General features: G+C 37.4%; 1 protein-coding gene across 1 annotated transcript; it reads left to right on the forward strand.

The window, feature by feature from the left end:
- The first annotated feature begins 10,827 nt into the window (after positions 1-10,827).
- Positions 10,828-104,950, forward strand: LOC129671089 (triosephosphate isomerase-like). The gene is given in 5 exon segments (XM_055599719.1): positions 10,828-10,840; positions 29,705-29,790; positions 30,138-30,272; positions 104,214-104,553; positions 104,556-104,950. Coding segments are annotated over 5 exon segments (969 nt in total).
- Positions 104,951-144,179: the final 39,229 nt, after the last annotated feature.

A 144,179-nucleotide genomic window follows, 5' to 3' on the forward strand; every position in this document is an offset into this window, starting at 1 on the left:
TCTTGTTGATTTTCTCAAAGAACCAGCTCTTGTTTTCATTGATCCTTTGAATTGTTTTATTTGTTTCTAATTTATTCATTCCAGCCCTCAGTTTGATTATTTCCAGGCGTCTACTCCTCTTTGGTGTGTCTGCTTCTTTTTTTTCTAGGGCTTTTAAATGAGCCATTAAGTTGCTTGCATGAGATGTTTCGAATTTCTTTTTGAAGGCACATAGTACTTTGAACTTTCCTCTTAGCACTGCTTTCATTGTGTCCCATAAGTTTGGGTATGTTGTGCCTTCATTTTCATTGAATTCTAGGAAGTCTTTAATTTATTTCTTTATTTCTTCTCTGACCCAGCTGTCATTTAGAAGCAAGTTGTTCAGTTTCCATGTATGTGTAGGCCTTTTGCTATTTTTATCATTGAGGTCCAGTTTTAGTCCATGGTGATCAGATAGGATACAAGGGATTATTTCAATCTTCTTGTATCTGTTTAGGTTTGCTTTGTTACCAACTATATGGTCTATTTTGGAGAAGGTTCCATGAGGTGCTGAGAAGAAGGTAAATTCTTTTGAGTTTGGGTGTAAAGTTCGGTAGATGTCTGTGAGGTCCATTTGATTCATGACCTCTGTCAGAGTTATTGTTCCTTTGTTTAATTTCTGTTTTGTTGACCTGTCCTTTGTTGAGAGTCGGGTGTTGAAGTCTCCCACTATTAATGTGCGGGGGTCTATGTGTGGTCTAAGTTTTATTAAAGTTTCTTTTACAAATGTGGGTGCCGTTGCATTTGGGGCATAGATGTTCAGGATTGTGATGTCTTCCTGGTGGAATTTTCCCTTGATGAGTATGAAGTGTCATCTATCTCTTTTGATTGATTTTGGTTGAAAATCTACTTTATTAGATATTAGGATGGCTACTCCTGCTTGCTTCTTGGGTCCATTTGCTTGGAAAACCGTCTTCCAGCCCTTTACTATCAGGTAATGTCTATCTTTGTGATTTAAGTGTGTTTCTTGTATGCAACAGATTGTTGGGTCTTGTTTACACATCCATTCTGTTAGTCTGTGTCTTTTTATTGGAGAATTGAGTCCATTGATGTTGAGAGAGATTAATGACCAGTGGCTCTTAGATCCTTTGATATTGATGTTGGCCATGGTAGTGTGTTTGTGTGTTTGGCTACTTTTGTTTTGCTCTAGTGAGGTTATTTATTTCCTATGATTTCTTGAAAGTAGTTAGTTTTCTTGGGTTGTATTTTTCCTTCTAGTATCTTCTGTAATGCTGGATTTGTGTGGAGGTATTGTTGAAATTTGTTTTTGCCATTGAATATCTTGTTTTCTCTGTCTATGAGGACTGAGAGTTTTGCTGGGTACAGTAGCCTAGGCAGACATCTGTGTTCTCTTAGGGTCTGCATGATATCCGTACAGGCTCTTTTAGCTTTCATAGTTTCTGTTGAGAAATCAGGTATGATTCTGATGGGTTTGCCATTATACGTTACTTGGCCTTTTTCCCTTGCAGCTTTTAGTATTTTTTCTTTGTTCTATATACTTACTGTTTTGATTATTATGTGACGGGAGGATTTTCTTTTCTGGTCTAATTCATTAGGTGTTCTGTAGGCCTCTTGTATTCTTATAGGCTTCCCCTTTAAGTTGGGGAAATTTTCTTCAATGATTTTGTTTAAAATATTTTCTGGGCCTTGTAGGAAGGAATCTTCTTTTTCCTCTATTCCTATTATTCTTGGGTTTTGTCTTTTTATGTTGTCTTATATTTCTTGGATGGTTTTTGTCGGGAATTTTTTTAATTTATTATTTTCTTTGACGGATACATCGATTTCTTCCATTGTATCTTCCACACCTGAGATTCTTTCTTCCATCTCTTGTAGTCTGTTGGTTATGCTTACCTGTGTAGTTCCTGTTTTCTTTCCTAGGTTCTCCCTCTCCGTGATTTCCTCCGTTTGTGTTTTCTTTAATTATTCCAATTTTATATTCATATCTTGAACCATTTTGTTGATTTCTTTCACCTGTCTGACTGTATTTTTCTGTTTTTCCTTCAATTCCTTCAGCTATTTGTTTGAACGTTCCTCTGTTTCTTTTAATTCTTTCAGTGACACAGACTGGCTGCATCTTCCTGTATTTCTTTATGGATGACCATAATCTGTTTTATTATATCTTCCCCTAATTCTTTAAGCATTTTATTTACTTCTTCCATTAACCTCTTTATTAGCATAGATGTAAGGTCATCTTCTTGAATTTCACTTATGTTAGGGTGTCCAGGGCTACTTGCCCCTGGGTAACTGGGTTCTGGGGATGCCATGTTGTTTTGCCTTTTTTTTTTGTTTGTTTTGTTTTGGTTGTGCTTTTTCGCTGGCCTCTATCTATCTCTCTGTCTCAGGTGTTGTCTGTTAATTTCTGGTGCCTGCTGAATCCTGGGGCGGGGAGAATCCACTTGGCGGGGTTCTGAAGTTCTCCTCTGCTTTTTGGGTATGGTCAATTGAATAGTGATACTTCTCAGGCATTGTCACAGTTCACTTCAGGTTTATGGACCTATATGGTAACTGTGGTATTCAGGAAGGATCTCCTCTTATTAGGAGAGGTCCTGGTGATGGCTGTCTTGCTGCTGGGTTTCTTGCTCTGAATTTAGTGAGCAGCAGCTGTTGCTCTTAAGGTGTAATTTTTGGGTGCAGCCCTCTTGAAAGACCAGGGATTCCCCCAGTTTTGTCAGTCTAGCTAGGGATAACTGGTTGATCCTTGGCACAGTAACTGAGGGCTGTTGTAATGGCTCTCTGGCTTTTGTAGGTCTGAGGATGCGGCTGTGTGCCCCAGTGCCCTAGGGGTACTCAATAATGGCGGGTAAGCACAGCACTCCTGCCTGCAGTAGAAAACTAGAGCCTAGAGTCTGCATGAATCCAGAAAGTCTTTTGGTGCTGGGTGTCCTGAGCATTAGACTTGATGATCCCCCCGCTGTGGGGTTTCCTCCTGACAGGGACACCCAGTCTTTGCTTTGGAGATCGCCGTTCTGTCTGGGATGGCAAGTAGAACCCGCAGGCACAGACACGCGTGGCTCTGCCTTTCTGGCCTTTGGGAGCCTGGGCATCTGCCTAAACTGGGTAATTTTTCCAGAGACCTTTTTAGGGTGGTGGTATCAGCTGAGTGCTCTGAGATCAGACCAGCCGTTTCCCTCCCTGTGGATTTGCACCCCACATTGAAACTCAGTCTCTGGTGCCCTGGGGCCCGCAGTTCTATCTGAGGCAGTGAATCAGGTGCACAGGCAGCGCTCTGTGCCAGAGCCTGGGTCCCAGCCTGGCTCCTGGGGCTCCCGTGGAACCTGAGTCTTTTCCAGGGGATGTCTGTGTGACCTAAGGTCGATCCCAATCGTTTCCTGCTCCGTGGGGTTATCTCTCGACTGGAAAATCCAGTCTGTGATGTTGTGAGCCCACAGCTCAGTCTGGGACAGTGACCAGATCACGCTAGTGTGTGGCTCTGGGCTGGCGACCAAGCACCTTGTAGAACCGGTATCTCTTCCTCAGTTTAGTTGGGTGAGTTAAAGCTGATTGAATCCCGCACGGTGCGGTATCCTCTTACCTGGGAAACACAATCACTTGTGTTTTATGGCCACGAGTTCTGATTTCTGGTCACTGTGCTGATCCTGCTGTGCTGCTGGTCAGAATAAGAGTTGTCCCGGTGCGGCCATCTTGCCCTGCCCCTGTTTTTCTTAAATGAGTATGTTCCCCATTGTTACACATGCTGGTCTGGATCAAACATGGAGTGTAATGTTATGGAGGCCAAATCTATCTCAGTAGCTGGAAACTGTCATTTTTGGAGGGGGGGAAGAAACAGCCAAAAATTGAAGGTAAAGGAATCACTGGAATCAGGTCAAATAGAAAGCATACAGAGGTGTAAGTGGTTGAAAACTTGGAGTTGAAAAGCTCATTATTTGATTATAAGTGACATATCTTTCTAATAACACGAAGATCTCACCCTGTCAAGAAAGATGTGATGGAGTCTATTATTAGCCTTACTTATCTAGTGTTTGCAAACATCATCCCAAAATCACTACACATGCAAATAAACAAAGAAGTGGGATTCATATGCAGGGAATTGGTTGTACAGTTTAAGAGAGTCAATGTAGTACTACTCAGAGTAGTTCATAACGTGGAGATTAAGAGAAAACAGAGAAGCAACTCTGAACACATTAAGAAATTGAAACAACTCTATTCAGATTGATGGAGGCAAATATGGCATCAGTGACAGGTGAGGAAAATTAACAGAAAATGAAAACTATTAAAGTGGCACTTTCAGAACCAAAAGGCACAATCAATAAAAGAGAGCATCATTTCATAGTGGAAATAGAATAAAAGGAGATAAACATGAATTTAAAGCAATATAAACGTTACAACCTAAAACACACAAGGAAAATGACTTGAGAGAAGTGAGCAGAAACCTGCAGTGATAGATAAAGAGTCTAATGGACATTCAGTTGAAATTTAGGACACAAGGAACAGGAAGAAGCAGGGAGAGACAGGATGAAGTGACATAAAAGGGAATCCATAATTTAGTAGAAAAATAATAGAAAATCAAATGCTTTCTGGTCCTCCAGAGTCTGAACAACAAGAAATCTAGTTCTGGGAACGAGAAACAGGAAACAGAAAAGTTAAGTTACAAATTGCCAAAAGAAAAATTTGAAAGCAATTATGAAGAAAAACTACAATAATTTTAATGGCCAGATTGCTAAAAATTATGAAAACCAAAAGACATTGTCTTGATATTTATAAAATTAAAAAGACACAAAATTTGTTTAAGGAAATACTTAAACTTTAACATAGTAATATAACAACATAAGGGATTGCATACCTATGTTACTTCAAATCTGCAGAAACTGTTTAGAATCCTAAGACATTTTCAGTAAACTAAATCTCAAGGGACTTGTTGCCAGGATCCTGAACTGTAAGAAATGCTACATCTTTATTTTAAAGAGAAGGTTACTATTTAGAAAGAATGGGAGGCACGTGTTTCTTTACACACAGGGCTGACGCCAGGGTTGTCAGGGGGAAGCCAGGGTTATTCAGAAAACTCTAATTTCAAAAATGTTAGAAGGACTAGGAAGAAAGAGAAGATGAAGGAAGAGGAGAAAGATAAAGAGAAGAAGAGGAGGAAGAAAATATCGAGAAAGTAATACTTTTGTTTCTAATATGATGAAGTAAAACTTATAAAATGTATCCTTTGAGACGCATGCACACATACACACATACATACATACATACATACATACATACATACATACACTCCTATACATGCAAAGTCCGTGGCACTAAAATTGAGAGGATGGATGGAAATAAAATCTTTTAATATTTTACCTGAAGCAATTTACTAATAATTCTAGGTAGATAAATGGACTTAGGAATCATCTGTCATATTTGGCTAAAATAAAGAAAGCTAGACAAGGAGTGATAAAACACAAATGCACGACAAGATTGTAGGCATAAATGCAACCACGTCAGTAATGCAATAACTGCAAAATTATTAAATATTCCAGTGCAAAGGCAACTTATCAGGCTATGGAAAAGCAGGGTCCTATTGTCTTTAGTCTGTAGTCCAGTGTCTCTATGAAATACACTGTAAATGAAAAGATATACGCAGAACAGTGAGAGACTAGAAACATGTATGCAGCTCATAAGCATACGTGAGATAGAATAACAAAGATCCCAGACAAAACAGATTTCTAAAGAAAAATCAAGAAATACCTCCAATCAATTACCTGCTTTCTTTTTAGAAACTGGAAGAGGAAAGTAAACTACTCCTCAAATAACAAACTTTACAGCAGAAATCAATAAAACAGAAAGCAAAGAAGCAATAGAGAAAAATCAATGGAATGAAACCTGGTTTTATTGAAAAACTAGTAAAATCCATATAGCTGGGGAAATATTAGCAAAAAAAAAAAAAAGGACGTGAATTATCAGTGTAAATGGAGAATGAATAACACTGTAGATCTCACAAATCCAAAAGGAAAATAAGGGCCTGTTAGGAATGACTTTATTCCTATACATAGCTGACAGGTGAGTTGAGCATTTTTTTTTCCCCAAAAAAACCAAACTATTAAAGTTCATTTAAGAAAAGTATGGACATCAGAAGAGGGAGAAAACAGGGAACAGGACAGGAGCCTACCACAGAGGGCCTCTGAAAGGCTCTATCCTGCAGGGTAGATGCTGAGACTCATAGCCAAACTTTGGGCAGAGTGCAGGGAATCTTATGAAAGAAGTAGGAAATAGTAAGACCAGGAGAGGACCAGAGCTCCACAAGGATAGAAACTGATCCAAAAAGTCTGGGCACAGGGGTCTTTTCTGAAAATGATACTCCAGCCAAGGACTACTCATGGAGATGGCCTGGAACCCCTGCACAGATGTAGTCCATGGCAGTTCAGTGTCCAAGTGGATTCCGTAGTAATGGGGACAGGGACTGTCTCTGACAGGAACTGATTGGCCTGCTCTTTGATCACCTCTCCCTGAGCAGGGAGGAGCCTTACCAGGCCACAGAGGAAGATGATGCAGCCAGTCCTGATGAGAACTGATACACTAGGATCAGAGGGAAGGGGAGGAGGACCTCCTTTATCAGTGGACTGGGAGAGGGACAGGGGTAGGGTAGATGGAGGATGGGATGGGGAGGAGAGGAGGGAGGGAGGTACAGGGGGGAATATAAAGTGAATAAACTGTAACTAATAAAAATATTTTAAAAAAAGAAACAGATGAAGTGAATCACTTAGGAAAGTGAAATCATACTTATTGAAAGCTGGGTAGATGCTGCAACATCTTTTCTACAAAAGCTTTTGTAAGAAAAATAGCTAACAAGACTCATAGGTTAACTATTAAATGATCAGTTAAAATAACTAGTAATGAAATAAGTTGTAAGTTATATTTAAAATTCAATTTGTGATACTGGGCCTGGTGGCATTCACCTTTGATGCCAGCACTCAGGAGGCAGAGATCTGCAGTTATCCGTGATTTCAAGGCCAGCCTGGTCTACAATGTGAGTTCCAAGACAGTGGCTTTTCACAGAGAAACACTGTCCTGAAAAATCTGAGCACCATAGGAGAGCTGGCCCTGGGTCCTGAGAACAGGAGAGCTGACCCCACTCCTAGCCAGCTGCTGTACTCAGGGAGTGCCCCACACTTTGTGGGAGAGCTGGCCTTGAGGATACAAGCAGGAGACTAATCCTTCTGATCATCTTCTGTGTGGTGGCATTGGTGAGGGAGAAATCGCCTCCTCCCATTTGCCCTCACCACTGGCATCAGGTGGGAGAATTGGCCACTATGAGGTAATGAAAGCGGGAGAGCTATCCCTGCCCCTCACCTGCTGCAGAACTCAGAAGGTCTGGCACCTCACCTGGGCAGCACAGAAGAGCTAGCGCAGGATGTGGAGCTTGCTGGTAAGCCATCCCTTATGGGTTGGAGGCAGAAGAGCCGGCCTTGTCTCTTGTTTGCCGGACCGGTGGCCTGAACGAGGGAGAGACACCCTCTTCCCCACCATATTCCATTACCATCTATGGCAGGAAGGAGAGATGGCCCTGGGTCATGGGCTCAGATTAGATGGGCTGGACTCTGTCTCAGAGTATTTATTATACAGAGTTGAACAGAGAGGTGAGGTTATTGCTTACAGCTTAATGAGGGTGTGTGACTCTTCCATACAGGTGAGAAAGGAAACAAGGTTTACAGCATAGAGGAAAACAAGTTTAGCTCAGTCTCTTTGGAAGCAGTCTGTGTAGGTGAGGAGTCTTCAGGCAGTAAATATCTGGAGTAGAAGCTGTGGTACAGGATTGGGGGTGGAGAAGAAAGCTAAGGTGGACATTTTCTGCAGATAACAGTCAATGACCACACACAGATCGGAGGAAGGCTTTGCCATTTCATGCTGTGTCTTACTATGGAAGGAAGGCTTTCCCATTTCTCTGTGGGTCTGAGGCTCTTGACTTGGCATGCCCACGTTAACAGCATGCATTCACTCATGACTTCACTTACTCTGGGCTTTCTCTGCTCCGTATGCTATTTCATTTTGTTTTAATGTCTGAATAAAACCTCACGTCGTATTTGATGGACATATAGGCTGGTTCTGCTTCTTAAGCATTGTGAATAGTGCAGCAGTAAACATGGATGTACAGGTATCTGTGATTTTTGACTTAGCATCCTTCGGGGCTGAGTCCCACAACCGTTCTATTTTAAATTTTGTGGGGGCCTTCCACAGTGACTTTCACAGCAGCTGTTATGCATCCCCCCCAAGTATATGGCCTTTTTTTCTATTCATCCTCAACAACATTTGTTTTTATTTCATTTTTTCTTTATGAGCATCATTCTGACTGTGCTGAGATGGATCTCAAAGAAATTATATTATATTTTGTTTTTTAGCTCCATTCATTTTTTTCTCCATTAATTTATTCATTTATACTTTTGGTTGTGAGCCTAGTCTTTAATGGCTGAGCCATCCCTCCAGATGAGGGAGGGGCTAAAATCGGGATACAAAGTGAATAAATTGTAAAAAGCAATAAAATAAAAAAAATTTAATGTAAAAAAAATCAAAGAAACTTAAAAATATTTAATTGCCTTATAGCCAAATCGCAGCCCCTCCGTCTTCTCCTTCCAGACCCATGCTCATGCCTTCTTCCTGGATGCTTCTATTCTCTTCTCATGAGTGGAGATTCCTCCTCCCCTTGGGTACAAACATACTGTGTTACATCAAGTCACAGCAGGACTAAGTACATCCTCTCCCACTGAGGCCAGACAAAGCAGCCCACCTAGGGAAAAGAGATCCAAAAGCAGAAAACAGAGTGAGAGATAGTCCCTACTCCCATTGTTAAGGGCCCCACATGGAGACCAAACTATACATCTGCTACATATGTGTAGGAAAACTATGTCCAGCCCATGCATGCTCTTTGGGTGGTGGTTCAGTCTCCATGAGCCTCCATGGGCCCTACTCTGTAGGTCTTCTTGTAGTGTCCTTGACACCTCAGACTCCAGCAAAACATCCTCCCCCTCTTATGGATGTGGGTCTGCGCATGTTTCCACCAGCTGCTGGATGAAGCCTCTCAGAAGGCAGTAAAGCAAGACTCCTGTCTACGCATAGCAGAGTATCATCAATAGTGTCGGGGTCTGGTTCTCTCTCATAGGGTGGGTCTCAAGTTGGACCAGCCATTGGTTTGTCATTCCCTCAAAATGCTCTATCTTTATTCCTACACTTCTTGTAGGCAGCACAAAGGTTTTATGGGTAGGTTAGTGTCCCCCTTTCTCCATTCCAAGTCCCACCACCGGGAATGGTGACTTCAGCTCCATATCCCCCATCGGTAGGTGTCTCGGCTAGGATTGCCCCTATAGACTTCAGGGAACACCCCCTGTCCCAGAGATCCCCCTACCACTGATTTTCATTCCCTCTGCTGCCTCCCACCACATGTCCCCACACCTGCTCCCCACCAAGTTACCCGCTCTATTCCCTGTTCCACCCAGCTTCCTCTTTCCATCTACTGCAGATGTCTATTTTATTTCCCCTCCTGAGGCAAGCATCCTCCTTTTGGGCCTTCCTTGTTAGTTATCTTCTTTGGGTCAGAAGATTGTACAGTTGTTGGTTGTCCTGTACTTTATGGCTAATATCCACTTATTAATGAGTACATGCCATGTTTATCTTTGTGAGTTTGGGTTACCTTGCTTAGAATTATCTTTTCTACTTTCATTTCTCTCTCTCTTTTTCGCTGTGTGTGTGTTTGAATTTTCTTAGCTGTTTCTAAAAGCTTTCGATAAGTTTTGTTTTCAGTATATTTGACTCTAGATCTTTAAATTTTTCTTCCTCGACTCTTTTAACAACCCATTGGTCCTTCAATAGTATATTGTGCAGTCTCCATATATCTCTGTTATTTTTTACAGTTAACTTTACTCTTGAATTTTGAGTTATTATCCTGTGATCTTATGAGATTTAAGAAATTATTTGCCTATTGTTTAGTTCTTTTGTATTTTTAAAGATGTTTTGTGACCTAAAAGATGGTCCCTTTTGGAAAAATCTGTATCAATTGATGAGAATAATGTGAATTTTCTTCCTGGTGGATGGAATATTTTGCAGCATTCTGTTAGTCTTCTTTATCTATCATTTAGTTTAACACTGAAATCTTCATTTGGTAGAGTACCTAAAGATGAGAGTGCAGTATTAACGTTAAGACTACTGATATATCAATAATTATTAGATATTTTATGAACATTAGTGTTTGCTTTGTTATTGGGAGCTCAACATTTGTTGTCTTTATATTTATAGTTGTTATTCTTATTGGATGGATTTTTCTATTTATTATTTTTTTAACTTTTATTAATTACACTTTATTTGCTTTGTATCCCCCCATAAGCCCCTCCCTCCTCCCCTCCCAATCCCACCCTCCCTTCCCCTTCTTCACGCATGTCCCTCCCCAAGTCCACTGATAGGGAGGTCCTCCTCTCCTTCTTTCTGATCTTAGTCTATCAGATCTCATCAGGATTGGCTGCATTTCTATTTATTATTATATAATAATTTTCTTTGCCTTTTCTAATTTGGCTTGAAGTCTACTTTATTATATATTGTAATAGATATGGAAGTAATTTTTTCTTTAATCTACTTTCTATATACTTTTTTTTCTTTGAAGAAGGTATTGTATTTATGTTAGTTTGCTTTAGGGTGAGTTCCAGAATCTTTTATTCAGAAGTTTTCAATGGCAGTCATATTAAATATTGTCATAAACTTCCAAATGTCTTTACCTATATTTAGGGAAAAATTACCAATCCTTTGGGAATTTAAAATGTGAATGAGCTTATGATATTTATGTATATGTCAATTTGGTTAACTACTGAACAATAACCTACAACTATGGCAGAAATAGGTAAGATTGGATATTAGATATCACTTAATTAGATAGTAAAGCCATTTAATAGGTTTTAATTATTCTATTTATTTCCTTATTATGGTCTATTCATTATGGCAACCATTAACTACATATGGATATTGGACAATAAAATGTGGCTAATGTGAAAATGGAAACGACTTTATTTTTATCTTATTTATGCTGGTTTAAATTTAAAACTATTAATAGATTCAATGGCTGGAAACTTTTAAATATGAAATTTAAGTACAGATTACGTATCTCCAGTGACATTTATGTTCAAATCAGGAAGTGGTTAATTTTAAAATAGTCATTGTAGAGCTAAGAATTAGTACAATGTATTTTATTAATAGTGCATTATAGGAGTTACGTGATGATATGATACCTTGTTTGTTCTGTTCTATATAAAATGTTCAAGATGCATTCTGAGCATGAACAATTGGAAGGGTAAAATGGTATGTGTGACTGTCACTGAATTTGTAGAGAGTCATGCCACTCCAAGGTCTGGAGCAGTTACTTCTGCTTCAATTTTACTGAATACTTTACTGTGTGGAAAAATAAGAGAAATGTTCAAAAGTTGAAAAATAATAGTTTTTAGTAGATTTTACAAAATTTGGATTTACAGTTAAGTAATGAGAACTAGCAATTTTTTGGTTGGAGAAAGAAGTGTTCATTCTGACCACATAGAACAATTGAGAATGGAAATGAAGTGTCTCGTGATCTTCTACTCAATGAATATCTGAGGGCAACCAGCATCTATCAAAATTGGGGAACAGGACTAAGTATTGCTTGCTTTTGGCTCTTATTCTCAGAATTCCTCACTTACATCAATAGAAAGAGATAAATGGAACCTTTCCCTGAACCCTAATCTCCCTTATTCATTCCCCAGAGAATATCAGATGGCTTTTTGGAATATAATAATTAAAGAAGTTATATTTCAAAAAAATCTCCTTACCTCAATTTGGGGGAAAGATAAAGATGTGGGCTTCTGTTTGTACTAGACATTTCGAATATAATAAAAGTCTTCTTTAGCCAATGTGTGTCACAGATGGCCTTGTCATGTCCACTGGCCACCCCACCCTTTGTCCCTGTTGTTAAAAGTGATAGCAAAAGGGGAGGGACATATTGCCAGGCATACATACCCAGAGTGGGTTTCTTTATTTCTTTAAGATTTCTAATTCAAATGAAAAGCTGTATGTGAAAAAGATTTTTCTGTTACATCTTTAATCACTTTATTCTTTGATGTTAAAGTGAAGGAAAATATACGAGTATATTTACAAGTTGCTATGTGAGCAGTTATGTGAAATTTATGCTGTGTAATGGATTATGGAAAGTAGCTTTGAACAAACTAAATGCCCATTTCATTTGATCAAAGTATGTTTTCACAAATCCAATAATTATGCAATGTACTATTTTTTATAAAGTTTTTCAAAGTATGGTAAACAAGCACGAGGCACTCCTCATTTGCACAGGAAAATGGACTTATAGGCTAAGGGTGATTTATGTACTGAAGTAATTTAAATTCCATACTTCCAAAGTCACATTGCATATGTTACATGGCTATAATTATGCTCCTCCGGGTGTGCAAGCCAAGAAGGTGGCAGAGTCAGACACAAAGAAAGAAAGGAGATTGATGATATGGTATTTTGCTAATACAATGCAAAGGCACTAACAGATTATGAGCCTCATTCTTGCCATTCCTCCTAGTTCTTTCTAAATTACATTTTCAAGCTGATGTCTTCACTTATCTGTCATTTTCTGCAACTGCTGTCATTCTGCTGTATCAGAAAAAGATTGAGAAATGATAAACAAAATATTTCCAATATATAATTCAAAGTCTTTTAGATTAAGGATGAAAGTCTCTCTTCTTCCTTTCACTACCACCTCATACATGTGCTTCATTAGATGTCAGATACATATGATTAAGTGTCAAATAATTTTCTCTGTTCTAATTTGAAGACATTTAGAGTAGGAGAGCTGTTTTACCAGAACCACGAGAACGTGCTGGTGTCCTGTAGGAAGTTCAGCAAAAGGCAGACAGTTCGTTAGAGGAGACTATCACTTACTGTTATAGTTCTTAAATTACAGATTTTTATATGTTGTTGTCTTAAAATGGGTGCTGCAGATTTTTTTTTTTTTTTTTTTTTTTTTTTTTTTTTTTTTTTTTTTTTGCAAAAAAAAAATCTGGTGGGAGAATTTTCCTGTTTCTAGGCATTTCTCACTTTCTTGTTGGGGATACTTTAGACAGACATCATATTCTTATAAATATGAGTACAATGTTCGTTATTAAATTATACATCCTAATTCCTGTCTGATGGTAGATCAGCCATGATGTTCAATAGTTATCTCTTTCAGGTTGACTCCACTGTATGCTCTATGATTTCTATTCTCCGTTTTAAAGGCACTCTACTCAATTGTAAGTTTTAGGCACTTGCTTCTATGCTTTTGTTCCTACTCTGAAGAAAAATGTCATTTCATCAATACAAATATGCCATGTCACAGTATGCACATTCAAAAAGAGAAATGCTACATTTTGCATTTCTTTCAGTAGGGAAACTACCTTTTGATACTATTTTTAATGTCAGTTTGACTGTGGCTTATTTTTTTAAGCTCTATTCTGTGATTTCAGATAATGTTTCCTATCGTGTATTTTTATACATTTGACAGCACAACTAAACAATGAGACTATGCATGGGGAAAATATCGAAGGCCAATGTGAAAAATCGAAAGGATAGTGACAAATCATAAAACGGAAATTTTCCTCATGTTACTCAAAAAGGAAGATTCTTTAGAATATTCTAGTATTCTTTAGTGTGTTTTTACTACTCTAAATAAATGCATGGCTTAGAGCAACTGGTAAGGGAAGATACATATTTTGGTGATGGTTTTGGATCCAGGTCATCCAAGAGGTTCACACCAATATCATCTTGTCCTTTCGTTAGGCAGCTTGCTCGGAAACTCACACTAGCAAACAAGAATACACAGAAAACACAAAACCAACTCATACAAGAATAAACCTATTTCTGCAAAAGGCCAATTATCCCCTTTAAAAACATAATGACCTCTTAAAAGTCCTATCACTTCTCAGCAGTGTTCTAGTGGATTACAATTTCTTAATGAGTCTTGATGAGAAAAAAAAAAAACCCTCTAACTCATAATAGATGGACCTGTGAATAGTGTTTGCATTATTTGCCCGAAATGCTGTGGTTGGGTGTCATTTGACTATCAAAATTCAAATCTCTTCAAGTGACATTCCAGGAAATACAATAAGTTTATCCAGATTTTTTTATAAAACAACTTTCCTTTTTCATGTTTTCATGGCTATTCTTCTGATCAGAATTTTTAAAGAAAATGAAAATCAAACCCACTAATATATTCAAGGGTAAAGCATTAATCTTTTTTCCTGTTGCTCTGACAAGTTACTTGGTAAAAAACAACTTAAGAAAGGAAGGGTTACTTTTGCTTTATAGTTTGAGCATCCGGTTCAACGCGGTGGGGAAGGCCTGGTGATGAGAGCAATTATGCTCCACAAAAGGACCAAAAGAGCCAACTAATCAGAGCCCAGAGAGCTTATGGACACTGAACCACCCATCTAAGGATCAAGCATGGACTGGACCTAGGCCCCCTCCAGAGACGTAGCCAATGGGTAGTTCTGAGTTCCCTCTGGGTTCCCTAGTAAGGGGAAGTGGACGCTATCTCAACATGGACTCTAGTGCCTGCTTTTTTATTACTCCCCCCCAGCCCCCGTGGGGCTGCCTCACCAGACCACAGGGGAAGAGGATGCACTCAGTCCTGATGCAACTTGATGAGCTGGGGTGGGTTGGGAGGGAGAGACTCTCCTTTTCTGAGGAATAAGGGAGGGAGAGGGGAAAGAGAGAGAGAGGGTAGACCTGGGAGGAGAGTGGGGACTGGGCTACAGTCCGGATGTAAAGTGAATAAATAAATTAATCAATTAAAAAATAAAATGCTAGTTTTCCTTTTAAAAAGAAAGTGATTTGCAAAGAAAAATAATTGATATCAGTAAGAACCATGGGCATCAACAGAGTGATATACATTATTATATACATTATTGTGTTCCTTCAGATTCTATCCAAGGGCTATATTTTAGACTTATGATTAACTTTTGATTTATTTTGTATAGACATGTTGGTTCTACAAGTACTGGCTGTAGTTATAGAGATGGCCAATAATCCAAACACTACATTAAAATGATAGATGATAGATAGATAAGCATGCTATTACTCAACTCTACTATAAATACTCAAAGATAATTATTATTTTCAAATATCAGCAATGTTGAAGTTAAAATCATTTCCAAGTATTTGATTACTTTTTAACATGGTTATTCTAAATTCATTATATTCAAGACATGCCTATAGTCAAAGTGCTTGCAAACAGAGGCAGAAGGATCACGACATTGAGGCTAGATTGAGATACATAATGATGTCTGGTCTCAGATGCTTGCAGACATAAGGCAAACTAACTGTCCTCTGAGAAGCTCTACCCAGCAGCAGATCAAAGCAGATGCGGAGACACACAGCAAAATATTAGATGGAGACCTGGGAATCTTAGAGAACAGCTGGGGGAAGGATAGAGGCATCGAAGGAACAAGAACTCCACAAGAAGACCAATAGAGTCACCTAACCTAGGCCCATAAGGGCTCATAGAGACTAAGCTGCCAACCTAAGAGAATGCATGGAATGGACCTAGGCCCCCTACAATTAAGGAGCCGATGACCAGCTCAGTCTTCTTGTGGGTCCCTTAGCAACTGGAGCAGAGGCTGTCACTGACATGAATACAGTTGCCTATTGTTGGATCACTTTCCCCTCAATGTTACATGGCTTAACAATTATGTAGCAGTTTTTTTAGCTTGAACATTTTTTATGTTAAAAATATCTATGTAATTTTTATTTTTATGTAAGTAACAAATTAAATTATTTTAACAGCTAGTAATTGTTCAGTCTACAAATATTTATTATCTGTATAAATTATAGTATTAAAAATAAAAATATACTACTTTCTCCAGTGCTACTGAAGATAGAAATATAAATGCCCTTATTAATCAAAATGATTATTCCTTTAATGAGGCTAGTTCAAAAAGCAGTGGGAATATAGAAGAAAGATTGCTAGGTTAGAATGCAGAAATTTATCTGAATTCTGCATTTGTAGAAATATCGATGCAACTGGAAAAAAGGGATTACTTTGCTTTTATTATTGAAAACTGTATGGGCTCACTGGGACACTAACCCATTAATTTCACATCTTATATATAAAAGCTACAATTTGTATCTTGAGGAAATTTGTAATAATTCTAAATTATTTATTTTTTTAAAGACTCTAGAGTATATCAAGAATAAAATAGAACATGGTACTGGACTTTTTTTTTTCTTTTAGGTTTAACCCAACAGTTTAAAAACAAACTAACAATGGATATCAGTAATTTGAACCAAAACAAAATAAACACTATCTTTTCAAGAAGCTGAGTAAGAAGATTTGACCTTCATGAAGCCATGAAAGTGCCTGCAGCTCCTAGGAGTTTCTTGTGTTCCTGTTCTTCCTTCCTGCTATTCCATCATCAGTAAATGATATCCTGTGCTTGCAGGTACATCTATGCAATGGAAACTTGCAAAGACTGCACACCAGGACTTCTGTGTTTTCTAGACCATTAAACCTCTAACTGTCCATCAGTGACTGCTAACTTTGGAGAGTGATAGGTTTGGAAACAAAATACAGTCAGTATCTTCCCAGTGTAATATCCATGTCAAAGTGACAGGTTTGGACAGGACGGCATTCTCTACACAATACAGGCTGTTTTGGATAGTCCATATGTAATGCAGGTGGGATATCATTTCTCTAAAATTATATTATAGATCTGTCTTAAATTTCGGGACTTTGGAACGTTTACTTTTGGAGGAAGGACTTTTAATGCGATCATTAAAATTATGGATAAACCATAATGTAATTTAACCATGTCCTCAGAAGAGGAATTTGGATACATAGGAAGAGACCGAGACTTACCCATGTAGACAAAGGACAAGCGATGATGCAGAGAGAAAAGCAAGCGTCTGTAAGTGAAGGACAGATGTGTTAGGGGAACTCTCCTCTGTTGACAACTTAGTCTTGGATTTGTGAATTTTCCAGCTGTGAGACACATATTCCTATTGTTTATGTCAGTCTGTAGTAATTTGCTTAAGAAACCCCAGAGGAACTAATGTTAAGTTCCTTTGCTCAAAGAGGCAGAATGATCAAAGATCATTACTTGTCTTATCTGTGTGTTTGGTTAATGTGGCATCACTGACTCTAAGTTGTAGGCACATTTTCTATTTGTATATTCAGAGAGCAAAGGTTCTATGCTTAGTCTCTGCCTCTGCAGAAACCAGAGTTGGTTCTTAATTCTTCTACTAGGTCTTCAAAAGTAACATGTACTTTTTTCTCGCTTAACCTCCATGCATCATCCCACTGTGAAAATCTGCTACTCCCATTACACATCTGGACTCAAATGATGCCCTTACCTTAGTCTCTTGAGTGCTGAGCTTCATGTGAAACCTCCACACCCCGTTCCCACATCCATCCTTGCCTTCCTTCCTTCTTGAGGTGCTTTGGCAGTGACCTTAGGCAGAGTTTTTCAAAGCACGTGGAGCAGATTCTTGATTTAGTTGTCAGACAAATCATTTACCAGAAAAACATTCACCTTCCTGAGATATGCTCATATTTTACTTGTACAGACATCAGTCAGGGGCATCTTTGAAAATAGGAAGTGAACTGTGTAAATGTGCTTTCAGATCACAGGCCACATGATTGCTTGTGACATGTTTTGTCAGCCAGAGAAACAAATTGTATTGTTCTCACCTCTGCATTCTAGTTTCCTTCTACCACTCTTTTTTTTCTTGTTTTTCAGATTTTTGCAATGAGATTTTCTGATGATAGCCAATCTTATTCCAGACAGTAGAATATACTCTACTGTCTCAATGGAAGACAAGAACTTTAAAAACATTTCTGTGGCCAATCAAGGTGGCTTGGCTACCAAATACAACCACCTGAGTTACAAACCTGCATGGTTGAAAAAGAGAATCCACTGGCGGAAATTGTCCTCTGATTTCCAAACCCGTGCTGAGGCAAGGATGAATGCATGCCCACACAAGCACACACATGCACATGAGCACATCTGTGCACAAAATATAATTTAGAAAACTTTAAAACATTTTCTAGAATAGAACTAGAGCCCAGGGAAACTATTAGCAGAAAAATGCAACTCACTACTGCAATTTTCCTGAATATTAAATATACAATGGGCTAGAAATCAGAATATCACTAGAGATGCTCAGTAGTGAGCTGTATTGATTTGTATTTTGTCATACAGATGTCCAAATATACAGTGTTGGTAGGAGTCTGTGACAACAGGGCTATTTGACCTTCTTTGATACATAGATTCTTGAATCCTAAACATTTGATTAACAAAGTTCAATTTCTAATGCATATTTATCACTCTGAATGAGTTTCTTCCGGGATTAAAAAGAATCAGAGAAACAAGAGCATCTGGGAACATATATTTAGCTGCTACTGTCATTGCTGGTAGCATTCATGTTCTTGTGCTGGGTGCCGTCTGAAGTTTATCAGAGCAACATCTATGAAAGTTGTGATTCTACTAATAAGTTTAAAAGCAAGATGCTTGTCCTTTCTGTATAATTATCAAGCTGCTGAGCGTGGGATGCCGAGCAGTGTAAATAGGGCCACGGTAAAGGCACGGTTCTCTCATCTGTTCCAGACTTCCTCAGAATTGGGGAAAGGACAGAACTTCTGTGTATTTTTTCTTCACAGACCAAATAAAGCTGAACTTTCCATTCTAGAATTCTTAGACAAGACTTGAAATATTAGCAGTGTTGCTAATTTAAACTTGTCACATTTAAACTAATAAAATTCTGGGTTGTAAGTGCCCCTTTCCTGCACTACTGTACTTTCTAAAAGAAAAATGAACATATAATAATACTGTTTTTTACATACTAAATAGTTGTATCCATCACATTACAAAATAATATTTCTCTGCCCTCTTTTTATTTGGTGCCTTTATTGATAGGTATAACTTCAGAAATTCAAACTAAAAAAATGTAATGAGTAGTTTATAATACTGTGAAACTTGGTTTGCTGTAAGAGAATTTTTGAAGAACTAGTATGGCTTATATAAATATTTTCCAAAAATCCCACCAAAAACAGACCTTTAGATGAGAATGGAATTCACAACTGGATGTTCTGATACTCTGCCTTGCTGGCTACATAGGCAATTCTGGGGTTCATCAAACACAATATTTGTACAATGACTTCAGAAGAGCTCCAAATTTCTAACAAATATGATTTTACTCAATGCATATGATGTTACAACTTTTTATTCCAAGAATATGTACACTTTTTGAGAGTCAAAAGAGGTAAAGATCCTGCAGTGAATAGTCACTGACAGTTGCTACACAACTGAAGGATTTTGTTCTTTGACTTTTTCAGAGAAGAAATGCACAATGTTCACCATTGTGATAAGAGATAGTGCAAACCAAGAGCAAACACACACACTCCCACACACAAACACCTTAATCTTTTTCTTTATTCTTATAAGCAATACTTAGTTGTTTATAATAAAATAATATCCCAATATTTAGTAAATGGAAAACTTTAGTAGCTTATATATTGTTTTATACCTTTAGGTTATTATTATATTCCTAATAAATTCAATATTTGAGAAGTATGTGTGTTGCGATCTGAGCCTTGGGCATTGGTTGTTTTAAGTGAGCTCTTTCTTTGCATCTACATCACCAGACTGAGGCAAATATTTCTAAAAGTCACTAAACGGTTTGCTTACAAAAAATGTCTGCACCTCAGAAATGTGATAAGAATTTGGGAAAAAAATCCTTAAAGGTTAATCTTTATAAATATCAAATAGGGCTATAAAACCTTGGATTTTATTTTGTACAATTTATCTAGTTTTATATTGTAATTTTTATTACAAAAGCAAAAACATCATTCATGTTAATGTGCATCAAGAAATTCTATCTTTCCCATTGCTTCTGTTCAAATTTTCAAAAGCATCCACTATTAAACCTTTTGTATTATGTCAGACAATCTGTATACAACCAAATAGAGAATTACTTTTAAATGGGGTAATTCTATATATACTTTCTTGATGATTGCTTTTCAACATTTAGACATACATAAAAACATATATTTTCTTTCCAATGACTGAAGAGTCTCCTTATTTCTTGAAGTGACCTAACCAAATTTTGTGGTATAAATACACTGACATTTACAGAACCACTTTCCCTATTGGAGGAAATTTAGACTGTTTTGAGTGTTAATTCACTCTCAGGAGAATAATTTCAAAAGATATGCTTCAAGCATGAGACAACATTTTGGTGATTTAGATGGAAAAACCCTAATCTCCTAGAACACATTCATCGTCTAAAGCTAGAATGAAAGAAAATCAAGATTTAAATATAATGCAATTTTTATATCAGTCAGCGACTACAAAGAATATTGAAAAGGGGTATAAACTTGTAGCTTGAGAACCTAAAAACTATATATGAAAAATTATAAATTTCAGTTGTCAAAAATATACATCATTGCTGGAGAAGTAAGTCAAGAAGTACACAGAGAAATGGGTAATGAATCTTCATTGTAAGTTGTTGATTTTTGTTAGAGGAAAAGCTGGTGTCAGTAAGAACATTCAAGGCTGATATACCTTTTCAAGGCAAGTCCTCATTTGCTAATTATTGTCCCACGTCCTATACTAAAGTTATCCATCCCAGAACCTAAGCTTGGTATTGCTACAGGAGGTATGCTATATGTTGAACTACCAGTTTGATTGAGTTATGGGTTAGAAAGTACCTCATACAATGTTTGATTCAGTCAAAGAACCTGCTGAGTCTGGGTAGAATCCTCATTTCAGAAGTAAATAAGAAGAGGCTGCTTTGGATCTAGCTTAACAAGAAGCAGGTCCCAGCATTCTTTCCCTTAGAGAATGCAGTGAGCTGCAGTAAAGAATTTAAATGGTTCACTGTTCTTAGCTGGCAGAGACTTGTTTTTCACTCTTCATTGTCTTACCAAATTGGACATAACTGGGTTTTTGACTAGACAAAGAATTGATAAATAAGCCACTAAGCATAAGAGCAGTGTAGAAATATATGATACTAACCACTGTGTTATTTTTCTTTTTCAAAATGGAGTGTTTATTTTAGGAAGTTTTTTTTTTATTGGTAGACATAAGAAATGACATTTTATCTCTTTAATCAATGACAACTGTGTCAAGCATGAAGACTTTGTAGGAAAAGTATATAAGATTCTTCGACACATATGTTTCAAGATAGTGCAATGTCAACATACTAAGATTTCTATTCCCATTCATCCAAAAAGACTTTGAACTAGCTAATTGTGCATACTAAAAAGCATTGTTTTGTAGTGATGGACTGGTCATCTACTTTAATTGGAGTCACCCAATTTCCAGGACTATTCTTCATGTTTGAATGGTGTGTGGTTTTATTTGCTTTATGTTGCATTTTTCAATAGAATATTCTTCAAAACCGATTTTATTAATGGCGATGTCTACATGGTGTATTTAATAATGTCATTAATTGCTCTGTTACTAATTGTTTCATTACCTTTCTCCTATTAATGGTGGTAGATACCCAACACTATTTATCAGGAATAGGAGTGGCCTCTCTTCTGAGTGTTGAAGCTTACTAAGGAAAAGAGATATCGCCGTCTTCCATGAGCTCTCCCTGCTTTCCCAACCCCTTGAGATTTTTAATCTCCCAACCTGGAGAAAAAAAAAGCAGCCCTAATTTCTAAACAAATTGCCATAAACATAATTTATGCATATAAGGAACATGTGAAAATGGCTTCAGTGTTGATCTTCACATTAATTCTGGTTTTCTACTCACAAAAGAAAAACTAGCATTATCCTTTTATAAATAATTGATACAAAGCCTTTCAACTGGGGAATGAGGTAGTGACAGTGGCTTATTTAAAAACCTCAGATAGGCTAAATGATTTACTCCTGTAGAGGTTAGAATATTTTTAAATGTTTATCTTGACTTTGTTTTACTTATTTCCATAATAAATATGGAACAGACCTCTATCTTTTAAAATGTATGAATTTGATTGAAGAATCTTCTATTATCCATATTGATAACTGCCTAAAATCCTCACGGGATTAATTCTCTTGAATAAAATAAAATAACTGCACTAGGACACATAACTTTAAAAGCTTGACTCTTCACCTACTACAGTGATTGCTTAATGATATCTTCTTTCTCTTTGGTAAGTTTAATTTCCTAATAATCATCAAAGATAAATTACAAATATATAGGACAAATCTATCTCTTTAAGTTTGTCTGTTGGGTTGGCCAGGAATCAGTGCTTTAGCATTTTTAAAAACACGAACCATGCAACATTTTCACAAGGAACGTCATCAGATATCTGCATCCAATTGTCACTAAAAAGCTACCTCTGAAATCTTTGGAAAATGCAGGCACCACTACAAATTTTGGGTCAGACAGAAAGAATCCATCTTCTCAGCAAGATTGGAGCTTTCGTGCTCCCTGTTAAGCTCATGCTATGAGCTGGGCTGGGACTATTTATGACAGATGCAAATTTCACTCAACATCGTTTATATTTTACAGTTTATCATCAGGCACACATCCTCCAAATTTAATTTTTTTTCTTTAAATCCCAGAATTCCAGACACTTCATAAAGCAAAAAGCTTGCTGCCACCTTCAAGGAACTCAAACTATCTGATTTTTTTATTTGCTGCTGCCATTAGATTGAAATGATTTTTCTTCAGTTTGCTCAAAGCCAGATTTAAAGTCAGGTCCCAGAGGTAACGGGAAAGTCGATCCCCTAAGCTACTCAGTCATTGTTTGCTTTTTTTACATGTAATATCCCACTTCTAAGCCAGAGTATAATTTAAAATACAAAACACACTCTACATAAATATGTCCTTTAGAAATGCTGTAATCTGACATTTAATAGAAGTTAACTAAGTGTCTAATATTATATTTTTGGAGGAAAATGGAGAAATTAGAAATATCCTTGAAGACAATTATTTCTTAATAGTGTTCTGAATGTTTTTAAAGCTATGTATTTTCTTACTGCTTCAAGTCAATAGCACCCATGCTTTGTGCTCCTTTTTGACATAGCCCTGGCAGATTACTTGTTTATGACACTTCTAAATAAGCTTCAAATCACTCCAAACATTTCACAGAAGAGCCTCCTAGAACCACGCAAAGGGCTCAGGCTCGCAGTCACTTTCTGTTTGGTGGGGAACAGCAAAGGGTTACTTCAGTTCCTGTGCTGCAAGTACAAGCAACAGGAATCCATGGGCTTTAATTTGTCCATGTCTTTCATTTGATACCACCAGTATTAATAGCTTTGCAAGGAAATTCTGCAGTCATTAATCATAATAATTAATCAGATCCAATTATATTGCATATAAATGCGAACAAATTGCTGAAAAAATAATGATCTATCACCAACGTGTCACAAGGAAAAAGAGACTAAAATAGTAATTAGAAGCAGGGATTTAGTTGTGTGTGAGTGCCCTGCAACTGATTTTAACTGTATGATGATCTGATGATGTAATTAGTAGAAAGTCTAGCATGCCTTTTCTGCAGACCACTAATGACTGCGCAAGTGGGAAAATCAGCTTCCTTTTTCTTGAAACATTCTGCAATTGCTCTTAACTTTGCATTTCGGGGTGAAGTTGATATAATGCTTGTATTCAAACACAGGGTTCTACATTGTTCCTGCCTGGGTTTTCAGGATTTTTTTTTTTAAAGATCTCTTTTTAAAGTAAGACTATCTGTTAACTGAGGTTAGAAATTGTGATAGTCCATATAACATTTTTTTTAACTCTTGTAATCATAAAAATGTGTAACATATAATTCAAAAGAAATGTTTTGGTTATAGGATGTTAACACCATTCTGCGGGTTGCCTGCATGCTAGCTATTTTCACCTATCTTCTTTCCTTTGAAATGAACTGAAAACATTTCAGAAAATGGAATTATTCTTGTTTTCACTTCAGTTAGCACTCTACAAAGTACTGGCTAATCTTATCAGAAACCGTTTAAAAATATAAATGTGTGTGAATGTGTGTGAGTGTATGTGTGTACAAATTCTTTGGCAGATTCTTAATCTTGACCAAAATGCATTGTTCAGTGCAAGTTGTTTTTGTGGATTAATTTTACTATGTTGTTATTTTCTTCTTTTTTTTTACGCTTCCCTCACAAGCAAGAGCTCCCAGAACACATTTTCAATTTAAAACATGCATTATATGCAAACCTTCACGGCATTATGTTATCTTATGAGCAAATATGCAATTTTAAGCTCTTCCAAAGGTTTCCTTGCTGAATTCACCAATCAGACATGAAAGGGTTAACTGAAGATTGATGAGCAGTTTTTATGATAGGTTTGTGACTTGAAAATAAATGTTAGGTTCATCATAGTTCTCAATACTAAGCAATGCACTTTCTGGGCTTTGATCTCTGTGTTGTGAGTACTACAAAGAAATAAAACCTTATCTTACCTTTTCCAGCATCTACTGCAGAAGACCTCAATAATGCATAAGAACATCTGGAAGTCGGTAATTTCAGCTATCAGAGATAAGAATTGACACAGAACAGGTAAACCCTACAAAGTCATCATGTTGAAATGAACTGATTAAGGTTTAGTGACATAAAACATCATGTATAGTATTTCCATGCTTGCTACATCTTGCTATTTTTTATTAAAAAGGGAATGTCAATTATATATATTTAATAGGTTGATTAGCTCGCAGCTATATTATATTTTACATAAAGAGACAGAAATGTCTGCAGATCTATTGCCATGCACATCTATTTAGAGTTAACTGTGAGTTCATAGAAAATACATGGGCATAGTAAACAGGGTTTTGAAATGACAATTTTTTACTGGTTGCAAGTGCTAATTGCTAGTTTCTCAAGGGTATAGAATTAATCACCTGCTAGATTTACAGTCTCTAGGTTGAGACCTGAGGATGGAGGCAATAAGAAAAGCTCTTGAGGGACATATCATATGGTGAGTCTAAATATCAGTCTCTATGCATATGTAAATTGGTAACAAAGTTTTTTCAAAGCTCAAGTATGCTAATTTCAAACAGGCAAGACTAAAGCTAGCTTTTAGCAGCTGTTTAACGTCTGCCTGTGGGTGGTAGAGAGAGCTTAAAATACAAGCAAACAGCGGTGCATAAGTAATTAAGCAACATTTTGCTGGGCATAAATAATTCTGTTTATATTGCTCTTTTGAAGAGTATAGAATACAAAATAACAGATCAAGTGCACCTTGGGTCATCAGAGGTTAAATGTTCTTCCTCTTTACCTTGCCTCAGGTTTTCCATTTTAAGTGAAATAAATAACACAGTACGCTAGGTGATATTTTATAACTTCCCTGGAAAGGAAATTATTTACGGTTAGAATGAACTGTACATAGAAGCATCACACTTGGAGTTCAACTGTTTTGTTTTTCCTGTTTTCCTCCAGCACCGTATCAGAAGAAAGTTCAGTAATAAAGTGCCAATTTGTTTATTAACATTATTTACTTTAGGATTCTAGAAAGTTAAGTTGAGGTTGTTTGACAAAATGTAAAAAAGTAAATAACAAATACAACCTTTTCCCAATGTAGATGAAAGAATAATATTGTCAGCATTTTTAAGAACTAATTTTAATTAACCATTGAATTTATGTGAACACACATATATACAGACATATATGTGTATATATATGTTTATATATATTTTTTTACATGTATATATTCTTACTGATTTTTGTCTAACTGTAAGGATTGTCAACATAGTGTATTCAAGATAATCACCTGATTTAAAAAGATCTTACTAAGCTGGTAGGAGTGCCTAAAGCGAGAGAAAGACTGGTCTACAAAAAATTGCATTTGATTCAATAAAAACCTTGAAATTGACCAGAAGGAAGATGAAAGATTTAACACGATTTAGAAATACCTAGTCTGGAAAAAAGGATTATAGACACTAACTCTGAAAAGAGTCAGAGGTTTAAACTTTGTTTATGTTAAATATTCATGGTTTAAGGAGGTAATAGTGAAAGGAAGTACTCTGCTGGGCATCCAATTTTATAAAGACCTTTAACACGTTAGAGCTGGGAAGGCAGGAACAGCCATTTATGTGCAAGATTGTTGTTTTCCTTTGCAGTGAAGAAACAGGTAAATAAAATGGAATTTTCAAAATATCTCCTTTTGCATCCTTAATATTCTAAAAAAATACAGACAATTGGAGGGAAAGATAGACTTTTTTTCCCCTGGAATTTCTAATTTTGTTCTTGAATCTACTGTGAGGTCAGATTTTCAAACCACAGGACTAGGAGAAAAATAGATAGGGCAATGCATTGTAGGTGCAGATGTCAACTACATTCAGAGTTGATCTGTCAGGCTTTCCTATGAAAGAAAAGAAAGCTTTATGTCTTGTTCTTCTTCCTCTTATACTGTCGATTGATAACAACACCTGACTGGTGTTCTTAATCAAACAAAAAGATGGTTAAAGAGTTAAAGAGCACTTAAGGAATTAGCATTTCATCAGGACGGTACTCTAGAGCTGCCTTGCCTTGCAGACAGCTCAATTTGGTCTACTTGTAAATTACTTTGAGCACAGCAATGATGGTAGATAGACTTGCTACTTAAGTCACAGAGACAGAGGACACCAAGGACAAGCAACAACACCACACACTTTCCATATCCTTATGAAAACAGAAACATTTGTTTGAATTTTTTTTTTTTGGCAAAATTGCATGGTACTGTGGATGTAGTGATAGAGGTCCTAACTACTCAGGGAAGAAAGGGAAAGTCTTTATGGATTCTAGAGTAATTTAGTAATTTTGACACAGGGGGAGGCCCCTGTGTCAAAATACCAACAGATAAAAGCAAAAACAGGAAAAGATAGCAATGCATCCCCACTTTTTTTGTATAGTAAATAAGTTGAGGTTTTACCTCTTTAATTAGTACATCTCTGAAAATTGTCCCTATTGACAGTGCACATTCTGACTTCCATTTTGGGGAACCCTGTCTACTTATACTTAATACTTGGATAGCACTAGAGTAGAATACTTTTCTCTTTGTGGTTAAGTGAACTCTTTTCATCTCAGTGTAGGTGATCTGCAGTGTTTGGCTTTGCTGTCCACCCTTCTGCTTTGTACCTTTTCATTCATTTGCTTTATCAAGAGAAGACAGTTACTAAAAAATAAAACAACATTAGAAATGAAATGACTTCAACTTGGCATGCTGTTGAGACATCAGGAAACGTTAGCCATTTACTTTGTCACTCACTTGTCAGTGGAAGTGTAGATGTTTCACTGTAATTCATCAATTAGAACAATATTCACAATGTTCTGATTGGTCAACATTAATTTGTATCTGTACAACTGCTTGTGTTGTGTTTTTTGGCAGAAAAAGTGTAACACTTTTCAAATTGATCAGTCTAAATAAGTATAAATAAATCAGTCTAAACCAGTCTAAATCAGTATAGATAAAGCAGTGATCAGTGTCCTCAAGTCATTGTGTCTCATTCTCTGAATTAACATAAATTTGCAGAGTATGTGGGGACAGTGTGTATATAGCTAGAAAATATCAGAATATATATTATATATTATGTGCACATAATAATAATGTTATGGTGTATATCTTAACATTCAGTGTTAGAGTATTTAAAAATCTTGACTAGAGAAAACACTCATTATTAAATTGTATCTTAAGCTCTCACACCCACACTTCCTAACAGTCATTCAAAAAATACTCTGTTGGGGGTTAGTCTGATGCTTATATTTTGATGCTAATTACTGTCCCTCAAGATCTGGGTACTGCCTGGATAAACCTATTCTTGTTATATAAACTGCCTAAGACATTCCACCTGATTGATTGATTAAAGGCTTAAACCTGGGCAGCCTCATGGCTAAGGTTCCTGGGCTTTGAGTTCAAGAGAATCATGGGAAACAGACAGACAGATGGGAAGAGAGGAGGAAGGAGGACATCATGATGGGTTAGGGTGGAAAAGAAACCATGTGGGCCAAGAGGAAGGATTCCTATAATAGCATGGAAAGGCCCAGATGAAGAATACAAGCAAGTATTTATAAGATTATGGATGGAAGGTAGCCCAGAGGAGGATGGTTAAGGTGGATGGCATTGGATGGGGGTTGGGACGTATATGGTGAGGTTATTGAGAAAGCATAGGTTGATTATCTGCCCACCAAAATATAAGCATCAAACCAATCCCTAACAACTCTGTCAAAATTAAACTGTCTATTTCAGAAAAACAAATAAACAGATTCCAAAAAAACAAACACCTTGTATTGTCCCAACATGCTGGCTAATTAATTTTGTTCAAGTTAAATTAGCTGAAAACTCAAGCTTCCTACATTGTGAAACTGTTTATTTCAAATGAAAGCTACCTAACAGTCATTGGATAAATTTAATTTGAGAACCACATAGTATTACTCCCAGCCCCCTGTAAACTTAAAAAGCTTTACTTTGTCAGTTTTCTTTCAGATGAGCTAAAGAGAAAAAAGCACCTATGTACTGTGGAAGAGCTTGCCTAGGAACCTGATGAGACAATGATTGCTGATGCAAGACAATGTTAAAATCACCCCAAAACATGAGCAGCAGCTACAAAGGAAGGAATCTTGCACTTTAAACCAGCTATTATACAGACTTACTTTTGCCATGGAAGGACAGTATGTTTAATATACCTCAGATATGTTTAAGCTCCTCTTCCAACTTATGCTTATGGTTGTTTTTAACATATAAGTTTGTATAGACATTGGGCCAAACATGATGACATTATCAAATACACATAAGTGCTCCCAACAAGAAAAAAAATGTTCTTCAAATATTAAATTTTTATGAAGAAAGCTATCCCATGTGTATTCTTTGGGCTAAAAAGACTTTTGAGGAAACACTAAAATCTGTTGTATTATCCACTCCATCAAATCAAACCAGCAGTAATCTAAAAGGCATGACAATTCTCTTCAGGGCCCCTCAGGGCTCAGCTTTTATGGTTCTCCTTTTGGAGCTCCCATCCCCTCCAGGTCTTTTTATTTCCCCAAAGGACAATGCATGGAGAGGACCTAAAACCCCGGTTCAGATATAGCCCAAGTGGATTCCCTAGTAAGGGGAGCAGGGACTCTCTCTGGCATGAACTCAGTGGCAGGCTCTTTGATCACCTTCCCCTGGGGGATGCAGCTTTGCCAGTCCACAGAGAAAGACAATGCAACCAGTCCTGATAAGACCTGATATACTAGGGTCAGATAGAAGGTAAGGAGGACCTCCCCTATCAGTGGACTAGGGGAGGGGAGGGGTATTGGGGGAGAAGAGGGAAGGAGAGTGGTATTGGGAGGAGATGAGGGAGGGGGGCACAGCCAGGCTACAAATTGAATAAATTGTAATGAGTAATAATAATAGAAAAGGAAAAATAATTAAAAGTTAAAATTTTAAAAATGAAAAAAAAAAAAAAGGCATGACCAGAGTTAAAACAAACAAACAACAAAAGGTAAGGTAAAAAAAATAAGAAAAAGAAAAAGAAAAGGTAAGGTAGGGTGTCTTATTGAGGACTGGAGGTCTGCTGATTGCCCAGGAAGCCTTGAATCTGGAATCCTCTCGTGTCTATTCCCTCTGTTTGCCTATCAGCTATATACATGTACACACCGATGTAGTGTTCACCCTTGTTTTGATTTCTGAACCGAGATTCTCGTCAAAGGCATCAGTAGATCTGTCAACTCTACCTCCTGTTCAGGGAACTCTCAGATAGAACAATTTCAGTATTTGTGGTTTTTTCCTTTATTTGTTTTCCTTATAGCTTTTTATGGAAATCATTTTACAATGTTGAGATCAAGTGCAGCTGAAAAACTTACTATATTTACTAATTTATGTAGCAACCAAAAGGTAAAGGAAAATAAAACAAAAACATATTTAGTAAATTCATGAATTTAAAAACTAGCCCTGGGGGAAAATCAGCGCTTTATATTTTGTATCACTGCTGTGTTTTAAAAAAAAAAATCTAAAAATAAGAATTTCATATTCTCATATTTTGACAAGTACTTTACATTTGCTTGAATAAATATTTTACTATGAAAGGAATATGATTAAAAAGGAAAGAGCCCCACACTATTAACTTCTCAGGAACATTAAAGCTGTCAAAGTACACATTCCATAAGCCCTGGGATGCAGCAGCGCGAGGGTGACTCTAACCAATCCTCAGATGAGATTGCCTTTTTCTTCATTATTTTTAGGTTCTGAAGAAAGCCTGTGTCAAGGCGGGGAGTGGTGCACTTCCGCACTCAGGTCAACTAACCAAGTTCAGCTCCTCTCTGAAGAGCTTTCACATACAGGAGCATAAAGACAATAGCACAGCATATAGAGATCCAGTAAGTCAATCAACTCTAAAATTTAGACTTCAGGAAACATATTTATCCTCCTTTATGAAAACACAGCTTTTCCTTGTAGCCATGTTTCATACTGTTAAAGTCAATTTTCACATGGAAATTATATTTAGTGACTGAAAAAAAAATCACTCATAAATGTTGTAACAGAGAAAAAAGGGGCACTTCCTGCTGCAAGAGACTCAGTTTGTTTTGTTTGTAATTATCTATCTGTAGAGTAATTGAGATCTGAAACAGCAGCTAATAGCCTCACTGTTTCAAATTACTACCGCCTGTAACTTTACCTTGCCAAATATCAAAGAGCTTTTCAATTGCAACACTACCACTAAAACTGGGTCATTTTGTAGCAATTAATTGGAAGAGGTGATTAATAGCTTAATAATGGGTTGATCTGTGTTTAAAAGTGCCGGGGACGTGCGTAGGAAAGGAATATGTAATTTTGTATTCCTGAAATATAACCTAATTGAAAAATCAGCAGTTGGTCTTATTTACTTTAGGCTTGTACTTCCAAACCCTCTCTTGATTTACTCTGAAAAAAAAAAATGTGTAAATTTGGCTTTTTTTCTAATTAACTCCTTGAACATTGAACACACTGTATTTAAGGAACACAACTCTGCTGAAACTGACTGTGTCCAGGAAGCATCTCAGGAATCTGAGGGCAATACGTGTCAAGCATCTACCTAGATGTGTGTAGGATAGGGCCCAGAGATACCCCTGGGCACACAATACGTTGACCCATGCGATGGCCTCCCTCAAGAGCCTCAACAATCCCACTCTTGTGAGCTTGTGTTCGCTTCTGTGCATCCTTGTAACATTCAACAATGACTTAATGGCCATGAAATCTAGCTACATACCAAATTTTCAACCCTGAAAACATACAAGTAACATTCTACATGGATAAGCAGACTGTAGTTATTGTATTTAGGAATATAGACGTATAGTCATACAACTATGTGTATAACAGTAATTAATAAAAAAGAGGTCATCGGTTTGAAAGAGGGAAAGGAGTGCTAAGTGGGACAGTTCAGAGGGAAGAAGGGGAAGAGGGAAATGATGTAATTATATTACAATCTCAAAAAATACGAGTTAAAACTCTGTTACGGTTATTCATGACATTCTTCCACAAATATCCAGTGTAATTTTGTAAGTTCATAAAACTGAATGCTCAAAACTTCTACACAAAGTAGCAAAGCAACAGTCTTTAGCTTGTCAAAAGGGTTGTAGTTTTGGGGGAAAGGAATATTTTTATAAACTCAAGAGACGAAGTTAGCAAATGGCAATGGGACGGAGTCCCCTTTGTCCGAGTCCTGATAGTGTCATCGCAATTAATATCAAGAAGCCTGGAAGTGCCACTCGCTGATATTCTCTTCTTGTTTGCTGTATTCACATGTTGTGTCATCTTTCTCTTTTAGGCTGTGAGAAGAAAATTAATCTTCTTTTTTTTCCTCACAAATTCTTCCCCATTGTGCATTGCTGATTCTCCTTTTGTGACAATTTTATCTCAAATGAATCTGTAGAGATACTAGACCGTGTCTCCCAGGTTGTGTTTACAGTGGGGGAATGATGCAGCATGAGAGGGAACAGCGTTACTTGGTGTTTGTTTCTTGGGCTCAAGCATGAAATTCCAAACGAAGCGGTACATAAACTTCCCTGGAATAATATATCCCAGTTTCCTGCTTCTACGAATGTTGGGATCCAATCTTGAAACCACATGTTCATTAAAAGTCAAGGTATTGTGGGGCAGTTCAGACTGTCACTGATTTGCTGCTTCCAACTCTTTCCCATACATTGGGAAAGATATAGGAAATAGAGAAAGAAAATTAGCTGAGTTACGGACTCTATATCAAAACAAAACACACCAACAAATAAATCTAACAGGATGTGGTTAAAATATACACAGTTGGGTTTACAGCGCTGCAGTAAATACACAATGGCGGGCTGTTGATGTGGCTCTTCAACTCTCAACTGAAAACTACGACAACAATGGCTTTAAGGAACTATGCAGGCTATCAGGGTCTTTCCTGCTTTCAGCAGACAAAAGATAGAGAAACTCCCAGGAAAGAATTCAGAACTCCTGCTGGTCAGTGAGCAGAACACTCTGGCTGTCTTTCAGTTCAGGGTGAAGATCTCTGATGCCTATATGGCCATGGGATTTGGATGGGTGAAGACTATTCCAGTTGATATAGCTCTTTGTTTTGTACAGTTTGTGTCATTTTTTTCCCCTTGAGATAACTGCTTTTTTAAATTAAATTTTTATTTTATCATCATTATTATTATTATTAGTAGTAGTAGTAGTTACATTTTATTAACTCTGCATCCCAGCTGTATCCCCCTCCCTCATTCCCTCCCAATCCCACCCTCCCTCCCTCATCTCCTCCATGCTCCTTTCCAAGTCCACAGATTGGGGAGGACCTCCTCCCCTTCCATCTGACCCTGTTTTATCAGGTATCTTCAGGACTGGCTCTGTGGCCTAGCAGGACAGCTCCTCTCTTATATAGACCTACAAGATATGATGAATTTTTATTTTTTATATTAATTACAGTTTATTTTCTTTGTATCCCAGCTGTAGCTCCCTCCCTCAATTCCTCCTAATTCCACCTTCCTTCCCTCATCTCCTCCCTGCCCCTCTCTAAGTCCACTGTTAGGGGAGGTCCTCCTCCCCTTCTATATGACCCTAGCTTATCAGGTCTCTTCAGGACTGGCTGCAATGTTCTCCTCTGTGGCCTAGCAGGGCTGCTTCTCCCTTGAGGGGAGAGGGGAAAGTCAAAGAGCCAGCCATTGAGTTAGAAAGACACACATGGTATATACTCACTTATAAGTGGATACTAGACCTATGAGATAGGATAAACATACTAAAATCGGCACACCTAAAGAAGCTAAACAAGAAGGAGGACCCGGGGTAAGATGATCAATCCTCACTGAGAAAGACAAATGGGATGGACATTGGAAGTAAGAGAAAACAAGTAACAGGAAAGGAGCCTACCACAGAGGGCCTCTGAAAGACTGTACCTAGCAGTGTATCAAAGCAGATGCCGAGACTCATGACCAAACCTTGGGCAGAGTGCAGGGAATCATATGAAAGAAGGGGGAGTTAGTATGACCTGGAGAGGACAAGAGCTTCACAATGACCACAAAGCTGTGTCACAATGGCAGTTATGAACAGTTAGCAAAGGTGTAGGGAGGTTTTTCAAAAGCTCATGGAATTCTAGTAAGTCCCCATCAGTACACTTCATTGTTTGCTAGGCTAGATTCCTCTGGAGAATATTTCTTTTGAAACAGGGCTTCTGTATGTTACCTAGTCTGAACATCTGCTCCTTTTGCCTCAGTTTACTGCATGCCTGGGACTATAAGAATGCATCACTATATTTTGCCAGAGAATTTCTTTTGATTTTGTTTTTAAGAACACAGCACTATAATGCCTTCACAGCAAAAGATACTTTGTATATAGATTTAAAATTAATTATATCAAGGAAAGGTTTAATATACTATGGAGGTAACCAGACTATGAATACTAATGATTTCTAATCAGGGCAACCAATGCAGGGCACAATGTTCTCTCTCTTCCTCTCTCTCGTCTTAATATTCCTCCCTCCTTTTCTCCCTGAAAGCCATGTGTGTGAGGGTTGATGCCCATAGATGACAGGATACGGTGTTTCATCTCCTGGAATGGAGTGACAAATCATTGTGAGCTGCCTTATAGGAATGCTGAGAGATAAACTCCCATCATCTGGGTGATCAGGAGGCATTTTAATTGACTGGGCCATTTCCCTAGCTCCACAAATGGTAATATTTGCCCTAGGATTATTAAGCAATGGTGAAGGAAATGGCTCAACAGGTGAAATGCTTGCAATGTAAGCCTGAAGACCTAAGCTGGATCCCAGGTCCCACGTGAGAAAACAAATCCTGTGTCCCACATCTCTAATCCCAGAAACCCTCTGACATGAAAGTGGAAGAGGAAACTTTGCCTGGAAGCTCACTGGACAGCTAGCCTGGTATACAGAGCAGCAACAGAAACAAAAAGACCCTGTCTCAAACAAGGTATATGGAGGGGAAAACTGACTCCTAAAATTGCCCTTTGACCCCATCATATGCATTATGTCACATACAGATATACACAAAATAATGATGACGATAATAATAATAAAACATGTATACCATTGCATATACAAGTATAAAGGCACACACACAGTAACGATGAAAAAATAGTAAAATTACAAAAAAAATTGTTGAGTAAAACCTATGATTTTAGGCACTTAATATGATATAAATATCTACATCCTTATCTCTTGTCTCAGTGGTTGTTTTTGACATCAGTGTGAATAGACTTAAATGATTGGTCAACTCTGCAGTCATGACAGAAGAAAGAGTGTGACTCATTTTTCTCTCTAGAGCCCTTTCTCGGAGAGACAGAGATTGCGGGGGCAACAGACATCACACTCAGGTCAATATTAAAACTCTGCCTGGGATGAGGTTGAGGAAAAGCAGATAAGGAAGAGAGTATAATGAACTGTTTGGAAATTTGCAGAAGGAAAAGGTAAATTGGCTATTATAATAACAAATAAATGTGTCTCATGCATTTCACATTGTAAGTTTCCATAGATCACTTACAGTTCTCATAGTATTGAATAAGGAGTGTGTGTCTGTGAGGAGTCCATGTGCTAAGAAATAACAAATGGGAGCACATTTGGTTATTAATATTTTTGTTTTTGTTTTCTTGGAAAGCTGGTTAGTCATGTCTTTCTGATGGCCTTGGCAAACAGCCGTTGCTCTTTTGTCTCATGTGTCTGGAAGTGCGCTGGGTGACCAGCCAGTGGTACAGAACAGTGTGGAAGGTCTGTGATGAACAGCACGTTGCTTTGAGGAACCACCGTCCACTTGGGAAGCAAACCGCTTTAAGATGTCTTGTTGTTTCTGTGAGCAGATTTGGTGAAGTCTCAGATACCTGAGAAACAATGGCTACTACTTTCACACTCTTAAGGTTATAAAAATATTTTTATTTTTTAAATTTGAAGAAAGCTAGTGAAATTTCTTCTTATTTTTCTTTTTTTTTTTCTTTCTTTCTTCCTTCCTTCCTTTACACGTGATCTCCCTATGGAGGATATCTTCTGTCCTCAAATCTTAATCCTCTCAACTCAGCCTCCCAGTTGCTGGGGTAACATTATCCTCCACTGTATGACAGCTTAACAGTGAATTTGTGGTTGAAGATAAAGCTTATGTATTCGTTTTATGTCAGCTAATGCTATCAGAAAACATTACCTGGATATCTTCTAATGGAAAGGGGACTCTAAAAGCTAGAGAACTTAGTTTTTGAGTCATTGACTCAAATTCATTACGTCTGAATGAGATGAAAAATAAAAAAAACCATCTCTCAGGAAATGATTTCTGAAAGGTTATGGTAAAGTGTCATAATCTATTTGGTTTTTCTTTGCCGGTTCAGTTTGGGTATCTATGACCAGCCGGGATTTTCTTTGGGCTTTAGAGAGACTCTGAAGATAACCGCTCTCTTTCCTTAAGCTTTTATTTTCTAGTCTTTTTATCAACAGCAGTGAAGGCCATCCTGGCAACTCTTGATGATACTCTTTGGGGAAAATGTGAAATGGTCTAAGGGTAGAGGCACCTTGTGACCTCTTATCTAGAGGTATAAGAAGACAGAGACATTCAGTGGTACAGAAAATGTGAAAGAATGACCAACAAAGAACATTCATGACTCCATTAGATTCACTAGGCCAGAATTAATTTAAGCAATGATATTTTAAAACTTGAAAATGACTGATGTGTCAGGAGCACAGAGGGTGAGATCAGAGATCATGGAAAAGGCCATCAGAGAGGTGTGTGTGGCCAGATTGTGTAGACAGCAGGGTAAAGGTCAGGGATTCGATTGCACAGTACTGCAGGTGACTTTACATGAACTCACTTCTGTTCCTTTTTCACATGTGGTTGTAGAATGTGTTCAGAGTGCAGAATTCCAACCTAAGATGGTCCTCAGTACAACAGCCTAATCTCTGGTCCAGTTCCTGCTGGACAAAACATGCTGTCCAAAATTTTGATACTGAGTGAGTCTTATGATCCTAAAGCATATGGTCCAGAATTTGGGGTCCTTCAGCTGGTGTAAGTGCAGCATGGACAGTGGAAATTTCATTTATCCCAAATTTTCTGAACCCTAGAAAAGCCCTAGAGGGCTTGGCTTCTGTTGTCCCTGAACTTCTGCCTGCATGCTGCAAACCTGCTTCCTGTAGTCTGTGCACATGGGCGCTTAGTCTCACAGGCCTCAGACAAGGAACCAGAAACCAGTGGGCCTGCTTCAGTGACTTGGTGTGGTTAAGATTCATTGGAGAATTTCAGTTAATTTAGAATGGAAGAGGGATGACTTTACGGTTTTGGCTTGAAACGCTTAAAAGCTGGTAGTCATCTTGCCATACTAAGACAAGTTTAAGGAAAGAGGAATTTTGGCCATTAAAAATCACAATGTTAATTTTGGTCTACTGTTGAAACGGAATGAAATAGCAGTTGGATACGAGCTGTGAGGTGTAGAAACATATATTGAACTCTTAAGGTAGAGTGTAGTTACATCTCAGGTAGTGGATGACTTCACGTGGGTAGGAGGTATTAACAGGAAAAGTAAGATAATTTTATGTCATCAAAATTAAAAAGTTGAGCTTAGTAGGAACTCCAACAAATGACATCTCAGGACGATCCCCAGTGGAGGAGTGAGACATCTGCAAATACTGAGGATAAGACAAGGAAATGTTTCTGATGAAAGCAGAGATAGTAGCTGTGACAAGTGCTAGTAATGGGTAAAATTTGATGAGAACAAAGATAGGGATTAGAGTTCAGTGAACCTTAACAAGACCACGCTTTAAATATGATATAAGATCAGTAATACTGTTAGATTGGACCAAAGTTTGATTTGTAGGAGATATAGACAAAGTGAATATAGAGCATCACTTTCCAAAAAGAAGAGAGAAAGAAAGAAAGAGAAAGAGAAAGGAAGAAAGAAAGAAAGAAAGAAAGAAAAGAAAGAAAGAAAGAAAGAAAGGAAAGAAAGAAAGAAAAAAGAAAAAAAAATTACTCAGAGAACAGCATATAAGAGGAAGTGAGAAAAAACAAGAAACAGGACAGGAGCCTACCACAGAAGGCCTCTGACTCTACCCAGCAGGGTATCAAAGCAGATGCTGAGGCTCATGACCAATCTTTGGGCAGAGTGCACAGAACTCTCTTTCTAACTGCCCCTTTCTTTTAAGAAAGGGGCAGTTAGAGAGACCTGAAGGGGACAGGAGCTCCACAAGGAGAGCTACAGAACCAAAAAATCTGAGCACAGAGGTCTTTTCTGAGACTGATACTCCAAACAAGGAGTATCAGTCTTGCATGGAGATAACCTAGAACCCCTGCACAGGTGTAGCCCATGGCAGCTCAGTATCCAAGTGGGTTCCCTAGTAAGGGGAATAGGGACTGTCTCTGACATGAAGTCAGTGGCTGGTTCTTTGATCACCTCCCCCTGAGGGGGGTGCATCCCTGCTAGGCCACCAAGGAAGACAATGCACCCAGTCCTGATGAGACCTAATAAGCTAAGGTCAGATAGAGGGAGAGGAGGACCTCACCTATCAGTGGACTTGGGGAAAGGCATGGGAGGAGATGAGGGATGGTGGGGTTGGGAGGGAATGAGGGAAGAGGCTACAGCTGGGATACAAAGTGAATAAACTGTAATTAATATAAAAAATTTAAATTTAAATTTAAAAAAGAGGAACTGGGATAGTGAAATTAAAACCACTTTCCTCCCATTTACCACCTCCCTCCCTCATCCTTGGGTATTACTTTCCTCTCATCCTTCCATTCTCTGTCCTTTTTCTTTTAATTTTTTTTTTAAATTTTTAAATGATAGAATTTAGCTTGGATTTTTTATTGGTTAAAGACAAATGTATTGTAGGGAGGATGAAGCTGATGATGTAGGAACTCTACCTGAGGAGCAGCGCTACTAATTAGTAGAGGGAAGATCCGGAATTGACAAGATTGGGATTCTGTACTCTTAGGACTAGACTGGGTGAAAACAGGCTGTGATGCACCATCATGGTGGAAGCATGCTTTTGCTGACTTTTTCAAGCCTATTTGGAGGCTCTTAACCGGTAAACTTGCAAATCTGTTTGTTTGTTTACTTTTAATGAAATTTTTATTTTTTACTAATTACAGTTTATTCATTTTGCATCCCAGCTGTAGCCCCCTCCCTCATTCCCTCCCAATCCCATCCTCCCTCCCTCATCTCCTCCCCTGCCCCTCTCCAGGTCCACAGATAGGGAAGGTCCTCCTCCCCTTCCATCTGACCCTAGTCTAACAGATCTCATCAGGAGTGGCTGCATTGTCCTCCTCTGTGGCCTGGCAAGGCTGCTCCTCCCTCTGGAGGATGTGATCAAAGGGCCAGCCACTGAGTAGTTTGGCAACTATATTATTTTGTGTCTATTAATTTTCACCCGCTTTTTATATGGATGGTACATGTCAATGATTTCTGTATAAAAATCTCGAAAATCTTGATGTAGGCTCTGTTAATTTTTTTACAAATCATTTCGTCACTAATTTACCAGTCTCAGAAATGCATTTTTCTGTTTTAGGACTCCTTCTATTATGGGAATGGCTGTAGACCTAACAAATGCTAACCTTTCTGTAAACCCACCTAACCTGACTCTACTAAATTTACTTACTTTTCCTCACAAAATGCTGTGTAATAATTTTATGCATAATCTTGCAATGCCAGCTCTGTTTGTGGGTGGCCCTTTCTCAGGATCTATTCATCAGATCACAATTTCAGTGGATTTTATTCATTTTAAGATCAAGGAGCTGGCCATTGACAATTCCCTTCCCATTCCTAGCACTTCCTCTGCCCTGCAAGCACAGCAGTGTTCAGTCAACTACAGCAGAAAGCAGGGATAAAATATTTCTCATACCTAACTACTAATGTGTTGATTATATGTTCTGAGACTTAAAAAAGAAACATATACATATATTTTAAATATTAATAAAAAGAAAGTTGTGAAAAATACATTTCCCTGCCCCCACTATCCTGAGCCCCTCTCAGGGGCATGCAGACCCACCCGCTGTACTGTTCTTTCCACTTTCTGGTGCCCGAGGTTGGCACGATGCCCTCTTTCTCCACATATGGGGTGTGTATGTACAACAGCGAAACTTCCCTTTGACTTGAGAGAGTGGTTGATTTTCTTTAGCTGCTGTGAAATAATTAAAAATGAGTGGATACGGTTGAATTGTAGGAAGCACATTTATTATTTGGAGTAGTTATAAAAGAATTCCCTGAAATTAAAAATCATACTTTGAACAGGTCGATTAGTCAGATTTAATTTTTCTTTCACTCTCCTATATCGTTGTAAATATTTTCATCTGTTATGCACAACCAAAAAGTATATTAAGCTGTCAAAATATAAATTTATTTTCTTTGGCCACCATGGCTTGAGGGATTTATTTCAAGTCTGTGGTGTTACTATTTGCCCCTAGGATGTGTAATCTATATTTTAGGGGAATGTGGCTTACTGTAAGACACCTGTATTATTTATGTGTGATTAATATTTGCGTTATGGTAAATGTGGTTTTTGGCCTTACTTTTCTCTTGTAGTGACTTAATCATTTCTCACAGGAAGGCAGTCATTGTAATAAAACATTCCACATCCTAGTTTGTTTTTCAGCAGTGACAAATGCAATTGCAGTAAAATGCGAATTTTCAGTTATTAAATATGGCTGATCATGATCATGAAAGTAATTTACTGGGCTACATCTGCAAGATATGGCTGTGTGGTACTGCTAAAGCTGAACCAAAGCCAATCATTGTTTATATGAATTTAAATGTAAACACTGTGAACTATTTTTAAGTCAAAGTGCTAGGCCCCTTGACCTAATTTTATGTCTTTAGATACAAATCTTTAAACTTTTGATTATATGGATGCCTATTAAGATAGTCTCACTGTAATCTGCAAATTTGCCACCGATCATGGAAAACTCTTGATCAGCCCTGACAGATAATATCATGCTTCACATTAGGGCGAGGATGTGAAAATTCTTGCAACTTCCTTGCAGGAAAAGCAGTAGTTGTGGAAGACTAAGGAATTTTCGGACCTCCAAAATCTACAAGACTAAAATTCAGCTAGTCGCTATTGTAATCACTCCGAGCAGTCTTCTTCCACAATGCTGACCGGAGCAAAGCTGGTTTTAGAAGTTATTATATGGCTATGGTATAGCGTGGGCTATTGAACCTAAAGTAACTCATCTTACGGTGGCCACATAGAGTCTTTGAATCTTGTTCTCTAAGCCTTATCACAGGCAACGGAAGAGGATATAGTATAAGCATCAGGGCGACATCTGGTAAATATGTAGACAACTTTATTTTGCGAATACATGAAATACATGTTATTACATTACATACTAGGAGTGGTCTATATACACATATACAATTGTTGTTCAATGAAATATCATTTCAGAATTGAAGAGATGCACATACCTCTGAAATTTGCTCCCCCCTACCTCTGCTTTAAAAAAAAAAAGTAGTTTGTTCAACATTAAATAAATGGCTTTATTTTTGTGCTATCGTGTTCCAAGGGGCATATACGTTAAAACAATAGGTCAGTATTTCAAATAAAGGATTAGATTACATGTATCTGAAGGTGTGACTGAAGAATCTATGTAAATATTGGCATGCTGACATATAAAATGCCTTTTGAGTATTATTAAAGTTGTGCAAGTGGCTCAAACTTACCAGGCCTGCCAAGGAAGTCATCAGAAGTATTAAAAAATCATGTTGATAATTACACTACATTCAAATAGAGTATGGTGGACAAGGGCTTTGAAACTTCAGAAACATCAATTAAAGTCCAAGTTGTGTGCAATAAGCATCAAAAATTGATAAAAACTCAAATTTAGGGTTTTAGATTTAGTGTTTAAATCAATCAACTGCAAACAAGATTTAATTAAAGAATATTATTTCAAAGTGTAATTACCTACTGGGATTAGAATGAACCTCTATTGCCCATAATGTTCTCCTACTGTGATCCCACACTGAAAAATGTTGAGTTTTAGATTAATATGCATCTTGTAAGTACAAGTCCTAATCTCAATCTTAAAGGACATTTAAAACACACTTGGAGCCTTCTATGCAATCAAGCCCAGTGTGACCACCCTGTCCACCATGCTAAATTTGTGATTACATTTTTTATGTGCATGATTTAAATCGCTTTAGCGGGAGTCCAGGGAGCATTTTACCCTGCATATTAATTACACAAAGGCTTTGTCATGTGAGGGTCTCAGTGGTCATGGTCTGTAATCCAGCTCATTTGAACTGGGAGTACAGTTTTTGAGCATGCTGTGCACATCAAGCCCAGCTTTAAAGAGAGAATCGGCTGGGACGGTGAACAGGTACGGCTCCTGCCTAAGGAATGAATGCCATTTATTTAGTGACATCTGCAAACTAATTGCTTAAAAATCTTGAAGTGATTATGTGTGTTCGGAGGGCTGTTATTAATACATAGGAACACGGTTCCATGCCACAGCACTCGGTTTCTATTGTCTCAAGCTATATATATCAATATAATCACATGATCCCTTCATAAAATTCCTCTTATTAGAGGGAAGGGATTTATCCTTTGAATTTCAATGATTTTACCATCATCAGTTCATTTACATGTTTGGAGCTATTTTTTCTGTAGGCATCTACCTTTTTGTTTTACATAATTAAAGTTATACATTGTTAAAAGTGTTGGGATTTAAAGACGAAAGACACATATTTTCCTTTCATATACCTTCAAATTTCATGAAAGAAATTAAAAGGGAAAGACCTTTAAAACATGAAAGTATATCATTGGAAGAATTTACAAACATTAAAGACATTTAAATATGTTACTTTATTATAGCAGTTTGGTCCTGAATGATCAGAAATATCATGTAGTCTTTGCTTACACATTTTAGGGTTTCGTCATATAATGCTATTATAGTACACACTATTAAGCAGAAATAGAAGTTTCTGTATGATAATGGCTTGATGTCATGTTGTCATAGAAACGAGAAATGGTTGTTGATCATGAAGGAGGTCAGAATGATTTCAGTAACTGTCCAATAGAGACACCCACACCTCATACTTTAAATCCATACCACAAATCCAGAATTTAAAATTTTAAACTAATAATGTCAGGACAGGGACACAGGCTTCCACATGCTGAGCAATCATCAAAAGTTCTGAACTACAGCTATTTAGCTGGTTGGTTTAATACAAAGTGGCTGTGCCTTTATTCTGTCCAAAAGAAGTATGACAGAAATACAGAAAACACTCTGTAGTAAAGGATTGCAAATGCTTTATCACAGAATCCGTTTGCTGGAAAATTCGTTTTCATTTTTCCTAACTAATGATGTAATAAGCAATACAATTGACATCTATCCCTGTACTAGTACATTTGCTAGTACATTTTGAAATTTCATTTTTTTTTCTTTTAAGCATAAATTAACCTACAAGATCAGAGCTACTGAAATACATTATAGGGTCTGAGTGAGAATAAAGTCAAGATTGGGTCTTGTTAAAATGTATGGCTATCTCCCTTAACTAACAATACCCGAAGAAAACAAAACCTCTCAAAAATGACCATCTCTATTCTTAAAAATATTTTGAACATAATTTGTCATATTCAACGCAACTTTCCTTTTATATCACAGTCTCAAAATTAATTGTGCAGCTAAATTATTTAAAAGTCTCAAAGGGGACTATAGAATGTTTTATTTCTTCAACATTCAACATAACTTTCAATGGAAATAGTGACAGGGGTTGACCAGTAGTTAAAGTTTTGTATTAAATTGTAAATTGACAAAAATGAGACAAAAAACTTGTAATGTTATGAAAAACAACTATCAAAATAGAGCAGAATTTTCCACATTAAAAAAAAAAATGTGTACAGTGTTCTGCCCGCATGTATGCCTGCACTCCAGAAGAGGGCACCAGATCTCATAACAGATGGTTGTAAGCCACCATGTGGTTGCTAGGAATTGAACTCAGGACTTCTGAAAGAGCAACGAGTGCTCTTAAACCCTGAGCCTTTTCTCCATCCCCTTTGACATTCTTTTGTTTTGTTTGTAACAGGTCTCACTATGTGGCCTTGTCATTTCTAGAACTTGCTATGTAGATCAGGCTGTTTTTGAAATTTGCCTCTATCTTCTAAGTGCAGGGGTTAGGTCTCGAAGCACAGGCTGAGACTCATAGCCAAACTTTGGACAGAATACAGAGAATCTTATGAAAAAAAAAGGGGGGAGATAGACCTGGAGGGGACAGGAGCTCCAAAAGGAGACCAATAGCCAAAAAAAAAAAAAACACAAAAAAACAACAACAAAAAAAAACAACCAAAAAACAAACAAACAAACAAACAAACAAAAAACCCAAAAAACAAAAAACAAACCTGAGCACTGGGGCCCTGCAGAGACTGATACCCCAACCAAGAACAATACATAGAAAGAACCTAAAACCCTGGCTCAGGGGTAGCCCATAGACTCAGTCTCCAAGTAAGTTCCCTAATGAGGGGAACAGGGTTTGCTCTGGTATGAACTCAGTGACAGCTCTCTGATCACCTCCCAGGCCACAGTTGAAGACAATGCAACCAGTCCTGATGAGACCTGATAAGTTAGGGTCAAATATAAGGGGAGTGGACTAGGGGAGGGGAATAGGGGGAGAAGAAGGAGGAAGGGTGGGATTTGGAAGAGATGAAGCAGGGGGACACAGCCAGGATACAAATTGAATAAATTGTAATAAATGATAATAATAAAAAAATTTAAAAAGGTGTATGTAACCATCCCCAGATTCATAAAGAGATGTGTTTCTAATCATGCATTAAGTATTTTATAAATAACTAAATTCTCAGACTTAAAAATACACATTTTGGAATAAAATCAGAGGAAATACACTATCCACATTTACAAAAAAACAAAACAAAAACCTATGCAGTCTGTGGACTTATTTTCACTTAATCCTGGTTAAACTCAAGATGTAATTAGGTAAATTACATAGGTAGAGAATTCTAACTTGAGTTCTTGTTTCAGTAAGAATGGTCAGTGGACTGGGGGAGGGGCATGGAGGGAAAAGAGGGAGTAAGGGAATTAGAAGTGGATGAGGGAGGGGGCTATTGCTGGGATACAAAATGAATAAATTGTAACTAATAAAAAATTATTTTTTAAAAAAGAATGGTATGGAAGTTGAACACAGCAGGTTACAATACCCAAAGAAAATGCAAAGCTACAGATACTCTTACAGAACTGGCTCAGATTCATCCAATGGAGGGAGTTGCATATTTTGGGGACGTTTTAGTGTGGTATTTGAAGAGTCAAATGCTACGTTGACTTACACTTATGCATCATTGTATTATAAAAAGATTCCAGAGAAATTTGGCTATGCCATTTAGCAGGTCTGACGGCCTCAGTGGGAGTGTGAACACTAAGATGCCATGTGAAAATGCAGCGTCTCTGTCTGAACATTTGTGCTCTCCTACTGTTGCTTTAGGTTACAAAGATGAGGATGTCTTTTTTTTTTTTTAAGAAATGGCAACAATTCAGCCAGTTCTAAATATTTAATATTAACTTGAATTTTGCTAAAGCAGAGTACAGTTGTAGGATAAATATGATGCTGGTTCAACTGCTGTCTATAAGCAACCTTTGCAATTCTATGAATATATTATTCAAGAAGGTGTTGCTTTCCACTAGGGTAAGCCTTTTCATTTCTGTCTGGCCATACTGATGCCAGAAACTTAAGAATCTTTGGAAAACAACCTTGGTGATTGATATTTCCACTCTTCTTCAGAATCATATACTCACAGTACTCATGGAGTTGTTTTTTTTTTTCCCCTCACAGTGACTTCCTAACAGACGATCTAGCTCATACTAGGACTATTTTAAGAGCTGATTGCTTAAATCGGTTTGAGTACTACAGCCTGATGTCATTTGATTTAAATTATATCAAGGGAACTGGGAGTTTTCTTAAAATAATCTGTCTTCTAGTAACTGCTGCATAGTACTCACAACATAGCCTAGCTCTTCCCAGACAAATTCACTGAGAATCATGCTTTTTTTTTTTTTTTTTTGATCACTTATTTAAACTTTCTGGTTCTGAAGGAAACATCCTTGCTCTCTTAGAACTGGCCAGAAAGTCTGGTAATTGGAAGTTAAAGTGCTCTTTCAGAGTAGATGGCCTTTACCTTAATATACTTTCTGTTGCTCATTTAATAGGGTTGCACATTAATAAAAACTCCACAGATTAAAGCTATGGAGTTATTTTTCTAATAAAAAAGGCTCCATAAATATCTGGCATTTTACATCAAATTTTAATGTTTTCAATTTTGAAATTTCAGCAAAAAACTGTTGGTGTGGGTCTTTTGTGATAAATTATAAAAGTATACCTTAATGACCACTGAATAGAATCACCTTTGCTACTCAGGGTAATAGAATAAAACAAAACAGGCCAACACATTTTTCTTACTGCCACATGCCTCTCCTTAATAATAACTTTTGTCTCTTCTGCGGAAATGGATGCTGTGTAAGTCTCATTAAATTACCTGACTGATGGGATAAATACACAGCCCATAGAGCCCGGCAGTCCATGGTAAACTGAGCAAGGGTCTTGCTATCTCAGAGTTCTGCTTATTTACACATGCCTTGGACTCTTCTCACAGATATGTAAATTATTCCAGTTAAAACTAAATGCTAAAGTCTACACCATTAGTCTTCCACTTCATGATCTCCACATGGGGCTGTTAGAGGGATAATGTACCATACAATACACGGTTTACTTTTAATTAATAGAAAAAAATGTGAAATGAATATTAAATGGAGCTTAATGTGAAAGAAAGCTCAAAGCAGTTTGGATGTTATTTATTTATTTTAAAACTATTCAGTCCTGCTTTGTGATTAGAAAATACATATTACATTACTGGACTAGAAGTCCTGCTGAAACCTTTGGAAGGAACAAAGAGTTTGAAGAGGCCTTCACAAGCCAGACAGAAGTCCTAGGTTGGACACAGAGGCCATGCTTGGCAAGGCCTGAGCTCTGCTGGGTGCCTTTTGCTTTCTAACTGAGCTTGTCTCTCTGAGCCTCTGTGTTCCCTGCTGAGGCTGTTCCCAGCTCTATACCATACAAATTCTAGACCTGCTATTAAAGCTTAGAGGAAAAAGAAGCTCATCAAATAGAGCATTTAATTAAAACCTAAGATCTGTTTGTCTGTGTTATAATTCAATGTGTCAAAATTAATGCTTCTGTTTTTAATAAATAGAATTACCAATTCGCAAACAGTTTATCACAACTGTTCACAATCACAGAACGGAATTTTAATTATATACCATTATTTATGGCAATGAAATGATCGTGGTTCATGATATTTGCCAACAGCACGAGTCAGGGTTTAAAAAGCAAAGCTCTGTTGAATAATCCTGCCCTTCGTGGATTCCCCTTTGTCTCATTTAGCTCACCTAGGATAAGGTAAGGACCTTGGGAACAGACAATGATCAGGAGCAATTCTAGAGTGGCTTTAAGAGATAAGAAAGTCCTCAGCGAAGGCACTTATTTGCAAGATTAAAGGGTTTGAGGTAAAGCCTGAAATTAGTAACTTTTCATCTCCTTTTACCCAGACAGCCAGTGTTTTGTGATGAAATAAAGACCTTACACTTTCCAACCTTCGCACCAGACAGACTGTGAAACTGAACGCTACTCAATTTTAAATTATTCATACGTTCTTAATTGTGATGTTATCCTTATAAATGATAGTAATGGTACCGTTTAAATCCTAAAAACCAGCAGGCACCTGCCAGTGAAACGGGTTCATTTAAAGCACATCCATTGAATCCTTAATATGAGAGGCTATTCAAAAAGGCTCGGCTAGGAGACAGCCAGTAAGACGTTGGATTTTACAGTTAGGAATTAGGTAGCTCGCCGTGATTAGCAGAAGGAAAAGCGAAATGCCAGTGCTTAATTTGAAAATTTACAGACCATTTGGAAAAAAAAAAAATCACCGCGGGCTTGCAGAACACTCACAGAAAATTCTGTTAACTCTCTTTAAAACAGCCCCAGCTACAAACAATTGTTTTCACATTATCAAACAGTAATCCAGTTGCATTTGGGAGGCAAAAAGATGCATGAGACCATGAACAAAATGATTCAGTCACGCTGAGGACTGTGCACATTTACTTCCTTGAGTTGTTGTGGTTGTGTGTGAACATGAGTTTCAAAACACGATTGTGAAGAGGATCTGCCCAGTCCCAGTAGTTCTTTTTGATTATTAAGAACTGAGTTAAGATCACGTGCAGACTAAGATCTTTACATCACATGCCACGCTAGTCTTTTTTTTTTTAAATTTTCTCCAACATTTAAAAAAAATAATGTTGCTTGAATTCATTTTCAGTCTCCTTTTAGTGATACCAACACTTGTCATAGTGTTGGGAGAAGAAATGTCTCTCTGAAACGTGGCCATATCCTTCAGGAATATTCTTGTTAAAAAAAAAAAAAAAACAGCAACTTTTTGAGGTTGTGTCAGTTTTAGATGGGCATTTTTTTACATACATCACTTTCTGTAACCTTTTGAACATTTCTTTTTTACTTTGTAATTTCACATTGAAAGTCTTTAATGAAAAAGAGAATTCAGTTGCTAAGTGTTTTATTCAGCTATCAGCTTCTCCAAGACAGATGTTAATAACAGATGTCTATGTATCTAACTTTTGGTCTAAGAACAAAGTTCTTCCAGAACTCACAGGACAGTGTTTCAAATAGTGTTTTATAGTTCCAGCTTGCATATATTACTACCTTTGGAGAGCAGGTGCAAGTGAACTATGTTTCAAAATATGTTATTTGTTCCTGAATTCATTCTTCTATTCACCAAATAATATGCTTGAATGGCTTTTAAGTATAAAGCGGATTAATATGACATTCAAATTCTGGTTCCCACAAGGAGTCATTCGAAGGATGTCCATTGTTTATGTTTTTGGGTATGCTAACATTGTGGCTTCATTGAAACACACACTTTGTCTTTTCAGCATGCACCCATGCTGCTAAGAAACACTTATTTTCCATTAGGATAATATGTACAATGGTCTGATAAGAAGTATAATATTGTTAAAATATGTCTCAGCTTTGAGACATGTGATAGTCAGTTTTTCATTTCTCTGACAAAAGGTCTCAGAAAAGAAACTTAATAGAGGAGGAAATATTTATTTGGCTCATGGATTCAGTGGTCCCAGTCCACACTGATGTATCCAAATCACTTTCAGTGTGTGGGAGGCAAAAACATCATGACAGGAATAATGTAACAATTTAACAGAGCAAGGCTCCTGATTTTATGGTGAGAAGGGTTAAAGAGAGAGTGAGGAGGAATGAAAGGGAGAGGGAGAGGAAGCACCAGCTGCAGGTAACATATCTTCTTAAATGAACCTCCCCCAAACCTCTTCACCTCTCCCCAGGCAGATTTCTTAAAGGTTCCATCTACTCCCAGTAGCAGAGTTAGGTGAGTTAACACATTGTTGCCAGTGATAATGCACAAAGGACAACACCATATACCTAATAGTTCAAGTGTGAGCTTTCAGAGATTTTAGGGATGATGGTTTATGAGTTTCAAGCCTGGGTGCTTGATCCACAGGATGTGATTTCAATCCAGAATCTGCCTGGTACTAAGTACCAGAATGTTTTTCATATAATGAGAATAACGTGAGATGACACAACCAATTAATTCCTGTCTGACCAATATCTGTGGATTTCTTTTTTCTGGTGGACAAGAGGGCGTCGTTGTGTACATTGTAATACATAGCCTCACTAACAAATGACTAGGTCGTTGGTGTATTGAATTGACAAGCTGTAATGGAAGAAAATCTAAAAATTAATATTATTTAATTGCCTTACTACTTCATTTACTTTATGAATAGACAACTCCTACTTTGTGTCTTAAAGTTTTAATTTGTATTCACTTTATACTTTATTTTATTTTTTGCCTGTTTTGCTTAATTGCATGTCTGATGCCAGGGAAGGAGAGATGGGCCTGGGGGCCCCTTGGAACTGGAAAAGGATGGTTATAAGCCACCATGTGGATGTTAGGAATTGAACTAAGGGCCTCTGGAAGGAAAAAAAAATGTACTTTACCACTGATCCATCTCTCTGTCTTGTAAGATTTACTTTGCTTCTCGATGAAAGTTCCAGTAGGACACATGACATCCTGCTCAATTTGTAGAATCCAAGCATCATCAACCCAACAGCATCGGAAACAAAAACGTCTGCGCGCTGGGTCACGCTTTCTGTTCCCCAACTAAAACCCCCACTGCCCCTAAATTATTAAACCTTCAATATAATTTCATTTAATTTAAAGTTCATTATCAGGGCCAACTTACACTATATACAGAATAGCATTCTGTTGGATGTCTACTAAGCTATGGCTGTCACTTAAGGTCACTCATGTGGTTTGTGGTACTGGCAGAGTCTAAAAGAACTGTTTGGGTAGAAGAGTAGAGTCCTAAGACAACGCCCCACATTCTGCCTTCACCCACACTTTTTCCCCTCCAAAATACTGTTCTGTGAATTTGAAGAACTTTGTTTTTAGAGTCACAGTGCACTTGCTGTCGCTTGTAGCAGGTACAGATGTGATGAGCCTCAGCGGGGCTGTTAATCTCTTTTGTTCCCGTAGCTTCTGGATGAATCTTTTTTTAGAGCGTTTGCCATTTACCTCCACATAGGAAATATGTCTACAGCTTGTACATATACGGGCCTATTTCTTAACTGCAGCACAACTTCTCTGGAAGGTATTGGCTAAACTGAGTATTTAAAAATATCATGTAGACAGACTGGATTTCTAGTTTACTTTTGGCAAACATATAAACAAATAAACAAAACCACTATAAATTTGCATGCAGATTTTCCCTTCTGGATACGTAGCCAAGGGAAAACAAAACAGGTTCCGGCAGAGACACCCAAACTTGGGTTTTACCCCTTGTTATTCACACACGTGGTTTACTTAGGGATCAGCATGTGCCTATCACTGAATGAGCAGGTCTATATACGCTGTGGAATACTGTGCTGCCACAGAGAGCTCAACTATGCTGCCATTTGAGGCATCATGGATTAACTCACGCAACAGTAGGACAGATGAAATACATCCACCACAGAAAAGTTACTACATGTGGTCTCATCTCATGCAGATTCAGAATAAAAAGTGTTGAATGCCCAGAGCAGAGGGTATGATGGCGACCATCAACAGTTGGAAGAGAATTTCACCCAGGAAGAGGATACAAGGTATCTATCCTCTTGAATGAGTAGGTTTGCAGGTAGCAACATGGAGATTACAGTCGCTATCATTATGTAATGAAATATTTCCAAGATAACTGAAGGTTGCTAAAGGTCATACGTACTCAAAACCATGGATATGCTATTTTGTTTGATGTCACCATTTCATAATATATGCATACATTAAAACATTTTTATGGAAAATCAAAATTCATTGTCTTAATTTTGAGAGGAGAAATTCCCAATTCAGCAAATCATCCTGGAATAGACAATAAGTATTTATCTTGTAAGTTCTGAAATTCTCAACTATTAAGTATGCCATTACATTAGTTTAAAAACTAGAACAAAGAAATATTTTAGTATTAAATAATTCGTAATCCAATTTCTCACAAAGGAGTAAGAATCAATGAACTTTTAATTGTGACATCTTTATAAGTATTTGAATGCATCGAGGAAGATGTTTGGTCCATGTCTGGCTTTCGTACTTGTGACAGCCTCTCACTGTCTACTTCAACATGCATATGAATGTGCGAATACGGCATCCAAGTCCTGATTGTATGTAATCTGAAAAATACATTTTCTGTGTATGCTACCTATGACATTTTAGTCACGGTGCTAAAGTATGTGGACACATGGAAGACACTGAGCTGTCCTGTCATCGGAAGTATGCCTTATGTTGCTCTACCCACTCTGTCTGACTTCACAGTTTCGAGATTGTTTCCATTACAAGAATATTTTATCAATGAAATCATGCAGTATGTAACCTGTCAGGTTGTATGCTTTCCCCTCAGCATGATTCCCAGATTCATCAAATTGTTTGTCACAAGTTTGTCGTAAGTAGCAGCCCTTCGTATTGATGCATTGCATCTTCTCTCATCATTTACTTATCCAAAATATGTGGATTTTTAATTTTTAACTTTTATAAACAAGCTGCTGTGAATATCTATAAACAAATTTTCATGTAAATATAAGTACTGAATAATAGCTGTCAGTTAGGCCTTTTATACTAGATGTATTTATTTTTCCCACTTATATTTTATTGTTCGAGTTTGTTATAGTTAATTCAGTAGCTAAGCTTGTCCATATCTGTGGAAACCCTTGTTGTGATTCTAGAAAGACAAGCATGTCAGGGTAAGGCAGAGCTCGGACACAGCTCATGTGGTTGCTGTGTCTCACATTCCACTATGGCAATGCAGTATGTCTCTGTTGACATGAATTGCCTTTGATGTTACATAACCTGTAGTACAATAGATCTTATAGGTTTTTGTTACATTTGTTCTTTACGGTTCTTTAATGAACTTGAAAAGAGTACTATTTTTTAAATCTTTGGCTAATATTCCTTAAAATTCCCTATTTGAATAATAAGATTTTTTAAATTTAAATTTTATTTTTTTAATATTAATTACAGGTTATTCGTTTGTATCCCAGCTGTAGTCCCCTCCGTCATTCCCTCCCAACCTCACCCTCCCTCCCTCATCGCCTCCCATGCCCCTCTCCAAGTCTACTGATAGGGGAGGTCCTACTCCCTTTCCCTCTGACTCTAGACCATTGGGTCTCATCAGGACTGGCTGCATTGTCTTCCTCAGTGCCCTGGTAAGGCTTCTCCCCCATCAGTGGGAGATGCTCAAAGAGCCATCCACTGAGTTCATGTCAGAGATATTCCCTGTGCCCCTTACTAGGCAACCCACTTGGAGACTGAGCTGCCATGGTCTACATTTGAGCTTATCTACATGGTCTACATCTAGGTTATCTTCATGCACGGTCCTTGGTTGGAGTATCAGTTTCAGAAAAGACCCCTGGGCCCATATTTCTTGGTTCTGTTTCTCTTCTTGTGGAGCTCTTGCCCCCTCCAAATTTATTTTTTAATTTAAAAAAATGAACATGCGATCACTAGCATTTGAGCAATGCTAAGATTTCTAACATATTTCCTTATCCTAAATAATAATTCAATATATATCCTACCACAATACAATTCAAAATGGGGAGCAGGACTGAGGATTATTATCATTAATAGTAATATATAAAGCTATCTCTACCCAGTAGAGCCATACTTGGGGTAGGGGGCATAAGTAAGTATGGTGTTACAAACTTCAAAGAAAGAAGAGACAGACTCTAGAGGATTGTTTAAATTGATTAGCACATGGGTAGTTTCATGTAAATGTTACTTTACATTTACCTTATAACACATATTTCTACGTGTAAATGATCCACACATCATGATGGGTTATCATGAGTTTTCTATTTGGGGATTGTTTGAAAGTATACTCCAACAGCAAATCTCATATTAACTTTCAACAATATTCTCCATAAGCAATGTGAGGCATTCCGTGTTTTATTATGAAATGTGTTTGGGTCAAGGCAGTTTTGTCTAGTTGTGGACTAATGTTAGCTTACTGAACATATTTAAAGTAGGCCAGGTTAATCAACATGTCACAGGGGACTTATCTCAAATTCATTGCTACTTTATGAAATTTTCAACTCCACGAGTCTATCATGACAAAGACACTGATTCTGAGGAACACCTCTGTGTATACAGTACACTGCTGTGTTCTGTACATGACGAAACAGGCAGAGACAGAATTCACAGTGTTCACGTAGCAGATTGACTCATACAGTCTTATTTTCATCTCACGGGATAACTTTACTACTCAAGAAATACGTCCATTCCATTTTTGAGACCTCAGACTTAATAGCCATATTCAAAGGGTGCTGACAACCAAGGGGAGGCCTCCAATTGTGTTTTAAACTTAATCGTGCTCAATATTTGTATCAATGTCTTTTTACTTCTTCTGTCAACAGTTAATCTATAATGCATGAATAAAGAGAAGTGATTTACATGACATTTAAACCATATAGTTCTCATGACTTATGGTATCTTCCTAAAACCGTTAGGGGGAAAAAAAAAAGCCTTCATCTTTTATGACAGCATACACAATCTAGACAAGCCTCACTTTACAAATTTATTTCTTGCTAATTCCTAGACATCTTTTACAATTCAGTTCTGGTCTTCAGTCTTTTTCTCTAATACATTAAATTCGGTTTCCTTGGTCTGACTGCCATTTCCTTGTATCGTCTTTTGATTTTTCCCTTGTAACTTATCTCAAGATATCAGATTAAGTGTATATTCCTTTGAACTATTCAACTTATTTCAGGTTTGGTTTGTTTGTCCATCCATTTCTTATACCTGCTGTTTCCTACCTCAACACTCTCATTGATAAAATCAAAACCAATATTAATAATTGTGCTTGTTCTCTTGTTTTTCACATTGTTTTCACCAAATAATTTGTGAAGTATAAAATGCAAGGATATATATATATATATATATATATATATATATACCTTTGGGCAGATACACAAACTCAGTAAATCTGTGCTGGGTAAATGAATGAATGACAGTGAAGATAAATACAAATTAAAAGAGATAAAGTCTAAAGTATACCTTTATGCCATGTATTTGACTTAAACTCTACTGTGTATAGTTTCCCACAAACAGAAGATTCAAACTGTTTTCCCTGATTTTGTATTTGAGCACTGTGATCTGATTAGACACTGCTGCTATCAACATGTGCAATTATTATCATTGTGAGATTTAAAAAGTAACACAAGTTGGCTGAAGTATATGTGGGGGGAGATAAAAATTGAAGAGAGATTAGAACTTATGTGCAGTAGAGATCAAAAGAACTATACACATTTTGAGTCTGATAAAAGAAATGAAATATGACACTTAAAAATATTTGAAAAAATCATTACATGAAAAGTAATTGAGTTCAATATACCCTCAAGAAGCAAAATGGGATGACAAGGAAAGATCATAGGCAATTAGATATTTGCTTAACCATGGGGAACATGTTTTAGAAACTAGTACCCCACCAAGTAATGCAGTAATGCCTCCCATAAAAATGCAAGAATTTAATCAAGAGTTGAACACACCAGGTTTCCTTATTCTGCAACATATTTTCCTAATGTGGAAGGAGGATGCAGATTAGGATCATCAAGTTGATGCTTCCAAAAATATTCACTGACAAGTGAGGTCACCATGTTAGGAAGCGTCATTGGGGAAACATTTGCAGGAGAAGATTTGAATCAAAAAACAGATCGCTTTGAAAGCTTCAGTCAGGGAATATGCAGGAGAAAAAGTCGAAGAGAGGTTAAGGTGTGTATCAACATATATCCATTCAGGTTGCTTTGTTTTAAGCAGACATATTTTATGGATCACAGACCACTGAAATCAGAATGAAAGGGAGCTCAGCCACCTTGCTTTTTAAAACTCTTCGCTTTTGTCTTAAAGTAGATTTAAATATAAGAGAGAAGTTTTTTTTTTATTTACAGAACACGAAGTCCTGTTCAATAAAGCAAGACTAATGATCTTAAGTTTAGAAATAGCAAACAACCATAAACAAATATACATATATATATATTTCATTTTAAATACTATGTAGATTTGCTTTTCTTCCAAGCAGGTAATGGGCCTTTTCTCTCATAGTGCAGCTGACAAAGAGCTGGTGGATTTTCTCTATAATTTGCTATTATCCTGAAACTCAAAAGCAAACCCAAATGCCATCAGTGGTTATAAGCTGTGATGTGTTTGAAAATGGAAATTTGGCCACTTCAAATAGCAAAATCTTCATTTCCATTAGATTTTTATGAACTGATTGTAGATCAGGATAAAACATACACTATTCTGTAGCCTGCTACGATGCACCCAGCGAGATGATGAAAATAAAGACAATTATTTGTACTAGAAATAGCATATTTCATTAAGCATGTCATGCATGAAGAGCCATACTGGCACACACTGCCTTTATACCATTTAAGCATTTATACCCACCACACTATAGAAGGTCTTATATTTTAGTTAAGAAGATTTGCTACTGGAAAGCAGTAATGTGAATATTTCTTTAATTATGCATTTAAGATACAGTATTTTCAAACCATCAGCATTCGATAAACTAAGCAGTCAATTGTTTTGGGACTCTCCTTCCAAGTAAAGCTCAAAAGATTACTTATATAAAAATAATGAAGTATTTTAATTACTTTGGTAACAAAAAGTCAGGGAAAAGATTAAATGCATTATTTCTATATGACTAAATACATGGAAAAAGTAAAATTAAAAAGGTCTTTTTGGGATCATGTGAGTAATAAAAGATTTCATCTGAAGTAAAATAAATTAGGTCTAGCTTTAGAAAAAGGAGAAGACAAGACAAACAACCTTACTTTTAAAAACATGCTAATCAGTTAGATGCCAAGTAATGACTCAGGGTCTTCTACTTAGAAACCATTTAGACAAAATTTAAGCTAACTTATTTTTCCTATTGGGATAAAAACAATATGAAGCCTTCTCAGGGAAAATAACAATATGTATTATTGATCAGAACTGAGTGTGCAGTGTCAATGAAGTTTCCTGACATTTTGAAACATTTCTTTTTTCTATACCTCAGGCATGTAGGTATTAAAGGAATAGTTTCTCTCTCCAGGGTCAAAGTCTTTAAACACCTGTCTTATGGTTGTAGAGGCAGGTTACCTGTGTTGTCTAGGATTACCTAGATGCCAATCATTTAGATTGGTTAGTGGGTTTTGTTATCATTATTGTAGATATGCCCAACTAATCCTTGGTGCATTCCTAATTCAGAACAGCTATGACTATTTGGGTTATACTCAGAGGTTCAAGTTGCTGCTTTTAGTTTTCTGACTTAGGACAGGGTACTTGATATTTTAAGATTCAGTTTTTCTTCAGTTTTCAAGGCATAGAATGAGGGCTGCACAAACTAGAGACAGAGTATCTGTAGTGTCAGATCTGATGAAGTGAAATAAGTATAATCTATATTCATTGTTTGGTGTTGCATAAATAGAATGTTTTCATTTTGATTGGAAGAAAGCAATGTGAGTCATTTGTTGATTATTTTGGGTTAATCTGATAGGTGCAAAATTGGGTCTTATTGGGGACTTCTATACTCTTGGCTCCAGATTTTACCATTTGGTTTTAGTCATTCATTCAATGAGCATCTATTTAGTGACCCCAGACTTCAAGAACTCTCCTAAGCCCTCAGTAAATAATGATGAATAGCATAGGGCTTGTTTAACTATCATTGTGCTCTCATATCAGTAGGAGAGACAGAGTCCTACACAAACAAAACTACGTTAAGTGCATCTATGAAAGAACAGACAAAAGACTTTAAGAACCTAGGGGCAGAAGCTAAAATCCTCTTGTAAGAGTAAGAGAAATACTTAAGCGTGATATTCAGGTTAAATTTTGAAAGATGAGTGGTGTTTTTCCAGGAAGATAAGGTGGAGGAGAGCACTTATCAAAAAACAGTCGAGTATATATGAGATCAGGAAGTTGAGGACACACTTAAGTGTAAGAGAAGACAGGTATGTGATTAAGTTTGGTTTTTAATCATCTGGTGAGAATGGTAGACAACGAGGCTTAAGAAGTTGATAAAGATCCCAATATCATTTCATGGGAGTGATAGTCAAATATCAGATTTTGTTCTATAACTGTTCACTGGCTCTGAACATCAGTGTTCAGAGCCTTCCCAATCCACAGTGAGTGAGCATGAAGAGATGGACACTTTACTGGTAGAATCTAACTAGTAATGTAATGCTGTCATGATGTTAATTCAATCCAGCGCAGCACTTTGATACTCTTTATTGCTATCTATCAAGAAGAATAGTTAACATTGCCTTCAAATGCCTTTAAAAAATGTGAATTGTCCCTAAGAGTCTTTTGTGGCATAACACAAGGATAAAAATTTATGATTGTAGAAGGAGTCAAAATTTGATGTCCTCTTTTTTCTCTCAATAAATTTAATTCCTCTGATTTTAAAACTACACTAAAAAAACACACACAGTATGAATACATTTTCAAAGGCTAAAACAAACACTCATGTACTTTAAATCCTTCTTATGAGCAAAGTTTATAGGTCTTTGAAAGTCACTTGTGTGTTTCAATGCCATTTCCTCTGCTTCACTGTCAAGGGTTTGAATGCCTCTACTTTTATGTTCCACAAAAGTGTGGACATTCATGTGATTTCTTTGTTTAAGTCCTTTCTCTCACCCAAAAGCCAAAAAATAGGATTAAGATTTCTAGAGCCTACTCCATGTCTGATTGACACACATGAGAATATTCCCCAGTTGGCATCATAGCACAAAGTTGGTGAGGTGAAAGCACATTTTATGTTAGCACAGACTCAAAAATCCTTGGAGCACTGAAATGCACATATGTTATCTTTGAACTGCTGCCAAATCATAAGGAAATGTAGAGAAATATGAAAACGAACTTAAAGAATGAGATGTTACCATTAATATCATGTGTTGCTAGGTGTCAGTCATTTCTGTTATTGTGTCCAATTTGATTGTATTATTACTATTCAAAGATTTCAAACGCATTTCCCTAGATTAATAACAACCTTTTGCTGGCTCTTCTCAAGTGAGACATCTTACACAGCAGTTCCTTAAACCTCTTCACTGCTTAGTACAAACCAAGTACTCAATGACTGCTCACTGTGGCATCTCTGTGTTTTCCGTTAGTATTGTTATTCACTCTTATTCTTCAAGGATGCTGTACTGTTTTAGTTAAAGAAGCACAGAAATACAGGATGTTATTATATTATATGAAGGCATCAAATTAATTGAAAGTACTTGTTTCATTAATTTTTTTTTTTGCATGCAAGTAGGAATTTAGGTATCCCGTAATTCTTGTGCTACATTCCCTCTTACATTTTAATCTATATGCCCATCTTTTGTTACTCTGTCTTTTTCATGTTATTCACACCATGAAAAGAGTACATTCCAGATGTTCTTCCTCCTCCTCCGGATGTATTTTTCTTCCTGAGAAGTTTCCTTTGGTAGCACATGACTAATTGGCAAGGAGAGTGTGTCATTTCCAAAAGGAGACAATGAAAAGCTGGGTAGGAGTGGTTTCTAGTCTCTGTCTCTTCATGGTATCATGAAAATGGGGCAGAAATGGTGACATAGCCACCTTGGAAGTAACTGGATCCACACATTGTAAGAAGCAGAATTAAATTACAAGTTCTAATTCACTATGAGTTGAGGTTATGTTTTACCAAAAATCTCTTAATAATATGATATTGTTTTATTTTTAATGCATGTTAACAGTAGCATTCATCCCAGAAGAGAAATAGCACATCATTATTCATTTTCATAGACTATCACTGTTCCAGTACTAAAAAGATGACAATTTGGAAGATACTATTTATTGCTGTTGGAATTAAATTTCTTTTATTTAGTATTCTTATGGTTGTTTCCTGATATTTAAGTACATAACATAAACCAGCCTCAATATTTCATAAATTTAACATATAATACAAATCATCAAATTGTATTTTCACATAGAGATTAGTGTCAGCTATGAATATGGAGAACCATATCTATGAATATGGAGAACTAATCATTTTGACACCACCGATGAAAAGACTTAAGTTGATGATGACTGTGTTGTTGTTCATTGTAATGGAGTACACTTTGCTTGTTAACTTCATCAGGCTAACTTGTGCACGGTAGATTGTTTTAGTCAGGAAACTCTTTGTCTAGGACTGAAGTAACCAAAACAAGTGCCGTTTGGAGAGAATGTATTTTGAGTAGCTAATATTAGGTTATGATGTAGTAACAAACAATTTCAAATAAGACACTTAAAAACAGTGTTTACTTGGTTTGGGTGTTACTTTGTGCCAGTCCTATATTTGGGAGATGTATGCTGAAGGTAACATTTTTTGGCAGGGGTAAAGAGACTATTATAGTGAGGTGATCACTGCTCTGAATGTCACTCATAGCCTTCCTTACATTCCACTGGACAGAGCAATGTATGTGATCAGATGGGATGCCAATGGGGCAGGGTAGGTCATTCTCTCACATGAAAGGGCAACAAACATTTTGAATCATGATACAATCTCACTGAAGGTTAAGCAGGAGCTTGTGAGGCAAGGGGCAGGATCAGAAAGTTAAGCCCTCTGACATTTCCAAGAGGATATACTCATTGTCAGCAATGTTTGTAGCAAACTGAGCAGAGAGGGAGCAGTGATGAATATAAATAATCAGGGAGTCTGAGAACCCAATCTTTATTCCACACTGAAGTAAGATGCTGAAGAGAAGACTAAGAAAAATAAGGCACCAAGTAAATCTCGTTAGGATTAAGATGAAAGTTTTTAAAAGATGTCTAGTTAAATAGCAGGAGTGAAGAAAGAACAAAAACTCAGCCAACTTTATGGGGAGGCGTTTGGCTTGAGGATTTTTGTTGTTATTGTTTTGTTGTTATTTTTCAGTTAGGTTTTTTGTTTTTTTGTTTAGTGACTGGGTGTCCTATTAGCCCTGGCTTTTTTCAGACTCAGCATATAACCAAGATTAGATGTGACCCCTTGATCCTCCTGCTTCTAATTTCCCAAAGCTATAGCTGAGGATATATACCAATGCATCAGGTTTCCCAGCAACTTTTTGTTATAAAACATACTAAAAATAGAAAAAAAATCCTTCTATAGATTATGGAATCTTTACACAAGTATAATGGGAGATTGATTCCCTCTTATCCATAGCCTACTATTTCATCACTTGCTTTATTTTCACAAGTCCACTTATCATGTAATTTAAGTATTATCTATCTCTAAAAGCTAGGTCCTTTTAATTAAAATATAAAATGTCTATTTTATAAATAAAAATAAAAATGTGTTTCATATTGTCCAATATTGAGTCAGAATTCAATTTATTTTAAACTTACAGAACTTTCTTTTCTGAAAAGTTTATTTTATTTCTTGTAAAATTATGAAATTATGTTTTATTTTCCTCTAAAATAATCATTTTATCAAGTGTTTTAGAGAAAGATATTTTGTCTATATTTTCATTTTTTACACATTTTAATTGAAAATTAATTCTTCTTTTATACAATACATACTAACCATAATTTCCACTTTGCTCCTTTTAGCTACCCTGCAATTCTCCTCTCCCCAGTTAATTCTCTCTTTCTTTTCTCTTCAGAAAAGAGCAGGCCTCCAAGAGATGACAGCCAAACAGGACAAAAAAATACAAAAAGATACAAAAAGACAAGGTGAAAACCTTTCCATTGAGATTGAACAAAGCAACCCAATAAGAGAAAAAGAGTCTCAAGAGCAGCCAAAAGAGTCAGAGACACAGCCACTGCCACTATTAGGGTCACGTGAAAACGCAAGGCTACTATGGTCAGGGAAAAGGCTGTACATTTTTAACTAAGATAGAATTACATCATTTTCCTCATCCTTTTCCTTCCTCCAGCCCCTCCACTGTACTTTTTCTCTATCCACTCCCACTTCCTTCCCACTCTCAAATTGATTACATATTTTTCTTTTATTATTATTGTTATGTGCATACATAAGTGTGTGTGTGTATGCACAAATATATAAATACATCCTGCTGGATACATTTTTGTCGTCTGTGTGTATACAGTTTCATGGCTAACCACCTGATATTGAATAACCTGAAAGGGGGCTCATGCCTGCGAGAGGCTAATTCTTCACACCCACTTTGTAGAAGAACAGGAACCCTTCTACAGCAGCATGTCTTTTAATGTTGCCGTTGTTCTGGTTTGCTTTATGCAGTCACTTCTAAGACTTTGTGTTCTTTCGGCTCTTACCATCTTAAGTATATTTCTTTTTTTCTTTTAATTTGTTTATGAAATAAAACTCTTAGTTATGTTCATTAATTTAAATGGTACTTAAACATTTTTTCGAAAGTATTCAAAACTAGAGGCACTCTAATATTTTTTATTTTGCCAAATAAAGTATTTTTTTAATCTAACAGTCATAGATTTAGAAATAATAACCAAACATAAGGAGTAAAATTTAGTAAGACAAACTAGAAAATTATGAGTTTAAATATTTATTCATTATATTCTAAAATACAATTACAATTTATTTAAATATTATTATAGGGAACTTAATTTTTTAATAGTGTAGGGGCAGATTTGTTTTTTTTTTTTTTAATAGTGTAGGGGCAGATTTATTTTGAAAAACAAATTTCCTGTGGACAGAAGAATGGTCATGGTGGTCTTGAAAAGCATGAGGAGCAAATTACAAATGAAGAACAAAATAATATATATACATGTGATAATATTTGCATTAGTTGTAGGTATATAATGGTTATGACTCAACATGAAAGTGAAAATAGGGTCATCTTGTTAATTTGATTATTATTGACATGATTATTTATAGAAAAAGTTAACATTTATTGATCTATGAAATATCTGAAATAGCTAAGAAAGATTTTAGAAACATGTCCAGAAATCTTGTTTGATTAACAAATGCATCAAAACCCCCAACATGTTGAAAGATATTTCTGGACATCTATTGCTTCAACATAGCTTTAATATAAACAACAACAACAAAATCCATGTAGTTTGATTTTAAATATGTACTGGAGAAACTACAATCTTATTTTTTAGTCTCTTTCACAATGTTGGTTGTTACTGTTGAAAATACAATTCAGTTTAGGAAATGGTTTGTATCCATAGCCGTTGGTGGTGGTTATAATGCAAGGATTTAGGTAAAAGCCTCTAATGTAACCCACTCATCCCTCTGAACATGTTTCTCTATGTTGGCACTAGGGCATCATAATATGTACTGTTTTGTAGGACTTTACTTCCCAGTACTTGTGATTGGTTCCTTAAGTTTCACTCAAAGTTTGATCAGGCCTCAGGACCAATTCTCCCTTTCTTTCTTCTGTCTGTGTAAGTAGCATAAGTAAATTATTTCAGTCTCAGGACTCCAATAAACCTTGTTTATCTCTAATGCTAACTTGTGTGCATGGCTCTGAAACTCTATTGCACTCACTCTGGAGACACACAAAAGGTAAGCTTTAGGTATACAGAGATTGACAGATTGGTATAGGATTGCATATGTGAGAGAGGGTTGGTAGAATATTTGATTTGTGTGACTTTGGAGACTTAGAAGTCTTACAGTGAAACATATATGTTTCCCACATCATGGGATGCTGGAGGTCTGGTCCATGTCTGAAAAACCTAAAAACCTAATTGACCCACGAGAGTAAGACCTATATCCAAAGGCCAGACATTTGGTGTTCTTCACTCCAGGAACTGAAAAGCAAAACTGTATCCTGGCTCCAAGTTGAGAAGCTGATCAGATTGTCCTCTGGTTTTGTTCTATTCAGCCCAGTGCTGATAGGATAGTCCTTGCTCATGTTACACACATATTTCCTCCATTTAATCAAGTTATCTTTCCAAGACAGTATTCATCAAAAAATCATTTATAGTAATGTTTTTATTAGTTTTCAAGGTATCCCTTATGTCAGTAGTGTAACAAAAAATTTGCAATCCCAGACTCTTTATATCAAAACACGTCCAAAGCAAAACTTTCATTCCTAGTTCCCCACAACAACGCCTCTCTTCTGCCTTTCTTTTCATGTAAATAGATCCACAACTATGTTTCATCACCCAAACCTTTGAATTATCAGTTATTACTTTCTTCCTGTTAGCAATTTTGCTGTATCTTCTCTAAATTCTGTTAATTCTACTTCTAAAATAAATTACAGATTTATTCAACTCTCTGTGCCTCCTCTGGCTCAAGTCACTATCCTTTTCTTCTCAGATTACTGTAGCCATTAACTAACAATTCTTTTGTTTATACCTGATTCTTTTAGTTCCTCTGCTGCAGCCTGAGAGATATTTTAAAATTCTGCATAGCACACATATTTCCAAGCTTAAGACCTTCTAGGAACTTCTAACAGAACTAAGCTTATTTCTGCCTTTTGACCTTTTCAGTAACTCTTCCTTTTACTTGAAATGTTCTTCCCATAGATTTTATCACGGCTGGCTCCTTTGTGTCATTCAGATCTTTGCATAAATATCACATCCTCAGAGATATCTCCTTAAATCCTTTGTCTAAATTTGCATTCACCATCACATTGCACTCTTAATTTTCTGCCAAATACTTATAATTATCTGAGAATCTTCTTGCATATCTCCTTGCTGTTTTTCTTTCTTTTACATGGTCCTAACAATATCATTTTCTACTCTTCTCACATATTTTGGAAAACACACACACACTCACTGTCTCTCTCTCTCTCTCTCTCTCTCTCTGTATATATATATATATATATATATATATATATATATATATCACTATATATATGTAGAGGGGATAGTTATATAGTTACATTGTTGACACTGTATATATTTAATTAAAATATCAAGCCTTAGAACAAGTATATACATAAATTACAAAGTAATCTAGGAATCAATTTATCTAATTTTCATTAACAATGAATATTTGTAAAACTGAATTCATAACCTAAAAACTGATAATGCAGAATGAGAAGCATTAGGTCCTGCTGATGCCAGAAACCTAGAGAAAATTCCTAGCAACAAGAAGCCTATCTTTAAGACTGGCAGTTCAGTGTCCAAATGGGTTCCATAGTAATGGGGACAGGGACTGTCTCTGACATGAACTCAGTGGCCTGCTCTTTGATCACCTCCCCCTGAGGGGGGAACAGCCTTATCAGGACACAGAGGAAGACAATGCATCCACTCCTGATGAGACCTGATAGACTAGGATCAGAAAAGAGAGGAGGACCTCCCTTATCAGTGGACTGGGGGAGGGGCATGGGTGGAGAAGGGGAGGGAGGATAGGTTTGGGAAGGGAGGAGGGAGGGAGCTACAAGAGGTACCAAAGTGAATAAACTGTAATTAATAAAAATTGAAATTAAAAAAAAAAAGACCGGCAGTAAAAAATATCAGTATGGGTAAACTTTCTAAGTAAGAGTTCACTAAGTATCTGGTTCTGTTTTATGAAGCATGCAGACAAATTTTATTTGCAATCTTTCTGACTCACAAATATCAGTAAATAGAAAAGTGGGAAATTAACCACAAGGTCAAATGTTCTTGTGTTCTTCTGGAGTAGCAATGGGAAGTGACAGATTGGCATGGTAAGAAATACATAATGTTGAGCTCAAGTAGAAAGCAAGACTTCATGAAAATGTTATATAAATAGCAAACAAATCATAGCATCAGGAGACAATGCCAGTGTTGGTATTCAAGATGATCACATCATGCATATGGATGGTCCACTTTGTAGAATTAAATTTTTATCCAAATGGGGACAGCAAACAATTTTTAAAAAGTTTTTTTTAACAGTGCAGTATAGAAACAGAGAAGAGGCAACATGTACCAGGCTAATGTCATCTGATTGTTCAGTTTGTTAGTGTCAGGTACCAGAAATCCATCAAACTCTTAAAATTGGCATTTCATCCACAGAGGAAACTCAACTTAATGTTTAAGAATTGGTTAAAAGTTTATCTTGTTAAATATTATTTTGTGGGTTTATATATTCGACCTGCTATCTACCTGTGATAACGTTGTACCAAGAAAGAAAGGTTTTCCCTTTAAGTAACATGAAATCATCATTCCTTGCCAGAAAATTACTTCTCATGAGTCATTTGAGCTTCTCATGACTCATCCCTGACTCCCTTACTTAGCCAAGTACCCACTTAAAACAAAACAGGCCAACAGAAAGGCTTATCAAATATGATCAAATATAACAACTCACCAAAGCTCTTCTAACAAAAGATGGAATCCTTAATCTTTAATAGGAATACATGGATCACTTCTCACAACAAAGAGATGGTCCTTACCTTTTTGGATCTTGGTAGCAAAGCTGAGAATGGAGTAAACACAGGGTACGTGTGTGCAAGCTGGAAACTAAATCCTGAGAGTCTGAGGACAGGAAAAATGTCTACTTCAAAATGGATGTGCTTTGAACTCATTGGAGACATTTTGTTGCCTTTGACTGCAAGGTACTGTGGGAAATTATTGTCCTGCTTCTATGGTGTCTTTTCATGAGATACTTATCTAATTGGCTCCCTGTGTATTCTTTGCAAATTCTCTTTGTACAGGCTTGCATTTTGTACAATACTCAAAATCTACAATTTCAAAGTGGCAAATGACTATATGAAATAATCACACAAATAAGTCTGGACTGTATCATTCGAAAAAGTTTGAATAAATGAGGTTTCTGACATAGAGATTGATCATTTCTCAAGCTTGGAATGTATAAGCAAACAAGTACATTAAATTTAATATTGCCAGTTTTGTTAGTACAAATCTAGTCTAGAGAAAGTCATAGCTAAAGTTTTCTCTTTGCAAGGAATATAAACTAAACTTCATGACAATTATCTCAACATTATACTTTTTATTGAGCTTACAGTGTTTGGCTTCTGGTAATACAATGAATCATTGATATCTTGGTTAGATTAACAAAGGAAGGAGGAAGATTATTTTCTCTTTCCACTGTTCTGAACCCAACCTGTACTTATCAGAGTGAAGTCTTGTCAATAAATTCAGTGTAATGACTTTTTAGTAACTCTCCATAAAAATTGAACATACAAAATGCCAGCCCTGGTGAAACGTAGAAACCCTGCCTTTTTTTTTTTCTTTTTTCTTTTTTTTTTTTTTTTGTCTTGTACCCAATCAAAAATTTGAAGTGACCAAAACCATTAAATCTCTCTGTGTAATCTATAGAATCATTTAGTGGATGAAAGCAATATTAAAGTAAGAGCTATGTGGCTGAAAAAGTTCAATAATGTACTTGTCATATGAATGGAAAACCCTGAGTTCAATAGCTCACACTTAAGGAGTTAAACTGAAGATACCACTTTACATTTAACAAAGATATGGTTCAGCCTTTCATAGTACATGCTTCAGTGAGTTTGAAGAATTCAAACAAAAAATTAGAAACTGCCTTGGTAGTAGTTCCTTAAAATTCACATCATCACTATGATATGCACATAAAATGTTATGGTTTGAGTGTGACATCTTCCCTCAGGATCCTGGGTTTGAACCGTTGGTGGTGTTGTAAGGGAAGTTGAAGACACTTTAGACTGAAGTGAAGAGTAGTCAGAAGAGTCAGCTGCTGAGGTATATCTTGGGGTATATTGTTGCTGGTTCCATCCTGTCATGGGCTTGGCTTCCTGGTCTGCCAGTGACATGCAGAGAGATCTCCCACTTGTTCCCTTTGTCACCAAGCTGGGTTTGTTGTAACTAATTGTCATGATGCTCTCTATAGTCTGAAAACTGAGCTTCTCTCCCTTAAATGGTGTCTGTCAGGTACTTGGCCACAGTAGCAGAAAAAATAACAGAAGTGTTCTCTGTTACTGTTTTAGAACTTAGTCCAAGAGTTATTTATTTAGCCAAGTCAAGGGAAGCAGCAGGCTCTCTGATCACCTCCCCCTGGGGGGTGCACCCTTTCCATGCCAGGGAGGAAGACTAGGCAACCAGTCCTGATGAGACCTGAGAGGCTAGGGTCAGATAGAAGAGGAGGAGGTCCTCCCTTATTAGTGGGCTAGGGAAGGGGCATGGGGGATAAGAGGGAAGGAGAATTGTTTTAGCAATTCTGGGTTTCTAGTTATTCCATATGAAGTTGAGAATTTTTCTTTCAAGGTATGTAAAGAATTGTGTTGGTAATTTGATGGCAATTGCATTGAATCTGTAGATTGCTTTTGTTAAGATGACCATTTTTACTATGTTAATCCTGCCAAGCCATGAGCATGAGAGATCTTTCCATTTTCTGATATCTTCTTCTAATTCTTTCTTCAGAGACTTGAAATTTTTTTTCATACAAGCCTTTGACTAAATTGGGTAGGGTCAATTCTCAACTTCATATTGAATAACAAGAAACCCAGAATTGCTAGAACAATCCTCTGTAATAAAAGATCTTCTGGAGGTATCTCCATCCCTGATCTCAAGTTGTACTATAGAGCAACAGTAATAAAAACTGCATGATACTGGCATAGAAAAAGAATGGTAGATTGGTGGAATCGAATAGAAGACCCTGAAATAAACCCACACACTTATGGACACCTGATTTTTGATAAAGATGACAAAACCATACAATGGTAAAAAAGATAGCATCTTCAATAAATGGTGCTGGTCTAACTGGATATCTACATGTAGAAAAATGCAAGTAGATCCATACTCATCACTCTGCACAAAACTAAAGTCCAAGTGGATCAAAGACCGCAATATTAAACCAGACACGCTAAACCGCTTAGAAGAAAAAGTGGGGAAGAGCCTTGACCTCATTGGCACAGGAGACAACTTCCTGAACAGAACACCAACAACACAGGCTCTCAGAGCAACAGTCAATAAATGGGACCTCATGAAACTGAAAAGCTTCTGTAAAGCAAAGGACACTGTCTTCAGAACAAAACGATTGCCTAATATCCAGTATCTATAAAGGACTCAAGAAGTTAAACAGCAACAAAACAAGTAATCCAATTAAAAAAAGGGGTACAGAGCTAAACAGAATTCTCAATAGAGGAATATTGAATGGCAGAGAAACACTTAAAGAAATGTTCAACATCCTTAGTCATCAGGGAAATGCAAAATAAAATAACACTGAAATTTCATCTTATACCCATCAGAATGGCTAAGATGAAAAACTCAAGTGACAACACATGCTGGAGAGAATGTGGAGAAAAGGGAACCCTCCTCCACTGCTGGTGGGAAAGTAAACTTGTATAACCACTCTGGAAATCAATCTGGCGCTTTCTCAAACAATTAGGAATAGCACTTCCTCAAGACCCAGCTATACCACTCCTAGGCATATATCCAAAAGATGCTCAAGTATACAACAAGGACATTTGTTCAACCATGTTCATAGCAGCTTTATTTGTAATAGTCAGAAGCTGGAAATGGCCCAGATGGCCCTCAGTTGAGGAACAGACACAGAAATTGTGGGATATCTACACAATGGAATATTACTCAGGGATAAAAAACAAGGCAATCATGAAATTTGCATGTAAATGGTGGGAACTGGAAAAGATCATCTTGGGTGAGGTATCCCAGAAGCAGAAAGACTCACAGGGTATATACTCACTCATAAGTGGATATTAGACAAATAATATAGGATAAACATACTAAAATCTGTACACCTAAGGAAGCTAGTAAAGAAGAAGGACTCTGGCTAAGAGGCTCAATCCCCATTCAAAAAGACAAAGAAGATGGACATCTGAGGAGGGAGAAAACAAGGAACAGGCAGGAGCCTACCACAGAGGGCCTCTGAAAGGCTCTACCCTCCAGAGTATCCAGGCAGATGCTGAGGCTCATAGCCAAACTTTGGGCAGAGTGCAGGGAATCTTATGAAAGAAGTAGGAGACAACAAGACCTGGAGAGGACAGGAGCTCTTCAAGGAGAGCAACAGATTCAAAAAGCCTGGGCACAGGGGTCTTTTTGAGACTGATACTCCAGCCTATGACCACTCATGGAGATGGCCTGGAACCCCTGCACAGAGGTAGCCCATGGCAGTTCAGTGTCCAAGTGGGTTCCATAGTAATGGGGACAGGGACTGTCTCTGACATGAACTGATTGGCCTGCTCTTTGATCACCTCCCCCTAAGGGGGAAGCATCCTTACCAGGCCATAGAGGAAGACAATGCAGCCAGTCCTGATGAGACCTGATAGACTAGGATCAGAGGGAAGGGGAGGAAGATCTCCCTTATCAGTGGACTAGGAGATGGATAAGGATGGAGAAGAGGGAGGAAGGGTGGGGTTGGGAGTGAAGGAGGGAGGGAAGTACAAGGGGGATACAAAGTGAATAAACTGCAATTAATAAAAATAAAAGTAATTAAATAATAAAAAAATTTTAAAAAGAGGGAGGGAGGGTGGAATTGGGAAGAGATGAGGGAGGCGTCCACAGCCAGTGATACAAAGTGAATAAATTATAACATATAATAAATAAAAAAAATTAAAAAATAAAGAATGGGAGACACAATGTAGTTTTAACAGAAATATTTAGGGAGGAAAATACAAGAGGGACCAGACCGTGGTGAGGACATACCTGCATCAGGGTATCTTTCAAGTGTACACATTAATTATAAATGCCTTCCTTTTTCCAGAAAATCAGTGCATCAAAATATAAATAGAAAATTTACATGACGATATTAGAACAGGGAAACCTGGTTGTCACCTCTTCACTGCCCTCACCAAGTACCTGCCGCCTGAAACCACTGACAATGAATGAGCCAAAGGGTCATTTAATTTGTCTGGACTTGAGTTTCATCACATAAAGATGAGGACAAAGCATCAGACAAACGCTTTGTAACTTGGCTTTTAGCTTTAGATAGCTGATCTCATTCTGCATTCACAGGAATGAAGCCCTCAGAGAAGGACAAAAGTAGACTTGAGGGCTCACTAACAAATAAATGATGATGATGATGATGATGATTATTATTATTATTATTATTATTCTATATTTGGTGATGATGTCTGAGAACAAAACCAGCTTAAGTGACTGCTAAAATGTTTTCTCCCTTGCTTTCTCTCTTGCCATGGTTTTGCTCAAGAGGCCCTTGGCTGGGGTTCTAATGCTGCTGTCACCAACACTGGGTTTGTTTTCAGGCTGCCTGGCAAGTGTTTTCACCCCCTCAGCACTAGCTTCTCAAACACAAATTGTCTTGAGTTTTCCTCACTTAGTCACCCATGCTTTGGCGACCAACACTCCTACAGACTAGATTTGAACTTTGATTCTTTTGTAATAGAGAAGCTGGCTTTCTTTTGGTCTTTCTTTTTTCTTCTTTCTTTAAGATTCTGTTTTGGTGCCATCATGAGACATGTTTCACCCTCTCCCCTGAAATAGTTGCCAACCAGAAGAATCAAAAATTATTTGATTCTCTTCTCATCATCACTATTGTATTTTACAAAAATTCCCTTTATTTAAAAAAAAAAAACACACATTGTTCTTCTCTGCTCAAGAGAAGCGTGCCATTCTGAACTCTAAAAAGGATGAAATGAGGCAGTGGACCACGCTGTGCCGAAATGAAATGCTTGTCCCTCCTGATCAGGGCAGCTAAAGACGCCTAAGAACACATTTTACATGGAGCAAAGTGAGTAATCAACTGGAGTGCTGTAAGTTTCTTACAGCAGAGAGCTGCTTAAGAGTGAAATAACTTCAAGTACAATTTGCTTGTAAGGAAAGGGGTGTACTTTTCTTCATTAGAGAAATCTTGATACATTGCAACTAAGGAAATGAAAATCTCAACTTTGGTTGTTTTTTTTTTGTTTTTTGTTTTAATTTCTATTTGATATTCCTTGCTCCTTTCTTTTGTTTGACAACCATAGCAGAGTTAATCAGCTACAGTAGCGCAAACAGACTTCTCTTAGCCTTGCTAATCATGCAAATATCCTTTTTGAAAGCAACCCCGTATTTTAAATGACAATTGCCCATATAAGGATGTGGTGTGGCTGGGGAGAGGGAGAGGAAAAAACATTATTATAATAAAGTCAGTTTAGAAACCTGGTTCATTGGATCACTTCCTGTGCAGGAGACAAAAGATCCGAGAACACACAGAACTCTCCTGGCAGAGGAACTTCCGGATGTTTGACTGACCCAATGTTTGCCGATTAGTGATCTGCAGCAAACCTCCCTAAGACTCAACTTTACTTTTTTCTGCAGTGGGATTATAAGTCTTTACTTTCCAAGATCCAGCCATTTAAAAGCTGGTTGATTTTAGTATTTGTATAAATCTACGGACACCTACTAACAGTTATGGTTATTACTGGTGCTATCTATGTAAAGATAAACATATATGCTCAAAACAAAAAGGGCAGTTGTGGTGCTCCAACCACGACTAAGCTGTCAGGCAGCTATTTGGCTGAGAGCTAGGAAGAAATGCTTTATGTATACATTGTTTATAGCCGGGCAGCATACATTTGTTTCTTTACATAGTTTCTTATTCTCCAGTTTATATATATAAAAAAATTAAAGAACACATGGGTGATTTTTTTTTTTTCAGAAAGGATAAAAAGAAAATGAGCCTTCAGCATTCTCAAAAAAAAAGTATGGTTTAGAGTATATAAACCATTAATTTTGACTAAATTTACCTGCTCTTATTTTCATTTCTTTGCTCACTGGAGAAAAAAAGAGTGTGTGCACTATCTTTCAGCCCCCTTGGGTGAAAATGTTCTAAGTAGAATGGAATAGCACAGTTTTCTCCCACTGGGGTTCAAGAGTTTATTTCTTTTGACACAACAATAAATCAACTGACAAAATGGAATTTCTCTGCATCACACATTCAACATTTAGGCTGAATGGACAAGTTGGCTTTATTTTATGTATGGAAACTTTGGACCATTTTATTACAGAGCACTACCGCTGAAAGCCTGCTTAGATGAGTAACTGGAGATATAGCTAGAACAAGAGAGGGGTTAGCCTGGTGGAGTTCAATCTGATTCATAATGGTGTTGGAATCCTCTGTCCATAGTAAACAGCAGTTCGAACTAGGTGAGTAGAAAACAATACTGTTTTAATTAATTCCTCTAACACTGTTTATTTCCTTTGAGAGAACAGAGTGATAAAGATTTTATGTGAATTGGTGTAGTTTTGCATTATTTCCAATGCAAATTGGATTTTTTTTTACTGTGAAAATCCATGCTCTGTATCACATGCACTACATTTCTATGTCATCACAGGTTTGGAAAACCCCATAACCAGATCTGTTTCTTCAAGAAACAAAAGCCAACTTTGTAGTTATAGACAAGACACACACGTTAAGCCAGCTCATATTTTCCTATAGCTTCTCTTTCTAGTTAAGTCTGCAAACTAATTTGGATTAAACTAAAACAGACTTTTGCTCCAAGCATTTTGAAAGTTTAAAGAGTTTGGCTAATTTTGGTTGTCTTTTCAAAATATTTCTTGTATGGTTTCATGTCTGCATCCTGGAAGAGGACCAATATGTGCTTAAATCTTTCAAGGAGCTGCTCTTTTCTTCTGCCCAGGCTTCTGAAAAGCAGTGAATGCATGGAAGTCATAAGGCTTTCTGTCTGCTTTTATCTAATGAGATGCTGGACAAAGTTCATTGCTACCAGGAGTCAGAGTCACTGGGATAGAATGCACAGTATGCATTTAAAACATATTGTCATTCTTGGTATATTCCAAGTGTGGTGGTGTGTTTCAACCATTTAAAGAAAAAAAAAAGACATCTAGTAATTTTACTAATTCCCTACTCATTATTTCTTGACACTTGTACCTGAAAGGCGGCTATTGTGATTTCTGGTTTAGAGTCTCTGTTATCGCTGGTACATGTACCACACAGTGATGCTGTTTAAAAGAAGAAATCTTCCCTACTAAAAAATCTTTGCCACTGATGCCACATACAAATACCGTATGGACTAGCTCTCAGAGCCAAAGCAGGAAAAATCGCCAAAGGGTAAAAATAGTTCTTGATATGATGATATGCTGCTAAAAGCCACATGGTGTTTGGGTGCAGCATTTCACAGTCAAACAATCATAATTTCATGCCTAAAATGTGCATGTTATTTCAGGAAAATATAAAATCTGAACATTGCACATTTGCTACAGAATGACCAGTGAGTGTTGCTATAATGATTTGTTTTTCTTTTACAAATGAATATTTCTCTCTGAGCCTTTTCATGCCATATTGCCTGGGGCAGCAATGGAAGTAAGGACAGGATGAGGTTACAGAAGAAAGGAATATTAAGGATATTTGGTCCTCAAATTAGGTAACAAATAAAACTACCCTTTTCTTTTATTTTTTCCACCACTGAAGTTCTGGTGTTATAGTCTTCATCACAAAAGAATTGTGCATTGTTAGGCCAGTTTTTCAGATACACAACTTTTATTTTGTTCGCTATAATCCTAAATTTTCTATGTCCTCTTCAGTAAGTCATTAGAGGACAAGCTGTCCTTGACTTAAAGGTAAGATAGATTTGAAAGGGCTAAATTGGTTGGAGGTCATAGGCATAACAGTAAAGATAAAAGAACACAAGCTTCTGTTTCTCTAAAACACTCATCATATTTTATTTGAGCCATATGAGGGTGAAGGATAGGAAGGAATCTGAAGGGGACACAAAGTATAAATCAAAAGAAATTAGGTTACATTTTCAATACTTTGGTAACGAGAACCTGGCTTACTCAAAACACAAAAGGAAGTTCCAAAGCTTTAAACAATGGTACATGTTTTATGGCACCTTGAAAACTAGAGAAATATTTGTAGATATGGAAGGAAAAGTCATGATAATCCACTTGAAAAGTCATGATAATCATGAGGACAGGTGAATTAGTCATGAACCAACCCAGGATAATGGGGAAGGTATCTATTTATTGCCGTAAAAATCTTGGAGCTGTTACATAAATATTGTCAAATAAATAAAATTTACTAATTCTTTATGAAACTCGGTGCAGGTATTGTTATCATATCCACTCTGTAGAGAAGGTTGAAGAATAGTGAATCCAACAGGCCAAAAACATCTCCAGATTCCAGGCCAGCTGAAAATTGATGACTGAGCAGAGCTAGGATCCGAGACTAAAGACACAAGGACATATATAACCTGGTGATATGATCTCCATATGAATGATATGACTATTTTTATAACTATTTAATTTGTAAAAGAAGATCATCTGAAGAGATGCTACAAAGAATCACCAAATATAACTGCATGATGTTACTCTGTACCCTGTCACCTATCCCAAATCAAGAGTATCTAAGCAACAACCAATTTTGGAATGGGGGGGCAGATGTCATAAGTGTACTGGAATCTGGTGTTTTCCTGGAGGAAACTTACCTTGTACAGTACTCATTAATAAACTGCGAGCTGGAGAGATATAGTCAACGTGTTATGGTTAGTTGTAGGATAGAAGGGTTCTGACTTAGATGTCCTGATTTCTGTATCAAATACTTGGATATGTATGAGATGCAGAATAGAATAGAAAAGACAGTGTCTCTGAAACAATGGTGGAAAAATGCATGTTTGGGAGATGTAATTCTAATATTCATGAATTCTTGACCTAGCAGATTAAACAAGGTCCTGTCTATTCCTGGTAATAGAATAAAGTACTCTCAGGCCATGAAGAACAGATAATAAACTTGAATTTGAATGTTTGGGGATGGATTCTCAAGAAGTCACTGAAAACGGGTATAAACTGGTGAAAAAAGAATATCCACAGGAAGAAGAATGGACATTTTACAGACAGGCAACGGGACAAAGTGTTGAGACTTGGATATAGAGTCTAGTGTCAGGGAACAGAGAAGAAAGTTGAACTTGTTAAAGTTTTAAAGAAGAAGTTGACATTGATGAGATTTAAATTGCAGCATAATCACTCAGTATGTAATCTGAGAAATCATTGCAATGGAACCAATGTAGGGGATTTAACAATAATCCATGTGAGAAGGGAGTTGGGTTGTAGCTTGGGATTACTTGTGCAGAAAAAGAAAGGATTGATCAGTGATAACTCAGAATGGTAAGTAGAGTGCTAATTAAGTACATATGGTGATATTTCAAATATAAAGATTTTCACAGGACATAAAATCAGAGATAATCCTAAGATTTATAGTTTATCACTTACGTCTAGCACAGATCATAATAATGACATTTTCTAATCTCTGAAACAATAGAAAGTGGATTTTAAGTAGTGTGATTCTCATAAGACAAATCTGACAAGAAATGTAGATTTGAGGAGAAAATTCTGGAAGTACTAACAGAAGTTGGGAGAACATAACTTTTAAGGTGTAGTTAGATGCAGGAGAAAGAAAACAGAAGTTAAAGACAAAAGAGAGTTCATTCGTTTTATTATCTGTGAACTAGATGACCCTCATCTCATTGATGAGGGATAACTGATATGTCAGATGTAGGGATGTTGCCAAGAAATTCTTACACTCAGGATCCTAAGTGCAGAATCGTAACTTACTGATGGTTCCAGATTTTGCCCTTCTGGGTGCGTATGAGATTGAAGGCACCCACTGGCCTGGCTGAAAAAGAACTGTGATGCCAACTTAAGACTTATCCTAACCATTCCATCTTCTGCCATGAAGATTTTCATAGGGATTATCACTGCAGCACATAGCTTTCCTCTCCTTTTCCTGCTCCTTTGTAGGCTTGATTTTCCAAGAAATATCTTTTTGCACACTTAATTTCTTTTAGGGATTTGCTTCTTGGAGGATGTTAACTAATCTTCTGGAATCAAGAGGTGAAAACTAAGAAATTATTCAAATTATTACAAATGACATTTGCAAGACAGATAGGCTTGAGGAAGAAGAGAGCACTGAAAAGCAGAGTCTCTGGCACTTCTAAATGGTGAAGCATGAAAGGCCTTTGGAAAAGGGGAGACCTTTCTTTTCCACATGAAGAGAGACTAAAGAACTGGATGGAGATGATTTCATAAGTTTAACAACAAGATCATAATGTAGATCATAATAAGATCATAATGCCCAACTATGTTCACAGCAACGTTATTCGTTAATAGCCAGAATCTGGAAAAAAAAACTAGATGTCACCCAACTGAAGAATGGATAAAGAAATTGAGGTACATTTACACGATAGAATAATACTCAGCTATTAAAAACAAGGAAATCATGAAATTTGCAGACAAATGGAATGGATTTGAAAAGATCATCCTGAGAGAAGTAAACCATACCCAGAGAGACATGCTTGCTATATAATCACTTATAACGTAGATGTTGACCATTTAATACAAGATAACCATACCAAAATCCACAGACCAAAAGAAGCTAAATAACAAGGAGGACCCTAGGGAGGATGCTTAGAAATATCGACTTGGAAGTGGCTACAAGCTTACAGAAAGACACTTGAGGTGTCCCTTTCATCCATCCAGTGCAGAGCATTAAGGAGAGACCAAGCTAAGAGACACAGCAAAATTCAGGTTTTCTTTTTTCTTTTTTTTTATTTTTAATTATACTTTATTTACTTGGTATTCCACCTCTAGTTCCCGCCCTTCTCCCCTCCCAATCCCTCCTTTCCTTCTCCACACACTCTCCTCCCCAAGTGCACTGGTAGGGGAGGGTTTCTTTTTCTTCCTTCTGATCCTAGTCTGTTAGGTCTCATCAGGAATGGCTGCACTGTCTTCCTCTGTGGCCTGGTAAGGCTGCTCCCTCCTCAGGGGAAGGTGATTAAAGAGCAGGCCAATCAGTTCATGTCAGAAGCAGCCCCTGTTCCCATCACTATGGAACCCACTTGGACACTGAACTGCCATGGGCTACATCTGTGCAGGGTCCTAGGTTATCTCCATGCATGGTCCTTGGTTGGAGTATCAGTCTCAGGAAAGACCCCTGTGCTCAGATTTTTTGGTCCTGTTGCTCTCTTTGTGGACCTCCTGTCCTCTCCAGATCTAACTATTATTTCCCACTTCTTTCATAAGTTTCCCTGCACTCTGCCCAAAGTTTGGCCGTAAGTGTCAACATCTGCTTTGATAGTCTGAGGGCAGAGCCTTTCAGAGGCCCTCTGTGGGAGGCTCCTAACTTGTTTCCTGTTTTCTTCTTCTTCTGGTGTCCATCCTCTTTGCCTTTCCAAGTGAGGATTGAGCATTTTAGCCAGAGTCCTCCTTCTTGATTAGTTTCTTTAGATGTACAGGTTTTAGTAGGTTTATCCTATATTATATGTCTGTATGAGTGCGTATATACAGTGTGTGTGTCTTTCTGCTTCTGGGATAGCTCACTCAGGATGATCCTTTCCAGATCCCACCATTTACCTGCAAATTTCATAATTTCCTTGTTTTTCATTGCTGAGTAATATTCCATTATGTAGATGTACCACAATTTCTGTATCCATTCTTCAGTTGAGGGGCATCTGGGTTGTTTCCAGCTTCTGACTATTACAAATAAAGTTGCTACAAACATGGTTGAGAAAATGTCCTTATTGTGTACTTGAGCCTCTTTGGGATATATGCCTAGGAGTGGTATAGCTGGATCTTTAGGAAGCGCTATTCCTTGTTGTCTGAGAAGGCTTCAGATTGATTTCCAGAGTGGTGTACCAGTCTACATTCCCACCAGCAGTGGAGGAGGGTTCCCCTTTCTCCACAACCTCTCCAGCATGTGTTGTCACTTGAGGTTTTGATCTTGGCCATTCTGATGGGTGTAAGATGAAATCTCAGGGTCGTTTGATTTGCATTTCCCTGATGGCTAATGATGTTGAGCATTTTTTAAGTGTTTCTCTGCCATTTGATATTCCTCTATTGAGAATTCTCTATTTACCTGTGTTCCCCATTTTTTAATTGGATTACTTGATTTGTTGCTTTTCAACTTCTTTAGTTCTTTATATATGCTGAATATTAGCCCTCTGTCAGATAGAGGGTTGGTGAAGATTCTTTACCAATCTGTAGGCAGTCTTTTTGTTTTGGGAACGGAGTCCTTTGCTTTACAGAAGCTTTTCAGTTTCATAAGGTCCCATTTATTGATTGTTGATCTTAGAGCCTGTGCTGTTCGTGTTTTGTTCAGGAAGTTGTCCCCTGTATCAATGAGTTCTAGGGTATTCCCCACTTTTTCTTCTAACCGATTTAATGTGTCTGGTTTTATGTTTAGGTGTTTGATCTACTTGGACTTTAGTTTTGTGCAGGGTGATAAGTATGGATCTATTTTCATTTTTCTACATGTAGACATCAAGTTAGACCAGCACCATTTGTTGAAGAAGCTGTCTTTTTTCCATTTTATGGTTTTGTCATCTTTGTAAAAAATCAGGTGTCCATAGTGTGTGGATTATTTCTGGGTCTTCTATTCAGTTCCATTGATCCACCAATCTGTTTCTATGCCAGTTCCATGCAGTTTTTATTACTGTTGCCCTGGTAGTACAGCTTGATATCAGGGATGGAGATATATCCAGTGTCCCAACCGCCTCAACCAGCAAGGAAGACGCGACACTGGACTCTTCTCAATGCAGTTTATTCAGGAACCTTGAACAATCTTCTGACTCACGGGAAGCCCAGCCCGCCAATTAAATAGCCAATGGCCAGCCAATCCTGACAAGCTACGTGGTGCCTGCAGATTAGTCCACAACTGCGGAAGCGAGCCCGATACAAATACACAACCAAATAAGGAGTTGTTTACCGAGAGCTTTTGCCTACAAGAGGCGGAAGCCAGCGCCATCTTTAGGGCGTGGCAGAGCTTGGCTCTCCACACTCCAGAAGATCTTTTATTGAAGAAGATTGTTTTAGCAATTCTGGGCTTCTTTTTATTCCATATGAAGTTGAGACTTTTTCTTTCTTGGTCTATAAAGAATTGTGTTGGTAATTTGATGGGAATTGCATTGAATCTGTAGATTGCTTTTGGTAAAATGACCATTTTTACTATGTTAATCTTAATCCTGCCAAGTCATGAGCATGGTAGATCTTTCCATCTTCTCATATCTTCTTGTAATTCTTTCTTCAGAGACTTGAAATTTTTTCTTCATACAAGTCTTTGACTTGCTTGGTTAGGGTTACACCAAGGTACTTTATGTCTTTTGTGGCTACCATGAAAGGTGTTGTTTCCTCAATTTCTTTCTCAGCCCTTTTGTCTTTTGTATACAGGAGGGCTACTGATTTTTTTTAGTTAATTTTGTATCCTGCCACTTTGCTGAAGGTGTTTATCAGCTGTAGGAGTTCAAAAATACTCAACAAAGTACTTGCAAAATGAATACAAGAACACATCAAAGATATCATCCACTATGACAAAGTAGGCTTCATCCCAGGTATGCAGGGGTGGTTCATTATACAGAAGTCCATCAATGTGATCCACCAGATTAACAAACTGAAAGAAAAAAAAACATATCTCCTTAGATGCTGAGAAAGCATTTGACAAAATCCAACATCCACTCATGTTTAAAGTCTTGGAGAGATCAGGGATACAAGGCACATATCTAAACATAGTAAAGGCAATATACAGAAAGCCTATAGCCAACATCAAACTAAATGGAGAGAAACTTAAAGCAAATCCACTGAAGTCAGCGACAAGGCAAGGCTGCCCAGTTTCTCCATATCTCTTCAACATAGTTCTGGAAGTCCTTGCTAGAGCAATAAGACAATTGAAGGAGATAATGGGGATAAAAATTGGAAAGAAAGAAGTCAAAGTATCACTTTTTGCAGGTTTTCTTTATTGAACCCCTCCATCCATCTTTTCTTCCTTCCTTCTTTCCTCCCTCCCTTTCTCATCACTTCCTTTATTCAATTCTTTCTATCGTTTTCACCCTCTCCCATTTTCTTTAATTTATTTCTCTTTCTTTTTTGGATATAGCCTAGGCTAGATTTGAACTCATAACCTCCTTTCTCAGTTTTGTATGTCCTAAGAATTTAGGCATCCTCAAATATGACTGGTTGCTTTTATACTTCCTAAATAAATTGAGTAATATTGTGGCAGGATGATAAAAGAGCGAGGGTTGGAAATTTCAACTTCAATTTTTGGTTTCAGATGCTTTTTTAGTATATACACTTAACTATGCTTTTCTCTTTGTGCTATTTGACTGTAACAATTTCTGCAAAACTCTTAACTAAAGATCCCTGGATTGTATGCAGGTACAGAGATAATTTATTAGCCCTGGAGTGTCTGATGATTCTTGTTGTGAATATGCTACCTGAAGACTGTGACAAAACTCAGCAAGGGAATCAACTACTTAAGAGGCAAAGGCATGTTTTGGTCTATGACTTCAGAAATAATTTCTGTCTGTAGTTGCTTGTCCCCACTACCTTCCAGTCCAAGGCAAAGGTAGTGAGTCATGGTGGGATTGCATAGCAAATCAATTTGAAATCTCATGAAATTCAAGAAACCAATAAGAACAGTGCCAACGTCTCTGTATGTACTTCAAGGATATGCCTCCAAATGACCTAAATTTTTCCAATCTGCCTCCTCCAGCACATATTTACAGCACCATGTGCCTTAGCACAAGTTCTTTAAGTAAGCATTTCATACTCAAACATTAGCAACCAACAGAAGACAAGCGGGTAAAAACAATGAAGAAACAGGCCTTTGTCACCTACTCACATCTCCGTGGCTCCTGAGAAAGCTGGAGCCTCTCCAGTGGCCATTTCACCAAGCTCTCTCCATTCTCTTCTACAACTCATCAAGAAAGGTAGTTATGTTTTATTTTCTAGGAGGTAAATAAGAATTCAACATGGTTAACTGTGATATTGATACTGGTTTTGTTCTGAATCAGAAAAAAAATGTGTAGATCAGTTTCTTCATTGGAGTTTTGAAACCTACCTAGCAAAATTATTGGCTGATTAAATACATTTCTCACTATAAACTAGTAAACACACCAAGTGCTGAGAGTTCTACTACTTGGGGAACAACCAAGTATGAAAAGCGGCCTAAGCTCATCATACAGTGAAGAAAGAAGAGGTTTTCCTATATGATATCACAAACCGTTTGGTAGGGCTCGGGAGAGATGCAAGTCTGAAGCCAGAATATTACTCCAGTTAGATATCATTGAAACTACCCTCTATTAAAGCACTTTTGGTACTCACATTTTTTTCTCCTCATTTTCTATGACCAGAAGTTTATCCCTGTTACATACCTAGAAATCTCATTTAAAAATGTACAAAATTCAAGGTAAGGCATTCATTCACCTTTTTTTTTTTTGGGGGGGGGTGTGAAAATGTGTACTTGTGAAGCATTAAAAATTACTGATCATAAAATTCATAAGATTTTGATATAGAAAATACAATCCTTTAAAGGTTTTGACTTTTAACAAAGGAGATATACAACTTCTCCCAACTTTTATTTTACAAAACTTTTCTATAGTAAATTTACAAACCCAGTGATCTGGAATTGGGCAAATTTTTCCCAAGTGCTGTATGCATATACACTGTGTGCATATATACATACATGTAAGTGTACATATACCTTAGTTGGCAAGAAATTTGCTATGAGAAATATTTTATAAGAAAATTTAATGTAGGAATACCTGCAACACTCCCTGAATAATAATTTTTCTCTGAGCTTAAAGAAGCGTAAAAGCATTCAGATTTCATGAGTAAGCAAAGTAAAGAAACAATTTATATTCAATGTTAGATCATATCCAGAGCAAGCCTGGTTCTTTCTTTCTTTTCTAATATTTTAACTTTTAATTAACAAGAACATTGTTTTCAATCTTTTCCTTTAAATTAAAGTTTATCTGAGAGTCTAATTGGAGGATTTTTTTAAAACGTCTTTTTATTTTTATTTATTTATTACACTTTACTCACTTTGTATACCACTCTCCCTCCCTTTTCTCCCCACATATTCCTTCACCAGTCCACTGATAGGCACCTGTGTGCTCTACTCACCATCACAGACTGAAATGTGGATCCCCAAACCCCACAGAATGGGTTTCCCTGTCATGGACGAACCCCCACTGTAGGAGAAACATCAGGTCTGACCCTCAGGACATCCAACTCTGGAAAAGTTTCTGGGTTCCTGCAGGCTCCAGGCTCTAGCCTCCTGCCACACTCACGAGTGCTGCACTCACCCGCCACTGATAAACGGTAGCTTAGCTTTGGAGGATTTTATTTCTTAAATTTTAATTTTTATATTAATTACAGTTTATTCACTTTGTATCCCAGCTGTAGCTCTCCCCTCCCGCATCTCCTCCCAATCCACCCTACTTCTCTCATCTCCTCCCATGCCCCTCCGCAAGTCCACTGATAGGGGAGGTCTTCCTCCATTTCCATCTGACCCTAGTTTATCAGGTCTCATCAGGACTGGCTGTACTGTCTTCCTCTGTGGCCTGGTAAGGCTGCTCCCCCCTCATGGAGGAGGTGATCAAAGAGTCAGCCCCTGAGTTCATGTCAGAGACAGTCCCTGTTCCCATTACTAGGAAACCCACTTGGATACTGAGCTGCCATGGGCAACATCTATGCAGGGGTTCAAGGTTATCTACATGAATGATCCTTGGTTGGAGTATCAGTCTCCGAAAAGACCCCTGTGCTAAGATTTTTTGGTACTGTTGCTCTTCTTGTGGAGCTCCTGTCTCTTCCAGGTCTTTATATCTCCCCTTTCTTTCATAAGATCTCTGCACTCTGCCCAAAGTTTGGCTATGAACCTTATCATCTGCTTTGATACACAGCTGGGTAGAGTCTTTCAGAGGCCCTCTGTGGTAGGCTCCTGTCCTGTTTCCTGTTTTCTCCCTCATCTGATGTCCATCCTGTATGCCTTTCTGAGTGAAGATTAATCAGCTGGCACTTTCTCAGACAACTAGGAATTGTGCTTCCTCAAGATCCAGCTATACCACTCCTGGGCATATATCCAAAAGATGCTCAAGTAAATAACAAGGACATTTGCTCAACCATGTTCAACAGCTTTATTCATAATAGCAAGAACCTGGAAACAACCCAGATGTCCCTCAACTAAGGAATGGATACAGAAATTGTGGTACATTTATACAATGCACTACTCTGCAATTAAAAACAAGGAAATCACAATATTTGTGGGCAAATGGTAGGATCTAGAAAAGATCATCCTGAGTGAGGTATCCTAGAGGTAGATATACAAACATGGTATATACTGGTTTATTAGTGGATATTAGACATGTAATATAAGATAACATACTAAAATCTGTACACTTAAAGAAGCAAAGCAAGAAGGAGGACTCAGGGTAAGATGATTAATCCTCAGAAAGGAGAATTTTATTTTTAAAAACTGAGAGGAAAAATACATTTAATATGCAAGAGAAGTCCTCACTTTGATTTTAGGTAAAAAAAAAAAAAAGTCTATTGTCCTGTATGTCCTGTAGCTATCAAGCTGGAAATAAGGATGATGCCATCTTTAAGGAATTAAATTTAATCTCCAAAGTGCTGTCCTGTTACTACCAATTCATTCAACTTTATGCTTAAAGTATGTAGATTAACTATGGGTTCTGAGAGACAAGCTAAGTGTAGAAGCTTATCCGTGAACTCTGAGGTCCTTGTCCTAAATTTCTGTAACTTACTTAATTCACAGTCTGTGGTGGAATCCCGTGGCCTCTCACAGACCTGATGTTATTGTTATAACTAAATTTGGTATTTTTAATAGCACCCTTTAAAGCGTGGAGTCATTTGGCTTTTGATTGAATGTTACATAATTATGAATGGACAACGTGGGTGCTGTCTCAAATCCAACACCATGCAGTTGAACTGGAGTCTCAGCATTTCATGTCAATGAAGTAAAGGAATATTTAGTTACTCTTTTCATATGACTTAATCATTGGAACAAAGAACAAGGCGAGGGAGGGGGAAATAGTGAGTTCTAGTTAAATTGATTTTGGGAGAAACTCTTTCTGAAATCACATTTCTTTCTTTCCTTCTTTTTTCTTTCTTTTTCTTTCTTTCTTTCTCTTCTCTCTTTTTTTTTTTTTAAACTTCACAAATTGTCTAAGAAATCATCTTAAATCAAGATTTCCATTGGACTTGCTAGTGATAGGACAGCCACTTGTAGGAACAGCTTTATCCCTGAAGGAAGAACTTCAGGTCCTAAGGAGCTGACAGCCTCAGGCCATCTATAACTACACAACCAGCTCTGAAGGGACTGGGAGCTGCCTCATGGCATAGATTCACATGTTAGAAAAAAAATTTCAGTTTTGAAGCTTCGAATTAAGATGGAGAAATCTTTTTGCTGTGACATGAGAAGGAGGGAGGAAAGAAGGGAAGGAGAGAAGGAGGGAAGGAGGGAGAGCTTAGGGTGGAGGGAGGAGAGAAAAACTTAAGTCATAAATTATGTATCTCTTCTCAGTATGAAGCGTGAAATTCCCTGCTGACATTGACTGTGGCTCTGCAAGTGCATGCAGAAGAGAATAGGCCACTTTAACACAAACGTCAGATTTGGGTGTCCCGCGAGAGCCCAGTGACTGGTGTAGCAATGAATGATACCATCCCACGGTGTAGTTTAACCATCAATCAATCCTGAATCACTTCCTGGAGGTCGTTTTCTACTCTCACGAAATCCTATTGAATCAAGCACGCTGCAACTCTTTTAGGCTGAGCCTAGCTACATTTACCAAAATAAGATTCCAATAATTAAGCGTGACTTTTGTAATTGTTTTCCTCTGAAGATCCAGAGCTTAATCTGGCTCTGCTTAATCATTTTAATTTGAGTTATAATACAGTGTCGGTTTATTTAGTTGGAATTAGTTTCTTATTTCTCTGCTTTTTGTAAGCGCTGCCTGTTTACTTAACAATATTTGGCTTTGCCTAATGATATGTACAGAAGACAGTGCTAAGTGGGACATCAGCTGTTTACATCAGCTCGAACAATTAATGCATGTTAATTTTTAATTACACTGATTGTACTAGAGGCAGAATGTATGTTTCTTCACAGAACAGATGTACCAGTCAGCTTGGCTGATGAACACGCATATCGATCAGATGTTGGTGCTGCCAGCGACTCAGCAAAGTCTGCTGAGAGCGTCGGCTTCTAATGCACTCACGTGTTGACGGCTTGCAGTCCTGGTGGAGACAGTACAGCTCGATCCTGAATCCTCTAATGTTTACAGATAATCACAATATGTCTGTTTTTGTGGTTCGCATCCTTTGGCGTGCGGTTTGAACGTTGCCTAGGTGTGAGAAAAACCAAAGGCGCATCACCTGGGCGCTGCTTTCTGCATTCTTACTTTCCTATACTCTCTGTAAAGACTTTTATAGAAACCCTGCTCCTAATCCATGGTTATTCTCCTAAGAAACCGCTACTCCAGGAAAGAATGTAAAAGACAATGCAGTCAGTGGCAAAGACATCTGTCCTGTTGAGCACACCAAACTTGCCATCTGCTAATGACCTGCCTATCTAAGTTCATTTACTAGACCTTTCAGTACTTTGAGGCCTTCATAAAACATAGAGTCACTTAGCTATGAGGGGTGGAAATAATCTCTTAAATCCTTTTCTCCTAGAGAATTCTTACTGGAGAAATAAGACTTTTATGCAGAAAACAGCGAGGAAGAGTTATAAGTTCCAGTGGTTGATAGGTACTTCTTAAGATGTAGTCAGCTAGATTCACAATATACTACATCATGGCTTATGATGCTTTAGGAAAGAAACAAACTGTAATTCTTTATGCTAAATATTGTTTAAATATCTGGAACAGTAGAATCACATTGATTATTTTATGCAAATCTTCATTGTCACTCTACAGATCAGAATATCAAACTAAAATGTCTCTTCTTAACCTATAGCATTTTCCCAACTGTAACTCTCTAAAATATTTTAATTTGGGTTGTTTTTAACTTATGAATTGCAAATGACTATCCGACTGAACCATTTTGATCCATTTATCAAACTTTTGTGTGTTCATATGTATGTATATGTATGAAAACTTTAAAAATTATTTCAGATTTATGTGAAAATGTGAAGAAGCAAAAGTAGACACACCAGTAATAACAGCATGAAAGAAAGTGGGCAGAGAGATGGCTTAGTGGTTATGCACACTGGCAGCTTTTTCAGAGAAACCAGGTTGGATTCCAGGCAAGCACATAGCCTCTGTAGCTCATAACAGTCTCTATCTCCAGTTCTGGAGCATCTAATGCCCTCTTTTGTGTCTGCAGGAACCAAGCACGGATGGGGTACAGAGACATATATACAGGCAAAACACTCAAACACGTAACAAACATTAAAAAACAAAGATGGCCATCACATATTATCAGATTACAGAGTACTTTGGAAGCCTACAGTAGTTAAGACAATACAGTATAGAAAGGTAACTAAGAATTCAGACATTGGCTGTGTAGCACTGGTTTTCTGTTGTGATAACAAAACACCCAAGAGGGAATAAATTTTAAAAAAACAGTTTTATTTAGCCAACAATATTATGAGTAGAATATTCAAACTGTGCCACACCCACTCTGAAAGGTCCTGGCAATTATTTCATCGCATCAATGGGGGATGACACTTTGGTAGGACACATAGAGAAGGAGAGAGAGACAGACAGAAACAGAGACATAGAGACACAAAGACACAGAGAAAAAGAAAGAGACGACAGAGAGACAGAGAGAACACATCGTGAAGTAAGAAGCTGGAATTTACCTGTCTATTTTGCAATCACTTTCTCATAAGAATGAGTCAGGGCCCAGTAAGAACTACTTTAATCCCTCTTGAGGCAGCACTTCCAGTGAATTTATAGCTTCCTGCTAGAACCTACTTCGTTAAGATTCCACAGTTTCTCAGTATCCTTGTACTGGGCAACAGTGTTCCAACACAGAAACTTTAATGAGACAGACGCAAACCTTATCCATCTCATAGCAGCCTACATATGTTGTGCCAGTTGGAACAAGAGAATGTCTTTAATTATATACCCATATAGATAAAGTAGATATTAAATGCATAATATATGTGAGTAGTTATTTAAGATAGTTGATAGCTATTATTGTCAAAGCTAAACCAATTGTTTAAGTTATTCATAAAGTAATTATGGGTGTTTTTGTGTGTATAATATAAAAAGAAGACAAAAATCAAAGAAAGGTATTTATAAGATATATATCTGATGTATAAGGAATTCCTCAAAATAAGATAAACAAAGGCCTATAAAAGAAGCCTTCTTTAATTAAAATAAGAAAGAAAATTGTTGTTGAAAGAGAATATATTAATTTCACCAATGAATAAAAAGATAGTTAAAAACAAAAAGATAAATAAACCTAATCAGTTATTAAAAGGATATAAACATCAGTAATGATGTAACAGTGCATCTCTAAAAGGAGGACTAAAACTGGAATAACCAGACAAGTCTGTATGTTACCCTAGCAATGGCATGCCTGAGATACACATTTATGGGAGGTGAGGAAATATATCGGAACTATATTCTGGAGAAATTGGAAATGATGAAAAAGCATAGTCGAAGACCCGCTAATAGAATCATATTAATAATATTTATTATTAAATATTTATTATTAAATATATATTAAATAATAATACTTATATCTTTCAAATATGTAATAAAATTGTTATAGAAGTTGTATTTTAATAGTCCTAGCTGGAAACATGAAGCGAAAAAAATATATTCAGGAGAACACTCGCTAATTGTAATATACTCATACCATGAAATTCATAAAGAGGAATCCTTGTTATATACGGTAGCACGGATGTATGTCAGAAGTATACTTTTGTCCAAGAGAAGCAGATGTAACTCAGTTTCCTCGCACAGGATTTTTTTTATTCTTTTTTTTAATTTTATTTTTTTCTTATCAGTTACATTTTATTAACTCTGTATCCCAGCTGTATCCCGCTCCCTCATTCCCTCCCAATCCTACCCTCCCTCCCTCATCTCCACCATGCCCCTTTCCAAGTCCACTAATGAGGGGGACCACCCGCCATTCATTCGATCCTGTTTTATCAGGTATCTTCAGGACTGGCTGCAAAGCCCTCCTCTGTGGCCTAACAGGACTGCTCCTCCCTTGGGGGGTGGGGAGGTCAAAGAGTCAGCCATTGAGTTCCTGTTAGAAATAGTCCTTGTTCCTCTCACTAAGGGAAACCAATTGGTTACTGAGCTACCACAGGCTACATCTGAGCAGAGGTTCTAGGTTATATCCATACATGGTCCTTGGTTGAATGTCAGTCTCAGAAAAGACCCTGTGCCCAGATATATTTGGTCCTTGTGGAGCTCCTATCCTTTCCCCATCAGACTAACTCCCCTTCTTTCATATGATTCCCTGTGCTCTGCGGAAGGTTTGGTCATGAGTCTTTGTATCTGCTTTGAAAACACTGCTAGTTAGAGTCTTTCAGATGCCCTCAGTAGGCTCCTGTCATACGTTCAATGCACATCCCATCTGTCTTTCTAAACGAGGATTGATCATCTTACCCCATGTCCGCTCTCTTGATTATCTTTTTTAGGTGTATAGATTTCATTATGTTTATCATATCTTATAGGTCTATATAAGTGAGTATATACAGTGTTTGTCTTTCTCCTTCTGGGATATTTCACTCAGAATGATCTTTTCTAGATCCCACCATTTGCCTGCAAATTTCATGATTTCCAGATTCTCAGCTTCATATGGAGAAACAAAAACCCCAGAATCTCCAAAACAATTCTGTACAACAACAGATCATCTGGAGGTATCTCCATCCCTGATCTCAAGCTGTACTACAGAGCAATAGTAATAAAAACTGCATGGTATGGCATAAAAAGAGAAAGGAGGATCAATGGAACTGAATAGAAGACCAAGAAATAAACCCACACACCTATGAATACTCGATTTTTGACAAAGAAGCCAAAACCATTCAATGGAAAAAAGGCAGCATCTTCAACAAATGGTGCTGGTCCAACTGGATGTCTACATGCAGAAAAATGAAAATAGATCCATATTTATCACCCTGCACAAAACTAAAGTCCAAGTGGATCAAAGACCTCAACATAAAACCAGATACTCTAAATCTGTTAGAAGAAAAAGTGGGGAACAGCTTAGAACTCATTGGCACAGGAGACAACTTCCTGAACAGAACACCAACAGCACAGGCTCTAAGAGCATCAATCAATAAATGGGACCTCATGAAACTGAAAAGCTTCTGTAAAGCAAAGAACACCGTCATCAAAACAAAATGACTGCCTACAGATGGGAAAGAATCTTCACTAACCCTTTATCTGACAGAGGACTAATATCCAGTATATACAAAGAACTAAAGAAGCTGAAAAGCAGCAAACCAAGTAATCCACTTAAAAAATGGGGAACAGAGCTAAACAGAGAATTCTCGACAGAGGAATATCGAATGGCAGAGAAACACTTAAAGAAATGCTCAACTTCATTAGCCATTAGGGAAATGCAAATCAAAACGACCCTGAGATTTCACCTCACACCCATCAGAATGGCCAAGATGAAAAACTCAAGTGACAACACATGTTGGAGAGGTTGTGGAGAAAGTGGAACCCTCCTCCACTGCTGGTGGGAATGTAAACTGGTACAACCACTTTGGAAATCTATCTGGTGCTTTCTCAGACAATTAGGAATAATGCCTCCTCAAGATACCAGCTATACCACTGCTAGGTATATACCCAAAGTTTGCCCAAGTACACAAAAGGGATACTTGCTCAACCATGTTTATAGCAGCTTTATTTGTAATAGCCAGAACCTGGAAACAACCCAGATGTCCATCAACGGAGGAATGGGTACAGAAACTGTGGTATTTTTACACAATGGAATACTACTCCCACAGGATTTTAATGTACCGTTTGAAGACAAGCAAGATAAACGTCCTTTGGCTGGCATGACTGTGTGAGGAGTTTGTAGGACTCACTCCTAACTGCACCTGTGAATCCTGATGGTTATCTTTGCAAGATTTAGATCACCAGGGGAACACATTCCATGTGTGTCTGTAAGGGTGTATCCAGAAAGAATTGACTGAGAAGGAACGATATACGATTTGGGCTTGTGTCCCAGAGTGAATAAAAAGGGCATAGTGAGCCAGTCTGCATCAACCTTCTTCCTCTGCTCCTTTTCTGTGGACACAATATGAGCAAGAAGCCTGATGGTCCTACTCTCAAATCTCCCTCGAGAACAGTCTGTGTCACTTCTCAAACTGTAACCTGAAATAAACTTTCCCTCCTTTCCGTTGTTTCTGGTCAGATATTTGGCCATGGAAGCATGCAAAGTATCTACTACACAAGTTAAACTCGCAACATTAAACATGAAAACAAGAATTTAAAATTTCAGGAAATCCAATAAATGAGAAGTCTTTAAGAAAAGCTGCTATACCACAATGAGATCTACAAGATGTGTGAATCAAGACTCAAGACCTTTCTATTCTTGGGTCAGATAGACAGACCTCTCCATTCTGGTGTGGGAAGGAAACACAGGGGCAATCTCCCTTCATATGCAGGGCTGTTTTCTCCAGCACTCTGGTCCATCATAATTTCTTACCCTATCCAGGTTCTTGTTGCTTGTGTTAAGTGTCCAGTGACCAAGAGACTGAAGATACTTATTCTCTTCAGCATCTTCTGATGCCCTCACAAGGTTCGGTCTTCGGAGAGGTCTTTGAAAATACTGGCAACTCAAAGCCCCTTTTCTGTCTCATGGATAGGATTTTATGGCAAAAGCAAAGAAGACAAGTTAAAGACTCAGAGCTTTTCATTCATTTTCAATTATAGGGATCTTACCTGCTTTAGCTTCTTTTAAAACAGGCTCACCATTGTTCATTTAGGGAAGTTTATACTTCTGGGATTTTGGTCATGAATCTGCTGAAACGAACTGAGAAGAGACAGCAGCAAGATGAAAAGTATACAAGTTTACCATGTACGTGTGCACAGAAGTCATAAAGGAAACTGAAAGAAAGGCAGATAGTTGAGGGTTAAGGGAGAGAGACAGAGAGAGAAAGAAAGAAATAGAGGCTGGAGAACTGTTCAGAGAATCAACAAAAGCCTTGGATGAAGTTCCTCTTAGCTCCAGAGGTGTCTTTCACTTTTGTCTCTTTCTCTGTGATATGAGATTAATCATTCTTTTAAAATGACATTTCCATAAAATTTGAAAGCAGTTTTTTTTTCTCTTCAACATATGTGATCTTAAGACAGAAAAGATAATCTGAGAGAAAATCCTTCCCTTCCTTTGCTATTATTTGGATGCTAATTTTATGTCAGGGTGCCATCACTTGGGATGCAACCTTCTAAGCCTTAACATACTTGTCTACAAAAACAAAAACAAAGAAACTTAAATAATTTCACAGGAAGGTATGAAACAGAGAACTAGGATTCACACTTTAAATAGACTAACATTCATGTACAAGACACACACACACACAAACAAACAAACTAAAACAAAAAAACCTACCATAAAGATGCAGCCTCCAACAGTGGATATTTTGATGAAAAGCAATTGGCAAACAATTCCTAGATTAAAGGGAAATTCAGGATAAACTATAAAATAGTTATTTTGTTAGAAAGAAAAGAGGAAAGACAGCTGGAAAGAGTCTTGCTGGAGCCAAAACAAATCTTGAATACTGACATTAGGCTCTGTATTTTTTTAAGAAGTTCAGATTTGAATGGATTTGCCTATGAAAACCACCATTGTACAGACTTTGCTAATATAACACAGTTAGTTGCAGAACAAACAAAGAAGAAAATAATAACAACCTTGAAGGGAAGAGAAAAGAAACAAGAGTTGCTGCAATTTGCTAACTGAAGTGTTCAGTTACCAGCAAAAATATGAAACATAGAAGAAAAGGGCAATGATCAGCCAAATCTAGAACAAATGTAGATAACAGAAATAGCATGTAAGATAAAACCGAAATTGGCTACGATAAATTAGTACTTCAAAGTAGCTGTTAATATGCATGTTAAAAGAGCTAAACAAAATCATTATTAAAACGAGTGAAACTTCCAGTGCCAGGAATGGTACACCTTGTTCAGGCTGTAGAGGTTGCATTGACAACCCCTCAAGGAAATGTCTTGCCACAGCTGTTAGTCACTCCCTATAACATGAGAGTAAGGCCTTATTACAGAAGGCCCATTTACTTACGTCATTAAACCTGAAGTAACTGAGTAGTGTCCAACTCAAAAATTCATCCCTGCTGACTTGCTTCATGGCTTTGGAAGGAATTCTGCATGCTATTAGAGGACAAAAGTAAGAAGAAACTTATGCCTGCTGAGAAAGAAAGTGTCACAGGGTATAACAACCACACTCCAGGGCAGGCCCCATACTCAGGAATAGCTGGACAACAAAACAGACTCCAGAACTTTTTTCTTGGGAGGGGGGTTCATTTTACATTAATATTCTCAGTCTCACTGTTGTACTATTTTAATTTTTGTTTTATTTTTTTTTTCTTTTAGAAATACCCAGATAGGTAGATAGCAAGATAATTAAATGATAAAGAGATAGATAGACAGATAGATAATTAGATGATAGATAAACAGATAGATACATTGATACACAGATAATAGAACATGAAGTTGGGACTTTAGGAAAGTAAGGAGAACATAGGAAGAGTGGGGGTGGGGTAAATATAATCAAAATAAATTATACTAAATTTTAAAACAAAATAATTAGTAACTATGAAAGAAAAGTAATAAAAGTTGCTATGAAAGTCTTGTATCACTAGAAAGAAATTATTATATAAGGAAAATTCTTCTGGAGTGGTATAATAAACAAAATGAAAAAAATTATCTTCTCTAGTGATCTTTATTAGTCTAGTTATTCTATAGATCTTTTGAAGAATTAAATTTTTCTCTAAAAACTTTCTTGTAAGAAAAGAATTGGACAACGTAGATTAGTATATATTATGCATACCAAAAAAACAGAGAAAAACAATGAAGAAAAACAGTCTCTGAGAAAGACACATATGTATATATATAGCATTGTTGGACCTATAACATATAGGAATTAACTTATTGTAAAATACAAGGAAACAGATGGGTGAATGTGAAGTGGTATTGGATGAAGGAAATGACTACAGATGGAAGCTTAATCCAGTCATATGAATCCATAAGAATAAATGAAGTGGACCACAAATGATAAACTGGAGAGTTAACACACCAAAGCTATGAATATGCATCTCCTCGTATTTCTTGTCTTAACTTTTACAATAAATATGTGTGTGTTATATCTGTGCGTGTGTGTGTGCATGTGTGTGTGTGTATGTATATATAATGAGATTTTCAAATAAAAAAGCACATTAGAATCTATATCGGTGTGATCAGATGAACAGAAGTCTGAATAAGAGACAGTACTCCTTATTTCTATAGGAGAAAGAGCTAAAGAAAAACACAACCCTAGGTGGGATTTTTCACCACCAAGCTGCAGCCAAGCCAAGAGTACCTAGTGACCGGTATGTGGCTTTTGCTGGGGAAGGCTCATATGTAGGACCACAAGAGCTAAAGAAAGATGTTTCTTGATGTAGAAATGTAGATATGGGCCAGAATCAACAAATACGGACAGTGGGTTTCTGAGGAGTAAGCTACAGAGATGCTACATGGAAGTTTCTAGTCTCTTCTGTCATCAATACCACAGTAATCTTAGTTATCCTAAAAAGAAGACATCGGATGAGACACAACAGTGGAATAATTAATCAAGACTTTAATAAGATCAGACACAGATGCAAGCCCATCCACTCAGGGCAAAGCTGAGCAGCAAAGACCACATTCTAGCAGGCACATGGCTCATATCCTTCTTTTTCCAGCTTTTCCTTCCCTTGTGCCTCTTCCATGCTGGGGATTTCCAGGAAAGGAGCTTAGTTTTCTTCTTAGAATCTTGCTTTCCCCAGATTTCAGTCTGTTCTAAATATACATGGAAGATGCATGCACACACACACACACACACATACACCTTAAGTATAAGTACACCTTAAGTTGAGAAGTTTACTAGAGAAAAGAATGACAGCATTCTGCCTATGTTCTTTTGGTGAGGAGAACTCTGAAGCTGCTATGTATGAGTGGCCAGATGACCACTAATAAACTGTTCTTTATATTTTATTTTTAGGGCCTTGAGCCAGAACCCTACAGTCTGCCACCATCACTATATTTATATCTCAACCATTAGTCAAATCCAATTACATGATATTGCATTTTAAGGCCATGGTAATCATATCTGTTGTTCTTTATGTCTTAATTTGGGGACTTGTTGTTCCTTCTCTCATTGAGGAAACTTCTGTTTAGAGAGACAAGTGTAAGACAGAAGCCTGAAAGAGACTAAAAGAAACCACATTCCATCTCTCACAAATGTCTTGATGAATGATCACAAGAGGTGTGCTGTGGAGCTTGGCACAATATCCTGATCATCAGGACTAAGATAAATAGAAATAAAAGGGCCTTCAACACCCTTCAGAGTACTGAGTTAGTGAAATACCATTTAAAAGTTGTCATTTGAAGATGAGGGGACTTAGATTGGAGGATTCTGACAGGAAGTGGACTTTGATCACAGAACCGTTTTTATCTGGAAGGACACACTGACTTAACTTATTTGAGTCACTATGATGATCATTTCTCCATCCTGTTAACAGTCTTGTGCTGACTGCTACCATGGACAATACAAAGGGCTGAGAATCTCCATCATCAAATACAAGCAAATACAAACAGACCAAATGTCAGACAGTGTTAAATCCATCTCTTTCATATCTTATGATGCACACTTTAGATAAAGGAGCAAATTAGCTTAAAACGTCAAGAATATAAAAACCATATACTATAAAAGTAGCAACTTAAAAAGATATGGATTGTCTATTATAATATTTTATTGTATACTAGTGATACATAATAGAAACTTTAAAATTTTCTTATTATATGAAAGGGGGTTATTTCTCATAGTATAAAGGTCAACCTATTATGGTAATAGAAAAACTACACAAACATGTTATATGAGTAAAAATAGAAAAGCAGCAAGATTCCACAAAAATAGGGGGGATGATAATAAAGACTCAGTGACCCACTTTCTATAAAAAAGTAGGTCACATAAGCAGAAAACAAATTTGAATAACAATATAAACAGGAATCATAACAGGCATCCATAACACATTCCATCTATATAATAACAGAATATACTTTTTTCTGAACTACAAATAAAATCTTTCTTTTCTCCCTTTAAAAATTTATTCTTTTTCTCATATATTATATTTCAATTGCAGTTTCTCTTCTTTCCCCTCCTTCCATGTCTATCACCCACTGCCTCTTCTCAGCCTCTTGAGTATGTAAACCAAACTCAGCATGACAAGCTACAAAAAGACTAGGAGCATTCCCCCACATCAAGACTGGATGAGGCAATCCAGTAAAAGAATAAGGCTCCCCAAAGCAGGAAAAAGAGTCAGAGGTAGCTCCAGTTTCAGTTAGGAGTCCCAGAAGAACACCTAGGTACACGACTGTTACATATAAGCAGAGGACCAAGGTCAAACATACATAAGATCCCTGATCCCTTTGACCTCCCATGAGTCCCAGTGAGTTGATTTTGTGGGCTGTGTTCTTGTGGGGCCCTCAACACCTCTGGCTCCTCCAGTCCTATGAAGGAAATCTGAAGTGCCCACTGTAGTTGCCAAGTTCTTAATGGAACAAAGAATAAACAAAGGACATAATGATAGAAATAGAGGCAGCTCATTTGAAAGAGACCAATACCCATAGAACTGAAGCACACTGAGATAGGTCTCAGATGCAAAGTCCTCAGCCTCCAGCATCGTGAAATGTTATAGGTCATTTTCAGACCACTTTCTTTCTCCTGCATATATGACTTGAGAGTCAGCTCTTTTCTTTGGATATTCTCTGTTTTGATACCTGTAATACTGGTACACAGGGACTCCAAGTTTTCTTGTGCCAACTAGCCTTTAAATATATTAATCCTGTATCTAAATTTTCATTCTCTCTTTCTTTGTTTCTTTCTCTCATTCCTTCTTTCTTTTTATATCCTTACCACAGTTCCCCTTCCTCCTCTTCCCTTAGTCCCTCCCCATCATCTCCCCTCTGCCTCCAACCCATCTGCTTCTCTGTTTCTCTTTAGAAAAGGACAGACCTCCCGATATCAACCAACCACTGGTAGTCCAACATCAGTAAGAGAGGTACCTAGTCTTACTGCAACTTGATATGCATGCTAATCTTGATGCCTGTTTCTTCACATCTTATTTTCCTGCTGTAACACCCTGACAACTGTAGTTTTCAGAAGCTATTTGGAGAGTTGAAAGGAGAAATCAATTTTAGAACCTTTTACACAACTGAGGGGCTTCACACCTTCCCAAGAGAGACTACAAAACTCTCCTACTTTAACTATCAATTAGAGAAGGGATTTTAGATTCTATGTAGTAGGAGTTGGATGGAATTTCTAAATGGGTCCAATCTATTGTGAGAGGTACCACTCTGGGCTGGTGGTCCTGAGTTATGTAATAAAGCAGTCTGAGTTAGTCATGAGGATTAAGACAGTAAGCAACAATTTTCCATGGCCTCTACCTCACCTTCTGCCTCTAAGTTTCTGAGTGCTTTGAATTCTTACCTTGATTTCCCTTAGTGATTGACTGTTACCTGGAAGTGCACACAAAACAAACCCTTTCGCAGAAGAATTTTAATCCAGAAACATGACTGTTTTGGCAAGTGGTCACATCTAAAGATCTTCTTGATCTATGTAATCTAGCTAGAATGCAGACATGCCCTTAGTATACACCTTTAATCCCAAACAAAGGATGTAAGATTAGTTTATAGAAGGAAGTAGGCATGTTTGAAACTAACTTCTAATTGAGGGTCAGACAAAGTGATTGATCAGAGAAAGGTTTGACAGAATGAATCAGAAATAGAATATGCCCAACTCTCACAAGGACAGGAAAGAGAAGCTATTTAAGAGCAACACAGTGGAACAGGGGAGACAGTACAGTAAAGTGGAGCTGAGTTCAGTTCATGCAGTCAGTACAATACAGTTCAACAGTTCAGTGCAGTTCAGTTGAGTACAGTTCAGTTCTTGGTGTTCAGGGGCAGAACCATTCATAGAGAAGCGGATAGAAGCCAATATAAATCAGTCAGCATAGAGAGGCGTTTGAGTCAGAACATCTGACTTGAACCAGCCTGCCAGGGTTCAGAAAGAACTAAAAATGATGAGTTTATTCAGCAATAAGTCTTGGAAGCTTGAAACATTCTAGGTCTAGGTTAGCAGATGGAGGCTAGAAGCTGACACTTTCAGGGTCCAGGCTTACAGAAGATTATATTGTAAGGATGTCAGAGGCTTCCAGGCCTAGGTCTAGGGGTGGTTAGAACAGAGAAAGAAACACTCTGGGCTCAGCCAGATCTCTGAGACTGAGATCTTGTTAAGCCTGAGTTTGGCCTTTTCCTGAGCCATTTCCTGCTGTATAGTACCTTTGAACACAGGGTCCTCTCTAGATGTTGCCCTTTCACAGATTCCAGAACACACACACACACACACACACACACCAAACAAACAAAAACAAACTAGAGCAAAGAGTCAAAGAAAATGGCATGGTTAAAGAAATGGCTTAGTTATAAAGATGTAGAATCTGTAAACTCACTAGTAATAAATTCAAAGTTTAAGTGACAGTCAGTTCTTTCTTGCAAGTACAGAGAATAGTAAAAATATTATGTAGGGTATCCAGGAACTGGAGAGATCTGGAGCACTCATTGATCTTGAGTTGTCTGATGAGGCTAGGCTGCATGGTCGGAGACACTCTTGGAATCCCTGTCTCGGCCTCTCTTGTGCTGCAATCACAAGTTTGTGGTATCACATCTTTTTATCTGGTTGGCTTTTGACAGTAAAATTATCTCCTGGCCAGCTTCCTTTTTCAAGTATGAATGACTGTTGGGTGTCTGTATGCACTCAAGTGTATTGAAGATGCGTATGGGCAGACACAGTGGCACGATTCCTATTAGATCTGCTTTAATTCTCACCACACAGCTCTGGAGCATTTAGATTCCCCAAACAGAGAAAGGGTGATACGTATTGTGAAAGTGAACAGTCCTAAGACTTTAATTTTTAACCATATAGCAATATATCTCTCGTCATCAGAAAAGTTGTATTTTAAGCAAAAAAGAAAATTAACAGTATATTTTTCAGTATTTCAATAAATCTGCCACATTTCATGGAATTGGTATTGTAATCAGTGTTTTTCCTGTTGCTACCTGGGACTTATCTATCTGGAACTTATTTATAATTGAAACATACTGTGTTTTTTAGATTGTAATTATGTAATATAAAATTTTTATTACCCTGTACCAGTAATTTATATTTTCTTCTTACTAGGACTAAAATAAGATCTTTGAAATCTCCTTCATGGGAGGGTAAGAATATGGTCAAGCTATATTTATATTTAAAATTGTTTTAGATAATAAAAATAATGAAAAAGAAATGTATTAACTGGATTTAGAAGTCACTAAGCACTCTAATATATCTGTCCTTATTTTTAAGACTGTTACCAAGTCTAATGACGGGCATCATTCCTATTAATCTTTGTTGGATACTCAGTTTTTACCAGATAATATTTCAGGTGGCTGTTTATATTCGCACATATGCCAGATGGATATTATTGATTGTATGCCGTACTACTGTGCCTACACAGAGGCACAGGATCACTAGTGTTTCACATAGAAGAAACTGAAATATCGGGATAAGCAACTTGTCTAAAGTCTTACTAACTGGCTTTATTAAGGTCTGGAGAAAGACTGAGTGACTGCTGAGTCCATTTTTTCATATATTAAATCCATACTTTACAGTAAAAGGAATATAACTCATTTTACATTGTGAATAATGCTGAATGGTTGGAAGCATTTGGAGCTTAAAGAACAGTAAAGTAACAAGAACACTGAGAAAAATTAGTTCATTTGCTGTATTGTGCTAGGCAATTGGGAAGGAGTCAATGAACTCGCCACTCTGAACATGAAAAGAAATTATTTTAACCCAAACTTGCAAAGCATTCTCCTGTGTAGTGTGAGGAAGTTGGCTCTGCGTGCAGCGGGGCCGTGTTGCGCAACCATCTGCAGCTGAACAGAAAAGGGGTTCCTGTCGGCTGCTGGGTTGTAATTACCCAACGGGAATATTAATTCCATTTGTCTTCCTTTGAAGGATGTTTCATCTTTTGTTTTACTCCTTGGTGGTACACCGAATTACTGAAAACAGGATGTGCCTATAAAGAAACAACAGTTCCCAGCATTGAGAAGCAAATGCACATCTACTAGAAATTGTCATTGAAACCGACTTCCAAAGGAACCAAAAGAGTCAGTGGGAATGTTAACAATTTATGAGCAAAACAGAAACAAAAACAAATCATCATTATATTGTGCAATAAAACAAACAAATAAACAAACAAGAAAAATGTATCTCTAAGTTTAGGGGTTCCCCTCCCAAAGTGAGAATACTGAGAGAGAAGAAACTTTGGATGGAGTGAGTTGTCACTGTCAGATCTGGGTTCTTTGATTTAGCAAAACATACAGAGGTGGAACAGGGCTCATCTATTTACTGGACACCTCTCCTCAGAAAGTGCTGAAGTCCACAGACTGCCGCCCATCTGAACTGTCGTAGCATTATTCACAAGCGACAAGTCTGTTTTGCACATCTCTGTAACCCTAATGGAGCTATAGCACTCAATGCAGTGAGATGTCAGAGAAAGAAAAGCGGACTACGTTAGAAATGAAATGTTAGAAAAATTCATCAGAGACAAAACCCAATGCATTATGTCAAGGAGGTCTGCTTTCATGCCCTTCTTGAAAGCAGCAACAACACACAGCTACTAAATCAGTTGACAGGGGAACAGGAATTCTTGTATGATAAATTTTAGTAGCAAGAAGCACAGAGACTATTTATTTGCTGTAATTATCTCTTGATGTTCTTTAGTATAGAGAAAATATTGTACTTTATCACTTATTTCATTGAGACAATCCCCTTCTGAAGTAAAGAAGGCACTCTCTGATGTTTGTTTGTTTTTTTTAAGTGCTCAAATCCCCAAACAAAACAAAGACACTTGTTACAGGCTTCTCTTTGAATTTGCCATGCTTGAAGATCCCATTCTGTGTTTCATTAGTCAGTCCCCGTCTAAGCACTAGAGCATTTACTTCTTTGCATGTCTAAAAATTGTAGATTTAACTATTTCAACTGTATCTGTCTCTTTTCTGTAAGTACACATGAGCAGCTGACAAGCAGTTTCCTATGGGTATGGACTGTGTTCATATTTCCTCTACACATCAGCAAACACAGCCGTTAATATATTTTTAACGGCTGTGAATAATGAGAGGAAAACTACGTTACAATAAAAGTACTCTAGTATTCTTACTGGGACAATGCTTATTTTAGTGTATTTTCTTTTTGAACTGAGTGGGAAATATGGGACTTGGGATCATGGTGCACAAGCTAAGAAGTTGTAGTTGTGAAGGGAAGAGATGGCATTTGTAACAAAGACCCTATGTTTAATTACAATGTAATAAATACATTTTGCATTTATTGAACTGGTGATTTACAGGCATGTGAGGATTTTATTTTGGAAGTCCAGTATTTTTGATAGCTGTCTAAGCACCAAGGTGTCCTGGAATTCAATGAGTCCTGAAATTCAAATTCATTTTTTGTTCATGGCACCTGTGTGAGAGGTTGGTGTGGTGGGATACCTCCATTCAAGGACTGCCACCTTCTGAATGAGTTTGTTCTGCACTTATGTCAGTTATTATAATTAAGCTGCTACGCACCCGATTGCTTTGACAATTTGTGTTATTGCTCTTACCTGTGAATTTTTCTCAGTGCCATTCATCAGAGATTATGTTGTTCAGACAAACAGTCTGAATGATTCTGTCAAGTTTCTACTACTGCTGGTAGATTATTGAAGAATCATTTATTGAAGAAATATGCCTCTGTTGCCTTCTAATTGTAATGAATAGAAGCCTGGACGCAGCTTGGTGGTGTGTTCTTCTCAGTACTGTACAGGGGTATAGACAGTGTATTGAGAAAGCTGTATTTCATCTTAGAGGTAGGAGTTGTTTCCCATGTGGACACAGTTGGCAGAACCTAGATGGTTGAATCTTTATTTATTTATTTAATCATTTTATAGCCTGATTCCAGCCCCTTCCCTTATCTTTTCCCTGTCCGATCCTTACAACTCCCTTCCCCCACACTCTCTTTTTCTTCTCAGAGAAGAGAAAACCTCCGAAGGGTACCAACCCACCCCGCAGTCTAACTGCAGTCACTGCAGGACTAACAGCATCCTCTCCCACTGAGTCCTAACAAGACAGCCCAGCCAGGGGAAAGAGATTCAGAGGCAGGCAACAGAAGCAGAGACAGCCTCTACTCCTATTTTTAGGGGACCCACATGATGACTAAGTCGCACATCTGCTTCATATGTGTATATGGGTATAGGTCGAGCCCATGCATGCTCTTTGATTGGTAGTTCAGTCTTTCTGTGCCCCATGGTCCCAGGTTAGTTTACTCATAGGTCTTTTTGTGATCTCCTTGACACCTCCAGCTTCCTCTATCCATCCTTCCCTCTTCTACAAATCTTTCGAGCTCAGCCTGTTGTTTGCCGGTTTTGTCTCTGCATCTGTTTTCATCAGCTGATGAATGAAGCCTTTCGGACAGATGGACTAGGCTCTGCAAGCATGGAAGAGTATCATTAATAGTGACAGGGGTTGGCACCCTCCCCTGGGATGGGTCTCAAGTTGGGCCAGTCAATGATTTGTCATTCCTTCAATTCTGCTACGTATTTAACCATATACTTCTTGGAAGCAAGATAATTTTTGGGTTGAAGGATTTATGGGTGGTTTGATGTCATCTTCCCTCCACTGGAAGTCCCACTTGGCAAGAGGTGGTAGCGATTTCAGGTTCCTTAACCACCCATGCTAGGAGTCTCAGCTAGAATCACCCCCATAGAATCCCAGAAGCCTCCTCTCTCCAAGGGATGAACCCATAGATGTCTGTTCTCTCTCGCAGTTCTCCCCTTACCCCCTACTCTCCTCATACCTAATGCCAGCCTCAGTTCCCCTCTGTAGCCCAACTCTTACCCAGTTCCCTTCCTCTGTCTATTTCAGATGTCTGTTTATTTTCTCTTTTGAGTGAGATTCAAGCATCCTCCTTTGTTACAGGAGACAGCTTTCTGAACATAACACCAACAGCTCAGGCATTAAAATCAACAATTACTAAATGGGATCTCATGAAACTGAAAAGCTTCTTCTAGGCAAGGGAACACTGTCAATAGGACAAAAAGGGAGCCTACAGAATGGAAAAAGATCTTCACCCACTCTACATCCAACACAGAGCTAATATCCAAAATTTATATATATATATATATATAAAGAACTCATGAAACTAAACACCAACAAACAAAATAACTCAATTTAAAAATGGTGTACAGAACTAAGCAGAGAATTTCAAAAGACAAATCTCCAATGGCTGAGAAACACTTAAAGAAATGTTCGATATCATCAGTCATCAAGGAAATGCAAATCTAAACGACTCTGAAATTCCATCTTACACCCAACAGAATGGTTAAGATCAAAAACTCAAGTGACAGCTCATGCTGCTGAAGATGTGGAGAAAGGGGAACCCTCCTCCATTGCTGGTAGGAGTGCAAACTTGTACAACCACTTTGGAAATTAGTTGAAGGTTTCTCCAAAAACTAGAAAAGGATCTACCTCAAGACCCAGCTATGCCGCTCCTAGGCATATACCCAAAAGATTCTCTACCATAGCATAAGGACACTTGCTCAACTATGTTCATAGCAGCTTTGTTCATAATAGTCAGAAACTGGAAACAGCCAAAGAATGAATAAAGAAAATGTGGTACATTTACACAATGGAATACTACTCATCTGTTAACAACAAAGACATCATGCAATTTTCAGGCAAATGAAAGGAACTAGAAAAGATCATCTTGAGTGAGGTAACCCAGACCAAGAAAGACACACCTTGGTATGAACTCACGTATAAGTGGATATTATCTATAAGAGGATAATCCACTGGCTAAACATGTTTGAATTTTTAAGGATGGGGGTACAACTTTTTGCTAGCTGTAGATAAAGAGATCCTCTGAAAATACAGAGAATTTTCAGGAGTTTCTTGTAGTATCTTCTTTTCTTGGCCTGTTTATATCATAGCATCTACTTTCTTGAAGGTGACAGTGGAGTCTCTTCCCGCATTCTGGAGAGTAAAAATCCTTTAAAAGATAGTCATGGATGTTAATGTCTTATTTATCTTTGCACCAGGAACTATTCAAGGAGTTGACACCCGCATTACTTCTCCCACATTTTCTTGGTAAAAACAAGTCATCTTTCCTTTCTACACTCAATGTAAATAAATTTGTATGTGGACGTAATTCATCACACATTACTTTTGGATGTGTTTACCACAAGGTTGTAATGAAACAAGATTCTTTTGTATGCATGCAAAGTTTGTAGCAGGGAGCTTCCCTGTAGACGGTGACCCAGCCATGTAGGTAGTTTTAGTCCTGCAACACTTTCACATCAAGGGTAAAGTTACAGTGGCACAGAAAATGATTGTCAAGAGCCTTGCACTTAGAGTTCACATTTTCATGTATACTCAATCAAATGATTAAATGGATCAGTCCGATCTCAGTTACAAGAGAAAGGGTCATAAAATTTTACAGTATGGAAGACAGAATCAAATATGATGGAGCAACCAATGTTTCCTATAGTGACCTTAAGAAGTTTTTTCTTCTTTTTGTGATGAATTAGATAAACACATGTTTCTAAACTGAAGCATCAGAATGAGGTAACCCAGACCTAGAAAGACACACATGGCATAGACTCACTTATAAGCAGATATTAGCCATACAATACAGGATAACCATAATACAATTCACAGACCTAAAGAAGCCAAGTAACATAGAGTACCCTAGGTAGGATGCTTAATTCCTATTCAAAAGGGAAAACAGAATAGACACCAGAACCAGTTGAAGAGAGAGAACAGGACAGGAGCCTACAATAGATGTCCTCTGAAAGACTCCACCTATCAGGGAATTGAAGCAGAAGCTGAAACAGATTGCCAAACTTTGGAGAAAGCACAGGGAGTCTTATGGAAAAGTGCCAAGATAGAAGCATCTGCAGGGGACAGGAGTTCCACAAGAAGACCAACAGAATCAACAAATCTGGGCCCAGGGGCAGCCTGCAGAGACTGATGTACCAACCAAGGACCATGCAGGGAGAGGACCTAGACTCCCTGCTCAGACTGATATGCAGCTCAGTCTCCATGTATATCACATAGTAAGGGGACCAGGAGCTGTCTCTAACATGAACTCTGTTGTCTATTCTTGGATCACTTCTCCTGGACAAAACAGCCTTGCCAGGCCACAGAGGAATAGAATGTAGGTAGTTCTGAAGAGACATGATACTCTGAGGTCAGTTGGTAAGGGAGGAGTACACCTCCTTTCTGAGAATTAGAGGACAGGGATGGGGTAAAGAGGGAGGTTAGGTGAGTCTTGTAGAAGATGGCTGGAGGTGGCTATGATTGGGATGTAAAGCGAATAAATTAATAATAAAAACATAAAAATAAATAAATTGAACCATGTTTCCAATTCTAAAGCTCAAGTCATCACCAGCAGTAATAGGATTATTTGGATATATAAGCTTTATAAAGATTTGTAGGAAGTTGTGTGTGTGTTGGGGGGGGGCAACCAGAAGATGAGCAGGAGGAAGAAATGCCTGGGAGAACTCACCGGCACCTTGAATGTGGCCAAGGGGTCAGCAGACACTGAGGTGGTTTGTGCACTTCTGTGCCCCATCGACTTCTCCAGACAGAAGCTAGATCCCAAAATTGCCAGGGCCCCACAGAACTGCTACAAAATGACCAACGGAGCATTCACTGGGGAGATCAGCCCTGGCATGACCAAAGACAGGAGCCACATACATAATACTGGGCACTTGGAGAAAAGGCATGTCTTTAGGGAAACAGATGAGTTGATTGGGCAGAAAGCGGTCCGTGTCCTTGTAGTGGACTTGGGGTGATCACCTGCACTGGGGAGAAGTTAGATGAAAGAGAAGCTGGCGTCATGGAGGAGGTTGTTTTCGAGCAAACCAAGATCATCGCAGACAATGTGAAGGACTGGAGCAAAGTCGTCCTGGCCTCTGAACCTGTGTGGGCCATTGGGACTGGCAAGGTGGCAACATCTCAGCAGGCTCAGGAAATACACGAGAAGCTCCGGGGACAGCTGAAATGCAATGCCTGTGATACGGTGGCTCAAAGCACCCGAATCATTTATGGAGGTTCTGTGACTGGAGTAACCTGCAGAGAGCTAGCAAGCCAGCCTGACGTGGAAGGCTTCCTCGTGGGTGGCCCATTGCTGAAGCCGGAATTTGTGGACATCGTCAATCTCAAACAGTAAGCACCGCCCATCTCCTCTCTGCGCCCACCAGGCTAGGACTAGGTTGCCAAGGCCTTTAGTAACTGCTCCTACCAGTCACAAGTGTCTGATATGTCACCTGCCTCATCTTGTGGCCTAATCCACACTGTCCCTCCCTGAACCTTTTACACCTCCCTACAGTGGTTGGGACCAGGCCGCTCCCTCTACCACTTACAGTGCTTAGGATTACAATGTCACCATGTTGGCTTCCAGGCTGAGGGGTGGAAGGAGTGGAAAGAGCTCTGCCCTTCAGGCCCCAGGAAGAAGGGCAGGAGAGTGAAATCACCTTCAGTTCCCTTTTCAGGGTACACTAAGGCCAAGATCCTCTTACCCTAAGAGGCAGGATGCTCTCCTCCCCCACAGCCTGTCTGCTGTGTTTGTGAACCATCCTACATGTAAGGGAAATAAAAACCTGCCCTCCCCCCACAAAAAAAAAAAAAAGATTTTGAGATTATGCTGGTGGAAAGCTAATCAAATACCCTTTGTCCTTATCTGAAGAAAAGATGCCAGTTGGGATGTGAGCATGCATGAACATAAACACATGAGCACACGCATACACACACATGTCCTGTAACTACACAGCATGTACACGTTGTTTTGTCAAGAATTTTGTGATTGTCTAGCCTGCAGAACACGCATACACACACATGTCTTGTAACTACATGGCATGTACATGGCTGTTTTGTCAAGAATTTTGTGAATGTCTAGCCTTCGGAACTGGAGGGAAATGCATTTTTTTAAACACGTCTAGTCCATGTTAGTTTTTAATGGTAGCATTAGAAAACCAATACAATACTAAAGAAAAGGAAATGTAACTTAGCCCAATAGTCAAGGGTTTATAAATCCTCTTCCCCTATTTACTTACAAATTTAAAAGCCACTTTGTAAATTATGTTTCTTTTTGTTTAATTTCCATTTTATAATGGGGAAAACTCAGGAGAAAAAAACATTTAAAAGAAAAAAAATAGGTTATGCATAATTATATGGTTAACTGGTAAACCAAACCCAGTCTCTCTGGGCCTCTTTTGAGTGTTTATTTTACCTTCTGAAATAATCCAAATTATGAATGAGCTGTCCCAGGAAGATCTTGATATTTAAACTCACAAAGACCACTGGTCTTTCAGCATTGCAGGATATTTGAACAAGCTTTCTACCTTGAATTTACTATGATGTGCTCCATGAATACTTTGACTTAATTGAAAATTATCACAAAACATTTATTTTAGTGACTGAGTCGTAGGACTTGACCATGGTCTCACAATTCCTGTGGCTTTGAAAAATAATGTTTGAAGTACCAATTGCAGTAGCGATATCTTGTAGCTTATCACATTCCTCAGTGATCAGGTTTTTCTAAGTGAAATGTTGAGGGATCCTATTGGTGCAGATTTTTTTTTTTTCTTTTCAGTATTGTTGCAAAGAGGGCAGTGAAAATGGTTTTTCTTTTGAAAAGGGAGGGTACTGACTGTTCCCATTCTCACCAAAGGTTTGCTTTTCTTGAGTGTATTCCTCCACATGGTGAACTATCACTGATTCTGGCAGCACGATCAACAATATTAATAAATGCATTTGTATCTGCAATGATCTTTCTTTTTTGTTCATCTCACAAGGCTTATTCACATGCATGCCTATTTTCTTCACTGGCATCTTCCATCTCTCTTTAAAACATACTGCAGTTCATTAAATATTCAAAGTGCCAATTTTGCTAAAGTGCATACAGTTCATTCAAGCTTCATAAATAACCCCATCTCTCCCTTTCTTGTCTTACAGACGAGTTTAATCTATTTTGCTTGTCTTTGTTTTACTACAGGACAGTTGCTGTTACAGGGTTATGGTTTTCTTGAGGATTCCCAATAGTCACACAGGCTCCTGAAACACACTACTGTCTTCTTCTCTTATTTTCTCCAAAACTTGAAAAATAAAATTTATTTATATTTTATGCATGTGTCTGCATGCATCTGTGTCATGCATGTAGTCAGAGGACAACTTGCAGGAGCTGGTTCTCTTCTTCTACCATGTAGATTCTGGGCATAGAATTCAGGTCCTAGGTGGCAAGCGCCTTTAACGTCTTGCAGACCTCTATGGTTATTTTGATGGAGTTGAGCTTGATTGTGGTAGAAGTTTATTTTCTAACCCATGCCATCATCACTACCACCATCCTTGCATTGATCATCCTCTCACTTGGGACCCCTGTCCTGTATTACGCTGGAACCGCTAGCAAAACTCTCAGATGTACCTTCAGCCTGAGCTGATGACACACAAAAAGAAGTAAAAAGGAAAAAAAAGTCATCCACTATTTTGCAGCTAAATCTGACAGGTTCTGTGTACTAGAGCAAAGCTTTAGGTTAACAGAATGCTGCCGCGGTAATGAAAACACATGGAAAACTGCACACACAGTCTTTTTTTCATCCTTAAATAAGGGCCCATTAAAAATAACTATATGATAATTAATGAGGAAGGAAGGTAGTGTCTGTGGATGGTTTGTCAATATTGTAGTTGGGTCATTCATCTGTGGAGCAGTGATATTCACCTACTCCCTCCTCTGTTGCAGAGATGTAGAGTTAATATTTCACTTATTTTAGACACTTTCCCAAGCATTATTTTAAACAGGCAAACAGGGACCACTTCCAAGTTAAAGTGAGCCCCCATTCTTTGATGATGACTCATTCCAAAAGGACTTCTGTAAGACACTGTTCCCCTGAAATTAATGCCCATAAGTATGTGGGGAGAAGCAGCTAATGAATGTTAAATTAAGTTGCAACATATTTAGAAAAATGGGCAATGTTTATGTGACATGAGTTTACTTTAAAACACTCCTTGTTGACCTTTACTAAAATAATATGAGAACAATTTGAGATATTTACAATGGGTGGAAGTAGCTGTGTGTCCTAATTCCCAAATCACTGTTTGTGAAATGTTCTGCTTCTTTGATCCACATTTCCATAGGTTTCTTTAGGCAGAGACGGGCAATAAGGCAGGTTCAACAAGAAAATTACTTGCTTGAGGACACAAGGTATCTGCAGCCCATAGAAGGCAGGAAGCAGATGGATTAAGTTACTGGAAAATTAGCTCATTTTATCACATGACACGAAACATCCATACAACCAGCCTTATTTTCAGAAAGGCTGAAAACAAATAAACACAAAGATGCACTACCGTTCCAGTGGAAAGATGCGCTTACACCATTTGATATTTTCATTAAAAGTATTCTTTTAAAATTAATTTTGTTCATTGGTGAAGATTGTCTAGGTTACTGGCTTCTCTGCATACATACTTACATGTTGGAGGGGAAAATTTTAAAACTAAACCTGCAAAATAAACATAGTTGGAGAGCTAACACTAGGACTTTTACTTAATTTACATTCATTACATATTATGAGTTTAATTACCTTCCTCAAATAATACTCATCTGAAGGAAAGATCCTGAAGGAGGCGTACTTCGATGCTGATTTTATTGATTGTGACTGATGGATGGCATCAACATTTCATAGTGAAGAATCATGGTTTTGTTACATCAGGAAAATTAAATTGGGAGAGTTATTTTCTTTCCCAGTGATAGTGGCAGTTAGAATATTTCACCTGTAATGAGATGTGTGCGTTATGTGCCATCGTGAACCACGGCTCAGCCATTAAATATATGTAAATGAAGAGAAACACAAGAGAGCCCGGGCATAATAACGTGCAGAACAGAGAAATGGATCCTGGAAAGTGATTAATTTATTTGATGATGCCTCAAGTGAGGAATTTTAGGTCACAAATGAAGTGACAGAATGACAAATTACCATTTTAAAGAATTTACTGGGCATCATTACTGAACAATTGTCAGGTAGTTTATGGTGGCTGAGAAGATGGTATAAATATAGATCTTTTCCTTATCTGAGCTGAATTATTAATCACCTTTTTAAAAATCTTTGTGAGTGATGGTTGGCTGTCTGATTGGAAATAATGTGTTCTACAATTTTAACTAAATTCTAATATGATATGTAACAGGAATCTTTACAATTAAAGTCTCAGTGGAGAGTGGTAGGAGGTTTACAGTCAATTGCAGTTTTAATGTGATAGAAGGGGATGAATCCACCAGCATATTTCAATAGATTTCCTTAGGTATATCATCCCTGCTGTGATGCTATTCAAATGTTTACAGTTTATTTTCATTTGAAAAATGCATTCAGATACTTAAATTGTTTTCCTTGGTTTATTAGTTAATGAAAATGAAATTCTAGTAATTACTATAGTTTCACAGCCTGCCATATTATTTAAAGTGAAATGACTGGCTTTGTCAGCTGCATTGCAAATGTCATCTTCCCATGTTTTGTCCAATTTTTGTTTGCTTTATCTATGTCATGTCCCTTCTCTGTCTATGTGCTGCTGTCTATAATACCAGGAATAACCAGTGGAAGAATTTGAAATAAAGACATTTCCACATTTCTTCCATGTTTTTCAAATTAAATTTGCTTCATAAACAGCATTAACAGAAAAAATAGAAATAAAACTCTGCAACGTTTGATGGAATAGCTCTGCACATTTTAAAGTGCCCGTGCAAGACTTCTTAAGCGAGTGTACTCCTACTCACGTGTTGTCAGGGAGGAGCCTCTTAGATCTGACACATTTGTAATGTTACTCGTATTGGATAAAAATTAGAAGATGTTTTTAAAACTACTATTTGCTAGGTGTTGAATGAGCTATAAATATCTAGAGAACTATTTTAACGAGTTGTCTCTAATACAGATAAATAGTGCTTCCTGTCTTATTTATGGGTATATCTGTCTCTAATACAGATAAATAGTACTTCCTGTCTTATTTATGGGTATATTTGCCCTACATCATTCATCATTCACTCAGAAGAAGAGCTAAATATTTTGTTCCTTTATCCTTATTATGTGCATCTTCTCCTTTTGCTCTTGACCAATTCCGAGAGCCCATAAAAAATTTTAAATAAATAGTCCATGCTACCCCTGACATCTTACCTTACCGAATTCGCAAGAAATTTAAAATTTGAAAGTTCAAGCTACATTCTAACTCATTTTGCCTTTACTTTTTCTACTCTTATTGACAGGAGGCACAGTTTTTCTTAATCTTTATGTTATACTAAAGAAAAGAAAACATTTTGTCTACCTTTGACATCATGGTCTTATGTCCATTCCAAACAAGGAGTTTCGGGAATGTGTGAGTTGATGGCGGCACCGCTCCAGGACAAGGCAGCTCCTTTCACTCAGAGGCGCCTCGCTTTCCTCTGACAGCCATTCACCATCAGACATGATCTTTCTCATCATCTGCCTTTCTCTCCTATTCTTGTTGGTCACAGACACACAAACATGCAAACAGATGGAGGACGGTGTGCCATAAAGAAAATTCAAATATCATATGAAGTAGCATGATGGAGTTGGACTTGTTTAACAAACCATAATTCACATTGGCTCTAAGTGTATCTCAAAACAGACAGTGGCTGATTTTGTGAACATAGTCTTGCTGCACACTTTAAATACCTTTCATCCCCTGCCAGTTTGAATCAGCTGTCAGAGAGAGTTAAGCAGAAAAAAGAAAGACAGAAAGAAAGATACATTTGACTCTAAATAGATTTAAAAAGCAAGAGAACATATTTCTAGCAAGAACAGGAAAGAATAGGTTTATACTAGTTTGAGGTCACAGGAAGGAAGGTTTGGTACAATTAAAGACAGTGACGTATTTTTGTGGATCAGGTGTGTGAATAAGAAAAAAGAGGTTCACAAATAAGAGGGTCTGTCGGTTAAATGACACAGAGATGTCAAATATATTCTAAACAAAAGCAATGTGTGAGCTATAACCTTCAGAACAAGTCAAAACATGGTGCTATCTAACTTCCTTCTTAAGGGAAATTTCCTCCCACCCATGTACAGCTTTCTGGTTGCTTCAGAAATGACTCTTGCTTCTGCTCTTGGAGAGGCCACGAGAGCCAGACTTAAACAAAGCTTGATGTAGAGTTAAAGCTCTACAAACTAGAAGGCTTTTCTTGGGTATTTAATACAGATGCTGGGAAAGAATTTTTTTTTTTTTTTCTTATTCTGGGGTTGCAAGGCTAGGTGACTGAAATGTTGTGTTTCCACCATTCATCTTGTCTGTAATATCTGTAAAAATACCCATAGGCCTCGAGTGTAAGACCGTTGTACAAAGATATCGAGAGAGAAAAATGGGAGAAAAGAAGCAATATAACAAAGGAGGAGAGATTCATAAAGGGAATGAGAAGGAGACGCACACCCAAAAGTCTATAAGCAAGTACCATCATGGACTCCATGAGGACAGCATCCTAATACCTTGAGTTAAGAAGTATTTTATTTGCTTCTGGCTTTTATGATGTGTAATTCAAAATTTTGTGTCGGTTATAGCACTTGAAAAGATCCATACATACTAAAAAACAAGCAAGCATCCTGATATAATTTATAAATTCAAATATATTTTAATGAATTTATTTAATCTGTGAGAGGTACTACAAAATAACCCCATTTCTATCATGTACAAAGCTTTTGGTGTAAATGATAATTTAAATAAGGAGCCATAAACTTATTTCATAATGAACATACATGTTTCATAAATCTTCAGTTTAGATTTCAGTGCATCTCGTGCCAAATGACCTAACCAATGACTTATTTTTCAATCAAGGTTGGTTTGTTCCAGAAGTACCATGTCTCTGGGCTTCCTTTCCTCTCCAGTTCCTGTTTCTTCTCCAAACCATGGGAATAATAATAATAATAATAACAATGTAATCAAGTGCCGATGCTCTGTATTACTTGAGCTATTTTCCTAAGAGCATCCATATAAAATGCAAGCACACATAAGGTAGACATCCATTACTGCTGATCTTTTACCTTACCACATACCTAGCAAGTCAACTCATCAGTTTATCTGATAGTCATAAACGTCTGCCTAAGTTAACAGGGACTGCACTCCATCTTTACTAAATCCTGTAACACGCTCATCGATACTCGTTGGTTATTTATCTTTGTTATTAAAGTAAAATTTGCATGCACATCTGCTTGCTGAGCTTTTATCAGTGTATAAAAAAGCAGTGCATGGTCTCACAATATGTTCATTTGTTTGTAGGTCTGGTGATTTGGATATGAAGTGTCTTCCAGAAGGCTCATATGTTGAAGGCTTGATTCCTACTGCAGTAAATTTCAATGTGAGGTTTAAGGGAAGCGATTAGGCCATCAGAGCCTGGACTTCAACATGAGTGTTGCTGTTAATTTAATGGTAGCTTCTGGTAATGTTTATTATTAGACCTATAATTATTACAGTTTGTCTAACACACTATTATAATTTATTTATTATAATCAATAAAGGACACAGACTCCTGACAAATTTTATATTTTTATATATTTTTAATATTTTTATTTACTGTTTATTACAGTTTATTTATTTTGTATCCCAGCTATGTTCCCCTTCCCCATATATTCCCAGCCCAACCCTCCCTCTCCCTTCTCCCTTATGTCCCTTTTCTAGTCCACTGATAGGGGAGGTACTCCTCTCCTTCTATCTGAGCTTAGCCCATCAGGTCTCATCAGGTCTGGCTGCACTGTCTTCCTCTGTGGCCTGGCAAGGGTACCCCACTCAAAGGAAGGTAATCAAAGAGCCTGCTACTAAGTTCATGTCAGAGATATCCTCTGCTCCCCTTACTAGGAACCCACTTGGAGACTGAGCTGCTATGGGCTACATCTGTGCAGAGGGTCTATGTCCTCTCTATTCATGGCCCTTGGTTATAGTATTGGTCCCTGGGCTCAGATTTTTTGGCTCTGTTGATCTCCTTGTGGAGCTACTGTCCCATTCAGGTCTTTCTCTCTCGCCCTTCTTCCCTAAAATCCCCTGTACCCAGCCCAAAGTTTGGCTATGAGCCCCAGCATCTTCTTTGACACCCTGATCAGTAGAGTCTTTCAGAGGCTCTCTGTAGTACGTTCCTGTCCTGTTCCATGTCTTCTCCCACTTCTGATGTCTATCCAATTTACCCTTCTGAATGAGGACTGTGCAACATCCCTAGGGTCCTCCTTGTTGTTTAGCTTCTTTAGAGCTATAGGTCTTAGTATGGCTATCCTATATTATATGTTTAATATCCACTTATAAGTGAGTATATACCATGTGTGTCTTTTTGTTTCTGGAATACCTCACTCAGGACGATTTTTCCTAGTTCCCACCATTTGCCTGCAAATTTCACGATTTCCTTGTTTTTAATTACTGAGTAATATTCCACTGTATAAATGTACCACAGTTTATGTATCCATCCCTCAGCTAAGGGACATCCACCAACAAACCAAGTAATCCAAAGAAAAAATGTGGTACAGAGCTAAACAAAGAATTCTCAATAGAGAAATACCGAATGGCAAAGAAACACTTAAAGAAATGTTCAACATCCTTAGTCATCATAGAAATGCAAATCAAAATGACTCTGAGATTTCACCTCATATCTGTCAGAATGGCTAAGATAAAAAAAAAAAACTCAAATGACAGCACATGCTGGAGAGGATGTGGAGAAAGGGGAACCCTCCTCCATTGCTGGTGGGAATTTAAACTTGAACAACCACTTTGGAAATCAGTCTGGCACTTTCTTAGAAAATTAGGAATTGTTCTACCTCAAGATTCAGCTATACCACTCATAGGCATATAACCAAAATAACCTAAACCATACAGCAAGGACATTTGCTCAACCATGTTCATAGCAGTTTTATTTGTAATACACAGAATCTGGAAACAACCTGATAGGTTTTATAATTGCCTTATTTCACTTTGGGCTAGGAAGATAATTCCACACACATTACCTTGTATCTCCAGACCCCATCCCATGCCATCTGCTTTAACCATTCCTACCTTCCATCCATAATCTTATAAATACTTGCTTATATTTTTCATCTTTCTATTTCTTTCCATGCCATTCTTGGAGTCCTTTTCCTGGCCCACATGGTTCCTTCCATGCTAACCCATTGTGGTTTCCTCCTTCCCTCTTCTCCTTCTCTCTTCTTCCTGAGATCCTGTGCCCTCTCATCCCAGGAAACTTAGCCACGCCTACACCATTTGACGTTCCAGGTGTGTAGTCGTTTATTTAGCCAATCATAATTTGGATAATTTGGAGGCAAGAATTACAAACATCATTTTAGGGTACACGAGTCTGCTCATTAAGGACAGCAAGGAGACTTCGGGGGGGGGGGGGCAGAGTGTTCAGCAATCAAATACAAAGCACCAGACTATGCCCCAACAGGTAAGCTAATCCAGTGATAGAATTAAAATTTGATGCATTATTGGGAGGTGGTGGATATAGAAGGCATGACCCAGTTAGAAAAGGTGAATATGTCTTGGATGGGCATACCATTTTTCCTGCCCTTCTCAGTTTATTTACTTCCTGGTGGCCATGAGCAAATTAGTGCTGCCATTGCCATCCTGGAATTCTGCTTCACTGAGACCTAAAGAGAAGTCCCTCATTGAGAAAATCCTCTGAAATACTGAGTATAACCTTTTCTCTTTTAAATTGTTTCATCATAACAATGGAAAGCCATTCAATCCAATGTCATTATTGTCTTTATTTTTTATTGGAAATTTCTCTCACCCCTTTCCTGTCAATGTTCTTCTGCCTTCTACAAAGAAAATCATGGATGGTGGCCTAGGGGGTTTATTTTTCTTTTCTGAGAGAATCTTGTGTAGTGCAGGGCTGCCTCAAACTCTCTGGGTAGTCCAGGAAGAACTTGGAAGTTTTTAATTTTCCTGTCTACCTCCAGTGTGCTCCTGGATCACCAGCCCAGTTTTTAAGATTATGTTGGAGATCAAACAGGGATTTCTACACACTAGGGAAGCACCAATGGGTCGCATTTCCATCCCTAGAAACTTTTCTTTGTGTTAAATTATTTTGCCATTTTAAAATTTGATAGAAGCAGAGAAACACTGCATATACTATTTTGTGATGTTGTGTTGTTAAAAATACCTGCTGAGATTCATCTTTGTTGTATACAACAATAAATTGTTTCTTTTTTTTTTTTTAGAAACCCCATTATGTATATCCTGCAGCTTGCTTACCTACTCTTGTCTTGAGTGTAAGCTTTTCTAGTATGTGGTTGTTCTGAACAAAGCAACTGTGGATTTTATTGTGTGAAAATTTTATTTATTTTCGCTAATATGCAAGCCTAGAATTCTTAATAGCAGAGAAGGTATATGATTACAACAAAGAGAAAAAAATAGGCCTTTCAAATAAAATTTCTATGACTTTTTATAGTCCCACCAACAATAACATTTCTGATTATTTCACCAATGTGGTCATGTATGGTCTTGACAGGGATTAAATTTAATTTAGGATCTTTTAATGTTTTGCTTTTCTAGATTTCTCTTCATTGCCTTCATGTCTTTAACTTTCTCCAAGATTTTATTTGTTTAATCACCTTACAGCCAGATCCCAGCCCCTTCCCTCTTCTCCAGTCCCACCATCATGCTCCCTCCTCCCATTTGCCTCTCTTCTTTCACTGAGAGAGAGAAAGGCTCCCATTGGGTACCAACCTACTCTGGCACCACTTAGCCTCTTAATATGCTCTATTATCTTCATCCTTGAAAAATCAAAGAAACCTAAAATTACATTAAATCATTCATTATAAATATAAAAATGTTTTCCTTTTAAAATTTCATCAGCTGGGTGGGGCATCTGTTATATCTAATTAAAATGTTCTGACATCTGGTGTGAATTTCTCACTCTGGTTTCTGGCCTCTCTTGTGTTTCACTATGAACACCATTTTTAGAGAACATTGATAACTCCCATGGTTCAGACCTTCATCTCTAAGTCAACCATCCTGATGTTACATCTCTATCTCTGGTCTGTACTTCCCTCTGATGTCCATCTTTCTATAATATAGTGTACTTGTTCAGAATCTTAACATGTCGGTGTCATCTAATGCCTAATTTTGAAGTTTTGCTCTTTGAAGCATCCTATTACTTCTCAAAGATTTTTGGAGGCATTTCTTTTATAGGATAGCCTTAGACTCAAATTTTTCCTGCCTCTGCCTCCCAAGTGCTAGATGATAGGCATTGCTCTATTTTCCCTATCATCCTTAATCTCTTCTAGAGGTGTGTATTTTCTACTCTTTCTGTCTAAAGAACATACAAACACATATACACACAGACACACACATACACACACACTAGTGTATGTACACACACAGAAGATACAGTACTGACATCAAATAAAAAAAGAAACACAAAAGAAAGGAAACTTATAGGGTAAATCACTTATGGCCATAGACACAGATGATAAGAGTATCAGCACACGAATCTCATCAGTAGAAAATGCATAAACCATACAGCATTTCTTTCAGAAGTTAGAGTGATTTACCATTAGAAGAGTTATCGACTTAATTTTCCATCTTAATAATGACACAGAGTAAAAGGGATGTAATTTTTAAAATATGCAAAGTATCTTAGTAATGTAAATATCAATTTATAAGGAACAGAAAAGAAACCAGCAATTATAACACACTAAGATTCTGTGGGGAAATTTAAATTTTAAATTACTTCTTTAGTAGATACCATATATACACTTTTAAAGACCATGTAAAATTTTGCATATGTGTGTATGGTATATCTTTGAATGCTCATGTATATATGTGTGTGTGCATGTGTCCGAAAGCCACAAGTCAATGCTAGGTGTCAATGCTACTTTTTATTTTATTTTTTGTTTGAGATATGGTCTTTCACGGAACCTGTAGTTCATTGATTAGGCTGGATTAGCTGGCCAGCAAGTCCCAGAATTATGCTGCTTCAATCTGTTGAGTACTAGAAGAGATTAGAAGCACATGCTGCCATGCACCTTGTCTTTCAGGGTATCTCGGAGGATCTGAACTCGGGTCCTAATGCATAAACAGCGGCACAGGCATCACCGTAGCTATCACCGCAGCCATCACTGTAGCCATCACCGCAGCCCTTATGTGATGGTTTAAGGTACGTGTAAATTATGTAAATTTCAAATCAGGTTAAGCATACCTTTTTTCCGATCCTAATTACTTCCTATGAAAAGTGTTCAAAATCGTTTCTCTTAGATTTTTGAACTAAACGTTATCATTACTTGTATTTGCCCTACTATGGATTAGCACACCAAGATTTCTTACTGATCACAGTTTTCTGATATTGATTTTGTTGCCTAGACTCTTAGAATCTTATTAATTAAAATATTGGTCCACTCCAATGTTGCAAAGAACTCCTTATACATTTTTCTGTGCATCCATTTTATACCAACACCATGATGATTTTACTTCATTATTAAGTGTATTTTGGAGTCTGGTAGTATAATGTCTTTTGCTCAAAAAAACTTCGGCTATGTGATTTTGTTTGCAATTTTCTACTCTATTGACCTTTCACATTTTTTGTGAAGTGGCTCACTACTATTTTTACTGGTTACAGTTGCTCTTGTTCAACTTCACGCAGGTATGTTTTTATTCCATTTACTCTGACTCCTCACCATATCTGATCTCATTCCTCCACATCATCCCCTTTTCCCCTATATATGCCCTTTCCCACTGTAAGGACTTTTTTGTCTTGTTTTAGAAACTTATTGACTTTTTAAAATATTTTTAATCAGGCCTCTCGGTGTGCTCATTGGGTTTGGAGCTGTCCACTGACATTCAGTGGGCACACTATTTAGTACACAGTTGAAGGCAATGACTCACCCTTTACCAGAAATCATCAGTTATCCATAGCTTATCAGGGATTGTTATGTGTTTTGAGCCCCTTACCATTCACAAGCTCAGTCTTGTGTAGTCCCAGGGTAGACACCTGAAGCTTCCGTGAGATAATGTTTATGATGGCCTTGTCATGCCCCAAAGCCTGCATTTTGCAGCTCCTCTCCCTGTCTTCCCAGCTCTTATATTATTTCCACTCCCTTCGTTCAAAGTGCCTGGAGCCTTAGAGAGGTGGTAAAAACACCCTGTTTAGGGCTGCACATTCATTTCCTCACTTATTCCCCGAGCTTTGTGAAGTCATACGTCTTGTTTCATCATTGTTCAACAGGAAGAGAGACTTTTCAGATTATGAATGAGAAGACCATTTATATAGGAGTACAAATATAGATATTAGAATGTAGTTTAGTACTATGCCAATTTATATAAATGATAGTAATGAGTTCCCACTGGTACCTATCACCTCACCTCCCCTGACCTTTTTTTGTTTTTGTTTTTGTTTTTTGGTGTTTCCGTTTGTTGTTGTTGTTGTTTTTACTGGCTTTAAAATACAGCAGCATATGTTCCGACCTCTGGAGCCAGTTTCATATTCAGTCTGGGACCAGTTGGCTACCTCATAAAGCTTAATTCAGTATTAAAAAACTCAGCTTAGTAAACTGGATTGAACACCCTGTTCCAGGTCTCACGCACATCCCCTAACACCCCGTCACAATAAGTAAAACATTAAAACATATCTTTTTAAACATATGAACAAAGATAAAATCACAAACAAAATCATCAGTATCTTTTATGGTATAAACATAAATGAACCAAGTGTACATCCTCATTATAATCAAGGAAATCTTTTATGTAACTCTGAGTGAGAAGAGATATCTTTATGTGTGAAGATAAATCATAGCTGAAAGTGTACAGAGATATGTCAACAGGCAGAAAGCATTTGAATAAATATATTCGTAGTCATAGTGAGATATTTCCTTCTCCCCAATTAAATATGAGAAAAAAGAGAAGCTGCTACATGGATAGGCTACTAAGCAAAGCTGAGAACCCAGGTAGATGATGAAGTACTGTAGTGCCACTAAACCAGAGTAAACATAGGGAGTACAAACTAGAGTCCTTAAAATAGCCATTATCCCTCTAATTGGTCTTAAGAAAACAAATTTCAATACATCTTACAGTGATTGCATGTTTTAAAATAATCAAGATATAAAAATCATTTATTAAATGTTTCACTCAAGATCTTAACATTTACAATAATGTTCTGTTTTTTAAGTGATATGTTTTGATTGAATATACTGTGAAAGTGATTGTGAGATGTTAAGCAAAAGTTAGACATATAGGCTCTGTGACAAATGAAACCCTCTATCCAGGTTCAAAAGGATCTTCAGGTCATTGCTTGCTGTGTTCTCCAACTATGTTCCTACCTACCTCTTTCATTTCAGCTCACCAAAGTCAGCTGTGGTAGCATTCTAGTTATGGCTTCACTAGGCAGGCCTTGTTCCCACGTTAGGAACAGTTAGACATAGACTATTCAATAAGAAAGAAATAAAATGTCCCCCAGACTCTCATGTGTTGAAAGCTTGGCTCTAATGCAGTGATGCTATGATGTGGAGCTGGGACAATGTCATCACTGGCTCATTTCGTTTCTGACCTCTTCAGTTGATAAATTCCCTATTAGGTTTCATTATTGGTGTGATATTGGCACACCATGGCAAATTAAGAAGTGAAAGCTAGTGAAGAGGATGGAACTATAGATTCATGTCTATGTATACCATATCTTGTTTTAGCTTTTCCTTTTAGTTTTCTCTGTGTATGACCTCCATGAGGAGGTCTTACATGTGTTTCTGTTGCCGTGGTGTTCTGTGTTGCCTGAAGCCTACAGCAGTGGAGCCTGATGACCACTGATTAATACTCTGTAACTGAAAGCAAAATAAAATTTTCAGGATTTGAGTTTTCCTTGTCTTTTGCCATATACATGAAAACTGACCAGAATAATCTAATAAAAATAGAGAATTCCCAAATATCAGCACTCTGAAAGACACGTATGTATCATATGTGTAGTTGCTAACCATGAGTTCTTGTCGGATAGTGCTGTTGATGATTAATGTTAATGATTAATCACCACTGGTGATGTCACCTGGGCTGGGGCTATTGGGTTCCACAAAGAGTTGGATGACCATAAGTTGGGAGAAAGCAAGCTGGTATATAGTGTTCTTCCACGGTCTCTGTTTTAGTTTTTGCCTCCAGGTTCTTGCCTTGAGTTTCTGTCTTTACTTCCTCTGAAGATGGACTTTTATTAGTAAGCTCTATAAATCTTTCCTTCCCTCAGTTGCTCTTGGTCAATGTTAATCCAACAACAGGAAGCTAGAATAAATGATAGGCAAAAGGAAGTAACCTATGGAAAGATGTATTTTTAAAACACTCATTAGTACTATTGCTAACAAAATTTTAACAGTACATGCCTTTTTTCATTCTGTTGCTATAATAAAACACATGAAACAAAAGCAAACTGGAGAGGAAAGGATTTATTTTGTTTACATTCCTAAGTCTAATGTCTATCATTAAGAGATGTCAGGGAATGTACTCAAAACAGGATCTTGAGATTGTAGAGGAATGTTGCTTTCTGGGTTTCTCTTTGGCTCCTTCAAGCTCAGGATCATGGGTGACTTCTTATAGAGACCAGAATAATCTAATAAAAATAGAGAATTTCCAAATATCAGCACTCTGAAAGACACGTATGTATGAGAGAATCCTCTCATAGGCATGGCTCTTGTACCTATTCAAAATAAAGGAAAACTTTCATGGAAATACCAACAGGCACATCTGATCTAGGCAGTTGCTTAAGAGGATTCCTGTCAGATGTCTGTAGGTGTGTAAAGTTGACATGTGAAATCAAATAGAACAGCGCATTTTGTGTCTTTCTGTAATCTATATATCCATACCATCTATTATTGTATATAATTACATATTAATGTTGTGGAAATAAACCCATGTAAATTGTAGCAGATATTACACATTGATACAGATATATGTACATGTATAGATCAATTAATTGCTTTGGAATGGAACATTGGAAGTTGTAAAATATCTAGTGCTTAATATGCAACTCAGATAATTGCTATCATCAGTCAAATTTGAAAATATTAAATTAGTTTGGTAAAATTAAGTTATACCTATTACATACCAAGACCAGCTTTCTAGAGAAAAGTGGTTTCTAAATTGGGAGGATGGGTTGAGTAAATCATTTCAGAGTTTAGGAAACAAGAATGAGGATGTGAAAGCAACGTAGAACAAAAAGAATGCTCTGAGTACCTAGGAGTATAGGGAAAATGAAATTATGGAAGAAGGTGGTGAAAAACAGGTGGATATACATCACATAATGTTTTACATGTTTATTTTCTCAGAACTGAATCTAGACAAAACAAATATTTTTGCCTCCCTGTAAATGTTGTTTTTATTTCCTCAGATGAAGGAACAAGACGAAAGCAAGCCTTTCTAGCTCATTCTGAACTCTTGCTGGCTGGTTCAACTCAGCTGTTGTGGTCCACATTCCTCTCCAAGCTGACTGATTTAAGCTGGCTTCTCTTGGATTCTGACTGAATTGCTCTGCCTGACTGCAAACGAATTCTGACAATAGGTTTTCAGCTTTTGGATCCTTGTTCTCTGGCTCGTTTCGTCTTCACCTGTGTCAAACTTGTTCTCTCTGTAACCTGTCTCTGTAAAACTGTCCCTGTAAGAAGCTTTTCATAAATGTGGGCACAGGGGTCTTTTCTGAGACTGATACTCCAAACAAGGGCCATGCCTGGAGATAACCTAGAAGTATCCCATGGTAGCTCAGTGTCCAATAGAGCTACCGACTAATAAGAACAAGGACCGTCTCTGACATGAACTCATGGGCTGGCTCATTGATAACTTCCACCTGAGTGGGGAGCAGCCTTATGATTCCACAGAGGAAGACAAAGAAGCCAGTCCTGATGAGACCCAATAGACTAGGGTCAGATTGAAGGTCAGGAGGACTTCCTCTATCATTGGACTGGGGAAGGGGTATAGGAGAAGAAGAGGGAGGGTGGGTAGGATTGGGAGGGGAAGGGAAAGGGGACTACAGCTGGGTTATAAAGTGAATAAACTGTAATTAATAGAAATAAAATAAAAATTAAACATCTTCATAAAAACCTTTCTTTTTCCCTATGGTGGTCTTAGGTAACCTCTTCTTGTCCTCTTCTCATGAGAATCGAACATATACTATCTCTTATTCATTCTGTCGAATCTTTTTCTAATTTGCCACTTTGTCTGCTCCTCAATTAGGCATCACTTTCAGACATGGCTGCTTTCTACAAGAAACTAACCTTACCTTCATTATTTGGGATTAAAGGTGTATACTATGGGTGTATATGCATTCTCGCCAGATCCTACTGTAATCCAGTGTGTCTGCATTCTAGGTAGAATCACACAGACCTAGAAGATCTTTGGATGTGATTCCTTGCAAGATCATCATTGTCGCTGGATTAAAATTTTTCAACACTTCCCTTTTATGCTCTCTTGCTTATAATGTCCTAATTTAAATCCAGTACTGCACAATTGATAAACTGACCTCATTGCCATCTGTATAAACCACTGTGGGGTGATCTTTCTATATCATAGGTAATCACAGAATTATTCAGTATTAAGTTCATTCAAAAGTGTTTTGAGTTCTATCTATGTTGGAAGGAAAAAAAAAACTTTTTAAAGTAATACTACCTGCCACTTTCTTTTTACCATTCAATTGGTAATGAGTTCTCTTCTTTCTCTGGAAATCTGAGAATCTGTATACATAACCTATATTTTAGTACTTGACATATATACTCTTAGTTATGTGTTGTAATATGATATGACACATGAATGTTTTCATCATTCCTCTAATAGGCAGTAGAACTATTTGAAGTTAAGGTCTCTTCAGATTTTATATTTCTCCAAGTAATGTAGTAGTTTACTGTAGGGCACAGTAAAGTGAAATGGCTAAATTAGAATGAGTATAACACAGTGTTGTAACATCCAGTAGAAGTTTTTGAATTTGGATTTCCCACATTAAAGCAAAGTAAGCTCTAAAAACCAAGTGTTTTAGGATTTGTTGACAACCTGTGTCAATGAGCTCAACTCTTCTATGATGAAAACTGGTCTGTGTTCAATTTAGATTTATAGATCATGTTTCTAGACTGAGAAAAGCAAAGTCATGGTTTGAACTCTCCATTTTGTCAATATTTATGCCAGCTTATATTAAGTAATTAACTTTAACCAAACAGCTTAATTCTTTTATTCCAGGAGTTTATTTATTTATATTTAATTCTAAGACAATAGGAGAACAGACAAATATGATTTTACTAATGTGCTTTGCAACACAGGACATAATATAACAAAATATCACAAGCATGTTACTTTGCCTCTTTTAAGAGTTTTCTGTAAGTTAAATGCATATATAATTTGATTTAATAAAGTATAACCAGAATTTTATAGACATTTACTGCTTCCCCTAAGATATTTGGAAGGCAATTAGATACAAATTTTTGAAAAGTTTATTCCTTGGTTTTTGCTAGTTTTTGTTGATCTTATGCTTCATGGTAACATTTACTGGTATGCTTCTTAATATTCTTTTTTGCTATTACCGTAGGAACGGATGTTTATTATGCTACTGCAGCTACTATGCCTGTGACTGGCTATCCTCTCCAACAGAAGAGCCTCAGTATAATACTTTAGAGGTATATGTAAATGTTTGCTTTTCATATCTTTTTTTATATCCTGTGATATGACAAGACAGTTGCTTAAGAAGCACGAAAAATGAAGAAAAGACTGCAGTGCAGCAGAAACTGTGGTGTACTCTTTCACTATTTAAGTTGGCTATTTCTCTACATTCAAGAAACGTGTTTTTTTTTCTCTTTTTACTAGAAAATGCAGGCAATGTTGTCACAAAAGTTGCATATAATATATGAAAGCAGTTCATACCCTTGCAATAAAAGACTTTCCAAGATTAATAAATAAGATTAAGATTTGTTGAGGCAATTAACTTTAAAAAAAAGGAATCTTGGATTGATGGATCAAAACTTTTGCAACCTGTTCTTGGAAATCATCCTTCAGAAGTCTTTCGTATTCATAGATGAAAATTAAAACTAGTTTTTATTAGTGCATTATGGCGCTCCTTTTAAAAATCTTCTTTTATTTGATGTATATGAGCTTTGGCCTGCACGTGGGTCTGTGGTGGCAAGAAGACAACGTGAGACCCACTAGAACTGTGGTTCCCAACCATCGTGACCACGGTGTGTCAGATACACAGGTGGACAGGACCCCAGTCCTCTTTGTTTGTGGGTTTATTCTTCCATTTTTATACATCCTCATTTTTCTGACTTTATCGTGTTTTATTTGAGAATTTCCTGCATGCACATAGCATGTTTTTATCTTATATTTTCTTTATTATTGTTGTTATTATTTATTACAGTTTATTCATTTTGTATCCCAGCTGTAGCATCCTTCCTCATCCCTGCCAGTCCTACCTTTACCCTTCTTGCTGCCCTATGTCCCTCCCCTAGTACACTGATGGGAGAGGTCCTGCTCCCCTACTATCTAACCCTAGCCTATCAGGTCTCATCAGGACTGTCTGTATCCTCTTTCTCTGTGGCCTAGTTAGACCACCACACCAGGCAGAGGTAATCAAAGGTCAGGCAACCAAGTTCATGCCAGTGACTTGACCCTGCTCGCCTTATTAGGGAACCCCCATGGACGCTGAGCTGCCCATGGGTGACATCTGAGCAGGGGTTCTAGGATCTCTCCATGTATGTTCCTTGGTTGATTCATCAGTCTCTTCAGGACTCCCTGAGCCCAGATTTTTTGGCTCTCTTTGTCTCCTGGAGTTTCTGTCCCTTCTAGGTTTTCTTGTCTCCCTCTTCTTCCATAAAATTCCCTGCACTCTGCCCAGGGTTTGGCTATGAGTCTCAGCATTTGCTGCTATACCCTGATGCATAGAGTCTTTCAGAGACCCCCTGTGGAAGGCTCCTACCCCATTCCCTGTCTTCTACTTCCAATATCTATCCTGTTTACCCTTCTGAATGAGGAGTGAGCCTCTTCCCTACGGTCCTCCTTGTTATTCAGCTTCTTTAGGACTATAGATTTTACTATGTTTTTCCTATATTATATGGCTAATATCCACTTAAAAGTGAGTATATACCATATGTGTCTTTCTGCATCTGGGTTACCTCACTCAGGATGATCTTTTCTAGTTCTGTCCAATTGCCTATAAATTTCATGATTTCCTTGTTTTTAATTGCTAAATAGTATTCCATTGTGTAAATGTACCACAATTTCTGAATCCATTCTTCAGTTGGGAATATCTTGTTTTTTGTTTTTTGTTTTTTTCCAGATTCTGTCTATTATGAAAAAAAACTGCTATGGACATATTTGAGCAAATGTCTTTGTTGTGTGGTTGAACATTTTTTGAATATATGCACAGGAGTGGCAAAACAAATGCTCAATGTCCTTAGCCATCCTGGAAATGCAAATCAAAACGACCCTGAGATTCTACCTCACACCCTTCAGAATGGCTAAGATCAAAATCTCAAGGGAGGACACATGTTGGAGAGGATGTGGAGAAAGGGGAACCGTCCTCCACTTCTGGTGGAAATGTAAATTTGTACAACCACTTTGGAAATCAATCTGGGGCTTTCTCAGAAAATTAGGATTAGTGCTTCCTCAAGATCCAGAATGTAACATATTTTAATCAGTTTCCCACATTTCCTCTCCTCAAATGTTTCCCTATCTCCTCCAACACTTTTTCCTCCAAACTTCAAGTGCTCTCTGTGTTCAACATGCTGAGCTCACTTAGTGCAGCCACAGAGTACACCAGTCTAGGACCAACTTCTGGAGCAAGGGAGCCTTTCTCAGAGGTCAGATTCCTGAAGAAAATGAATTCTTCCCTTACTTTCATCATTTGGCAATAGCTCCTAACCTAGGCCTTCATAAGCCACTCCCCTATTCCTGCTGTCTCAGTCTTGTGCAAGTCTTGTTCATGAAGTCACAGATTTCATGTGTACAACAAATATTGTTTTGCTACAGATGCCCATGACCTCTAGTTCTTACAATGTTTTTTGCCCATCTTCTTTGATGATTCCTGAGTTTTTTGGGTAGCATTTTAGGTAACACTTTTCTTTATATAGTACATTAGCTTTGTCACTTCTTATATTCTATGTCTATTTTAGTATTATTTATAAGAATTTTGACAACCATGAATAATTGCCAGGAAATCTTGCAGCATTTAAAAATTCTTTTATGTATATATTTTTGCAAGTTAATTTAATAGGCATTATAATAATTTTCAATCCTCTTTTGCCATCCTTTTTGTTTTGGTTTCTTTGGGGCTAATTATCACACCCTTTTTTGCCTTTCATTATTTTACTTCTGAAATGTTAAGTATTGCTGGCTAATCAGTTTCAAATTCAGTATTTGCATGTGCAGTGAGAATTTCATAATTTTGGATTCTTTAAAAAAAAACACAGAAATGTTATATTTTTGTTTTAGTCCCAGGTGCAGGGATATGGCTGTGCTTCAGATTGTCCACAGCAGCTGACAATGATTTACCTCATGTTCTGGCAGGGTTGTGGTTTCACCAACTGCAGATAGTTTCTGCAGAGGTTCTTGGGAGGATACATAAGTGCAAAATCCCTAAGAGGGGCTGCTGCTGATGGTGGCGGTTGCTGGTTGCTGTTATTGTGATTGGTTGCTCTTTGTCAAGTGGTAGTGCAAAAAGAGATGAGTAGAAGAAATTGAATATCCTGATGACAAAGATCAAATGTGCCCCAAGAAACTCGATGCCCCTAATCAGCACAAGATAGTCTAACGATATTGATCAACCACTTCCCTCTAACCTTCTTTCTCTCCTACCTAATGTTGGAGATCTTGAAGGGTGGAATAAAGGTGGAGAAGTGTGGTACAAAAAGGAACCCACAGACTCGCCAATGGTCTGGCTAAAGAATGTTTGTGGAGCCCAGGTAATGGCTATGTGTCTTCTGACAGGACTGTGTGGGGTCTCTAATCTCTCAATCCCTAGCTTCTCTGATTTGACAGAGACAAACACACTGATGAGTTTCAACTTGAAGTCTATGACTCACCTCCTGTCTTAGATTTGTCCATTTTTTTCTTTCAGTGTTCTCTGTTTCTACTTCATGTAGAGTGGAAATAAAACACCCCTGGTCCAACTCACACTACAGTCTCTCTCTCTCTCTCTCTCTCTCTCTCTCTCTCTCTCTCTTCCCTTTGATATCCCTGGTTTCATGGGAGTGTCTTCATGTGTTAGGACAAAGGCCAGCATGACAGCCTCTCTGATTTTTTAAAACTTTCTGCCCAGTTTTTTTTTTTTCTCACTGTGGTTTCCCAGATTTTTAGCTATGTTTCTTACATTCATAGGTATTCAGTACCTTTGTTTCATTATTTTTCCAAAATGGTGATGTAGAAACTCTTCAGGCAGTAAACTGGCACAGTCATGGTTCACTGTCTTTGCTTTCCTTTAATGTGTGGTTGTTGCTAGGTTCTGTCTTATTCATGTCTAAAAACACATAGTCTGCACGTTTGTCCTTTTTATTTATTTAATGGTTGCTTTTTATACTTTGATTTAAGGCAGTGAGTAAATCTGGTTCCCCCAAATGACTGAAATCCTCTAACTTTTTCAGTGTGGAATCTGTGTAGCAATTGGAGTTCCCAGGGACTTCCTGTCACAATTTTAGACCCTATACCCTTCTGTTACTCATAGTTCCAGACCCAAGGTACTATGTTTATAGTTTACATGTAAACTCTGTTTCCATTCCTTCTCTTCATCTGAGAGCTGCATCTGTCATGGTTTCAACGAGTATCCCGTTCCCCCTTCCATGAGTCTCAGACACTTGAATTCTTGGTCCTCAGTCGGTGGCTGTTTGGGGTGGATTAGGAGATGTGACCTGTTACTGCAGGAAGACTTTGAGCTCTTCACAAGTATGCCGTCCATTTTGATTTAGCTTTGTCTGCCTCTGGTTGTGTTTATCAGCTGCTCTTTCAGCCTCTTTCCATTTGCTACTGCCTCCCTTACATCATGGACTGTCACCCTCTGAAAACTTAAACCTAAATAAACTGTTTTCCTCTGTGAGTTGTCTTGGTCATCATGACTTTTCGTGGTGATATTAAAGTAACCTAAGACATCATCTCATCCTAGCATTAACTTCATATCAGACAGACTATTTGCCTAAAGCTGCTCCTAAATGCTATAATTCTAATGCATCGAAAACTAAAAAGACATTTTACTTGTTCATTTCTCTATAGTTTCTATTCCTCATGGGGTAAATTATATTTTTCTTAATTGAAGGAAATAAAATTAATTGTTTCCTTTGTTTAGTTTCAGCTCTTTAGCATCCTTTACTCCAACTCTGCTGACAGGTAACACTTGTATTAAATAAAGTTTTCCCCAGTGTGCAGTGTTTGTTTTTTGCTTTGGTAGGTGAGAAGTGTTGAGTAGAAAAACAAAAATTTCCAGCTCTAAGTCCCTTTTATTTTTGAACTTATGAATTCTTTATTCATATTTTCTGAATTGTTCAACAAAATAATATTTTCTCTTTTACATGTTTTTGAAATATACCAATGTCTCTAATAAAAACTGTTATCATAAGGTCAAGTACTCTTGCAGAGATATTCTTTTTTTATATTGGAAAATAAATACAAATTTAGTTTCGGGAAAGACAAACACAATGGTTAGTATTATTAAAGATATTTTAAAGATCTTTTTGTTTAACAGTGTATATATGTGTTGGGTCCTGAAAGTAAAACTCAGGATCAGGAATTTTCTAGGCATGTGCTCTCTATGAACTACAGCCAAAACCTGATCATTTGGGACAGTATCTTGCTCTATAGCCCAGGGAGTCCCCAAAGTCTTGATCCTCCTGACTCTTCTTCCAAGTGCTGGAATTACAGCCATGAGCCATCATGCCTAACTCTTCTGTTTCACTTTGACTCTCAGTTTTGTCAGAAATCAAACATGGAGAGATTAGAATAATGAAATGCAGTAATCAGACTGAGAGTTTAAGTGAAGCAATTAAAATATAAGCATAAAAGACACCTTGGTGGGTTGGCATACTATTGTTCAGGGTCTGAGAGGGTTTAATCCATGTTAGTCCGTGTCATCTTGTACAACAGCACTAGCAGACTGCCAACAAGAAATTGTATTGTATCTTCTCAGCTTTGCTATGTCTTTTGCTTCTGGGTTACAGTTCATGCCACCAAGTTCCTACTTAAAGTTTCTTTTATTTCTTTGAGGGCCATTCTGATTGTCCCATGTTCACTGGTACATAATTTCATCCAACTCAGAAAATGTTATTAAAGATGGAAATGCTAGTATGTAACTGATATATATCATTGGTCAAACATGTGTGCCTAGCACTTCCAAAACAAATGAGCGTTCAGTCCTGCCTACAGAGATGATACAGAAAATGGGTCCCACTGTAAACCTGAAAGGTTCTTATGTCTCCTACACCATAGGGAAGATAGGGAAGTTAATAACTGGACTCAGAAGGCCACTTTACTTGGAAGTCTCATGTATAAGGATTTTATTTTCATGTTACTTAAGTGAACATATCTCATATTCGTACAATGAGTTTTGGATTGCCTAGTGTGGTGGTTTGAATAAGACTGACTGTCATAGACTTATATATTTGGGTACTTAGTGGAGTGGCCTACTTGAGGAGGCTTAGTAGGTATAGCTTGCTGGAACAGGTAGGATTTTGTTGAAGGAAATGTGTCACTGGGCCTAGGTTCTGAGTTTCAAAAGCCCAGAATGGCCCAGTGTTTCTCTCTCTTTTCTGCACAGGGAACCAGATGTAGGCCTCTTCACTTATTTTTTTTTTCAGTACCGTGTCAGCCTGTATGCCACCATGATAAAATAAATTAAACCTTTGAAACGGTGAGCATGCCACAATTAAATAATTTCATTTGCAAGAGTTGCCTTACTCATGGTATGTCGTCACAGCAATAAAATAGTAACTAAGACAGAAGTTGGTACCAAGTATGGGGTATTGCTGTAATAGGCCTGACAATGCTGCTTGCTGAAAGAATGTGAATTGTGGAACTTTGGATTAGGATCAGGAAAGCAGCTGAATGCTTTAGTCAGGGTTTACTGTGCTATACAAGTAAGAGCACAGAAGACAGCAGTGCTGCGAGCAATGTAAATTATCATGGCCTGGCTCAAGAGCTTTCAGAAGAGAAAAAGATTAGTAAGTGGCCTAGAGATTATTCTTGTGATATTTTGTTGAAGAAATTGGCTGTTTTCTATCCTTGTTCAAAAAATCTGCCTGAGGCTAAAATGATGAATTTTAGGTTAATGGTGTTAGCAGAGGAGAGTTCAAGAAAACCTAGTATTGAATCTACTAGCAATCAATCACTCTTAAAATCTACAATGAAGGGGAGCAAGCTGAGCGAGGAAAAATACAGAGGATACACTTTGAGAAGAAAAGAAGCACCTGAAAATGCAATGTTGGAGCTTTGTCCAGTTTGCTCAAGGATATAAAAAGTTTTTTTTTTTTTTTTAAGTCTGAGGTTAAATGGCATAAAGGGAGTGGGTTCCACAGGAAAAGACTCTTTGAAGCCAGGCTTCCATCTTGTGAAAAGGAATTAAATAAAAGCTTAAGTGGTGAAGGAAACCATCCAAAACAGAAAGTGGATACAAACTTAATTGAACAAGGGAGTCAAGTTCCAACCCCATCAAGCAGCAGAACTTGGCAGACATGTGGATCTGGCTTTAAAGTCCAAGGATAAAAGAAACGATTGTGGCGTCTCCCTGCTCAGTTAAGGACAGCTGGCTGAGGTCGGCATATGTCAAGGGTTCTGAGAAGGAGGCTCAGAGAGACCAGGGCGAGAATCTGTGCATATTCTGTGCCACTGCATGTTGGAAGTAGGTGATCTTCTTTTTTTTATTTTGATTTTGTAAGGTGTTACAGTTAAAAGACTTCCATGAGTGTCAAAAGAGACTTTGGATTTTTAAACAGTATTGAGACTGTTACAGGCTGTGAGGACTTTTGAAGTTGGACTGAATGGATTTTTACATTATGATATGGCTACGAGCTTATGGGGGCCAGGAATGGAATGTGGTCATTTGAATAAGAATGGCCCTGATAGGATCATATAATTGAATGCTTAGCTTCAGGGAGTGGCCTTTTTAGAGTGGGCATGGCCTTGTGGGAGTTGGGCTTTGAGGTTTCAAAAGCCTAAGCCTGGCCCAGTGTTACGCTGCTGCCTGAAGATCCAGATAAAAATTCTCAGCTACTTCTCTAGCACCATGTCTGTCTGCAAGCCAGCATGTTCCCCAACATAATAATAATGGGATAAACCGCTGAAACTGTAAGTCATCCTGTAGTAAATATTTTCTTTTATAAGAGTTCTCTTGATTATAGTGTGTATTCTCAGCATTAGAACACTGACCAAGACACCTTGTTTCAAAGTCTCATCTTAAAAGAGGAAACTCCAATTCCACAGATGTTATTATTTTCTTAATTTGTTAGTATTAGAGAGGTTTGGGTCATCTAACTTAGGCTTAGAATTTGGTCCTAAACACATCCACAAACTCAGAAAAGTGTCCATTCTTCCATATTTATGTTCTATGAGAATATAACACATTTGTGCTATCTGAGAAGATAACGGACTATGCACCATGCAAAGCTCTGAGGCTTTATATGGCATAAGAATCCAGCTGTTTTTGTTTCCCAAATATAGTACCTACCATTACATACCTCAAATGGAGTAAAGTATTTGGTAAAAAGAAGGTGAAGCTATGATGTTGACTTGAACGCTAGCAGAGGAAACCAATCAGTTCCTTTTACTGAATTGTAAAAGGTCAGTTAGAGAGAAAAAGACCTGCAGAAACACACATTTAGTGCAGCAGTGCTTTGGCTGGCACTGGGTAACCAGGTTAATAAACTCTCCTTAGTGGCTCTATTGTCATTTACATTTCTGAAAGGGCATGTTAAATCACATCTTTTATTTAAGAGTAAAACGTAATTATTTGGAAATTGTTGGAACCAGAGAAATATGATTATAAAGGGAAAAAAATAATAGTTGTAAATTAGACTGAGAATAATATAGTATGCATTTTCCTCTACCACCCAGAGTTGAAAAAGTGTGAGGCTATGATACAACTTTGAGAAAGTGCTATGTGGGCAGAAGAATCAATAGAAAATAATGAATATTCTGTGTTTGGGAACATTAAAGGGACAAGACTGCAAGATGGTGAATTTTGGGTTTTTATTGCAAATTCAACAAGATGCAAAACTGACTGCTTTCTGCTCTGATGCTGAGTGTCAGGTGAGAGCTGCAGTTCATCCTGCGTCGCTCATATGCAATCAATAGGCAAGGCACCTTATGTGACAGCTCTTCATTTAGTTTAATTTAGTGTAACTCATATGTATTAATATCCTAGGAGACTCCCTGGTGCCCCATTTCTGTGGCTGTGTATGTCTCATTGTCTATGTGTGGGATTTCCTTGTGAAATATTTGGGAGCTCTATCACAGAATGCATCAGAAAAAGAAGGACATTGTTTGGGGAAGAGTTTTTTTTTTTTTGTTTTGTTTTGTTTTTTTGTTTTTTTTTTTAATGGTTGAAAGGTAACCTGCTACCCCTCAAAAGTGACACAAACATGTAGAATGGATTAAATGTTTCAATGTTGCTTTAAAAATTCCTAAGAGTTCATTTCCTCTTTATGTGCCTCATTCAGAAAGGCAAACAGGATGAACACTGGAAGAGGGAGAAAACAGGGGACAGTAGTCTAACACAGAGGGCCTCTGAAAGACTCTACCCAGCAGGGTATCAAAGCAGATGCTGAGACTCTTAGCCAAACTTTGGAAAGAGTTCAGCAAATCTTATGAAAGAAGGGGGAGAAAGAAAGACCTGGAGGGGACTGGAGTGCCACAAGGAGAGCAACAGAACCAGAATATCTGGGCACAGGGGTCTTTTCTGAGACTCATACTCCAACCAAGGACCATGCATGGAGATAACCTAGAACTCCTGCTCAGATGTAGCCCTTGGCAGCCCAGTATCAAACTGAGTTCCCTAGTAAGGGGAACCCAGAATCCTAGTGGGTGGTCTAGTAAGGGGAACAGGGACTGTCTCTGTCATGAACTCAGTGGCTGGCTCTCTGATCACTCCCCCTGAGGGGGCACAGCCTTCTAGGTCACAGAGGAAGACAAAGCAGCCAGTCCTGATGAAACCTGCTAGGCTAAGTCAGATAGAAGGAGAGGTTCAGGGTCAGATAGAAGGGGAGGAGAACCTCCCCTATCAGTGGACTTGGGGTGGGGCATGGGAGGAGAAGATGGAAGAAGAGTCGTATTGAGATGGGATGAGGGAAGGCGCTACAGCTAGGATACAAAGTGAATAAATTGTAATTAATAAAAAAAGAAATAAGGAAAAATCTTCCTAAGAATGAATTGTGCTAAAAGTAAGATAGTTAAATAAAAGTAGAACTATTTGCTTTTCATTTTTCATACTTACATACCACCGACATTTATTAATTTCATACTGTGTATAATTCACAGTGTTCTATATTTTAGTAAGCCTAGTCAGTTCTAACACATTTCTGTTTTTATACAACCGTTATAGAAATACACTGTGGAAATCCCCTCCAAAGTTCTAAATAGAATTCCTGCATGAACTAGCAATTCCAAGACTGGCTATATACCCACAAGAAAGGAATCAATCTGTCTAAACGATATCAGGACTCCACTTTGGTCGCAGCATTAATTATAATTGACAAGAAGTGAAAATAATCTGTGTTGTGCATTGATGAAAAATGATTTAAAAGATAGTAAAACAACTGTGTTGAAAAAGAACAAAATCTTGCCATTCAGTAGCACACGGACCGACATGGAAATCGTTAGGTTTTATATTAGAAAGAAATTAGAGATTACTTTTAACTTCCTTATGCATGTGTTTTTCCTTTAGCTATTTTCTTTGGAAAAATGTGTGTTCAAAAATTTTCTGGGGCTAGAGAGATGGCTCAATGGTTAAGAGCACTGTCTGCTCTTGTAAAGGACCGGGGTTCAATTCCCAGCACCCACATGGCAGCTCACAACTGTCTGTAACCTCAATTTCAAGGGATCTGACATCTTCACACTAATGCACACAAAAATAAAATTAAATAAACTATCTAAGAATGTTTAAATTTTTTTTCTGCCATTCTTAATAGTGTCATTAAATTTCTCATTGAATTCTGGCATACTTTATATAGTTAAGTAGAGTTTTTCATCACATATATGGCTGGTAATATTTCCCTATTTATAAATTGTTAATTAATTTTATGAGTGAATCATATAAACATTTTAAATGATGATGAAATATGATTTATTTTATTCATTTTTATGGATGGTTTTATATGGATATGTAACAACACACTCATAAATAAAATGAATTTCACCAAAGATTTATTTTACTTCATTTTTTTATCTTTTATATTTGCTACATTTTTAGTTGATTTTTGCATATGGAAGCTATTGCTTGAAAGCCAATTTTTTTTTTCCACACAGGGGTATCTACTTGTTCCTTCATCATTTGTTTAAAGTTCTCTTTTCTTAAGTTTTCTTACATCTTTTCAAAAACAACTAATTATATATATGAGCATATTTTTAAATTTAGGTTGAATGAGGCACATTAAAAATGCATTTCATACTCCTAAGCCACACACACATACACACACACACACACACACACACACACACACACAAAATCCTATCTCATGAAAATTGTACTCTGGAGAATTTCAGTGTTGGTTCACTCTTGTGATCAGGTGTCTGATGAGTTCACCAAGACTGACCAGCATGGCAAGTGTATTAGTTGTCTCATCGCTGTGATAAAGCATTCTGACAAAACAACTTACAGGAGACCGAGGCTATGCTGGCTCCCAGTTCTAGCAGAGTCAGTCATTATGAGGATGTCACAGCAGCAGGAACAGGAGAAAATTGGTCCCATTGCATTGCAGACAGGATGCACAGAGAAATGGATGCTATTGCTCATTACTCTTTCTCCTGTTGTTCAGTCCAGAAGCCCAACTCACGGAAAGATGCCAACATACTTAAGGTTAATTTGAGTATGTTAGTTATTCTAGTCTAAATTATTCCCCATAAGTATGTCTGGAAGCTTGTCTTCTGGATCATTTTAGATCCTGTTATGTTAACACCCATTATTAACCATGACAGCAATAGAGTAGTCTAGTGGGTGTCACTAGCCCACAGAAGTATGAATATTCAAAATTTAGGGGCTAAGTACTTACCAGGCATAACTTTGAGTCTAAATTTTATCTCCGGAATCAGAAGTGGAATAAATTTAAAACTCCTTGCTAAAACATTTCCAAAGTTGAAAACCATTTATTATTTATTGGACGTTGTATGATAATTATTTTTAAATATTTTTTATTTGTGAAAGGATAATTATAACATTTTCCTTTGACTTTTATCCCTCTAAGCCTTCCTATATAGCCTCCCTTTTCAAATTCATGGCCATTTACTTCATTAATTGTTGCTACATTATTTGCTAATACTTTTTGATGAAATCTATGTACTTTTTTTTTCATAAGGCCTGTATCCAAAATATGATTTTATTTTCTTTTGTTTTGATACAGATTCAGTACATTCCAAACTTGAAATTACAAAATCCCCTTCCTTCAACTTCTGAAGTGCTGTCATCAGGTATAAAACTACCTAATATGTCATCATAAAAATGTTCAAAAACATTCCTGCCCTTGGGTGTGCGGAACAGTTTGCAAATAATTGCCTCTTTTTTTTTTTTTTTTTTTTTCATTAAGTGTTTGATAAATCATGCCAATACAATTTTCCAGGTCTGGGTTATTTTTGCAGTTTCTATAGTTAGAATGTTCCTATTTGTAACTTTTGTTTTAACCTTAGAGAGAACAATCTGGGCATTGGTACCTTTTGAAGTAAGTTTTGGTTATAAATATTTTTAAATTATTTGTTTGCTTTAATCTATGTTGTCAAAGTTATGGGCAAAGAATTAACTTTAGTAATATTATGCATTTCAGTATCTTCCTATGACAGATAGAGGCAGTGTAGGCACTTCCCCGGCTGTTTGCTCATTGGCTTTAATGCAAATTGATTGCATGTTTATTAAAGGCAGCCTCTCAAAGTGGTTGGGCTTTAGACTCTCTGTGGAATGCAAGCATTGCTTTAAATTTTCCATTCATTACGCCTATGCTGTGTTCTACAAATTTTGTTTTGTTGTGTTTTCCTCTTCATTTACCTCAAAATATTTTCTAATTTCTCTTGAGAACAACTTTTTAAACTAAGGAGTAATTTAGAAATGTGTTGTAAGTTTCCAGTTTTTGGAAATTTGCCACCTGTCTGTTACTGATTTCTAATTCAGTTCCGTTAGAGTCAGAGAATGTACTTCGCATGGTTTGTGTTATTTGACTTTGTTATGGTTTGTATATATATATATATATATATATATATATATATATATATATATATATATATATATATATATATTCCCTATTGGTAAATGTCAGGTGGATTTCTTCACAAAGAATTCCTCCTTTGTGATTTTTTTTTTTTTTTTTGAGGTCATGATTTGTAAGTACGTCAATGAGACAGTTGACGCTGCTTTTCAAGTCTTCTATTTTTGCTGATCTCCCTCTCAGTTACACTTCTGTCTACTGCTTGTGATGACACTTGGACAAGCAGATGTACAAGGTGTGTATGTCTACGTGTGTTCATATATGTATAGACACAGATGTATGAAGGGGCTTGTGTACATGTATGTGCCTGTTTGTGGAGACAGGAGATTGACACTTGGTCTCTTCCTTATTGGCTCCCTACTTTACATCACACACCTGTCTAAAGCCTTCAGCCTAGAGCTTGCTAGTGCAGCTCTTCTCACTGGTGATTTTGCCCTGGGGATCCCAGGCTCTGTTTCCTGAGTGCTGGAATTATTGAGGACTGCCTCGGAATTTGTGTGGGTGCTGGGACTTCAGTCCAAACACATCTTCACACTTGCATGCCATTTGTTTTATCCACTGAGGCCTTTACCCTCCAAGACTTTCCCCCAATAGTTTCATAAGGCTAGTTTCTCAGGTTTTGAAGCTCTCTGGTAGAGTACATAAACAGTTTCAACTGCTACATTTGGTTAATTTGTTCTTTATTTGTTAAGCGAAGTCTCCACCAAGAGTAAAAAACATTTTTCGTATTAGTTGTTATTAATTTTGTTTTGTTGAGACTGGGTCTTTTCTTTCACGTGTGCTGGCCCCAGCTAAACTCAAACTCATAAAAATCCTCTTGCTTCTGCCTCTGAAATGCTGGGATTACAGACACGTGCTACTATGTTAGGCAAAAAAGTATATATTTTTTATGATGCCTATTTTTTCTGATATTTATTTAGTATTTATTGTTAGCATTTTCAAGGAATGTTCTTTTTCATCTTTTTGTTACTAATGTGCCTCTGAGTAATGGTTAACTCCAAATGTCAATTTGATGAGACCTAAAAGAAACCTAGGGAATGGGCCTTTGGGAATGCCTCTGAGGGGTTATCCTGATTTGTTTTATTGAGGTAGAAAATCTACCCAATCTGGGTGAAATCATCCCATGTATTAGGTTGCTGGACTGTATAAAAAGGAGAAAATGAGCAGCATAAAAGCATACATAATTTTTTGCCTCGTCATGTCATAGTGAAGGCAATGTGACTTGTTGTCTAGGCCACTATATTATATATATGTTATAATGAACTGTAACACTGAAGTACACAACAAATCATTCTACATTAATTTACATTTTTCAGAGTGTTTTATCACAGTGTCAGGAAAAGTGCCTAATACAATATATCATTATATTTAACTTTTGCAAGTAGTTGAATCACATTTTAAAAAGTGGTGAAGAGGGTCAAATAAAATCAGAGATGAAAAGGAAAATATTACCCAGTAACACCACAAAACTACCAGAAGATGGAAATATTTCCCACGCTCCTGGATCAGTAGGATTAACATAATAAAAATGGCCATCCTACCAAAAGCAATCTACAGATTTAATGCAAGTCCCATCAAAATACCAACAAAATTCTTTACAGAACTTGAAAGAACAATTCTCAATTTCATAGGGAAAATAGAAACCCAGAATAGCTAAAACAATCCTGTACAGTAAAAGATCTTCAGGAGTTATCTCCATCCCTGATCTCAAGCTGTAGTATAGAGCAACAGTAATAAAAACTGCATGGTACTGGCATAGAAACAGAATGGTGGATCAATGGAATTGAATCAAAGATCCAGGAATAAACCCATACGCCTACGGAAAATTAATTTTTGACAAAGAAGCCAAAACCATACAATGGAAAAAAGACAGCATCTTTAACAAATGGTGCTGGTCTAACTGGCTGTCTACATGTAGAAAAATAAAAATAGACCCATATTTATCACACTGCACAAAAGTAAAATCAAAGTGGATCAAAGATTTCAACATAAAACCAGACACATTAAATTGGTTAGAAGAAAAAGTGGTGAAGAGCCTTGACGTCATTGGCACAGGAGACAACTTCCTGAGCAGAACACCAACAGCACAGGCTCTAAGAGCAACAATGAATAAATGGGACCTCATGAAACTGAAAAGCTTCTGTAAAGCAAAGGACACTGTCAACAAAACAAAACAACAGCCTACAGACTGGGAAAAGATTTTCACCAACCTACAGCTGACAATGGGCTAATCTCCAGAATATGTAAAGAACTCAAGAAGTTAAGCACCAACACACTAAATAAGCCAATTAAAATGTGGGGTAGAGAGTTAAACAGAGAATTCTCAGCAGAGGAATATTGAATGGCAGAGAAACACTTAAAGAAATGTTCAACATTTTTAGTCACCAGGGAGAGCAAATCAAAACGACACTGAGATTTCACCTTACACACATCAGAATGGCTAACATCAAAAATTCAAGTGACAACACATGCTGGGGAGGGTGTGGAGAAAGGGGAACCTTCCGCCACTGCTACTGGGAATGTAAACTTGTACAACCAGTTTGGAAATCAATCTGGCACTTTCTCAGAAAATTAGGAATAGTGCTACCTTAAGATCCATCTATTACTACTCCTGGTCATATATACAAAAGATGTTCAACCATACAACTAGGACATTTTCTCAACTATGTTTATAGCAGCTTTATTCATAATAACCAGAATTGAGAAACAACCTAGATGCCCCTCAACTGAAGAATGGATACAGAAATTGTTGTACATTTATAATGGAATACTACTCAGCAATTAAAAACAAGAAAATAATGAATTTGCAGGCAAATGGATAGAACTAGAAAAGATCATGGTGAGTGAGGTAACCCAGAAGCAGAAAGACACACATGGTATATACTCACTTATAAGTGGGTATTAGACATATAATATAGGATGAACATACTAAAATCTGTACACCCAAAGAAGCTAGTATGACCTGGATAGGACAGGAGCTCCACAAAGACCAAATATACCAGGGCACAGAGGTCTTTTCTGAGAGTGTTTCTCCAACCAAGGACCATGTATGGATATAACCTAGAACCCCTGCTCTGATGTAGCCCATGGTAGCTCAGTATCTAAGTGGGGTGTTGTAGTAAGGGAAACAGGGACTATTTCTGACATGAACTCAATGGTTTGCTCCTTGACTGTCCCTCCTCCCCGAGGGAGGAGCAGCCTTGCTAGGCCACAGAGGAGGACATTGCAGCCAGTCCTGATGAGACCTGATAAGCTAGGTTCAGATGGAAGGGGAGGAGGAACTTTGCTATCAGTGGACTTGGAAAGGGGCAGGGAGGAGATGAGGGAGAAAGGGTGGGATTGGGAGGGCATGAGAGAGGGGGCTAGAGCTGGGATACAAAGTAAATAACCTGTTATTAATATAAAAAAATAAAAATTATGAAAAAAAAAAAGCTAAGCAAGGAGGAGGACCCTGGGTGAGATGATCAATCCTCACTCAGAATGGCAAATGGTATGGGCATCAGTAGAGGGAGAAAACAGGAAACAGGCAGTAGCATCTCACAAAGGGCCTCTGAAAGGCTCTACCCATCAGGGTATGGAAGAAGATGCTGAGACTCATAGCCAAAGTTTGGATAGAGTGCAGAAATCTTATGGAAGAAGTTGGAGAAAGAAAGTCCTGGAGGTGACAGGAGCTCCACAAGAACATCAACAGAGCCAAAACCTGGGGCCTACAGTGATACCCAAACCAAAGATCATGCATAAAGAAGACCTAGATCCCCTTCTCAGAGGAAGCTCATAGAGTGCTCAGTTTCCATGTGGGTTCCCTAGTAAGGGAGGAGGGGCTGTCTCTGACATGAACTCAGAGGCCAGCTCTTTGATTACCTCTCCCTTGGAGATACAGCCTTGCCAGGTCACAGAGGAAGAGGATGCAGCCAACCCTGGGGAGATCAGATAGGCTAGGGTCAGATAGAAGGAGAGGAGGTCCTCCCCTATTAGTGGAGTAGGAGAGGGGCAAAAGGGAGAAGGGGAATGGTGGGTGGGACTGGGAAGAGAGGGTTTCCACCTGGGATGCAAAATGAATAAATTCTAATAACTAAGAATTAATTAATTTTAGAAAGGGGTATGCTCTTTACTTAGGTCTGATAATAACAAAACATAAAAACACTATATAACCAAACAATTAAAGTGTAAATAAACAATGAAGAAATCTCTATGATATTCTAAGGGCAACCATGCTAAGTTTGGTTAGATGCAGGAGATGAGCTTTAATCAGTACAGTAATAAGATGTAATAATTTATAATATCGCCATCCTTTTCTATCCAAGTATTGCAGTTTGCTCAGGTTTGTGTTCAGAACTTTCTAATGACATTAGGACTTAGTGATGCCTCTCAAGAGTTTTGTTTTTCTTTTTGTTTGTTTGTTTTTGGAAGTACGACAATTGTATCCAAAATTTGGAGAAGAAAAGTGTCTTGTGGATCAAGAATGTTAGACTTTGCTTCTCTTAGCACAGGGAACACTGCCTTCAGCCTTCACTTGCAAGAAGTAGAATGGTAGGTTTTCATCACGATGCCTGGCCTTTATTCCTTTAATTTGAGTGTAAACAATTAGAGATATGCACTGTGAAAACAACCTTAGTGTCCTCATTTCAAGAACTGAATGACCTCTTCATCCAGGGTCTTTCCTTCCCTTCCTTCCTTCCTTCCTTCCTTCCTTCCTTCCTTCCTTCCTTCCTTCCTTCCTTCCTTCCTTCCTTCCTTTCACCACCAATATATTTTTCTGATTTCTCATTTTTGCAATAAGAATAGTATCGCTTTGCTTAAATGATCTATTAAAATATTTTAATTTTACTGTTTGTCCATTTGTTTAGGGCTGGCCACTTGGTTGTGACTGAATATCCTAAGCAACTTGTCCCTAGAGAAAACTGATTCTTTCTCTCTCAGCAACCATTGATTGCTTGTAGCTTTTCATCCAGGGATGATGCCTTGTGAGATTTCCCCTGTCCATGTTGGCATGTCAGCTGGTGTTGTCATTATGCAGGTCTTGTTTAGTCAACCATACTGTTGAGATTTCGTAGGCACATCATCCCTGTCAAGTCTAGACGACACTATCTCTCAGCAAGTATTCTGGTCTTCTTGCACTTGTAATCATTCTGTCCCCTGCTAAGAATGTTACACATGAACAACACTAAAGGGACTCAGTTACACATAGGTGTGTGTGCGTGCAACAATATTTGTAGTAATATTATTTAAAGAAGAGATAAAAAATTTAAGAAGGTATACAAGGAGTTGGAAGAAGAAAAAGAGGGATGGACGTGAGGTAAATAAATAACATGTTTGAAATGCTGAGAAAACATTTAAAATTTAAATTAATAAAAAGTAATACGTGATGGTAAAAATATTTGAACTTTATGGTAATTTATCAATTAATTCATTAATTTATTATGTCTTAGTAATAAGAAAAATTACCTAAATAACAGTTTAATAGTTTTTTGTAATCTATACCTCAGTAATTTTTAGATGACAGAGTTAAGTTTGTAGAGAGGATTCACAACCCTTTGGGCTCAGCCTTGATATTACACATGTGCATATCATTGGTTCTTTTAATTAATGGTTAATGGAAACAATAAAATCTTAGTTTTGAGACACTGTTATAACAAAGAAAACTTAACTATAAAAGCACCACTAAATTTGCTTGCAGATAAAGAAATGAGTCACTTCACTAGAGGGTAGTCACAGTTTGAAACAAATTTGGTCAGATGGCTAAAATTGAGTATCTAGTGAAAGGAAGAGGAGAGGCAATGCTATATGTCACTTCTAAATGATTTAATGGACTGAACTCTTAATAAAATAGCTTAGATTTTAGTAGATATTAATACTGGGCCTTCATTTCATTACTCATTTTTGGCTTTATCATAAAATTGAATATTTTTAAACATATTATTAAATATAAAATTGTAGATAGACCAAGTCACATTGTACCTCTCACCTTTATCCTGAAGTAGATATTCATCATCTACTAAAAAAATTCTGTATTTAATATGCACACGCTTTTCTTCTGGCATATAATACCCATCCCATATAGGCTTCTTAAAAATTTCGCTTTGTTTACTTTTTCTCCAACTTCATTATTTGCTCTCGTTTTTTAAAGTCCTATGTTTGATTTGAACAGTTTTCAGTGAGAACTTTATTTTGTGTTCTGATTTACGTTCCCATCCTTTTTGTCTGTGCAAATTTCTCATCTCATGGTCACCTCCTTCAGTATTTATTGATTCTGAGAACTTAGATAAACTTCCTTAACACACTTAAGATTAATTAATGGATGTCATAGATATCTTAACTACTGAGAGAAAAATAGTTATATATACATATTATATATTATATATGTAGGTGTGATTATTGAATACTATATATAAAACCTAGTATTCTTTTTATTTCAACATTTTAATTAAGTGCTTTGATTTTCTCCAATTTCCAGTTACTAATTTGAAATGTAGAACACATAATAGATGTGAAATTCAGAATTGATTCTAGGCTTCAAGCCAACTGTCATTAGTTTGATTAGTCAAAATGAAGACATTTATTGAAATGGTATCATCTTCCTTACAATGAACTTACTTTAAGAACGGGGATACTCAATTATTCAGTTGTATTTGTTGGTGTAAATTAAATCATAAGAAAGTGAATTCAATTTAGAACTGGCTTTGAAAAATGATTTCAATAGATTTTTGCTTCTGTATCTCACAATTAAAACTCTTATGTGGCTCTGTTGGACAGCAGTCAGTTAATGGAGCACAGCTTTATAACTAAGGGTTGACAGTTCTCATAATAAATTGTATTTAGAAATTTATGTGGCTTATGAACTGACAGAGTATAAGATGATTGGCCTTTAGGCCTGGGATCTTGGGTCAGGCCACTGGTAAAGTTCAGTGGTTGTGAAGGAGGTCACTGATTACTATTTATAATTTGTTTTCCAATAATTTTATCATGCACGTGTACTCGGAGGCCACGGGTTGAAGTCCATAAATTGAAACAAATGCATAAAAATATGTAAAAGTAATTCCAGCAATTTTCAAAAGCACTAAGATATTGTTATAGCCATTTAAAACAGCATTACTTTATGCATTAACTGAAAAGCAGAGGCAGACAATAACAAGTCACCTTTGCCGCATCCATTTCCTACTGTTCAAAATGTAAATATTTATACAACTGACATTGTCAAAGAATTATGAAAGTCATAACGAAATATAAAGAGGGATTATTTTCATGTAAATCCAATACAAAATTCTTTATGAAAATTTGCTTTCTCTTTTAAAGCTTGAATTTGAGTTGCTTTATCTTCTTTATATACATTATAGGAGTTCCATTTTTTTTTTTTTTGTATTTATCTAGACTTCTTATAACTGGTAATGTTCATCTCTCAGTATTGGCAAATCTGAGGTTTTCTTTAAAGCCAAATGTTTACCGTACTTGACAAACACGAATTCTGCATGAAATTTTCTATAATCCTCCTAAGAAATTTTGTTTCATGGTCAGTTAATGAAATTAATGCTATCTTGAAAAGTGTATTATTTTAAAATACTTTAAAAAAGTATTAACTTAATAAAATAACATTGCTTATTGCCTAAATATCAACGCCCTAGTAAATTTATAAGAGAAAAGGAGAAAGTAAATCTAAAACCTTTTCTGTTGTACTACTTGCATTTTACAGGAAGTTGTTCTAATGGAGAATACAAAGTCATTCCAAAAGAAGACTTACACAACTGACAGCTGGTCCCCCAATCATTATACTAGGGGAGGGGCATAGAGGGAGAAGACTGAGGGAGGGTGGAATTGGGAGGAGACGAGGAGACGAGGGAGGAGGCCACAGCCAGGATACAAAGTAAACAAATTATAATAAGTAATAATAATTAAAATTGCAAAAAAATATTAAAGAGCAGAATTTTAACAATGTTTAAAATGCCTCTTCTATGCTCAGGGCATAGTAAAGAGGTTTTCTTAGATTGTTTTCTTGATAAGCTGAAAGAAAGCAAAAGCACACATCAAATAAGTATATATTGGTATAACTTTGACAAATTATATCAA

The sequence above is a fragment of the Psammomys obesus genome, unplaced genomic scaffold (genome assembly GCF_907164565.1).
Source record: "Psammomys obesus unplaced genomic scaffold, mPsaObe1.curated_primary_1811, whole genome shotgun sequence".
NCBI lineage: Eukaryota > Metazoa > Chordata > Mammalia > Rodentia > Muridae > Psammomys > Psammomys obesus.